Source organism: Neomonachus schauinslandi, chromosome 9, assembly GCF_002201575.2.
Source record: "Neomonachus schauinslandi chromosome 9, ASM220157v2, whole genome shotgun sequence".
Lineage (NCBI taxonomy): Eukaryota > Metazoa > Chordata > Mammalia > Carnivora > Phocidae > Neomonachus > Neomonachus schauinslandi.
In genome coordinates this window covers 60,787,858-60,932,036 of record NC_058411.1, presented here as the reverse complement: position 1 = coordinate 60,932,036, position 144,179 = coordinate 60,787,858, and the positions used below count along the sequence as shown (strand labels likewise).

Below are 144,179 nucleotides of genomic sequence, written 5' to 3'. Positions count from 1 at the left end.
CATGTCAGATTACTGAGGCTTTTTGTAAATTCTGTTCTATCAAATGACAAGAATCCCTTATTTGCAAGACATCTCTACAATAGTTAGGGATAATAAATCATGCTAGAGAAACAACAGGCTGTTGCAGAAAGCAAATGTCTTTTATGACTGGGATTTTAAATTTCTCTTTGGCCTATAAAGCCTTGAGAAACAAAAAGTTTCCTCATCTATAAAGAATGGAGATAGATTCCAGGCTCATAACTCTAAGGCATACATAATCCATAGTATCTAATCCACTCTAGAAAATAGAATGCTACAGAAAGCTTTATTATTCATTTTACAAAGTTAGCATAACCCTGAGAACAAAATCTGAGACACATAGTACACAAAAAAAGAAAACCACGGGCTAATATCACTTAGGAAAACTGATGCAAAAAAAATCTTAAATAAAATATCAGCAGTCGAACCCAGTAGTATATTATTAGAATAACACACCCTAACTGAGAAGGGCTTATTTTGAGAATGTATAGATGGTTCAACATTAAGAGATCAATAAATAAATTTCACTACAGAAATGCATCAAAACAGTAAAAATCCAAGATTGCTTTGAGAGAGAACATTGGGAAAATTCAATGTCTGTGCCTGGTTTGTAAAAAACAAAAGTATAAACAAAACCACAATAAAACATAAACAGCAAATTTCAAACCTAATGTTAAAACTTCAGTTACGCTTTCATCAGAATCAGGAACAATAAAAAAATCCCTGCTATTGTTGCTATTATTTATATCTGTTCAGGAAGCTAGCTCATAAATGAGACAAGACAAAGAACAAGATATAGCTACTTTAAAATAAGAGAAATGTATCATTATGTGTGGATGGTCTAATTGTCTGGAAAAACCAGGAGTCAACGACAAAAACTATTACCACTAATAAGAGAGGTTCAGAAAGATGTTTGGTTAAAAGATAACTTTCCTCTGCAGTGGCCATTTGGAGAATGTAAGAAAGATCCCATTCAAAAGAGCCCAGATTGAGGCCTTTGCCTTGGTACTTCTGCTTGAAATATTTCGCCTCCAACCTCTGTGTGTCTGCCCCTCTCTCATCATTCCTTTCTCTTCTCAATTTCCTGTTCTTTATAAAAGACTTCTCCCCATTCTAGGCCCTAACACTCTTAATCATTTCCAGAGGCAGAGTCGGCTGCTATGTGTGTCTGCCTGTGTTTGCTTTTTCTCCTGGGTACACAGAACACATTTCCCAGCCTTCCTTGTAGTGAGTTGGGTCCATGTGACTGAGTTCTGGCCAATGTCCTATGGGAGAAAGTGCCACTTCTGGAGCTGGGCGGGGGGGGGGGGGGAGACCCAAACCTCTCAACCACTTCTCTGCTCCCTGTTCTCTTTTCCCACTAAGAAAATGAGAATACTCCAAACACCTAGAGATGGTGGAGCCACAAGAAGGAAGTAAGAATTAAGGAGGCTATGTCCACGAGTCACAGTTTAGAAGAGAATTGCTCAAGGAAGTAACCTTATCAGGAACACCCACTTTGGTTTGTTGCATGAGCAGGAAGTAAGTTTCTTTCAAGTAAGAAGACTTTGGGTTTTTTATTACAACATTAGACAACCAGATTAATACATTTATTGTTTGTCAAACATTATGGCACTCTGTAGACATTAAATGTTTAGTTTCCCCCAGCTCCATTTCCATTTCGGTTTGCTTGCCCAAGATCCCATAGCTACTTGAGTGGTTAAGCTACTGGTTTTGGAGCCGAAGCTCTTTACCACTAGGCTATACCGATTCACCAGAGCAAATACATTTTTGAAAAAGAAGAGCCATGAAGATGGCCTTCCTTACTTTACCAGAAGCAAAACGTATTATAAATCTCTAAAAACAAAAAAAGAATAAAAAGGGCAGGTAGACACACAGATTGATGGAATAGAGCTACAAGTAATCCCAACAATGTGCCCAATGGATTTTTGACAAAGGTGCAAAAGCAAGTCAATGGAGGAAGGAGAACTTTTTTAATAGATGGTGCTGGAATGATCGTGGACAGCTATAGGCTATAAAACAAAAACCTTCCCCAACCTAAAACTTACACCTTATATAAAAATTAACTCAAAATGGGTCATGGACTTAAATTTAAAACATAAAAACTATAAAACTTTTAGAAAAAAAAGAAAATTTTCAGATCCTCTGCCATTTTTCAATCAGACTGTGTTTTTGTTATTAAGTTGTATGAGTTCTTTAAATATTTTGGACAGTAACCCCTTGTCAGATATATGATTGGCAAGTATTTTCTCCCATTCAGAAGGTTGCCTTTTCATTTTGTTGATGATTTTCTTTGCTTTACAGAAGCTTTTTAATTTTATGTATATATGTATGTGTGTGTGTGTGTGTATATATATATATATATATATATATATAAAATATATGAAGAACTCTCAAAATTCAACAGTTAAAAAACTGGGCAAAAGACAGGAACAGACATTTCACTAAAGAGGATAGACAGAAGGCAGATTAACACATGAAAAGATGTTCAATATCATTTGCCATCAGGGAAATGAGAATAATTAAAACCATAATGAGATATTGCTACCCATCTATCAGAATGGCTAAAATAATGAAAAATGATAAGACCAAATGCTGGCAAAGAAGTGGAAAAATCGAATCACTCGTAGATTGCTGGTGGGAATGTAAAATGGTACAGTCACTCTGGAAAATACTTTGGCAGTTTCTTATAAAACTAAAAATGCATTCTGGCAATTGCATTCTTGGGCATTTATCCCAGATAAATGAAAACTTAAATTTACACAAAAACCTATAACAGCTTTATTTGTAATAGGCCCAAACTGGAAACAACCCAGATGTCCTTCAACGGGGGAACGGATAAACAAACTGTGCCATATCCATACCACTAAATATTACTCAACAATAAAAAGGAACAAACCATTGGTATAACTACTTGGTTGGATCTCAAGGGAATTATGTTGAGCAAAAAAAAAATCTCACAAGGTTACATACTGTGTGATTCTATTTATGTAACCATCTTGAAATAACAAAATTATAGAGATGGAGACTAGTTTAGTGGTTGCCGGGAGTTAGAAACGGGGGTGACAGAGGTGTGAGCTTTGTGGCGATGGGACACTTCTGTATTTTGATTGTGGCTGTGATTACATTAATCTACATATGACAAAATTGCATAGAACTTTATACATATGCACTCGCACACACACACACACACGAGTGCATATAAAATCTGAATAAGCTTTATGGATTATGCTAATGTCATTTCCTTACAAAGAAAAGGAAAAATCTTGATAGAAAAATGGGCAAAGCACATGAAGCCCCTTATAAAAGAAGAAATACAAATGGCCAACTGTTTGGGAAAAATGTTGTCTCGTTAGACATTAGATATGTGGACACCAATTTTCATTTATGAATTTTCAAGGAATAAATTTCACCCACTTTTTTTTTTTCACTAGAATTGTATGCCCCAGAAATTTTGGGTACTGTAGGCAAAGATTTATATATAAGATTGTCCATCAAAGTTCTATTTATAGTAGTAAAGAAAGAAAAAAGAAACAAAAGAAAAAGAAGATAATTCAAATAGTTAGCAGAAAGGGATTAAATAAATTATGATATATCCAGACAATTAACTAGTGTACTCCTGCCATTAGACGTGACATTGTAGAAGTGTGTTTTATTCCCATGGAAAGATATTTTTAATGTATGGTTCAAATGAATTTTCAATGTATGGCTCAAAATAGTATGTATCATAGGTCTTAAAGATGTATCAAAATTTTAACACTGGCCAGCATTTATTTCTGGATTGATGGGTTAACTGGTGTTTTTAATTTTTATTTCAAATATTTTCTTTGCTGTTTTGACTTTTCTGCAATTGGCATATATTGTTTTTATAATAAGAATAAAAACTAAGGGGTGGTGCCTGGGTGGCTCAGTGGGTTGAGTGTCTGACCTCAGCTCAGGTCATGACCTCAAGGTCCTGGGATAGAGACCCCGCCCTGGCTCTGCCCTCAGAGGAGAGTCTGCTTCTCCCTCTGCCCCTCCTCTCACTCATACGTGTGGGTGCGTGCTCTCTCTCTAATAAATAAGTAAGATCTTAAAAAAAGAGAATAAAAAGTAAGGTTAGCTGGGCTTTGTTTGTCTTGAAGCACTGCAACTCAGTAATTTTTATGACCACCGGAAGACAATACAACACGAAAACTTTATGATGGGTCTGTGAAAAAGTGTTTACAATACACAATGAAATAATTTGTTTTTGACAGTATGATTACATATGAAGAATGCAAAATCCAAGTATGGACGCCTCCCAAGCAACACCATCCCAGTCCCTAAACTTTGCTTGATTGCACCTGCCTCCACACTGCTCTCTTAGGCCATAGAACACAACCCAATATCACTTATCTTTCTCCCTTCCAATTCTCTCTGTTGACGATATTGGCAATTTCATACACAGAACGCAAGGAAAAATGGATTTTGAAAAATTATTGCTCTAGTAAATTAATTTGATCATTAAGTCTACTGGCTAGCAAAGGTCAGATGACCCTACGGATTGATAATTTCTCAGTCTTCTAATTGCTTGTTTATACTGAGATAGTTGTTACCTTTCAGAGAAAGTACTAAGCACACAGGCATTTAGTATTGTTCTCTCTGCTCCTTAGGCAATATTTGTATTTATAACAAGAGTCTTTCTAAACAGCAGGAAAATCAAGATGGTCAATGTTGTCACTCACCCTCCCACCAAAAATGGGATTGATCATGCCTTATCCATGTAAACTGAGGACCACTTTCGATTTTGATGTTCATTTTAACTTGATTTTGCCTTTTTAAAAATGCTGGGTGGGCACCCGGTGATCTGGGCCCATCTCTCTCTCTAAAATGGTCCTGGAGGCCTCGCCTCAAAGTTACAGCCCCACCCACACATTCACCTCTATTTCTATGTTGTTTTTGTTCTTCCCCAGAGCTCATGTAGGACTTCTGACCAAACTCACTGAAAAAACCCCCTCTGATGCCTGTATGGGGCAACACTCAGCTTTTCTAGAAAGGTCCCTGGGTCATAGGGTGGCTCGATCCTACTCACTTTGAAAGGAAGGCTCTTTGGGACTTGCTATCTATGGAGTGTTTAGTCTCTGTCCTTCCCAGGATTAAGCTTCCCAGCAAAAAGTATAGTCTCTCTGTTCTAACAAAGTAGCAAGTTTTGTTTCAGTCTGAATATCGCTTCTCTGGGTTTTGAACGGCTTCAGGCTTACAAGTTGTCTGTTAGTAACACATAACTTTCTAGGCATGTTCTCAAAGATAGCCTAAAACTTAATTATGCTGTAATTTCATTCTTCATAATAATGGGGATACACAACTAGGTCGACCCCTGTACCTTCTGGAGTCCACCTGTCGCATGATTGGACCTTGGGAAGTATATTCAAATGTTAAGATTCCCAAGAGACAATCAACACAGGAAGTTTTCTGCAACTTGCACTTATCTGTTTCTTGTATCATCTGTGTACAGTTTAAAGTTTGAAGCAAAGTAGCAGATCTAATAAAAAGCAAATTCTGAACTGTAGCATTTTGTGTTTTTGTTTGTCTTTTGATTTTGCAAACACATTTCAAGGCTGTTGCAACCAGTCTGTTCAAGAACAAAAGCTCATCAGTGTGTCTCAACAGTCAGAGAAAACAAATTGCAACAAGTAGTGCTAAAATTTCCAAAATAAGCAGGACCCGGGAAAAACTTAAGGGGTCCAAAAGGTCTTATGTAACTTTAATTGGCCAGAATAAAAACTTCTATTTTTGTACAAGTCAGATAGAATTATGTAGACCAAGCCATTGTTTTGCAAGATCAAGTCTAGTAATCTTAAAACATATTAAACTAAGCACATATCTTCTGAAGGAAGCACTTCCTGTATCCCCCCACCCCCACCCAAACACCAAACACTGAACACTTCTTTCTTGGTTCCCTTATTTCCCTACAGAGCTCTTACAACACATTGGACCCATTTGTTTATATGTTAATAATCCTGGTATGGAGGAGGACAGGGACAACCCCTTCCTCCTCTAAAACAATACACGACACACTTTAGTCCTTTATTTAATGTATCCTAAATGAATGAACGAATGAATAGAATGGACGTTAGGAAGAATCTGGATTGTATTTTTTTTTTTAGATTTTATTTATTTATTTCAGAGGAGGAGAGAGACAAAGAGTGCAAGCATGAGCAGAGCGGAGGGGCAGAGGGAGAAGCAGACTCCTTGCTGAGCAGAGAGCCCTGGTGAGCAGAGAACAGGACCCTGGGATCATGACGCTGACTGAGCCATCTGGGTGCTCCTGGATTGTATTTTTTTCAACTCCATTGTATGAACTTAAAGAGATGTGAAATAGAGTTTCTCCTTTTTTGAATCTTGAATAAGGTTGAAATAAAATCATGTTAAAAGTGGAATGGAAAAAAAGAAGTAAGATAGAAAGAACCCCAATAGCAGGAGGTTTAGTTTCTACCATCATTCATTAAACTTCTGGTGGGGGTGAAGGGGACCCAGTTTTCTTAGTGCTGGGGTTGACATATCTATAAAATAAAGAGTTTTAAATCAGATGCTTGCCACAGAACCAGCTTTTTTCGTCCCCCCTTTTTTAAACAGAGAGGGGGAGAGAGAGACAGAGAAGCGGGGAAGTGGGGGCAGAGGGAGAGAGAATCTCCAGCAGGCTCCTTGCCCAGTGCAAAGCCCAGCCCAGGCTTGATTTCATGACCCTTAACCAACCTAGCCACCCAGGCATGCCTAGAACCAGCTGATTTATAGATTTTGTGAGGCCCTTCATTATTCCATAGCATAGAAATGTATCTTTGTCTTTAGAAAAATTGGTAGTATTAACAAAGTTTTGGGAGTGATTGTTACTAATGTAAGATCTTTTGCCTTTTTACATACCATTGTTTTCATGCTTTAGCAGAATAGCACTTTGGTAAACACCTCTGTTATAGCACTTGTCACTTTGTATCATAATTATTTGCCTCCTTTATGGTTTCTCATTAGATAGCTCCTCAAGGCCAGGTGTCAGTGTTGACGTATTTATGTATCATTGGATAAACCACTTCCAGTACATGTTTAATGCACAGTGGACCTCCAAAAATATTTTTTGAAGAATGAATTAAATTTTAATATTTTAGGTCTACCTTGAACTATTTCAAACATAAAATTTCATATATTCTTAAATTTAGGAGTCTTCATGGTTATTTTATTTTTTTATTTTTATCTTCTTTTTTAAAATTTTATTTTATTATGTTAATCACCATACATTACATCATTAGTTTTTGATGTAGTGTTCCATGATTCATTGTTTGCGTATAACACTTCATGGTTATTTTAAGTTCATTTGTATTTCTTTGTGGTTTGTGCCATTATTGTTATTTAAAGTTTTAAATTTAATTTTAAATATGTAAGAGCATAGTAACGAGGAACTGATTCATATATCAAGTGGGCAGATCACAGAATTTAATTACCTACAAACTGTCAGAAGTGTTGTGAATTTTAATGTCTGTAAAGGCTTTTACCATGCTGGGATGAAAGATGTTCAAGAGCAATGCATCATCATCAGTGCGACCACAATCTATGCACACAAATGTGAAAGTACATCTAAAATACCATTTCAAATTCTGTAAGGACATGCAAATGTGCCATATCATGCTACAAACAAAATTATAAATAATTTAGATTTTTATTAGTGCTTATTTTAGTCCATTATTTCTAGCTAAAATGTTTCATCTTTGTTTTCTTTTAAGATTTTATTTATTTATTTGAGACAGAAACAGAGAGAGAGAGCATGAGCCAGGGGGGTAGGGGCAGAGGGAGACGGAGAAGCAGACTCCCCGCTGAGCGGGGATCTCGATGTGGGGCTCAATCCCAGGACCCCAGGATCATGTCCGAGGACCCCAGGATCATGACCTGAGCGGAAGGCAGACGCTTGACCACCTGAGCCACCCAGGTGCCCCTTCATCTTTGTAAATAGAGCTTAATCTTCAACTATATTTTACGAGGGTCTTTGTTTTGTTTTATTGTTGTGGTGGCTGTTAATCTAATTAGCTCTCAAATTACTTTATCCCAAAACATGACCATATTTCATGGTAAAACCACTTAATTCTTTCTTAATTCCCATTATCTAATTCATAAAAATCTCTTTAGAAAATCACTCAAATCAGTTTAATTTTCCTACTACGACCACAATCACTGTACAAATCCATGGTTTGTTGTTGTTGTTTAATAAGATCTAGTCATGCCATTTTCAACTTGAAAACCCTCAATGTCTTCCCATTGTTCTTAAAGTCCAAACTCCCTAACACAGCCTTCAAAACCCTGGACATTCTCTTCTCTCATCTATTCTTCAGGTTCTTATTACAATGCTGTCTTCTGGCCTTCTCCAGCCACACTCCCCTTCTTTCAATCCCTGGTATTCCTCCTGCCTCCTGGAGCTGTTTTCTCTGCCAAGAATATTCTTCCCACCATTTTTGGCTAGTTACTTCAGAGATCATCCCTGCCGTCCTCTGGGAAGCCTAGTGAGACTTCCTTGACTCAGTTAAATACCTATTTGCTCTAATCTCTCACAGCATTATGTGCATCTCTCTCATAGCCCTTACCACAAGCACAGCTTTACATTTATTTGTGTAATTATTTGATTATTTTGCTTCTTCCAGGAGGACACAGACTGTTTTTGCTCACTATTAGATCCCCTGCTCTTAGAACAGTGCCTGGCACCTAGATGCTCAATAAATACATGTTAATTCTGTTCTATTAAGGCTTTGTCCAGATTTACCACAGGCACTAAAATACTAAACGTTTAAAAGAGGGCATTTAAAAAGTAGAATCATAAAAAATGAAATCACTATTCAGAAATTATTTTTATTAGTTATTAAATCTGATAATGGAGAAGTACATGAAATCAGAAGATATATGCCATAAAAATTTTCACATCAATGTCACTTTCTCTTTTGAACTGTCACTGTGAAATAATAATAAAAATAACAGATGGCATTTATTGAGCGCTTACCATGTAGTAGGCACCATGTTAAGTACTATGCATGCATTATCTCACTCAATCCTCACAAACCCTTGAGATAGGCATTATTAAACCTATTTTACTCATGAGAAAATTAAGGCTTAGAGAAGTTAAGCTGATTTGCTTAAAGTCATACAACTACTAAGTGGTAGAGACAATACAGCCAATAGTCAACCCAGATCTGATTCCTGATTCCCCTCTTCATCCTTTCTTAACCACGAATATCTGTATGCTAAGAGATACTAAATCATCATACGCTTTGATGTTAGACCAGCTCTGAGTTTGAGACCCAGCTCTAGCACACATCAGCCATTTGATCTTAGACAAGTTACATAACCACCTCACTTCCACCCTAAACCTCAGCAGAATTCTGTAAGTATAAAATGGAAATAATAGCACCTATCTTGCACGGTTGCTGTAAAAATTAAGTATACTATAGAAAAAGTGCCTGACACACAATACCTATTCAATAAATCACTGTCTATTGTTGTTTTATATGATATGCATTTGTTTCAAGTAACTTGTATTTGGCAACATTGTGTTTTAGATTGTTCAGGCTAGTCCTTTCTCTATAATTTAAAAACACTGTCGCCAAAGAGATGTTTGTCAGAGCATGTGTCCTATTTTTTTAGCTTAGAAAATAGGATCATTATATTCAAGTATCATTTAGCTGAGTACTAAGCCTATTAAAGATACCTAACATATCTATGTTAAATAACTGAATGATTATTATATAGCAAATACATTAAGAATTCACAGGTAATCTAAAACTAATGATGTAATGTATGGGGATATACATAACAATAAAAAAATTAAAAAAAAAAGAATTCACAGGTAAACAGAAATATCTATTTAAAACAGATCAGAAAGAATAAGCAGCTTTCACAAATTATCTGAGTTTTATCTCTTATTAAGTTCTAAAGATATAGGTCCAATTTAATTTTTGCAATTTGATGCAATAATGAGAAAGCAACATCACTGTCTGTACATGTAAGTCTATCGTTACAGATTAGTCAAAAAGTTATGATTCACCATTCATACAAGCAAAATAAATAAGCAAATGAAATGTTTGTTAAAATGATGCATAATATTTAATTGCATTCATGTGAAAATATAAAGAATTTTTTAATTAAAAGAAATACATATGATTCAGATTGTCCACAAAAGTATTGAAAATTAATTGAGCTATTTGGATGATGGTAAACATATACAAGGACCTTTCAACATAATTACTAAAAACAATTCTGCTTTTAAAGCTATGCCAGGGCGCCTGGGTGGCTTAGTCGTTAAGCGTCTGCCTTCGGCTCAGGTCATGAGCCCAGGGTCCTGGGATCGAGTCCCACATCGGGCTCCCTGCTTGGCGGGAAGCCTGCTTCTCCCTCTCCCACTCCCCCTGCTTGTGTTCCCTCTCTCACTGTGTCTCTCTCTGTCAAATAAATAAATAAAATCTTAAAAAAAAAAAAAAGCTATGCCAGTTCTTCTTCCCCAATTCTAAAACCTCAGGGAGAAATCCAAATTAAGTAGTATGGTTTAAAAATAGAATCCATGAGATCTGCAACTGAAATAGTATGTGGTTTATACACTGTATAAATTAAAAATTTTAACTCAGTTTATATTAATCAGCAGTATTGGTTTAGAACCTATAATTAGCACTGATGTAAAGTGCCAGTAGTTTTCTTATTTTTTTTTTTTAAAGATTTTATTTATTTGTTTGAGAGAGAGAGAATGAGAGAGAGCAAGCACATGAGAGGGGGGAGGGTCAGAGGGAGAAGCAGACTCCCTGCCGAGCAGGGAGCCCGATGCGGGACTCGATCCCGGGACTCCAGGATCATGACCTGAGCCGAAGGCAGTCGCTTAACCAACTGAGCCACCCAGGCGCCCAGTAGTTTTCTTATTTTATTCTGACTTGCTCATTAGGGACAAATTTCACACACAAAAATTAAATTCTATATCTTATCCATTTTGAATGTTTAACACTTCCAAAAGCTCTATCCATCTTGATTTAATGTTTATATGAATTAACATTTCACACACTTTTTATTTATTATTTATTTTTTAATTTTTAAAAAAGATTTTATTTATTTATTTGACAGAAAGAGAGAGAGTGCATGAGCAGGGAGAGGGGCAGAGGCAGAGGGAGAAGCAGACTCCTCGCAGAGCAGGGAGCCCGATGCGGGGCTCGATCCCAGGACCCCAGGATCATGACCTGAGCTGAAGGCAGACGCTTAACTGACTGAGCCACCCAGGCGCCCTTCACACACTTTTTAAATTATAAATTTATAATGCTATATTTATGCCTGTATAATTTTATAAATGGTAATATTGTAGAAAACCACAAGATTGTGACTTTATTTTTTTTTATTTTTATTTTTTAAAGATTTTATTTATTTATTTTTTAGAGAGCGAGCCAGAGAGAAACAGCATGAGAGGGGAGAGGGTCAGAGGGAGAAGCAGGCTCCCCGCTGAGCCAGGAGCCCGATGTGGGACTTGATCCCAGGACCCTGGGATCATGACCTGAGCCGAAGGTAGACGCTTAACCATCTGAGCCACCCAGGCGCCCCAAGATTGTGACTTTAAATAAAATAATTATTGGGCGCCTGGGTGGCTCAGTTGGTTGGGCGACTGCCTTCGGCTCAGGTCATGATCCTGGAGTCCCTGGATCGAGTCCCGCATCGGGCTCCCTGCTCGGTGGGGAGTCTGCTTCTCCCTCTCCCGCTCCCCCCTCTTGTGCTCTCTCTCTCTCTCACTCTCTCTCTCAAATAAATAAAATCTTTAAAAAAAATATTATTTACTTTTTTATACTTACAATGTAGTAAATAATCATTGAGTTCTGTGACATTCCTATAGAATATGACATTTCATTCCTATTTATAAATTATTCGTATAGGAATGCATATAAGATATGTGGTAGCAACAAAGCTAGGAAAAAGATGAGTTTCTGATATGTGATTTTGGAATTAGTCTCCTAATTCTTACTTTAACTCTAGATGTTAAAAAAAGTAAAATTCCCACATTCCCAGACACAATTAAGCAGTAGGCCCCTAAGTAAAGAACAATTTTGTGTTTAGTATGTGTGCTGCTGAAGCGAGCATAGAACTATTTTATAAACAATATATTGTTTCCAAATGTACCTCAGGACTTGTCGATTAATTTGTTTAGGAAAAAGACCACACTTGTAGATAAACTAATTAATCTGTTGCCCAGGTGGGATTTGAAAGCCACAGGGAGAGGCCTTTCTCAAACCTCTTCCCCAAATTCCCAAGACTGCTGTCAGCCATTAATATGTTAGTCTGAATGAGTTTATCAGTTACCAACCTGTGCAAGACTTGTAGGAAATAGGAGCTCAGTGCAGAAAGAAAAAGAAAGGACAACTGTCAGGCTAGCATATCTGCGGGGGGGGGCTGTAAGCAGTTTGGGGAGCAGTGGCAGGACGCCAGTCCCTGGAAGAATGGAGAATGCAGAAAGACGCCACAGAAAAGGAGATAAAGGACTCATGGAGGAAAACTTCACATATTTCACAGTTTTTCAAATAATCAAAAGTATGTAATTTATACAGTTGATCCCAAGCAGGATTCAAACAAAATAGTCAGATTTTAAATACTAAATAAAGATAACAAAAGTTCTAAATGACTAAGAAATTCTTAAATAATTACCTTTTTTTTTGGTGTTGAAAAGTTATAGGCTGAATTTCATATTGCTGTGAATGTATTCTATTTATTCTACTGGTTTTCTCCTCCTAGCAGTTAAAAACCAGTAACCTACAGGAAAACGGTAGTATAATCTCAACATTCCATGAAAGTTGACCGTAATCAGGAGCTGGGCCAATACTGAAGTGGTAAGGTCATTTATTGTCATTTATAGTGAAGTAAAGATACATGTGTGTGTTTTTAATCTCTTTTATTGGAAATAGATTACAGAACATTTAAATTATTGAAAAAACCCCATATTTTTATCCTTTCTTATTCTCTGTGCACAATTCTAGTATATGTGCTGCTGAAGCGAGCACTCTCTGTGCACAATTCTAATAGATGGGCTGTGATCAGGTGTTGAGTTCAAAATCTGCGAATGTAATACAAGGTAAAGTATTTGGGGAAGCGTGTGTGTCCATGTTTCTGGCTGTTTCAGGTATGTGCAGGGGTGTCAAAGACAGAAAAGCAAATATTCAAATGGGCCCTCTGGGCACCACTGAGAGCATGAACTTCTCACAGAGTAGGCCAGAGGAACCAGAAAAGGACCATTCCCATTTTTTTTATTGTTTTTGTTTTGTTTTCATATGTCACTGAAGGAAAGCAGAACGTTTTATTAAAAAACAAATGCAGTGGGGCGCCTGGGTGGCTCAGATTTGGTTCAGCATCTGCCTTCAGGCTCAGGTCATGATCCCAGGGTCCTGGGATCGAGTCCCACATTGGGCTCCCTGCTCAGCGGAGAGCCTGCTTCTCCCTCTCCCTCTGTCCCTCCCACCCCCCACCTTGTGTGCTCTCTCTCTCTCTCTCTCAAATAAATAATAAATAAAATCTTAAAAAAAAAAAAGCAACAGCAAACTAAAAAACCACCCATCTCCACAGACACCCAATACGGTTGGCATTAAGAGATGAAATTGCTTAGTCAGTGGCTTCCAAGAACCATCTCAAGTCTGAGGCTTCATTATCCCACTGACAGCCTGAAGGAAGGCGGAGAGGCAAGCTTCACCCAGTAGTGTAGAGAGAACAGCAACAGACAAGAGAGCGCTTTCTATGGTGGCTCCTCAGTTAATACTTGGCGTCAGGTGGGCTTGGGTTTGAATCCTACCACGGGCACTTAAGAGCTGCTACTAAACAATGTATAAGTGTCTATTTCCTGATCCTGTGCCTATTTCCTGATCTGTAAATGGAGTTAATAACAGTACCTACATCAGAGGCTTGTTGTGAAGATCAAATAAAATAGGTGCCTGGCATAAATGAGCTCAATAGTCATCATTATTAACTCTCTTCTCTACCACTGTTCTGAAGTTGGAAAGGACAGATTTTTGAGGCCGATCATAAAATATGTTATGAGTGACTTGTTGCTAAATTATTTGTTGAGACAAATCTGCTTTAACACTCTGACTGTATGGCCAAAATACCAAACATTTTAAATCTTTATCTTGATATAATTAAAGAAAATCTTTCACCTGTAGATTTTCTTTAGAAGTTTGTGGGAGGAAATACTTCAAAACAAAAAATAGGCCCACTGCTTGAGAGAAATGGTATGATTGTAACAGCTGAAAAAAAAGAGAGAGAGAGAGTTGGGTTACTTGATTATTTCATAGATCCCATCTTCTACACAAAAAGAAATATTTTCAAGGTGGAAAGAAAAATCAAAATACTACTTGGAAACTGGTCTCCAGTCCCTCCAAGATAAAACTGTTAACATAATCCACACACCTGGGACAAGCTTTAAAATCTGCAAATCCATAATATCAGTATTCAAAATTCAGAACTTTAAGACCAGCTACTTTCACATACAGAATTTCATCTTCCCCATCCAATCCACTTCATGCACACAAGGGTGTGTTGGTTGAAGACACACATATTACCTTTTCCAAATGGAGAGTAAACCTGCTTATTCAACTTTGTCCAAGTTCAGCACATCATGGTGCTCATTCATGTGTGTTAGATAGTAAAGGTAGATGAAAGTAAAGGTAGATGAGAAGAAGCCTACAATATGTGAAGAAATAATGACTATTCTTTTTTTAAAGATTTTATTCATTTATTTAAGAGAGAGAGAGTGTGAGTGACAGAGCACAAGCAGGGGGAGCAGCAGAGGGAGAGGGAGAAGCAGACTCCCCACTGAGCGGACAGCCCAATATGGGGCTCGATATCAGGACCCAAGATCATGACCCAAGCCGAAGGCAGCCACTCAACCGACTGAGCCACCCACGTGCCCCAATAATGACTATTCTTATATTCTTACTTCTACAGAGTTCAAGACTCCAGGACTCCTGAGAATCATACCCACAGATGCTGAAAGAATTGGCCCACTGATTTCAGAGTCAGTGTTAGTAATCTCTGAGAAATAATGTAAGAAAAGGGGTTGGGGGAGCAGGTTTCTAGAAACTGTAGACTGATAACTTCACAAAATTTCAATAATGTATATTTTAATAATTACACGGTGGAAACCTTGATTCTGGTAGCCTGCAACATTCTGTAGCGGTTTATTAAACATTGGCTTATGAACGTTAATGGAAGTACGTAGTGATCATTACAAGCCAGCACATGTTCTCTCAGAATGTCCTTCAAAAGTAATCCCTTTCCCCCTTTTGCTAAAGTTACTGGGATGGTATATCAGGGGAATTCTATAGCTTGTTTTTGCTAATCACCATGGCTCCACAGTAAGATGAACTGGCCACTGTGATAGCTATTTATGAGTATAGGATTCTAACAGTACACAAAACCTAAAATCTCTTAAGCGAACACTGGAGCTAGCAGGCAGGGATGAAATTAAATCAGGCTCGTGAACTGGAATATTTAAGGTAGGACAGAAACACAGGCTGGAACCTACTTATGGCTTCTTATTAGAGTAAGCAAACAAGTCAGAAACTTTCACTGGGCATCACAACAGAAAGATGAAGAAGAGGTGGTTAAGTTTTCAAGAAGCAAGAGTCATTTATCAAGGAAACCGAAGAAACAGTGGGAGAAAAAATCAAGCCCAGCTGGTGCAACAGCTAAGAAATTCTGGGGATGCAGGTTGCACAGATAATGCTTATGGATCATGGTTGTTTTCTAATGACACCCATCAGACGATAAAGGCATCCTTCGTGGTTTTTGAGTAACCAGGACCCTAACAATGGCAAGCTGTAATTCTAGAGCACTGTTTCTCAACCTTGGCTGCAATTACGGGTTTTTAAAAATACAATGCCCAGGGTCCCAACCCCAGACCAATTAAATCAATCTCTAAGGGTGTAGTCCAGTCCTCAGTATTTTTTAAAAGCTCCCCCGGATGAATTTAATGTGCAGGGAAGGTTGTGGATTACTATCCTAGAGGGAAATCTCTATTGTATTTTGCTCTCAAACTTTTCACATGCATACAAATCACTTGGGGATCTTGTTAAAATGCAGATTTTGAATTAGTAAGTCTGGGTTGGGGCCTCAGATTCAAAATTTATAACAAGCTTCCAAGTAGTATTGGTGGGGTTGGTCCATAGACCATACTTAGAGTAATGAGGCTCTAGGACAATGCTACAGGCATCTATTTCTAACCTTTTCTGTTGAAAATTTTATATTGGATTAAGATCTATAGGCATGATTATTAAATATGATAATTAAAGAGACAGAGCAGTTTACCTCAGAATTAAGATTTTAAAATATTTTTACCAGCTGAAATAAACAAGATGAAATTTATTCCTTAACAGGGACCATTTAAAGTCTGTCATCTAAAAAATAAATAAATAAAAAAAAATAAAGTCTGTAATCTAAGCTAATCTGAAAAAAAGGAGAAGATATTAAAATGCATTAGAAAGCAATACTAATTTCACAGTGTGGAAATAGCTTATGAATAGACTAATTAAATTGAATAGCAAGCAGAGAAACGCATCTTAAAACAGGAGAATTTGGAATATGATAAAAGTGGTATTTAAATTAGGAGAGGATTATTCAATTACATGTAATCAAAATGAAACAAAAGAAAAAAAACAGCCATCCAGAAAAAAATTAAGATCCATATTTCACACCTAACCCTAGGACAAGTTTCACATAAATCAAGGATTTAGATTTTATTTATTTATTTGACAGAGACAGAGACAGCGAGAGCAGGAACACAAGCAGGGGGAGTGGGAGAGGGAGAAGCAGGCTTCCTGCTGAGCTGGGAGCCCGATGTGGGACTTGATCCCCAGGACCCCGGGATCATGACCTGAGCCGAAGGCAGTCGCCTAACCAACTGAGCCACCCAGGCGCCCCAAATCAAGGATTTAAATGTAAAAACAAAACAAAAAAACCCCTTGAAACTATGAGACAAAACCATGGAAGTTTTTTTTTTTTTTTTTTTTTGCTGCTAATGTCTGAGTGGGGAAAGCCTTTCTTAATGTGATATAAAGCTAAACGCCATAAAAAAACTAATAAATTAACCAGAAAAAAAAAATGCATGGTGAAAACCTTCATAGGAAATTCAAAAGACTAAGAACAAGCTGAGGAAAAACATTTGTCACTCATAGTATAGACAAATAATTAATTTTTCTAATATTAAGGAGTTCCTACAAAAGAATAATAATAAAAACCCACAACTCCCAAGAAAGATGAACAAAGTATATGACCAAGCTATTCACAGAAAATGTTACAAATATGTCTCATGATTCCTCTACCAATGTGCTTATTCAACTACGACATACTGATACCCAACTAGTTATCTACAGATATGCTTTGTATTATCTCTAAAGCAGGCAAATTCTCATGATGCCTGCTAACTGAGCAGTCATAGAAAAAGAGCATTTTCAAAAGGAGGGAGTGATCATCAGTAAGAATCAAATGCTGATGAGAGGTCAAGTATGAAAAGTGCCCATTGGACCCATACATCTATGGTCAATTGATTTCAACAAGGGTGCCAAGAAAATTCAATGGGGAAAGAATAGTCTTTTCAAGAAATGGTGCCGCAATAGTTGAATATCCACATGCAAAATAATGAATGCAGACCCCTACATCACACTACATATAAAAATTTACTAAAATGGATCAATGACCTCAATGTAAGAGCTAAGACTATAAAGTCTTAGAATAAACAAGAGGTATAAATCTTCATGATCCTGGATTAGGCAATGGTTTCTAAGATATGGCACCAAAACACAAGCAACCAAAGGACAAATCAATAAATGGGACTTCATCACAATTAAAAGTTTTTGTGTGTTGGGGTCCCTGGGTGGCTCGGTCGGTTAAGTGTCTGACTCTTGATATCAGCTCAGGTCATGATCTCAGGGTTGTGAGATTGAGCCCTGCATCGGACTCCTCGCTGGGCATGGAGCCTGCTTAAGATTCTCTCTCTCTCTCCCTCTGCTCCCCCCACCCCCTGATCACATGTTCCCTCTCTCTTCAAGTAAAAAAAAAAAAAAAAAAAGCTTTTGTGTGTCAAAGGACACTATCAAGGAAGTGAAAAAACAGCCCACAGAAAGAGAGAGAACATTTGCAAATCATGTATCTGATAATGGTCTAGTATCTAAATATATTAAGAACTGTCACAACTCAATAAAAAAAAGATAACCCAATTTAAAAATGAGCAAAAGATTTGAATAGACATTTCTCTAAAGATACACACATGGCCAATAAGCACATAAAAAGATGCTCAATATGTTTAGTCCCTAGGGAAATGCAAATCAAAACTCCAGTGAGATATCACTTCACACCCACTAGGAAGGCTAGAATCAAAAAAATCAAATAATAACAAGAGTCGATGAAATTGGAGCCCTCATCTATTGCTGCTGGGAATGTGAAACGGAGCAGCTGCTTTGGAAAACAGTTTGGCAGTTCCTCAAAAGGTTAAATAGTTTTTGTAGGACCCAGTAATTCCACTCACATATTTACTCAAGAGAACTGACACATATAATCACACCAAAACTTGTACACAAAGGTTCATAGAAACCTTATTCATAATAGCCAAAAGTGGAAACACCACAAATGTCCATTAACTGATGAATTAATAAAGAAAATGATAGATCTATTCTGTGGCATACTACACAGTATTATTCATCAATAAAAAGGAAGGAAGAACTGACCCATGCTCCAGCATGGATGAGCCTGGAAAACATGATCATAAATGAAAGAAGCCAGTCACAAAGGGTCACATATTGTGTGATTCCATTTATAGTAAATGTCCAGAATGGGCAAATCCATAGAGACAGAAAGTAGACAAGTGGTTGCCAGGCCAGCAGGGAAGAGGAAATGGAAAGTGACTACTAATGGCTCTGGGGTTTTTCTTTGCGGATAATAAAAATATTCTGGAATTAGACAGGGGTAATGGTCACACAACCTGGTGAATATACTAAAAATCACTGGGTTGTATACTTTATTTATTTATTTATTTTTAAAGATTTTTTATTTATTTGACAGAGAGAGATACAGCGAGAGAGGGAACACAAGCAGGGGGAGTGGGAGAGGGAGAAGCAGGCTTTCTGCCGAGCAGGGAGCCCAATGCGGGGCTCGATCCCAGGACCCTGGGATCACGACCTGAGCCGAAGGCAGGCGCCTAACGACTGAGCCACCCAGGCGCCCCTGGGTTGTATACTTTAAACGTGTGATTTTTCTGGTATCTTAATTATATCTCTTTTAAAAAGCATTTATTGGATTTTTGAGACTAGGGTATCACTGATGTCCTTTGCAAGAGTAGTTTTACAAAGGTTGATGGCCAAAGACAGATTGCAGTGGACCAAAGAACGAGTGGGAAATGAAGTGTAGTTAGTAAGTATATGCAACTCTTTCAAGGTTAGGTGAGGGATAAGAAGGGCAATAGCTGGGCGCCTGGGTGGCTCAGTTGGTTAAGTGACTGCCTTCGGCTCAGGTCATGATCCTGGAGTCCCTGGATCGAGTCCCTGGATCGAGTCCCTGGATCGAGTCCCGCATCGAGTCCCGCATCGAGTCCCACATCGGGCTCCCTGCTCGGCAGGGAGCCTGCTTCTGCCTCTGACCCTCCCCCCTCTCATGTGCTCTCTCTCTCTCTCATTCTCTCTGTCTCAAATAAATAAATAAAATCTTTAAAAAAAAAAAAGAAGGGCAATAGCTGAGCGAGCAGGGGGAGGGGCTGAGGGGGAGGGAGAAGGATGAGCAGACTCCTTGCTGAGTGTAGAACCATCTCAGGGCTGGATCCCAGGACCAGATCATGACCTGAGCCAAAATCAAGAGTTGGACACACAACCAACTGAGCCACCCAGGCACCCTTCTACTTTTTACGTATTAATCTATCTGCATTCTCATTGTTGTTTTAGTGTTTTATAAAAAGAAAAATTTATAATCTGCAATACTTTTGCAGCTGTCATATACATTTTCCTAAAAACATACAAAATTATTTGTTGACTAATTCTATGTGGATATGCATGCCCTGAATCTAACAAACTTATTTCGAAAGAGCACATAATTTTCTCCTAGTCTTAGAACCATGTAAGATTTAATTTAAACATCTGCATTTGATAAAATGATCAGAGTGGCATGAACAGCAGAGTACACTGATTAAGAGTCAGGACACTCGAGCCACACAGCCTGGGTTTAAATCCCAGGTCTATGTAACCTATATGAACCTTAATTTCCTCAAATGTAAATGTTTACCATTAACCAAGTATAAAGCATTTAAGATAGAAAAAAAGTTTGTATCTGAATCCAGTATTAGTACCAGAAATCTCAGTCATAAGCACACATACTGTTGGCAAACCCAGAAATTCAATCTCTAGTTCCTGATGATTTAGGAGGTTTAGGGGACTTGATCTGGGCAATTGCCTCTCTAATGTATCATTGGGGTTGTTCTTAAATTCCAGAAAAATCCCCAGACAGAGTAATTCTAGTGACCCCAAACAACCCAGTTTGGACTTATGACTGATTATGCTTATGCTAACGGGAATCCCCAGGTAGCACACACTTTCTGAAACTGATCAGAACTCCTTGGAGACTCTCTAGTGCTTCTGACCTTTTGGGCATACAGTACCTCCACTTCCACTCCCTTGAGTTAGGTCCCTCACACCTGTTCTAATCTTACTCTAAACCCCTGGAGCAGCCCAGGAGCCTAAAAAGATAGTTGGTAGTTTCTCATTAGTTTAGTGACACTGTGGGTTAAGCTACAGGTGTCAGCTACTTTCCACTGATGTCTCAGTAGGACTAAGCCACAGGAAACTCTTCTTGTAATTAAAATTCCTTGGTTATTTTATTTTCACACCTCCGTCTTGTGTTAGGCATGTCTGTCTGTCTATCTATCTATCTATCTATCTATCTATCTATCATCTATATCTATCATCTATCTATCTATCTAATCTATATCTATCTATCTATCATCTATCTGTCTTTATCCCCCTCTTCACTGTGGTTTGTTTCTTTTTTTTTTTTTTTTTTTTTTTTTAAAGATTTTATTTATTTATTTGAGACAGAATGAGAGAGACAGAGAGCACATGAGAGGGGGGAGGGTCAGAGGGAGAAGCAGACTCCCCGCTGAGCGGGGAGCCCGATGCGGGACTCGATCCCGGGACTCCAGGATCATGACCTGAGCCGAAGGCAGTCGCCTAACCAACTGAGCCACCCAGGCGCCCTGTGGTTTGTTTCTTTAAAACAATCTTTATAACAAACATCATCACAATTTATAAACGACTAATACTTTCCAACTTCCCAAAAACACTGATCGAAATGATATATTTTAATCACATAAGGGGCACTAGTTTTAATATACGTCTGTACCACTTTATTCAGTGCTTACTAAACAAATTTCCTTTTGCCGAACATGATGAAAGCTTTGTGTAGAATTATTATTCAAGAACAACAGTCTACAATAAACCTCAGTATATGCCAAAACTCACCCAGAACAAATAATCCAGTTTGCTGAGTCTTCAAACATTGAAAGCTAAACCTTGAGGGGGAAATGATGGTTAGACTATCCATAAACAGTGTGGTCGTGGGGCACCTCTGACCCTCGGAGGAATTAAATGGCTGCGAAGCATGGCCAGGAGAGCCTCTGTCATTTCTTCTTCCTTCAACCAATCTCCAGGTTAGAGTGAAGTAAGTTCCCTGCAGCATCACTAACAATTTCTTTTCCATCTCTCCCTGTAAAAACTGAAGCAAAATATACTGAAGAAAGGAAGCAAAGAGGCTGTGACACTTCTGACAGGTCAATTAAAAGAAGAATCATATCTAATGTAGACAAAACACTTTTGTCGACACATACACAGTTTCTTAACTAAATTCACATTTGTTTCTGGTGTTCCCATGGTGTGGTGGCTTATCCATTCACTCTATAGCAAAAACATGGAGGTCCCAAAGGCTTTCAGTAATAAAGCTAAGGACTCATGTTTCCTGTGCTTAAAAATAGACTTTTTTATTGTGATAAGATACACATAATATAAAATTTACCATTTTAACCATTTTTTTAAGATTTTTTTTAAAGATTTTATTTATTTATTTGAGAGAGAGAATGAGAGAGCACAAGAGGGAAGAGGATCATGTCCTGAGCCAAAGGCAGTCGCTTAACCAACTGAGCCACCCAGGCGCCCCTTTTTTTAAGATTTTATTTATTTATTTGAGAGAGAGAATGAGAGACAGAGAGCACGAGAGGGAAGCGGGTCAGAGGGAGAGGCAGACCCCCCGCTGAGCAGGGAGCCCGATGCGGGACTCGATCCCGGGACTCCAGGATCATGACCTGAGCCGAAGGCAGTCGCTCAACCAACTGAGCCACCCAGGCGCCCCCCATTTTAACCATTTTTAAGTGTACAATTCAGTGGTAGTAAGTATACTCATAATGTGCAACTATCACCACTATGCATTCCAGAACCTTTTCATCACTGCCAGATATAAACCCTGTACCCATTAAACAATAACTCCCCATTCCTTCCTCATTCCCCCGCCCCCCCGCAGTTCCTGGTAAACTATTCTACTTTCTGTCTCTATGAATTTGCCTATTCTAGATAGCTCATATCAGTGGGCTCATAAAATATTTGTCCTTTTGTGTCTGGTTTATTGTACTTTGCATGATGCTTTCGTTCAGGGTTCATCCATGTTGTACCATGTATCAGAATTTCATTCCTTTTTGAGACTGAATAATATTTCATTGCATGTATATACCACATTTTGTTTATTCATCTGTTGATGGACACTTGGATTGTTTCTACCTTTTGGCTGTTGTGAATAATTCTACTATGAAAATTGGTATATAAGTATTTGTTTGAGTTCCTGTTTTCAAATTTTTTTTAGGTGTATATCCAGAGGGGGAATTGCTATATCATATAGCAGTTCCCTTCCTCCCTCCCTCCCTTCCTTCCTTCCTTTCTTCCTTCCTTCTTCCTTCCTTCCTCCCTTCCTTCCCTTCCTTTCCTTCTTCCCTTCCTTCCCTTCCCTTCCTTTCCTTCCTTCCTTCTTTTTCTTTCTTTTTCAAGGAACTGCCCTATTGTTTTCCAATATGCACCATTTTATATTCCCCATGGTATGCACATTTTATATTGGAGGGTTCCAATTTCTCCATATCCTCACCAACACTTATTACCTTTTTTATTTTTTATAATAGCCATCCTAATGAGTGTGAATTAGTATCTCAGGGTGGTTTTGGTTTGCATTTCTCTAATGACAAGTGATGTTGAACATCTTTTCACGTGCTATTGGCCATGGTATATCTTCTTTGGAGAAATGTCTAAGTCCTTTGCCCATTTTTAAAATTAGGGGTTTTATTTGTTATTGAGTTGTAGGAGTTCATTATATATTCTGGGTATTAATCTCTTTTCAAATATATGATCTGCAAATATTTTCTTTCTGTCAATGGGTTGTCTTTTCACTCTCTTGATAGTATCCTTTGATGTGCAAAAGGCTTTAATTTTTATAAAGCACAATTTATGTTTTTCCTTTGTTGCTTGTGCTTTTGGTGTCATATTAAGACAACCTCTTCAAATTTAATGTCATAAGATTTCTCTCTATATTTTCTTCTGAGAGTTTTATACTTTTAGTTCTTATATGTAGGGCTTTGATCCATTTTGAGTTGATTTTTGTATATGATATAAGTTAAAAACCCAACTTCATTCTTTTGCGTGTGGATTTTCCTATGCCTTTTGGTTATATTTATTTTTCTCATTTATAAACTTAAGATGGAAGTAAATACATCCTATATTTGTCTTTAAAAATTATTATATATATTATTATATTGTTAATAAAATAATACACTGTGGACAATTTAAAAAGTAGATTTAATTCAATAAAATGCCCCCCCCCCTTTTTTTTGGTGGGTTGTATTTCATAGGCTGAGTATACTCTACACCACAGCATTTTAGGGCCCTATAAAGAAAGACATCAGTGTGGGAAAGAGAACTCGACTGGGGTCTGAATTTCAAAAAAGAGGATGTTACCAAAAGGAGCCAGCTCTAAAGATGAGCGCCCTGCTTCAGCAATGGATTTGGGGGACAACTGGTGTCAAGACCCCTGCCCTGGGTTATACCATTAAGGACTTTTATCATTAGAAACTGAGTCTAGAAGGGTCTTCTAAAGCTCTGTGGAATAAAGGCATTTCACAGCAGATTATTTTTGTTTTCTGCCCAGTGTTAACCTTCGAACCCTGACTACGCACCCAGGGTAGGCGACCACCCTCCCACCGGGCCGGGCTCACCCCTTGAGTCAACGTGGCTCTGGCCTGGGACCACGCACGCATTCTCTCATTCTCGCATTCTCCCTGCTGGCCGCCTGCTCATCTCACTCCCCTCCACTCAGAGCCACCCGGCTCGCCTAGGGCAAGCCCGCGGGGGTTGTGCCCAGAAGGATGGCGGCCGGTCTGAACACACCTTCAGATCGCTTGAGATCACTGCGTGTGTGTCAGGACAGCATTTCTGCGGGAAACATTTTGAATGGCTCTCACCAAAAGCAAAACAGAGGCCTAAGCCCGTCTTTCCCAACAGCAGAGCTTCAGAAGGGGGCAAGTTGCTGGGGGAGGAAGGGGTGGCTGGGTCCCTGCAGGGGCGGAGCGGAGGGGGAAGCAGAAGGGGCCTGAAACGTTTACAAACCCAGCCTCTAGTGAGGTTATGAATGGCGCTCGGGTCAGACGGTCGTGTCGGAGAGAGACAATTACCTACCTGGTCACCTACACACCACGGACTTTGATTGAACGGTACCTTTCCAAAGCAGACGCTCTGGCTACCTCAGTAAATCCGTTCGTCACATGTGGGGTAGATAGAAGTCGTAAACGTAAACGAGAAGTGGGCTGATAGTAATGGAAAATTTAGAAAAGTGGAAAATCACCTCAAGATGATTATGCCTAAAAGTCTGCTTACAGACTGGCTAAAATTATTTAAAATGGATGATCTTCTTGAAGAGCCCTAAGGATGGAGATTCTAAAAGCCCATTTAGCTAGTCCTTCCAGACGTTTAAATGGAGCCCCCGTACCAGTGGGGCAGAGGATGTAATGGGAAAAGTCCAAGACTTGGCATTAGGGTTCTGCCTCTTTTTTCTTTTATTCTCTTCTTTTCTTCCTCCCTTCCTTCCTTTCTTTTTTTTTCTTTCTTTAAGTACGCTCCACACCCAGTGTGGAGCCCAGTTTGGGGCTTGGACTCACGGCCCTGAGACCAAGACCTCAGCGGAGATCAAGAGTCAGACCCCCAGGCTCCTGCCTGCTTCTTTTTAAATGTGTGAACCTAACCTAGGGCGAGTTGCATAACCTTTCCCATCCTTAATTTCCTCATCTTTAAAAATAGGAATAATAGCATCAGTGTTGTAATTGTGTTACAAGAAATAAATGAGGTGAAGTATATTTTAAAAGTATATTTTAAAGTGCTATACGAGGGCGCCTGGGTGGCTCAGTCGGTTAAGCGACTGCCCTCGGCTCAGGTCATGATCCTGGAGTCCCGGGATCGAGTCCCACATGGGGCTCCCTGCTCGGCAGGGAGTCTGCTTCTCCCTCTGACCCTCTTCCCTCTCGTGCTCTCTGTCTCTCATTCTCTCTCTCTCAAATAAATAAATAAATAAATAAATCTTTAAAGTGCTATACGAATGTTAATCTTTCAATAAATTTGTGCTTTGTAAACAACTTGTATAAAAGGTCATCCCTTCTATGGCCAATTATTTCTATTTTTGATCTTTATGGTGAATATTGACATTTTTCCTTTTCTTTACATCATTATATTGGTCACTGGACACCACTTAAAATGCCTATTTGTTGTCATGTTACAGATTTAATTTTGGTAAGGCCAACCTTATGAAAATGTATTATTTTCTGTGAGCCATTATATTTATAATTCAGATGCCACCAAGTGGATGGTGGTGCCTGCTTTATGGCTGCATGGGCTTACTGTTTAGTTTATTCTCTGATTTGGATAAGAGAATATAGATTAGTCTATAACCCAGCTAATTTTTTCTATCATATCTATCTATTAAGAATAATAGTCTTAACACGAACAGATATTTCTCCAAAGAAGACATACAGATGGCCAACAGACACATGAAAAAATGCTCAACATCACTCATCATCAGGGAGATGCAAATCAAAGCTACAATGAGATATCACCTCACACCTCACATCAGAATGGCTAAAATAAAAAATATAAGAAACAACAAGTGTTAGCAAGGATGTGGAGAAAAAGGAGCCCTCATGCACTGTTGGTGGGAATGCAAACTGGTGCAGCTACTGTGGAAGACAGTATGGAGGTTCCTCAAGAAGCTAAAAACAGAGCTACCCTATGATCCAGCAATCACACTACTGGGTATTCACCCCTAAAATACAAAAACACTAATTCAAAGGGATACATGCGCCCCTATGTTTACAGCAGCATTATTTACAATCGCCAAACTATGGAAGCAGTCTAAGTGTCCACCAACAGAAGAATGGATAAAGATGAGGCATATATATACACACATATACACACATACATATACATATATATATATATATATATAATGGAATATTACTCAGCCATAAAAAAGAATGAAATCTTGCCATTTGCAACAACATAGATGGAGCTGGAGAGTATAATGCTAAGCAAAATAAGAGAAAGACAAATACCATATGATTTCACTCATGTGGAATTTAAGAAACAAAACAAATGAGCAAAGGGGAAAAAAAAGAGAGAGGGAGAGAGACAAACCAAGAAACAGACTCTTAACTACAGAGAACAAACTGATTGATGCTTCCAGAGGGGAGGTGGGTAGGGGATGGGGGAAATTGATAAGGGGGATTGAGAGTACAACAGAATTGTTGAGTCACTGTATTGTACACCTGAAACTAATACAACACTGTATGTTAACTATACTGGAATTAAAATTTTAAAACTTAATAAATTAAAAAAGAATAATAGTCTTCAATTACAACCTCTCTACTTACTAATGACATATGTTGAGCATCATGTTCAATAAGATTCAGAGAAGCATAAGCACTCATATACAAAACCCCTCCCTCAGTCAATTTCAACTCTTTAACAACACCTTGCCCAAATCACCAAAGGTTCTTTTGGAGTTAATGTCAGAGCTGGAATGCTGCACCTATTAGGATGGGTGAAAGGTGAAGACAGCAGAGGGCTGCTGGAGCGGTGCATTCCTGAAGAACAGGTGGGTCAAGTTGCCAGTATAGAGCAGGTAGGGTAGGGACCAGAAAGGAGTTGTGGCGTGCTCGGGATTAGTCACTGGGATGACAGGGAGAATATTGACACTAAGTCAAGACCAGAATGATCCAGGAATTAGGAAACCAAAGAAGATGTCTCACCAGGGCAGAAATTAGGGACTAAACTGAGGCAGGCTGCCATGGGGAAAAGCCAGTGTATCCTTGGATTGAAGTTTGTATGCAAACACATCCCTCTTGGAAATCAGAATCTCCCTTTGGGTTGATGGTCAAGAACTTCCCCTAGTTATCTTCTTTTTTAAAAATCTGATATTTATTGAGCATTTGCTATGTGCCATCACTGTTCTAAGCACTTTGCTTGGATTATCTCTTTTAATTTTTATGACAACTTTATGGAGTAGGTAATCTGTTGTATGCATTTTACGGAAGAAGAAACTGAGGCAAAGACGGTTAACCAGCTTGTCCAAGGTTACTCAGCCAATGTTGAGTATAGCTGTGACTCCATTCTAGGTAGCCTAACCCCAGACCTGCACTCCAAACCATTACAGTACATGGCTCTTTGCCATTTGAACTCATGTTTATCATTTTGCCATTTCACTGGGCTCGGCCTGGTCTTGAGAGAGATGGCTGAAGATATGCATATCAGGTCAAGATATTATTTAGTCTAATTTTTCTTGTTAAGAACGTAACATTTAAGAAAAAAACTTAAAGAAGTACAACTTAAGGAAAAACATTTTTATCGCCTCTGAGGTTAAACACCTCTAGTTTGCTACACAAAAGCTCTTGACATTTTGTCATCAGAAGTCTTCATGGCTGATTTTTCTCAATTTTGGATTTGTTCATTTATAGAAGAGAAGTTGGCCTTATTTTTCCTCCTTCAAGGAAAGACCACATTTATCTCTTTGCATCCTGAACTTTCAATCCTTGCATTTTTTCCTCCCTGGGGGCATACTGAATTTAAAGGGATTTCAATATGTCCAAATGAATATGTCAGCTAATACGTGTAATTAGAACTCAAGGGAAATTGGGACTAGAAATACGAATTTGGGTGTTAATAATATAGAGGTTACAGTTGAAGTTATGGGAAATAATTAAGATCTCCAAGGAAAAATATTCAAAAAATGAAAAAAGAGGGCTCAGTTCAGGTAGAAAAGACTTTGCAGATCATTCTAGTCCAATCCTTTACACAAATCTCAACTCCCTAGAATAAAATGATCCCAGTTTATTACCAGACCTGTGATAATGGAAACTCTTTAACCCCCTACATTAGTTTTGTGGTAATTAGCAAATTACCACAAATTTAGTGGCTTAAATAACACAAAAATATAATCTTACAGTCCTGGAGGTCAAACGTCCAAAATGAGTTTCACTAGGCCAAATTCAAGGTGTTGGTAGGACTGAATTCCCTCCAGAGACTAGAAGGTAGACTCTCTTTCCTTGTCTTTCCAGGTTCTAGAGCCTGCCTGCATTCCTTGGCTTATGGCCCCTTCCTCCTTCGTCAAAGCCAGCAATATAACATTTTCATATCTCCCTTTCGCTCTGGCCCTCTGTTTCCATCAACACTTCTCCTCTGATTCTTCTGCTTCCCTCTTCCATCTTTTAAAGACCACTGGCATTACATTGGGCTCATCAGGTAATCTCCCTAAATTAAGATTGTTGAATTAATCACATCTACAAAGTCCCTTTTGCCATGTACAGCACCATGCGCAGGGGTTCCAGGGATTAAGATATAGACATCATTAGTACATCTACCACACCTCCAAAATAGCCCACAACCCTAATGGCTAGAAAGCTCTTACACTGAGCTAAGCTTTGTCTACGTGTAGTTTCTATATATTGATCCTGGTTTTGTTCTCTGAAGTCACAAATACTAAGTTTAATATCTGCCACATAACTCTCCTTCAGGTATCTGAAAATATGCCATTTCTTCAGCAGTTTCATAAAACATAGGTTCAAATTCCTATTATCCTTGTTGGCCTCTTGTGATACTTTTGGTTTATCAATGCTTTTTTGAAACTATGATATTGTTTAATCAAGCAAGAATAGATAGGGCCAATGTCCCTCGGGTTCTACACACTGAATTTGAATTAATGAAGCCCAAGATTGTAGTCTATTAAAATTCTTGTCCTTGAGGACGTGTTTACCTGAACTATACTTGTAGAGTTGATTTTTAACTGAAATGCTGGCATTTACAACAGTTTATCAAATAACTCTTTAGTGTCAGTGTTAGTAATCCTTAACTACATGTGATCTACAAATGTAATTATGTGTGCATTTCTATCAAGCCATTAATAAAAATGTGAAGTGCAGTAGAGTCCATGACAGACCCTTGCAGCATAAACGAAGGACTTGTCCAAGAGAACATTTATCTGCTTTTCTGGGGGCCTAAGTCATTCAAGCGAAATCTAACTGCATTATAGTCTGATCCACAGTTTTTCATCTTGTCCACCAGGAGTTCAATGTTTTACACCCTTCATATAGCATTTCCCTTTACTACCAATCTCCCAATGTTATCTGAAAAGGAAATAAAGTTAGTGTGGCTTACACTGTTTTCAGTAAACTCACGTCGGCTCCAAGTGATCAGTGTCCTGTCCTTTAAGCGCGCTCAAATCATTGAAGAAAATCCATCCTCATCTTTTTCCTTTTTCTTAACTTTTTAAATGTTAAGTTTGCCAGAATACAGTACGCAGAATCTATCTTTCTTCCCTTGTTGAAAAGCATGTTGTTCTGACTTTCCCGTCTTTCGACCCCTCTCTTCTTCCTTACAATCCTTCCACTCTCAATCACTGCGGTGACTTACAGCAGGAGATGGCCTCATCTGGAGATGCTCCTGGTTGCGGCTGGTTTGTGTGGCAGGTTCAACTCCTCAGGGACTGCTAGTAAGGGTTGCGAAGAGCAGGTTCAGCACGTGAAAGGAATGGAGCAGGAGGACTATGTGGAAGCTGTATCAGGTAATGCAAAATACGCTTCACAGTTTTCAAGGTAAGTGTTTATTTATGTAAGAGCTTCCTGACCAGTCTACAAAGAAGCGGAAAGGTGACTAGAGGAGCAATAGGAGACTTTTTGTGCTAAAGCACAGAGCTTTAATTGACTACATATTGGCAACAGACATCAGTATACAAAGTGAAATATGTCCAACCAACCCAACCAACAGTGAATAGGGTTTTTTTAAATTTTTTTTTTAATTAACATATAATGCATTATTTGTTTCAGGGGTACAGGTCTGCGATTCATCAGTCTTACACAATTCACAGCGCTCACCATAGCACATACCCTCCTCAATGTCTATCACCCAGCCACCCCATCCCTCCCACCCCCCTCCACTCCAGCAACCCTCAGTTTGTTTCCTGAGATTAAGAGTCTCGTATGGTTTGTCTCCCTCTCTGGTTTTGTCTTGTTTTATTTTTCCCTCCCTTCCCCTATGACCCTCTGTCTTGTTTCTCAAATTCCACATCTCAGTGAGATCATATGATAATTGTCTTTCTCCGATTGACTTATTTCACTTAGCATAATACCTTCTAGTCCCATTCACGTTTGCAAATGGCAAGATTTCATTTTTTTTGATGGCTGCATAAAGTGAATAGGTTTTTATCACAGTTTATCACTTTACCAGACAAAAAAGACTTATTTTTACATGTTAATAGTTTTTACTTAAGCTATTGATTAAGAAGCTATGTCAACAGAAGCAAAATCTACAAATTTGATGATCTTTAACAAATAACATGGTAAAAGATTTTAGTGTGATAATTACAATTAGGTACACACCTGGTTTTGTACTGTGCCCTTGAACTTTTTGGAGGGTATATATTTAGTCTGTTTCCACAATATAAGAATATACAGGGGGGAAAAGAAATATATAGATATTGAACACAGATTAACTTAAAAAATAACTTTTAATGTCAATAATGAGAATGATTTTTGGGAATGGTTATTCTTCTCTTGGGAAAACTTGCTCATGGTAGACTTTCAATTGATATTGCATGATTAAGAACTTGATAGTTTAATAATTGTAATAATACCTTCCAAATTATTGGTTTAATTTTAATTTGTCTATATTAGCAAACCTTCTTCTAGCACCTGTAATCCTAGTAACAAGACTTAATAACAAACACACAGAGAAAGACACTCAGTGTGATGAGATGCCATAGACATTTCCAGTAATTATCCTATTTATGGAAAATACAAAAATACAGAAAAAAATCCATTCTTCAGGTATCTAGATGTCTCTGCATTTTCAACTTGTTTTTCTTGGTTTTATGACATATTTCATATTTCAAAAGAAAAAATTTAAACACCTCTGGCCCTTATAGCACCATGTTTTACATTAAAATGCAAAGCTATAATATTCAAAACAATATGGTACTCACACAAAAATAGACATATAGATCAATGGAACAGAATAGAGAGGCAGAAATACACCCATGCTTATACAATCAATTAATCTATCACAAAGGAGTCAAGAATAGAAAATGAGGAAAAGTTAATCTCTTCAATAAATGGTGCTGGGAAATTGGACAACTGCATGCAAAAGAATGAAACTAGACCACTTTCTTGTGCCAAACACAAACATAAACTCAAAATGGATTAAAGACCTAAATGTAAGACCTGAAACCATAAAACTCCTAAAAGAAAACATAAGCAGTAATCTCTTGGACCTCAGCCTTAGCAATATTTTTCTGGATGTTTCTCAGGAAAGGGAAACAAAAGCAAAAAAGCAAAAATAAACAAGTGGGACCACATCAAGCTAAGAGGTTTTTGCATAGTGAAGGAAACCATCAACAAAATGATAAGACAGCCTCTGAATGGGAGAATATATTTACAAATTATAAATCCTTTAAGGGGTTAATATCCAAAATATATAAAGAACTCATACAACTCAACACCATAAAACCCCAAATAATCTGATTAAAAATGGGCAGAGGACATGAATGGATATTTCCCTGAAGAAGACATGCAGATGGCCAACAGACACATCAGGGTCCCTGCTCAGTGGAGAGCCTGCTTCTCCCTCTCTCTCTGCCTGCTGCTCTGCCTACTTGTGCTCTCTCTCTCTCTGTCAAATAAATAAATAAAATCTTTTTTAAAAATTTATTTCATAATAATTCAGTGAGTGACAAATAGAGAAGTGGGGTTATGGATGAAATGAGATTCATCATTGTTAATAATTGTAGAAGCTGGGTGATGGGTATACAAGGGGTGGTCATTATGTTATTGCCTCCACTTGTGTATATGTTTAAATTTTCCATGATTAAAATTATAAAAAACAGAAAGACAGAAAAGTAAAAAATTATTTTCAATCAAGAATCAGAGGTATGGGGGTGCCCGGGTGGCTCAGTCAGTTAAGTGTCCAGCTTTTGGTTTTGGCCTAGGTCGTGATCTCAGGGTTGTGGGATCTAGCCCTGTGTTAGTGGAGAGTCTCCTTGAGATTCCCATGCTAGTGGGGAGTCTCCTTGAGATTCTCTCCCTCTCCCTCTGTCCCTCCCCCTGCTCATGCTTGCTCACTCTCTAACTCTCTAAAATAAATAAATAAATCTTAAAAAAAAAAAAGAACATAAACTCTTTAACTCTGGAAAACAGGTTCTTCAAAAAGATTAAAAACAGAACTACCCTACAACCCAGCAACTGCACTACTAGGTATTTACCCAAAGGATACAAAAATACCTACTTGAAGGAATACATGCACCCCGATGTTTATAGCAGCATTATCAACAATAGCCAAATTATGGCAAGAGCCCAAATATCCATTGACTGATGGATGGATAAAGAAGAGGGGGTACATATATACAGTGGATTATTAGTGAACCATCAAAAAGAAGGAAATTTTGCCATTTGCGACGACGTGGATGGAACTAGAGTGTGTAATGCTAAGTGAAATAAGTCAGTCAGAGAAAGACAAATACCATATGATTTCATTTATATGTGGAATTTAGGCAACAAAACAGATGAACAAAGGGGAGAGAAAAAAGAAGAGAGGGAGGCAAACCATAAAACAGACTCTTAACTATAGAGAACAAACTGAGGGTCGATGGAAGGAGGTGGGTGGGGGGATGGGCTAGATGGGTTATAGGCATTAAGGAGGGCACTTGTGATGAGCAGTGGGTGTTGTATGGAAGGGCTGAATCACTATATTGTACACCCAAAACTAATATTATGCTGTATGCTAACTAACTGGAATCTCAATAAAAACTTGGGAAAAAAATGAACATAAACTTCCTAACACACAGAAACCTTGTGCTATTTGTCTTTGTATCCCCAGTGCTTGGGGCAGGAGGAGTTCTGAAAATATTTTTAGAAGAAAAAATTCCCTTTGTAGGTCATCTATATGAAGAGAACCGAGCAAAATAGTATATATAAGGATTTTTACTTACTTCATTTAGTACAACCACTTTTTTACACATGTGTGGTGTCTATTGTCTCTGGAGAACAAAAGTAGTCTGAAGCTCAAGGAAGTTCTTCATGGCCTCAGCGATGAAATGAAGAGAAATGAACTAAATTCCAGTTTCACGCATTTGGTTTCCTCTTAAATTTAGAGTTCTTTATATCCCCTCACAACATAGGCCAAGTCAGTTAAGTGAAGTTACTGAGAAGTTTTGAGGGTATGTGAATGAATGAATGTGAAGAACAGTTCATTTCATTTCATTTTTAAAAGATTTTATTTGAGAGAGAGAGAGGGAGAGAGAGCATGCAAACAGGGGGAGGAGCAGAGGGAGAGGGCCAAACAGGTTCCATGCTGAGCGTGGAGCCCGAAACAGGGCTCCGTCTCATGACCCCAAGATCATGACCTGAGCCGAAATCAAGAGTCGGTTGCCCAACCGACTGAGCCACCCAGGCGCCCCTAGAACTGTTCATTTTAAGAGCTACATTTGTGCACATTTAAGAAAAGAATAGTACTATGTAAACCTTTTATGTATATAAAATTAGTAAATGTCCTTTGGTCTCTGTCCCTCAAACACCATTATTGTACTTACAGTTTGGGGTTTGTACCTGTTAGTTAATCGAGAATTTGGTCCCGTTAGTCCTTTTGCACGTGTGCATGTTAGTGTGTGTTATTGTGTTTTTGCTCTTTTTTTTTTTAAAGATTTTTTTATTTATTTGTGAGAGAGGGAACGAGAGACAGAGAGCATGAGAGGGAGGAGGGTCAGAGGGAGAAGCAGACTCCCCGCCGAACAGGGAGCCCGATGCGGGACTCGATCCCGGGACTCCAGGATCATGACCTGAGCCGAAGGCAGTCGCTTAACCAACTGAGCCACTCAGGCACCCTGTGTTTTTGCTCTTATGTCAGGATTTCCCATTTGTCTCCAGCAGTCACAGATAATATTGCTTCACAGAACCACTTTAGGTGACAGTTGAGAATAATTATTTAGATTTATGATCTTGTAGAGCTAGGGTTTTTTTTGGTAGAACATATATAAGTACTTTTCTCATTAACCTCCGAACAGTAGAGAAGAGTAAATATTATCTCAACCTTCCGCAAAAGATCTGAAAGCCAATGTAACTCTAAGAGTTTCACTTTTTTAAAGTCCCATTCTCAGTTTTTAAAATTCATGCAATATTTTGAGGAAATAGATATGTTCATTATCTTGCTTGTGGTATTGCTACGGGCATCTACATATGTCAAAACTCATCAAATTGTGCACTTTAAAGATGTGCAGTTTATTTTACGTCGTATAACCTCAATAAAATAGAAAAAAGTTCATTAAAGAATGAATGAACTATAGTTATATAAAACAATTATAAGTGAATACCACAAACAGAATGTTGAGCAAAAGAAGTCAGATACAAAAGGGTACATAATATGTGATTCACTCTTAAGGGAGACTAACGACTGAAAAGAGGTATAAGGAGTTCTTCCGAAATGGTGGTGATTTTGTTTCATGAACTGAATTACATGGGTGCATTTACTTTATGAAAATTTACTGAACTGTGCATTTGTGCACAGGATCTTTGTGCTGATGGAACTGTTCTATATCTTGATGATGGTGGTGGTTACACAAATCTATAAAGATGTGATAAAATCGAACAGATTTTCATACAAACAAACATGGCAGGCAGAGGGAGAAGGAGAAGCAGGCTCCCCGCTGAGCAGAGAGCCCGATGCAGGGCTGGATCCCAGGACCCTGGGACTATGAACTGAACCGAAGGCGGATGCTTTACCATCTGAGCCACCCAGGCGCCCCTAGGGTACTTTTTTTTTTTTAATTTAAGAGGTATGACTCTACCATATCTGAAATAAAGATTTCCACTTCTCCATAGTACAATTACACAGGATGTACTAAAGATCATTTAACTACCCATCTCATTTTTAGGTGAGAAAACTGAAGCCAGAAAGATTAAGGGACTTAGCCAAAGTCATACAACCAGTTTTTAGAGGATCCAGAACCACCACCGTGTCACCTCCCTCACTTCAATATTACATAGTATATCCTGGAGGGGAAGCACCAGAATGTTCCACTGAGGGTTTTATTTGCTTGTTTTCAGTGTATTAGCTGTACAACTAATGATTCAGAATATGATTAACAAGGACCTACTTGAAAGATCAAATGAATAAGGGATAGGGAACACGGATATAAATAGAGTTATAATTATAGGCACTACTAAAAAAAATTTAACTTTTATCATTATTAGTCATAGAGATGCCATTTGTCACTTAGAACAGATATACATAGTCTTCTGAGAGTCAAAGGAAACATAATTTCAGGACAGATTATTCAAACATTTTAATTCAAAGAGTGACTGTCTGGAATTGAGGGGAAAAAAATGTAAGACTCTATTAAACAGGATGTCAATACTCACTTTGACGTAAACTTCCTGAGAAGTGGAGGTTTGCTCTGAAACTTCCTGCTTGGTCATAAAGAGGAACAAGGCAACTGGAACACATTAGTCTTTCTCTCTCAATCTGGTCCAATGTGGTTGATTAAAAATGCTGATTTGGGTTTATTCTTAAAAAATACAAGTAGCCAAAGCACAGCATCATGTGGACTGTATTTCGGGAGGCACCTGCAAGGTGAGAAAGAAGTTATTACCCAGTTTTAAGTAAAGAGACGTTTGATAAACACGTGACTTGCTGGAAAGCAAAGCTCAGAACAGACAAATTGTCATTTGCAGCTTTCAGTTTTATGTTCCCTTCATGGAAGTAGCTGCTCTTACCACACTGGATGCTTAAAGTTGTAGCAGTCTACTTTTTGATGAAAGTTGTCTCCCACTGTTGGCTGTACCCCAACTCTCTGTGCTGGGGGGGGCCTGTGGGTGATGACACAGCCCTCCCTTATGTACACATGTAACTCTCACTACTCTTGTTCTCCCCTAAACCTGCAGTGTCTTTTATTTTTTATTTTTATTTTTTTTTTAGTAATTCTTGTGGTAGAGGATCCCTTATGCTGACTTACCAGAAGTAGCAATCCCAACTCTGTCACCACCCCAGGTGCATGTTTTGTTTTGTTTTGTTTTGTTTTTGCTGCCAACCCCTAAATCCAATAATTGGTCAGTCAATGATGCTGCATGCTGTTTCTTTGTGATCTCACTCCTAGCGCCACAGGGGACCAAGCGCCATTCTTAGTCTTTGGGTCTCTTTTGGCTCGGCATGCTGGCGTGGCTTCTGTCTTTCTCAGTAGGTGCAGAATCTGTGACTCTCTAATGACCACCCCCAAGGATGGCGGCTCCAGGCCCTTGGTCTTCATCGCCTGCGGCTGCACTCTCCTGGACAGAAGGCACCCACTCATTCACATGCTTGATACCTCAAAACTTTTGAGCTGGGGGAAAGAAAAAACTTTTCTCACTATATAGTGGCCAAAGAGTAGATAAATAACTAAAAATAATAACTGCTACAGAAAAAGGAAGGAAGGAAGGAGCAAAAAGGAAAGAAAGCCTTCTCAATCCTTAAGATTTTTTCTGGGGGAGGGGTCCCAACACTTTGATATTTAGTTGTCTTCCCAATGTTCCCAATCCTCTCTGGAACATTTTCTATTTCTTCCTGGCCTAGAGCATTGCATATTCCCAATATTGTTTTGCAAAGAAATGTATCATGCCTGTGACTTTGGTATTAATATTTGGCATAAGGTTAATTTATCCCCTCCCCTCGTGGAAGTCCCCATCACTTTGCAGCTCTGTCACAGAGGCTAGGCTAACAGAAGGATAAATGTATGTAATTTAATTTCGCAAATCCTTGTTAAATGGAGAGGTACCTCAAACTAAGTTGGAAGCTCATAATCCTATAACTGTGAAACTCTGATAAACATCAGACATTGACAGTTGATATCACGAAGGTACAGACAATCTATAGACACTCGGAAAGTGATGACAGGAAGAGCGATGCCAAATGAGAATAATGGGATTTTAGAAAAGTAGAACTTTTTTTAAAGTTTATTTATTTATTTCAGAGAGAGAGCGTGAGATTGAACGTAAGTCGGGGTGGGGGAGAAGCAGAGGGAGAGGGAGAAGCAGACTCCCCACTGAGCAGGGAGCCCAACTCAGGGCTCGATCCCAGGTCCCCGAGATCATGACCTGAGCTGAAGGCAGACGCTTAACCGATTGAGCCACCCAGGTGCTCCGAAAAGTAGAACTTTAAAAAAAAGTTATTGTTTTTTTCTTTGATGACAAAAGGAATACTGGCTTTTCATTCTTAAAAGTTTGAAATACATAGAAAAGCATGGGGGACGTGGGGGCTCAGTTGGTTGAGCGTCTGACTCTTGGTTTTGACTGGGATCATGATCTCATGGGTCATGGGATCAAGGCCCCTGTCCATCTCTGCACTCAGTGTGGAGTCTGCTGGGGATTCTCTCCCTCTGCCTCTCCCCCAACGGGTGAGTACTTGCATGCTCTGTCTCTCAAATAAATAAACAAATCTTAAAAAAAAATACACAGAAAAGCAGAAAAAAAGAAAAAAGCCACCCTTGAGATAATCACGGTTTACATCTGGGCGTATACCTAACATTTTAATTTATATGTACATTTACACAGATCTTATTCTATATAACACTCTGTAACCTAATTTTTTTTCTGCATTTCAAATCCACTGCATAATCCTTGTTCAAAATACAGATTAAAAGCATTCAAGAAGCATTCTTGTTCTGATATAATGACCCAGGAGTAATGATCTCAATAATTTTCAGACCTGAGGTAATTATTAAGAAATGTCGATATATTGGGCGCCTGGGTGGCTCAGTCGTTGGGCGTCTGCCTTCAGCTCAGGTCATGATCCCAGGATCCTGGGATCGAGCCCCGCATCGGGCTCCCTGCTCGGCGGGAAGCCTGCTTCTCCCTCCCCCACTCCCCCGGCTTATGTTCCCTCTCTCACTGTGTCTCTCTCTGTCAAATAAATAAAAAAAAAAAAAAAAAAGAAATGTCGATATACAATTACATGCCCTTTTAGGAAAGAGCTAGCTTTTCTCTACTGATATCTGTGAAGGATTCTTCATTTCAACCACATTAACTCATATTCTCTACTTCTATCTGTTGCTATTATGAAGATACATCAGTATTTTAATGGATTGGCAACACTTTTTCTTTAAAGATCAATTGGTAGAGTATTTATTTATAAAATTCAAAATGGTCCTTAGTCATACAAAATGCAGAAGAATGATGCCCTAAACACCGATTTCAAGGTAACAATATCAATGTCATAATTCAACAATGAACAGCATCTCCATTTAGATTTTATTCATATATTGTATATTATGTTGTCATTAATCTTCCATGGAAAACTAGATATGTATGAATCCCACCTAATGAAGAAGGGCATTTCGTATAGTTCATTCAGAAACAATCAACCACATGATTTCACATACCCACAAGGAATAAACGAATTTCATGAAGAGATTTGAGAGTAGAAATACATTAATATTTGCTAGTCACAAATCTCAAGTAGGGTCAATGTAAAAAAAGCATACATTGAAATTAATTAATACTGTCCAAAAATTTATCCCCTTAATCTTTTGAAGCATAATAGCATATACATTATCTAAGAGTTTAACTTTGGATTATTCCTTATAGTAAGTATTCTGATTTAGAGTAATATCTGTAAAGAGTGACTGGCTTACTGCTATGTGAACTCTTTTCATTTATTAACATTTGATTTTCAATTAAATATTTTTCTATATTTTGTAAATGCATTTTTTAACCTAACAATATATTGTGAATATTTACTCACCACCTGAAATATTCTTCTATACTTGATTGTCATTTCAGAATATGGTTGCTCTGTACTTAGTCTCTATTAGACGTTTAGTTTGTTTCCAGTATTTTTTTTTAAGATTTTATATATTTATATGACAGAGAGAGAGCGCGAGAGAGTAGAAGCAGGCTGAACGCAGAGGGAGAGGAAGAAGCAGGTTCCCCGCTGAGCAGGGAGCCTCACGTGGGGCTCGATCCCAGGACCCCGGGATCATGACCTGAGCCGAAGGTAGAGGCTTAACCAACGACAGAGCCACCCAGGCATCCCTGTTTCCAGTGTTTAACCATTATAAACAATACTGTGTTGAACTATCATACATAAATAATCTTGTAAATATCAGATTATTTTCTTAAGTTCCTAGAGATGAAACTGCTTAGTCGAGGTATTTAAACATGTCAAGGTTTTTATGACACTCCTGTCGGCAACATCTGAGGGTCTCATATTCTTTTTTTTTTTTTCTTGGTGAATTTTTAAAAAAATTTTTTTATTCTTATGTTAATCCCCATACATTACATCATTAGTTTCTGATGTAGTGTTCCATGATTCATTGTTTGTGCATAACACCCAGTGCTCCATGCAGAACGTGCCCTCTTTAATACTCATCACCAGGCTAACCCATTCCCCCCACCCCCTCCCCTCTAGAACCCTCGGTTTGTTTTTCAGAGTCCATCGTCTCTCATGGTTCGTCTCCCCCTCTGACTTCCCCCCCTTCATTCTTCCCCTCCCGCTACCTTCTTCTTCTTCTTTTTTTTTTTTCTTAACATATATTGCATTATTTGTTTCAGAGGTACAGATCTGAGATTCAACAGTCTTGCACAATTCACAGCGCTTACCAGAGCACATACCCTCCCCAGTGTCTATCACCCAGTCACCCCATCCCTCCCACCCCACCCCCCACTCCAGCAACCCTCAGTTTGTTTCCTGCAATTAAGAATTCCTCATATCAGTGAGGTCATATGATACATGTCTTTCTCTGTTTGACTTATTTCGCTCAGCATAATATAAGGGTCTCATATTCTGATGGGAAGAACTTTTCTAGGGGTGCCAGTATTTCTTGTTTGAAGCATGATTTGTTTTGAAGCTACAGTAAGTTATATAACAGAGATTTTCATCCCTGGCATGCCTTAGCAGGAAAGAGACACGGTGCTCTCTCTATTCTACCCTGCCAGTTTGGTGTTTGAGTGGGGAAGGGTAAGTTTGTGTTCAAGGTGGTGTCACACCCTTGACACGTGAGGCACAATATGTAGATCAAAGGGGAGAAAGCTCCGGGCATTTCTTATCTCCAGGGGGCTGTTGCTAAGTGCCTTCCCTGTAATATTAAGCTGTCCGCAGCAGGTGGACAGTATAGGGCTTTCTCACCTGAATGTTCTCCCCTTCAAAGGTGTTAACTAATTTTGTTATTTTCATTAAATACTCATGACCTGAAAGATCAGGTCTCCTCAAAGATATTTTCTATGTGTATTTAATGGTAAACTCTGTAATTTTTACTGAAAGAAAAAGAAAACCAAGTGGCATTAACTTTGATTTGAGTATATGCCTGATGAGAGTTACTCCCTCCCTGTTTTAATGAATATGGCATTAAGTGTATGTATCTTGATTTTTTAGTGCAGTGCAACCTATCATTGAGAGGTTTCAAAGCTGTTACTTAAGATGTTGATTATGTAATGTATAGATGTCACAGGTGTGTGGTTTAACCTGTTAAGGCACACTTAGAGAAGGGAACGTGAGTATATTCTTGTCACTTTATTACAAATCGCATTAGGATATATATACACACACACATATATATATAGTAATATATAGGTATATGTACTGTACTATATAGATATACAACTTTACGGTACTATATATGGTATATACAGTAATCCTTGAATAACAACAGGTCATAGATTATTGAAAAATATTATGTCATGCAAAATTTCAGTTGGTAATTTACTTTCCTTGCCTAGCATTCTCCATCTCCACCCCTCCCCCAGTTAAGATATACACCCCATAAAGACTGTGACCTTGTCTATCTTGTCCACTGCTGCATACCTGTCTTAAACAGATATGTAGTAAAAGGTCTATAAATACTTGCTGAATGAATGAAAAATAGAGCCATATTTTATTTTTTATTTATTTATTTTTAAAAAAGATTTTCTTTATTTATTTGACAGAGAGAGACCCAGCGAGAGAGGGAACACAAGCAGGGGGAGTGGGAGAGGGAGAAGCAGGCTTCCCACGGAGCAGGGAGCCTGATGCGGGGCTCGATCCCAGGACCCTGGGATCATGACCAGAGCCGAAGACAGACGCTTAACGACTGAGCCACCCAGGTGCCCCAAAATAGAGCCATATTTTAAAAAGAGTAAAAAAAACAGCATTGAATTTATAAAATACTATAAACAAATGTTGCAGAGGCATCCAGTTCTAAAACAAACCAGATTTGCCAACAGAGTTGCAAGTTTAATCTCATTCCAAACTTTGTTTTTTATTTTTATTATTTTTTAAGATTTTGCTTATTTATTTGAGAGAGAGTGAGAGAGAGCACAAGTGGGAGGGAGGAACAGGCTCCCTGGGACTCCATCCCAGGACCCAGCCTGGATCCCAGGACCCTGGGATCCCAGGGATTGTGACCTGAGCCAAGCCAAAGGCAGATGCTTAACCGATTGAGCCACCCTAATTCCAAACTTTAAAGTGGTAACATGCATTACTCGTTCAATGAATGACGTAATTAGACATTAATAGTAATATTTAAAGCTCAGAGTGAGTAATAGAGGCATAATGGGGTCCATAATGCCAGTGTCAAAGGTAGCGCTTGGGGTTCTGACTGAATATTTGAGAAAGGGAAGAGATCCATCCATGTAGGCAGGTGGTTAAGTCTATGGAGCGAGAAATAGGAGGTTTCTGATTTTGTGGCTTCTCTTTAATTTCTGGGCTCCCCCCCCCACCCTTTATCTTCCAAAACAAAAGGATTAATTAACTTTGGAGGATCTGATCTTTGGTAAACAGGTAACTTAAAAATTTTTAGGAGAATTAAAGTATGTTAAACTTAATGGAAGCTTAGAAAGCACATCTTTTTTCAGATGACTATTGTATGCACCCTTTAAAACCTGACTTTTTACTGAAGTCAAATATCAGAAGGCAGAAACCTTGTTTGATTTTTTAACTTTATTTTTATTATAAAATGTGTCATACATACCAAAGAGCATATAAAACATATAGATTTTAAAGAACTAGAGAAACATTAGTGTACCCACCAGCTTGAGAATAACTTAACTATTTATGAGAATTGTCAGCTTGATTTTTCTCCCATTGACCTTTCACAAAATGGTGGCTGTTTATTTAAATAGATAGGTCTATTCAAATCCACAGCTCTTATAATTTCCACCACAGAATACTTATTTCCGGAATTGACCATAGTTACTACAGAGCTAGGAGTATATTATTTTTCAGAATAGTGGAAAATTAGGTACTTATGGCTTGTGAAAATAGAACCTCATAGTTTTTTGATGGAAAAGTATGACTGGAAACTACAATTCTTTAAGATTAATTTCTAAACTCAGAAGTGAGATTATGACACAATCACTTAGCAAGTATCAAAGCTTTTTCTGGGCAAAATAACTACCTTGACTGGGTAATGAATAAATCTTCTCAGATGCATATCAATTTCTTCTTGAGTGAAATTTGAGTTAGGGGTAGGTTACTATTTATCAAATGGAATCTGTATTAGTTTTCTATTGTTGTACGACAAGTTACCATTTAGTGGATTAAAGCAATAGATGTTGACTATCCTATAATCATGGACATGGACATTGGACATGGCTTAGTTGGGTTTTCCGACTCTGGGTCTCTCACAAGGCTGCAGTCAAGGTGTTGTTGACTGTTGCTGCCGTCTTCTTAATGCTTGACTAGAGGTGGATCCAATTCTATCTCACTCAGGAGGATGTTGGTAGGATTTAGTTTCTCTCAGCATGTTGTACTAAGAGCCTTAGTTCCTCACTGGCTGTTGACTGGAGTCTATCCTCTGCTTTTTGCCACCTAGACCTATCCACTGAGCAGTTCACAACATGGCAGTCTCCTTCATCACAGTAAGCAAGTGAGACAGCAAGAGAGAGAGAGAGAGGAAGATGGATGGGAGTCATAGCCTTTTGTAGTCTAATCTCAGGCATGACTTTCCATCACTTTTGCCATATTCTGTTCGTTGGAAACAAGTCAACGGGTCCAGTCCACACACAATGGGAGGAAACTATAGAAAGAGGTGAAACCTAGCAGGTGGAGATCATTGGGAGCCTCAAAAAGAAGCAGAAGATGTATTTTTAGGTGATTAATGGAGGATAATCACCACATCTGCCCTTCGGCTCCCTTACCTAGTAACATTTCTACAGTGCCTTCCTTTTTATCAGAAGTAGCCTTCTGGGCTCCTTTCATCAATTTGACAGGAATGCTGACAATACAGCTTTTAGGTGATTAGGGTTCCAGAAGCCTGCTGGAGAGATTGCTGAATTACAAGCCCTTTTCAGTTGGGCCACACTTTATGTGTGTTTGAAGCTTGCTATGCCTTTGGTCAGCCCAAAGGTGATTATTTTTTGTTTGGAAAAAGTGAGACAACTCATCTGAGGTAATTTTTTTTCCAATACTCACTGTGGGGGGCGGGCGGGGCGCCTGGGTGGCTCAGTCGCTAAGCGTCTGTCTTCGGCTCAGGTCATGATCCCAGGGTCTTGGGATCGAGCCCCGCCTTGGGCTCCCTGCTCCACGGGAAGCCTGCTTCTCCCTCTCCCACTCCCCCTGCTTGTGTTCCCTCTCTCGCTGTGTCTCTCTCTGTCAAATAAATAAATAAAATCTTAAAAAAAAAAAATTCACTGGGGGGGCGCCTGGGTGGCTCAGATGGTTAAGCGTCTGCCTTCGGCTCAGGTCATGATCCCAGGGTCCTGGGATCGAGTCCCGCATCGGGCTCCCTGCTAGGCGGGGAGCCTGCTTCTCCCTCTGCCTCTGCCTCTCTCTCTCTCTCTCTGACTCTCATGAATAAATAAATAAAACATTAAAAAAATATTCACTGGGGAAAATATTATTTCACTTTGTAAGTTTTCATTTAAAAGTAATTTCTTCTTTCATTCTGTAACTTGTGCTGGAAAATGACCATACTCATTTTTGGCCACTCGAAAATTAAGTTTTATGCTCAATATCTTCCATGACTTAAAGAAAAATTTTTCAAATTTTACTTATAAGCACAATTGCAGTGGAAGGGTAGGTTTTCAAAAAGCCGCCAGTGCTAGAGTCTGTTTAATACTTGAAGCTGTAAAATCGAGATATAATAAATGATTCAGAGAATTTTTGATATGTTTTCTCAAAGGCTTTGGGATATTTAAATATTAGCTAGTACTACAGTGGAGCGCCTGGCTGGCTCAGGTGGTTAAGCGTCCGACTCCTGATATCAGCTCAGGTCTGGATCTCACAGTTGTGAGTTCAAACCCCATGTTGGGCAAAAAATTAGCTAGTGCTACATTTTGGCAAAGTATCATGATTGTTTTTTGGTTTTTCGTTTATGTTTTTGCATTTCTCAACTGTTCATTTCAGGCTTTTTTTTTTTTTTTGCCTTTCCCACTTTTTATTAGCTTCCTCCATCTTGTGAAATTATACAAAACAGTTAAACTTGGATTGTTTATTTGACTAAGAAAATATTAGGAAATAAAAAAAAATGTGGTATGATTTCTGCTACTACCAGAGACCGGAATTAATCTCTCCCCAAAAATAACTTAGAAAGTGGACAAAATGTATGAAGTCATAGTTTTCAGGGATCAAACAGCAGGCAGCGATTTTTTCAGAGAAAGGAACAAACAAGGTAAGTCCTATAATTCTTCTGGCTGCAGGAGATTTTTTCACACTGCAGCCAGAAGCAGAGCTCGGGCACCTCCGAGCAGAGGAAACAGAGTTGGGAGATCTGGGAGGTGAAGGCATCAGAATTTCAGGGTGAAAACCAGAGGAGAGAGCTGCCCAAAAGAAGAGCTTGGTAGAGTTCCTCCTGAGTCTTCAACTGAGTACTGATCAGCACAGGCATGTGAGAAAACTACCAAGGCTGGAGAAAAAGATCACTGGAAAAAAATAAGCTAAACCACACACTTGGAGTCACACGGGGCCAGGAATCATTTGTGTTCCTACCAGATGGAGTGGAAAGATCTCTTAACATGTGGGGCATCCAGTAGAGTCTTTAGAAGGGTATCACCTCAGTAGTTGGGCCAATAAGCCCTAAATTAAAGGCTGTTCTGGACCTACCCAACAAAGCTTAAAAGTGCGGCTTGAAAGGATCAAACTGTTTCCAAGTAACATAACCGCATCCCAGAACAAAGCCCCCAAATGGTTAAAGGAATACAAAGAAAATCCAGCACAGTGGCATGCAATAAAAAATTAGAAGGCATTCAAACAAGCAGGAAAATACAACCTATAATGAGGAAAATTTAATCAATTGAAACAGTCCCAGAAATGGCAGAGATGACATAGTTAGTTAAATTAATCAGGAATATTAAAACAGCTATTATAATACTACTCCATATCTTCAAAAAGGTAAAGTGTGAGCATAAGAAGAGGTACGTAAGATATAAAAAGGACCTAAATCAAACTTCTAGACCTGAAAAAAGAAGCAATGCCTAAGGGCGCCTGGGTGGCTCAGGCGGTTAAGCGACTGCCTTCAGCTCAGGTCATGATCCTGGAGTCCCTGGATTGAGTCCCGCATCGGGCTCCCTGCTCGGCAGGGAGTCTGCTTCTCCCCCTGACCCTCCCCACTCTCATGCTCTCTCTATCTCATTCTCTCTCTCAAATAAATAAATAAAATCTTAAAAAAAAAAAAAAAGGTTAGTAAACTTGGAGTCACAGCAATAGAAATTATTCAAAATAAAGCGCAGAAAGACAGGGTGCCCGGGCGGCTCACGCAGTTAGGCATCTGCCTTTGGCTTGGGTCATGATCCTGGAGTCCTGGGATGGAGCCCCGGGCCTGCTTCTCCCTTTGCCCTCTGTCTTGCTCTCTAGCTCAAATGAATAAATAAAATCTTTAAAAAAAAAAAAGAGAAAGAAACTGAGAAAGATAGAAGACTGAGTTAAAAAAGAACAAAGCATTACTGAACTGCAGGACATCATGCAGCCTAACATATGTGTCCTTAGAGTCTCAAAAGGGGAGGAGAAAGATGGAGGGATGGAATGCATATATGAAGAAATAATAACCCAAAATTTTCTAAATGTGATGAAAAGTATAAACTCACAGATCCAAGAAGCGCAATACATCCCAAGCAAGAGAAAAAATGAAAGAAAACACAGCCATTCATATCAAAATGCAATTGTTGAGGACCAGTAACAAAAAGAAAATATTAAAAGCAGCCAGAGAAACAAGATACAAATACAGAAACAAAGGTAAGGATGACAGAAGCAGTGCCAAAGTGCGCATAGAACATCGTAAAATACGGAAAGACGAAACCATCAACCTAGAACCCTAGACCCCGCAAAAAATCTTTCAAAAATGAAGTCAAAATATAGACATTTTTAGACATATAAAAGCTGAGAGAATTCATCACCAGCAGACCAGTTCTAAAAGTGCAAAAAGGAAGTTCTTCGGGCACAAAGTAAATGGTAACCAATTGGAAATATGGATCTACACAAAGAAATGAGGAGCACTAGAAATGGTACATGTGGGGGTAAATATAAAAGACTTTTCCCTTGCTTTAAAAATATCTTTAAAATAATGATCTGTTGAAAGCAAAAAACAATAGCAATGTATTGTGGGGTCTATAACATATGTGGAAGTAAATATGTATGACAACAATAGCACAAAGGCTGGGTGGGGCCAAAAGGAAGTGTATGGTTGTAAGGTCTTTACACTATGTATGAATTAGTATAATATTATGTAAGGTCGACTGTGATGACTTAAAGATGTATACTGTGAACTCTAGTGCAGTCAGTTAAAAAAACAAGATGTATTGCTAATAAGCAGATAAAGAAGATAAAATCAAATCATCAAAACTGTTCTAATTAATCCAAAAGAAGATAGGACAATGGGAAAAAAAAGCAAACAAAGAACAGATGAGACGGGGGTGACTGGGTGGCTCAGTCGGTTAAGCATCTGCCTTCGGCTCAGGTCATGATCCCAGGGTCCTGGGATCGAGCCCCGCATCAGGCTCCCTGCTCATGGGGGAGCCTCCTTCTCCTTCCCTCTGTCCCTCCCCTGCTCGTGCTCTCTCTCTCTCTCACTTGTTCTCTCTCAACTAAAATAAAAATAAAATCTTAAAAAAAAAGAACAGATGAGACAAATAGAAAACAAAAAGAAAATGGTAAATTTAAACTTAATTATATCAATAATCACAGTAAATGTAATCATCTAAACACCTAATTTAAAGGCAGAAATTGGGGGCATCTGGGTGGCTCAGTCCGTTAAGCATCTGCCTTCAGCTCAGGTCATGATCTGGGGGTCCTGGGATGGGCTCCCTGCTCAGCAGGGAGTCTGCCTCTACCTCTGCCTTTGCCCCCAACCCATGCTCACTCGCTCGCTCTCTCAAATCAATAAAATCTTAAAAAAAAAATAAAGGCAGAAACTGTAAGAGGCAAGCATTAACCTAACACTAAAACCAGACTCATCAAAATCCCTTGTAGACATGGATTTAAAATTCTACCAAATCAAATCCAACAATTGACAAAAATGGTAATATGTCATGACCAAGCAGGGTTTATCCCAGGGATGCAAAGTTGGTTTAACATTTGAAAATCAAACAGTGTAGTTTGCAATTTTTACAGACTTAAAAAGAAAAATCATGTGATCATCTTAGTAAGTGTGGCAAAAAAATTTGACAAAATTAATATCCACGTATACTACAAATGTCAGTCAACCAAGAATAGAATGGAACTTCATAACTAATAAAGGGCATGTGCTGGAAACCTGTAGCTAATACCATACTTACAAGGGAAAGACTAAGTGCTTTCCTCCCAGCAGATTGAAAACAAGATAAGGTTTGTTTTTACCACTTCTGTCAAACATTTTACTGGAAGTCAGAGCTACTGCAATAAGGCAAGTAAAGAAATAAAAGTAAATAAACTGGAAGGGAAGAAGTAAAACTTTTTCTGAAGGAATCACCAAGAAACCCACTAGAACTTATAAGTGAATTTAGCAAGATTATAGAAGACAGGTTAATACATAAAAATCAATTGTATTTCTATATAACTAGCAACAATCCAAAATTAAAAATAAAAAAATCATTAATTAGGGCGCCTGGGTGGCTCAGTTGGTTAAGCGACTGCCTTCGGCTCAGGTCATGATCCTGGAGTCCCGGGATCGAGTCCCTCATCGGGCTCCCTGCTCGGCAGGGAGTCTGCTTCTCCCGCTGACCCTCCCCCCTCTCATGCTCTCTCTATCTCATTCTCTCTCAAATAAATGAGTAAAATCTTTTAAAAAAAATCATTAATTAAAAACATTAAAAATATAAAATGCTTAGGAATAAATTTAACAAAAAATGCACAAGACCTGAACACTAAAAGCTATAAAAAATGGCTGTGAAAAATTAAAGACCTAAGCAAATGGAAAGGTATACTTTGTTCTTGGGTCAGAAAACTCAATATTGTTTTGTTGGGTTTTTTAAAGATTTTATTTTTAAGTAATCTCTACACTCAACGTGGGGCTCGAACCTACAACTCTGAGAACAAGAGTCGTGTGCTGCACCGACTGAGCCCAGAAAACTCAATATTGTTAAGATGTCACTCCTCTCCAAATTGATCTATGGAGTCAATGTAATCCCAATGAAAATCCCGTCAGGATTTTCTGTGGAAATTTACAAGGGGATTCTGAAATTTGTGTGGAAACACGAAGGACCTAGATTAGCCAAAAAATTTTTGAAAGAAAAACAAAGTTGGAAGATCTACAATGCTTTCTATCAAGATTTATAGAAAATGGTGGTAAATCCATACCATTGAACACTCTTCATCAATAAAAAGGAACAAACTGTTGATACATGCAACAACGTGGATGGACATTAAAATCCTTATGCTGAACGAGAAAAGCTTGACAAAGAAAGTGTATACAGCATGGTTCCGTTTATGTAAAGCAAACTAATCTATCACAACAGAAAATAGATCTGTGATTGCCTGGGGTAGGGGTCAAGGGAGGGATAGATGACAAAGAGATGAGAGAAAAGCCTAGAAGGGATGGAAATGGTTATCATCTTGATTGTGATGATGGTCTCAAAGGTGTATACATATGTCACAATATACTGATTACACTTATTGCAGCTTATTGTATGTTGATCATACTTCAATAAAACTGTGTGCTTTGGTACCAATACTAATATTACACGTAGTGCTCAGAAGAACTAGTTAGAATTCTAAATGGGTATAATAAAGCCCTGCAGGGGCGCCTGAGTGGCTCAGTCGTTAAGCGTCTGCCTTCGGCTCAGGTCATGATCCTGGGGTCCTGGGATCGAGCCCCGCATCGGACTCCCTGCTCTGCGGGAAGCCTGCTTCTCCCTCTCCCACTCCCCTTGCTTGTGTTCCCTCTCTCGCTGTTTCTCTGTCAAATAAATAAATAAAATCTTAAAAAAAAAAAAAAAATAAAGCCCTGCAAATTGGCTTCTTCAAATTGTTTTACCTGTAAAAATTGTAGTGCTTTTGCAGTGATCAAAGATCTCTTTTATCCATGCCCTCCTTTCCTACCCAAGAGCCTTCTGACAGTTTTGAGCATGTACGATACGCCTCTATCAACGCCAGTACCTAGTTCAGGAACTCTTAGTAAATACAGAGAAAAAAGGACAGCAGACGCAATTGCTTTTAGGCCTGCTGCCTCTTTGGTTTTGGGGCAGCTTGCTTTTAGATCTTTGTCAGTGGGACATGTCCCAGATCTTGTGTCCTGTGTGTAGTCATAAGTGTAAAAGTTATTTTCAGTGCTAAAAAATGTATGAAGGCGATGAAAATGCTAGACGTCTGTCCAGTGGACTTGCACAAGAGGAGGACAAGAAGACCACGGGTTTACACTCTTGTCGGATAACCTTATGTCCACATATACCTAAAATCGTAGGCGATAGTACTAAAAGGATCTCATTGCTTCTAATAAACCTACTGACATTAGCATAATTTTTAATATAATTGTTTTCTGAAAATCAAGCATGTACTTGTTACTAAGTATATGAGTCTTCTCACTTCATGATTTGCTAGTACAAACACTGCTGTGCTAAATAGTTACCCAACTCTTTCAAGGATAAAGCCTCAGATACTGCTTACAACCTAACGTAATTTTGGTACCTCATTTTATTCTTTTAAACAATTTTATTGAGATGTAATTCACATACAGTAGACAATTTCAACCATTTAAAGTGTGCAGTTCAATGGTTCTTTGGATATTCACAGAGTTGTGCAATTATCACAATCTAATTTTAAACTATTTTTATTACCCCAAAAAGAAACCCCATATCTATTAATAGTCACTTCCTATCCTCCCCCTGCTCCCCTCCCAGCTCGAAGCAACCACTAATGTACTTTCTGTCTCTACAGATTTGCCTATTCTGGGCATTTCATATAAATAGAATCATACAACATGTGATCTTTTGTGACTGGTTTCTTCACTTAGCATGTTTTCAAGATTCATCCATGTCCTAGCATGTATCAGTACTTTATTTTTATTCTGAATAAAATGCTATGGTATGGAATTATTTATCCACTATTACTTATGTATCCATCCATTAGTTGATGGATACTTGTTTCCCCTACCCTGCTTTTTGGATATTATAAATAATGTACTATGAACATTTATGTACAAGTTTTTATGTTGGACGTATGTTTTCCTTTTTCTTGGGTATGTATCTAGGGGTGGAATTGCTAGGTCATATGGTAACTCTCTGGCTAATATTTTGAGGAACTACCAAATTGTTTTCCACAAAGCATCTGTACCATTGTATATTTCTACCAGCATTGTAGGAAGGTTTCAATTTCTCAATGTTAACTTAAGTACTTTTTTTTAAAAGATTTTATTTTTTTATTTGAGAGAGAGAGAGAGAACACAAGGAGGGGGGAGGGTCAGAGGGAGAGAGAGAGAGAGAAGCAGGCTGCCCGCTGAGCAGGGAGCCTGACGTGGGGCTCAATCCCAGGACCCCGGGATGATGATCTGAGCCGAAGGCAGATGCTTAACTGACTGAGCCATCCAGGCGCCCCCCTGATGTACTTTCCAAGCTTCATTTTATCCCATAAATTGTTGGTCCCATGTTATCAGAATGCAGATCTATTTTAAGGAAGCTGCTTTTTCCCCACTTTGCAAAGATGCTTCAAATATAATTTTCTTTCTCTAAGAAAATAGATTTGAACTGGTTTATCCTAAGTTATCTTCTAACTAAAAATCTGTGCTTCTCTGAATTCGTCATCTTCCAACAGAAAGAATGGCTCTTCTTATTTGCACCTTGCAGTTTGACCTAAATAATAACGTCTGTTTGGCAAGGAAAAATAAACAAAGCTGGAGTCCAAAAACTGAGTCATTGTTTTAAGTAAATCATCTATAGTCTAAACTAGTTACAATCCCTGCCTGTAAGCCATAATCTTGGCATGTTTTCTATGTCTTCAGTTGCTTTTGAAAAGTTCAGGTATTATTTTATAATGTATGAATAATTTAAAAAATGGGGAAAAAAGGGAGAGATTGAACCTACTTTCTATATAGGTGACTTTTTAAAAAAAGATTTTATTTTTTGATTTGAGAGATAGAGAGAGAGAGCACGAGCAAGAGGGAGGAGTCGAAGGAGAGGGAGAAGCAGGTTCTCCTCTGAGCAGGGAGCCCAATGCGGAGCTCGATCCCAGGATCCTGGGATCATGACCTGAGCAGAAGGCGGACGCTCAATGACTGAGCCACCCAGGCGCCCTTTAGGTAACTTTCAATGTAAAAATATATTCACATTAATAATTTTCATCTAGGACACTACTACTACTATGTATATAATGTACTATGAACATTTGTGTACAAGTTTTTATGTTGGACATTATGTTTTCCTTTTTCTTGCATATGTATCTAGGATACATACTTGAGTACATACTACTACTAATCATAGTATTAATCAGTATCAATTATAATATTAAAGCCATGTTGTACCTCTCTTTCATTCAGAAGCCACAAATTTTGAACTATGACCTTGTCACTTTTACTCTTGATTTAAGCATCCAACAGATTTTTTTTTTTAAAGATTTTATTTATTTATTTGAGAGAGAGAGAATGAGAGAATGAGAGAAAGCACATGAGAGGGGGGAGGGTCAGAGGGAGAAGCAGACTCCCTGCCGAGCAGGGAGCCCGATGCGGGACTCGATCCCGGGACTCCAGGATCATGACCTGAGCCGAAGGCAGTCGCTTAACCAACTGAGCCACCCAGGCGCCCCATCCAACAGATTTATAAACCAGAGCTGTAACTGGGTGGGGGGATGGGTAAAATAGTTGAGGAGGATTAAGGAGTGCCCTTGTTGTGATGAGCACTGGGTATTGTATGAACATGTGGACTCACTCTATTGTACACCTGAAACTAATGTTACACTGTATGTTAACGAACTGGAATTTAAAACAAAACCGAAAAAAAAATCACAGCTGCAGCTCACACATTAGACAATTACTCAAGCAATTCTCACGTTGATGAGGAATCTAAAGGCAAAATAAAGAGGCTACCCTCCATTATAATCTGTTGATTTTGTGGTTAATATTAGACTACGAAATTTAAAATACAGAGGCAGCATAACAAAAGAGCATAGGCTTTGGAGTTGAGATAGAAAAAAAGAATTGAATCTTCGCTGTGCCATTTACCAGCTGTAGAACTTTTGGAAAGTTTCTTACCTTCACTGAAACTCAGGGGGGCGCCTGGGTGGCTCAGTCGTTAAGCATCTGCCTTCGGCTCAGGTCATGATCCCAGGGACCTGGGATCGAGCCCCGCACTGGGCTCCCTGCTCGGTGGGAAACCTGCTTCTCCCTCTCCCACTCCCCCTGCTTGTGTTCCCTCTCTCTCACTGTGTCTCTCTGTCAAATAAATAAAATCTTAAAAAAAAAAAAAAAGGGGGCGCCTGGGTGGCTCAGTCGTTAAGCGTCTGCGATCGGCTCAGGTCATGATCCCAGAGTCCTGGGATCGAGCCCCACATCCGGCGCCCTGCTTCGCGGGAAGCCTGCTTCTCCCTCTCCCACTCCCCCTGCTTGTGTTCCCTCTCTCGCTGCCTCTCTCTCTGTCAAATAAATAAATAAAATCTTTAAAAAAAAATTAACCCCCCCCCCCCCACGCAGTTTACTCATCTGTTAAATAGGATTAATAGCTCCTACTTCATTGGGTTGTTGTCAGGCTCCGTACCTAACACATCAAGTACAAAATCCGTGTCAATGAATTCGGGGTTGTGTGTGTGTGTGTGTGTGTTTTAATCAGAAAATCTTCCTTGAGCGCTCAGGATTTAAATATATAACCTTCCTGGTCTAGAAGTCTGTCTTTGATTTAGGTCAGCATGGAAGTATTTTAACAGAGCTACTTAAGAACCCATTTCAGGGCGCCTGGGTGGCTCAGTTGGTTAAGCGACTGCCTTCGGCTTCAGGTCATGATCCTGGAGTCCCAGGATCGAGTCCTGCATCCGGCTCCCTGCTCGGCAGGGAGTCTGTTTCTCCCTCTGACCCTCCTCCCTCTCATGCTCTCTGTCTCTCATTCTCTCTCTCTCAAAAAAAAAAAAAAAAAAAAAAGCCACAAAACTTTAAAAAAAAAAAAAAAGAACCCATTTCATAGCCTGTGATCTTTTCCAGCCCTTAGATTCAGATTTTTCATACATTTTTTTCTTCTTAGTCTATAGGATTACATTTTCATTAATCCATATTCAATTTATTCCTAGATTATCTTGGGCATATTTTTCTTTTCCTCATCTCCTTCAAAGAAAGTAGAAGTTTGAGAAAACAAGAAGTTTTGGAGAATTTAAACAATGGATGATCATTATTGTTGGCAAAAACTACCTTGAAATGAGGATCTTTGATACAATTATGCTTAGCATATCTATCAGTTTTCTTGGGACACATCTTTAGAGAGAGAGACTAAATCCAATTTTAAGGGGTGCCTGGGTGGCTCAGTCAGTTAAGCGTCTACTTTTGGCTCAGGTCATGATCCCAGGGTCCTGGGATTGAGCCCCCCGGAGTCCTTTCTCAGTGGGGAGCCTGCTTCTCCCTCTGCCTGCTGCTTCCCCCTGCTTGTGCTCTCTCTCTGTCAAATAAATAAATAGAATCTTTAAAAAAAAATCAATTTCAATTTATATTCTATTTATGTGCTGTTCCCTGTGTATATCTCAAGGTATTTACCATTCAGTTACTGTACATAATACTCCTGTGAAACTCATGGTCCAAAAACATTAATTAACTTAATTTACAAGTGGGTAAACTACAGCCTAAAGTGGTTGGGTTGCTTTAGGCATCTGGACAAGTCTAGGGAAGTTGACAGCTGCCAAACAAGGCCTGTTCAATTAATATTGTGTCCCAGAATTGAGTTCCTCTGGAAAGGAGAAATCTGTTCCTGTGCTAGCATGTCCCCGGTGAAACTCATAAGATTTTGTTTTTGTTTTCTCCCAGCTAGATTCATTTATTTACATGAAGAATGTTTGGAACTTTATGCTCCACCCAAATCCTTCTCTTCAATGCTAATTAATATTCTGTGTGTTAGTGTGAGTGTGTGTGTGTGTGTGTATGCACACATGCATGTTTCACCCTTGGCAGGTCCCTTTTCAAGTTATTGTCTTAGTGTTTGCCTCCTAGCATTCTTTTTTGGCCATATACTTAGTATCTAACCATTTTTTATGCTGGTAGTATAAGACTGCATTCAGTAGATTCCTTGCTATTACCTTTTGACTTAATAATTATTTGCTGTAATGCCACATGGATTTTCTTATGTATCTTCATAAATGTAATTTTTAAACCCTCTTTAATGTTGGATTGATTTACTCCCTAATAAAGTGCTGAGCACTCCTAGATACCTCTTGATTCCTTTCTTTCCCCTACATTCCTAGAGTTGCTGGACCACCATATGGCTTCTATAATTTTATCCTGACCATATCAATATGCTGCTTAAAATCTTGTGATGGTTCACCCTGACTCAGAATAAAATGTGATCTCCTTTGCTTGGGATACCATGCCCTTCCTGATCTGGCATATGTCCACTTCATGATCCTCATGTAATCCTTCCTAAGCTGGGCTCTAGTCATACTAAAATACTATCCTCTGCCTCCGCACATGCTGTTCCCTTTACCAGGAACATCTTTCCTTATCCTGTATCAAAACTAACGTGTCATCCCTCTCCCTCCTTAGAGTGTGAGTTCTTTCATGGTGGAGCCAAGTGTTCTATTTTTGTAACTAGAGGTTGGTAGAGTGCTAGATACACAATGTGAGCTTTAATACATGTTTGTGGGATTAGTTCATGTAATTAATAGTTGCATGGCTGTGGGATTCACCATCAATAGAAAATACCTTATAATGACTACTAATAAAGTTTTCATGAAATTCTGGAGTGTTTAAGCTGTGGTATCCCAAAATAGGACCTGGTTGGGACCTCAAGGGTATCTGCATTTAGTAGAGGGAACTGGAGGTTGGATGAAGGAACGCGGTGATCAAACTTGGAGAAGCTCTATAAAGTTCAGTAATTTTAAAGGAACATCAGCAGAAAAAAGTTCTAAAAAACAATTTTATTTTCTGTTTTCTATCAATTTAACTCTTTCATCCAATTTGTCATGTATTTTATCAGCTAAAGAGCTAAATAATTTGGACATTTACTGTAATCTTAATGTTTTTAGTTGTCTGAGCACAAGTAATGCTATACGGGAAAATATTTTGTTTTGTGTATTTTTCATTTGGCTGATGAAATACAAAAATATCTTAACTCCACTACTTTTCCTCCCCTGAGCCTTGTGAGACACACCGCACAGACACTGGAGGGGAAAGAGGGAGGCTGAGGCTAAGGAGTGACAAACTGTGAGCAGCGTAAACTCCATACATGCAAAATTTTCCCCAAGTAAGAAACTAGCCTTTTTAATGACAATAATTGTCTCTAGGCAAATACATAGACATTAAAAAAGTTAAAGAATTCCACATATAGAATATTAATACTGGTAGAAGAATGTCTCCTCAATATCCTATAGTTCAATATTTGCCTCAGGCATTTATTAAAAACTGTGTTGTGTATAAATATTACACAGAATAATTTCCAATATTTTATATTTTATACCTTTTTTCCACTCCATCAACTAAAGACCCATAGTTTATTTTAACATGTCTAAAATCATAGCATATATTTAAATAGTATTTAAACAATAGTATTTAAATAACTGTCAGGACACTTGGCTGGCTCAGTCGGTAGAACATGCGACTCTTGATCTCGGGGTCATGAGTTCAAGCCCCATGTTGGGTGTAGAGATTACAAAAAAATAAATAAATGTCAATTTTTTCTGTAACTTTATGCACGTATCTATGGAAACCACTGATAATCTGTGGTCTTGAGTATATTCCACTATTGATAGCTGAATATGTACTTATTTTTGTTTTACAAATTAGGGGCTGAATGATATGAAACTAGGTTTATAGACAGACTTGTTCCTTCCTGGTCCAGAGTATTGCTAGTGTTCTCTCACCTTTTGTCCTGTCCAGGACATCCTAGAATGGGAGTTCTGGCATTCACCCAGGGCCATAGCAGCTGATTGTGCTTTAGAGGTTCACGCTCCTGAGGAACAGTCAAGTAAACTAGGGCAATCGGGAACCAGAGTTTATGAAATGTAGTTTCTTAAGAATAGGTGCACCATCAAGTGAAATTCAATAAATATTGTTTGTAAGTATGTGCCATATTATTAATAAACTTATTTTTTCAGATGATTACTATTGGTATCTTATGTATTTGCTACAGTTAGTAGTTTGTTGTGTTTGAAATTTAAGTGCCAAAATGTTATTGCAATAAACCAATACGTTTAATTATGTATAAAACAATCATATGAATAACAGCTGCAAGTATTTTAAGTATGAAATATTTTCAAATACTTTCAATTAATTTTCCTCCATTTCTAGAAATCTCTTCAAAATTTCAGAAAATCTGCACAGCCTCCTGAAAACATCCAACTGTTACTGAGATGCCAGAGTTGACAGTAACTTCCTAACTCTGCTTTAGCTTCTTCTTGGGTGACTAGCACGGTAAAAATGTTTAATGTGTTAGCAGGATTAAGTAATGCCTGTATGAAGAAGAAATTATTGGAATTCCAGCATTTATCCTGATATTCAGTATACCAGATACTAAATATGAAGCATATTAATAACAACAGTAAAAGTTCTAAACTTTTTTTAAACATTTTTAAAAGATTTTATTTATTTATTTGTCAGAAAGAGAGAGCGAGCGAGCGCACAAGCAGGGAGAGAGGCTGGCAGAGAGAGAAGGCTCCCCGCTGAGCAAGGAGCCCAATGCTGGACTGGATCCCAGGACCTTGGGATCATGACCTGAGCTGAAGGCAGACGCTTAACTGACTGAACTACCCAGGCGACCCAAGTTTCAAACTTTTTATTTTTAGCATTTTATTTAGCTATTGACCAATAACCTCTTGAAAACAAAACAAAACAAAATAAAAAACAAATGGGTGCCTGGGTGGCTCAGTTGGTTGTGTCCAACTCTTGACTTCAACTCAAGTCATGATCTTGGGGTTTTGAGATTGAGCCGAGTCAGCTCCACGCTGGGTATAGGGGCTGCTTAAGATTCTCTCTCCCTCTGCCCCTCCCCCCTGCTCTCTAATAAATAAATAAAATCTTAAAAAAAACCCAAAACATAGATTTCCAAAAAGTTCCGCAATTCCAAAATGTTAGTTTCGTTTAAAAAAGTAATTTAAATATAATATCAAATATGAGATTACTAGAACTAGTTAGGTGTTCTTTGATGTTCCATTGTATTCTTTAAAAAAAAGTTTTGCTTTTCCTGATCTCAAAATACATTCATTAGAGAAAAAAAAAGGGAAATACAGAAAAACACGGAAAAGAAAAAAAAAATCAGCAGTAATTCCTCCAGCTACATAAAATCTCTATTTATATTTTGGAGGCTATCTTTCTAGTTTCGCTTTTTCCTAGCAACTGCATTTTTTTTTTTTTAAAGATTTTATTTATTTATTTATTTGACAGAGAGAGACACAGCGAGAGAGGGAACACAAGCAGGGGGAGTGGGAGAGGGAAAAGCAGGCTCCCCGCAGAGCAGGGAGCCCGATGCGGGACTCGATCCCAGGACCCTGGGATCATGACCTGAGCTGAAGGCAGTCGCTTAACCAACTGAGCCACCCAGGTGCCCTGCAATTATTTTTTTATTTTGGTCCTTGTGCTAGCCTCTTCACATAAAGCTGTGTACAAGGAATCTTACAGAACAGAGATCTAATAAATGGGATACAATGTAACCTACCTTCCCCTCTACCCTTCTCTCATGATAGAAACACCTTCTATTCTTTTTTCTCATATCTGGAATTGGTATACAGAGTTAGTGACTAAAGAAAGACATATTTGGGCGCCTGGGTGGCTCAGTTGTTTAAGCGACTGCCTTCGGCTCAGGTCATGATCCTGGAGTCCTGGGATCGAGTCCCGCGTCGGGCTCCCTGCTCGGCGGGGAGTCTGCTTCTCCCTCTGACTCTCCCCCTCTCATGCTCTCTCTCTATCACTATCTCTCTCAATAAATAAATAAAAATCTTAAAAAAAAAAAGATATTTATGTTTTTAACAAGATAAAAGAAACAGGAGAAAACCAAAAATATTCAGGTAAGTATTTTAATTAAATTATCACAGAAATCAAAGGTGTATATGGACACAATTATGTGTCATACACAACTATATATGTGTATATATACCCATATGACTATTTACAAATATGTAAACATACATACAAAGTCTAGAAAGGAATATACAGAAATATGTGTTAGGGTATTGGGGTGATGTTTCTTTTTTATTAATTTGTAATATACTCAACAAACCATTACACTGAGATAGGACTATTTTAATGTTACAGAATCTTATACAAATGAATTTGTTCAAGAGCTTCTCTGTCAATATGCTTTTCTGGATATACATCGTAGGTCAGTGGTACCTCTTCAACCCAGGAAGATAACTGTATATTAATCTGGAAGAAAAAAAGATTATAAACAAACATGAAAATTGCAGAATGATCCTGTTCTCTGGAACTTCAAGAAATCATGATGAACTAAGTAACTGAAGACAACAGATTTTTTTTTTTTTTACAACAAGCAGGACTAAGTTTACATGGTGTCACATGAACAATTCTTTGTTGTACTACATGGTAGATCTGTGGACTCAGGATTTAATTTACTTTGATTTTGGAATTTGAAAGAATAAAGAAAATACAGAATAGAGTAATTGTTTTAACGTAACTAGGTTAATAATTATCATTAGGTTTAAACAATAAAAGACTAAAACAACAATGAGAATACACAGAGAACAGAGACAACTGTTCATACATACATAGTGATGGTGCTAAGGGGTTGCATGAGAGGCACTAATCTCCCTCCATAACCTTCATCAGGCCCTTCCCTTTACACTGTAAACTTTTGAGTCCCTATGACACAGAAATTCTAGAGCCGCCAATGAATAGAATATATCTGGTTATAGAAGTATAATTAGGGACGCCTGGGTGGCTCAGTCAGTTAAGGGTCTGCCTTCGGCTCAGGTCATGATCCCGGGGTGCTGGATCGAGTCCCACAACGGGCTCTCTGCTCAGTGGGGACTCTGCTTCTCCCTCTGCCTGCTGCTCCCCCTGCTTGTGCTCTCTCTCTGACAAATAAATTAATAAAATCTTAAAAAAAATAAAGAAGTTTCATTAAACAAGAAAGCAATAAAGTTATTCAAAAATTCATGCATAAGGACTCTTTCATAAGTAATAATTTCCAGTGGTTATCTATAGACAGATTTATATATTTAGTGTGAAACCATTATTTCGTTAAGTGAAAAATCACCAAATTATTTCAATCTATATAGAAATTATAAATTGGAGACCATATATATATATGGTCACATATACATATATATATATATATTTTTAAGTTTATATATATCTATATATATATTTTTTGGTAGGCTCCACACCTAGTGGGAGCCCAATGCAGGGCTCGAACTCAAGACCACTAAGATCAAGACTTCAGTTGAGATCAAGAGTCGGATCCTTAACTGACTGAGCTACCCAGGCACCCCTTGGAGACCACATATTTTAAAAGGCATATATTTAAAAAAATTTTTATTTTATTTATTTATTAGACAGAGAGAGAGAGCACAAGCAGGGGGAGTGGCAGGCAGAGGGAGAAGCAGGATCCCCACTGAGCAGGGAGCCCGATGTGGGACTCGATCCCAGGACCCTGGGATCATGACCTGAGTCGAAGGCAGACGCTTAACTGACTTAGCAACCCAGGCGTCCCTAAAGACGTACTTTTATAAGCATGGAAAAGTATGTGGGTTACACCACACATGAGATGGGTCTCTCCTGGAAAAGAATTAAGTGGAGGGGATGGGGAGATTAACATCTTTTCTTTATATATCTCAGGATTATTTCCCTTGTTATTATAAACATGAATTTTTATAATTTATTTATTTTTTAAAAGATTTTATTTATTTATTTGACAGAGAGAGACACAGTGAGAGAGGGAACACAAGCAGGGGGAGTGGGAGAGGGAGAAGTAGCTTCCCGCGGAGCAGGGAGCCTGATGTGGGGCTTGATTGTAGGACCCTGAGATCATGAACTGAGCCGAAGGCAGACGCTTAACAACTGAGCCACCCAGGTGCCCCTACTTTTATAATTTAGATGATTGATAAAAATTTCTTAAGGAAGTATTATTGATGATGGCTTAGTTTTTTTTTAAAGGAAGAAATAGATGCTTACATTTGGCAGTGCTTATAGATAAGGAAAGCACTACTAAAGAAAACTATAATACTCCATTTATATTTTATTTCTTTCATCTAGGGGTCTCTAAGAACTTTATAAATACTAATTAACCTTTATATAGGGTCAACTTATTGGGCTGAAACTTAGTAAATAGGGGCCTTACTTTATATGGAGAATCTAAGGAACAAAGAAGTGGTTTGTACAAGATTCCAAACTGTGCACAGTATATGGGCCTCCAGTCTACACATCTGATTCTAGAAGCCTTGAACAACTCTGTTCCTTTTGTTCTTTTTTTTTCTTAAGATCTTATTTATTTGTCAGAGAGAGAGGGGAAGAGAGAGAGCACAAGCAGGGGGAGCATCAGGAAGAGGGAGAAGCAGGCTCCCTGCTGAGCAAGGAGCCTGATGCAGAACTTGATCCCAAGACATCTCTGTTCCTTTTGTTCTGAGGGTAAAGTTATGATGTGGGTGTTCTAAGCCTCTTACAAACATTTAGTAGCATTTGTTAACCTAAAACTGTAACCCCCAAGTTGGAAAAACTGGTTGGAGAAGCAAAGGAATCTATATCAAGATAAGAATTGCAATTTCAGAGCTCTTGAGGCCAATAAACAAACCACAAACCAGTTCTTAGGCCATAAGTTACTGCTATTCTTTCTATCGTCTGTCACTATATTCAGACAGAACATCTCTAGAATATTGTTAATAGCTATCAGAAAAAAACTGGAGAAAAGTTTTGACAATAAAAATGCTGGAAAGGGGCGCCTGGGTGGTTCAGTCGGTTAAGCATCTGCCTTTGGCTCAGGTCATGATCCCAGAGTCCTGGGATCAAGTCCCACATCAGGCTCTCTGCTCAGCGGGGTCTGCTTCTCCCTTTCCCCCTGCCCCTGATCCTGCTCTCTCCTCTCTTTCTCTCATGCATGCGCTCTAATAAATAAATAAAATCTTAAAAAAAAAATGCTGGGAAAGAGGCTTACATACCTGAAGGCCTGAGAGAGAATCTTCAAGACTTGGTACTGTTACTAATAATGATCCTTGTTTTCTTACATTTTGACTGATATATTCCCAGGCTCTGCAACATATTAAAAACTTGTATTTTAGGTTTTACCAGACACTGAACACTTTTTAAAAAATGAAGATGACAAAAGAAAATGCAGCACAGGCAACACCTAGAAATCCAGATGGGCAAAATGTTTGCCTGCAGGAAATAGCATTGCAGCAAAATATTAGAAATTGGTAAATTCTTCAGTTTCTGAAGGGGGTGTTGGCAAAATTATGATGTTACAACATCGAAGAGATTCAACACGATGGGGATTTGTGTTACTACGAGGTACTGTTAAGGCCGAAACTCAGTTTTCAGAACCAATACACAAGTCAAAGCTGGATCAGTAGTTAAAGCCCCTTAAACTCTTTTGATTTTTTTGAGGGGCAAGGGAGAGGGAGGAAGAAGGGGAGAGGGAGAGGAAGGGGCTGGAAAGAGAGAGAGAGAGAGAGGGGAGCAGGGGAAAGAATCCCAAGCAGGCTCCAAGCCCAGTGCAGAGCCCGACACGGAGCTTGCTTGATCCCATGACCCTGAGATCATGACTTGAGCCGAAACCAAGAGTCAGAAGCTTAACTGACTGAGCCACCCAAGCGCTCCTTAAACTCTTGATGAAGTGTGTCAAAACTGGTTCTGAGGAATGGAGAAGGGCTAGGAGGTAGAGGTGGGGAAGAGTAGTGGAGAAAGGCCATAGATGCCAGAAGCCACGCAAAGACTAACAATTAAGCCTGATATGTAGATTACATCTTTTAAAATAACATCAAGAGTGAAATCATACTTTATTTGGTTGTCAAAAATATTTAATGGAAAGACTTTTGGGCAACATGGCGCCTGCAAAGTTGAGTGGGGCCAGCCCGGTTGAAAGCATGGTGAAATGCCATGTGCGTTTATATGCGCCACAAGGCAGTCCCTGCCCAGGTCTGACGAATTCAGTGCAGACATGAACTGGCTTTCTATACTGTGCATGAGCGTTGACCGTACACCCCACTAGCAGGGAGCAATGGCCAAGCAGAGCAGAGATACACATCCCTTGCAACGGGCAGGTGGGCAGCGGTGTCATCTGCATTTCTCTCAGTTACAGCAATGTAACCGTTATTAGGTTTAGTATTCTGGAGTTTATTAGGCAAAATGATACAAATGTTCTTCCTCAGGCTAGATGTAAAATCATGTAGCAGTTTGATAATCGTCACTGTGCTTGGGCTAGAGCTATTGTTTTGATGTGGTTCCTTAAAAATGACGTATTTTATAAGTTTATTTAATAAGAATGAAGAAGAATGAAGAAGCTGACTAAATTGGCACGGTTGGCCATGCCTCTCAGAATAGCACTTGCTGTTTCTGGTAAGCTATCATTCTGGTAGCTGTATCTGTTTCACCTACTCAAAAAATACACTGAGGCACCTTTTAAACTAACAATTACTCTACAAATCTGGGGTGTTACTCTGTAATGAGATCGGACTTATTCTGAAGCCCGAGTCTTTGCTGAGTACACATTTTCTATTATTACGATTTATTTCTGTTTTCACTTATATACTAACTCCTATAGCAGTATCATTCCACTTGTCTCAGATTCTAATTAAGACAAGTCCTTGGAGGCTATGTGTGGCGCCATCTTTCTTTTTCACTCAGTACAATACAGAATTAACATAGGTAAATGATCAGTTTTGTCAGAACGATTCCAATGTCAGAATGCTTTACTGTGTCTTCTAAAAATTCTCCTGTATACTGTCATCCATGGCTATAATCTGTATTTCAAATTCATTGTACTAGACTGATTTAGGGAAAATGACTGAACTAGCACACGTGGTCGATACCTATTCCCTGAACAACGTAGAGCGTGTGAATGAATGTACCAAGAAAGCTTTTAAAACAACCCAAATATTCAGTATTTCCGGTGTCAAGTTCACCAGTGGCTTTCATCATTCTTCAGCAGTCAAAATCTTCGTGTAATGAATCTCCAAAGATTTTAAAGTGTTTTTCTCTTTTAACTTCTTATACAACATAAACCTGGTACTACTTCATTCTCCAACAATTATGTAATGCTTTTGCCACTGGTCATTAACTTAAAAAGGTGAAAAGCTAGGGCGCCTGGGTGGCTCAGATGGTTGAGCGTCTGCCTTCGGCTCAGGTCATGATCCCAGGGTCCTGGGATCGAGTCCCGCATCAGGCTCTCTGCTCCTTGGGAGCCTGCTTCTCCCTCTGCCTCTCTCTCTCTGTCTTTCATGAATAAATAAATAAAATCTTTTTAAAAAAAAAAAAAAAAGGTGAAAAGCTAATCATACTTTGTCCACTGGAAATTAAGCTTAAAGAGGGCTATGATTAAGATAACCTTGCTCATGTTGTGTTTCTGGTCTTCAGCCTGTGACCAAAAATTGTCACCCATTCTGGCTGAGCTTTGATTATATGATTAGCTTTCTTTTGAACTAGTTTCTTTTAAAAATATGTAAGCTGTTAATTTCATGATGACCTTAACCTACTAGTAACGGGTATGGGTGTGTGTGTGTATGTGTGTGTATGTGTGTTTGAGACAGAAAGCTGGGGGCAGGGGAGAACATAGAAGGTAAAAGGGTGGCAGGATAAAGAGGTTTAGCCATTCAGGATTCCACTCTGTATTAACTGTTTATGGTCTATATGTCTTTTTATTTCTCTGTAGTAGAAACCTTATTGATGCACTAATCCAAACATTTGTGTAATTCCATTTTGTACATATGGAAAGGAGTTTTCCTGCATTTAGAGTACACATATGCCATTATGATAAAAAAAAAAGTCATGAATCCTAGCTAGCTAGAAAATCAATGTCTCAGACTATGGACCATAGGAATTCTCTAATTAGAGGGACCTACTGGTCCTGATGGGTCACAAAGCATCAAATTGTGGCAGAGAAGTCAAAAAAGTGATTACAGATATGCTAATTTTCCCACTGCGTGAATAGTGGAATAGTTTTAGGAACCTACTATTACCACCTTAAAAATATTTTAAAAGTTTGATAACTAATCACTATTTTGGTTAATATTCTTATATCTTATATCACTTATAGAAATTAATTCCCATCATGTTTTTTCAAAGAAAATAAAACGGAGACAGAAAAGAATAAGTATAAATGCCCATCAGGAATTGTTATCTTATTGCATTCCTGATTGCTAAGCAAATGCTTGGGTCATGGTATCATTTAATATATGCCCCCCCATTAGATGTAATATTTTACAAACTTAGACAATCAAAGTTTACTTTTTGTTTAATGCATAAGACATTTCCTTATTAATATAATCTTGTCGAGGTTGTTTTAAAAAACAGTTTAATATGAAAATACTTCCACTTTACTAATCACTTTTTTAAAAAAAGATATGTATTTAAGTAATCTCTACACTCAATGTGGGTCTTATATTCTCATATTCATAAGACCCACACAGTGTGGGTCTTATATTCTCCAAGATCAAGAGTCACATGCTCTACTGACTGAGCCAGCCAGGCACCCCACTAATCCCTTTTCATAGTCTGCTGAATATATTTTAACAGATTTCTTGCTTGAGTAAGTAACATACCTGGCCTGTTCTGCCTCATCAAGAAAATATTCGAAGACATTATTCATGATAATGACATCAGCATTTTGCAGAAGTGAACCCTGGGTACAGATGTCTGCATGAAGCACCTTAAGAAGAACGAGTTCATTTAAGAAAACAAAGATAACCACAGAAGAAATATCTATTGGTTCAATGATATGAGGCGATATGAGAAGTCAACCTTAATTAAAATGGGAGAAAGAACAGTATATTTAATAGTATCATCTATGGGAGATATTTAGTATCTAATTAAAAACCATAAACTTGTGAATATTTGTTTTAGATAGATTTGTTTACATAGTCATATAATTACAGTCTTTCAATCCCCAGCAGTTCAGAGCTTTTTCCATGATGACTATATCATTAATTGTAAGAGTCAAAGGCCTTAGGTTCAAACTCTGGTTCCATCATCAACTGAGTTTGTACACTAGGCAGTTGGTGTCTTCATAAATAAAAAGGAATAATATCTGTCCTGATTCACAGAATCAAATGGATCATATAAAAACTGTAAAAATTATTTATGTATTGTAAAATGTTAATACAAAAAAAATAAAATGTTAATACAGTATGTTTATTGGCTTTGTCTGACTTTTCATCTAAAATTTATTTGATTATTTATCCAAAAAAGCAAACAAAACAATGTATTTAAAAACTATATGCCTCACACCCAAAACAGTAAAATACCTAGGAATAAACTTAACCAAAGAGGTGAAAGACCTGTACTCTCAAAAGTATAAAACACTGGGGTGCCTCGGTGGCTCAGTCGGTTAAGCGTCTGCCTTCGGCTCAGGTCATGATCCCAGCATCCTGGGATCGAGTGCCGCATTGGGCTCCCTGCTCAGCGGGGAAGTCTGCTTCTCCCTCTCCCTCTGCCTGCTGCTCTGCCTACTTGTGCTCTCTATCTCTCTGTCCAATAAATAAATAAAATATTAAAAAAAAACCAACAAAAGTAGAAAACATTGATGAAAGAAATTGAAGATGACACAAAGAAATGGAAAGACATTCCATGCTCACGGATGTAAAAATGTCTACACTACTCAAAGCAATGTACAGATTTAATGCAATTCCTATCAAAATACCAACAGCATTTTTCACAAAACTAGAACAAACTATCCTAAAATTTGTATGGAAACTTTTGACAAAAGATCCCAAATAGACAAAGTAATCTTGAAAAAGAAAAACAAAACTGGAGGCATCACAATTCCAGGCTTCAAGTTATATTACAAAGCTGTAGTCATCAAAGCAGTATGGTACTGGCACAAAAATAGACACACAGATGAATAGAAGAGAATAGCAAACTAAGAAATAAACCCACAATTTTATGGTCAGTTAATCTTTGACAAAAGATGCAAGAATATGCAACAGGAAGAAGTCTCTTCAACAAATGGTGTTGGGAAAACTGGACAGCTACATGCAAAAGAATGAAACTGGACCACTTTCTTACATCATACACAGAAATACACTCAAGATGGAGTAAAGACCTACATATAAGACCTGAAACCATTAAAATCCTAGAAGAGAGCACAGATAATAATTTCTCTCACATTGGCCACAATAACATCTTTCTAGATAGGTCCCCTGAAGTAAGGGAAACAAAAGCAAAAGTAAACTATTGGGATTATCTACTAAAGGTAACAATCAACCAAACTAAAAGACAACCTCCTGAATGGGAGAGGATATTTGCAGATGACACATCTCATAAAGGGTTGGTATCCAAAATATATAAAGAACTTGCACAACTCAACACCAAAAAACCAAAAAATCCAATTTAAAAAATGGGTAGAAGACATGAACACACATTTCTCCAAAGAAGACATCCAGATGGCCAACAGACACATGAGAAGATGATCAACATCACGCATCATCAGGGAAATGCAAATCAAGACTACAATGAGATAGCATTTCACACCTGTGAGAATGGCTAAAAACAAAAACACAGGAAACAAGTGTTGGTGAGGATGTAGAGAAAAAGGAACTCTCTTGCACTGTTGGTGGGAATGCAAACTGGTGCAGCCACTGTGGAAAACAATATAGAGGTTCCTCAAAAAGCTAAAAATAGAATGACCCTATGATCCAGCAATTGCACTACTGGGTATTTATCTCCAAAATACAAAAACACTAATTCAAAGGGATACATGCACCCTTGTGTTTATTGAAGCATTATTTACAACAGCCAAATTATGGAAGCAGCCCAAGTGTCCTTCAACAAATGAATGGATAAAGATGTGGTATCTATATCTATCTATATGGGATATTATTCAGCCATATATATACAAACACACGCACACATACAGATGGTATGATTATATACATATATGATTATATATGTGTGTGTGTATATATGTATATATATATATAGGATATTATTATTCAGCCATAAAAAAGAATGAAATCTTGCCATTTGCAATGACGTGGATGGAGCCAGAGAGTATAATGCTAAGTGAAATAAACCAATCAGAGAAAGACAAATATGATACGATTTCACTCATACGTAGAATTTAAGAAACAAAACAAACAAGCAAAGGAGAGAAACAAAAAAAGAGTAGAGAGAGACAAACCAAGAAACAGACTCTTAACTATAGAGAACAAACTGATGGTTACCGGAGGGAGGTGGAAGGGGGGGATGGGTGAAACAGATGATGGGGATTAAAGAGTGCATTTATGATGAGCACTGAGTAATGTACAGAATTACTGAATCACTATATTGTACACATGAAACTAATATAACACTGTATGTCAACTACACAGGAATTACAACAAAAAACTTAATAATAAAAAATAAAAACTATATACCTCAGAAAATTAACTTGACCACAATCAACAAGTCTGAGAGAGCACAGGCAAGATAACAAGAGAAAACATCTATTTTCTCAAGTGCAAAACAAACCACTTTTATTTTAAAAAGAAGAAAAAAAGTTTAACTATTTTGTATTAAAGGATTTCTTTGGGCTTACAAATAAATAGCATTCTATTTATGGGGTCTGATTCTTAACATATTTTATCCCGCTTTTTATTTTTATTTTTTATTTATTTATTTATTTATTAAAGATTTTATTTATTTATTTGACAGAGACAGAGACAGCGAGAGCAGGAACACAAGCAGGGGGAGTGGGAGAGGGAGAAGCAGGCTTCCTGCCGAGCCGGGAGCCCGATGTGGGACTCGATCCCAGGACCCCGGGATCATGACCTGAGCCGAAGGCAGTCGCTTAACCAACTGAGCCACCCAGGCGCCCCTATCCCGCTTTTTAAATAGGAAAAATACTAAGGTAATTTAAATTAGGTGGGCCTCTAGTCTCTGAAACACACCTTTGACATATTCCTGAACACATAGAAAACAATCACTTTAAACTTTCTAAACATGTTGCTGAGATATGAAATAGGCACGCAAATTAACCTACCGATATACCACAGTTTCCTCTTTTTCTTTCCCATCTCTGTTCACTCTCCCACACCCCACCCCACAGATAGGGTAAAAAAAGGATCTGGTGGATCAATTAATTATGGCAACCAACAGAAGTCCCAGGGAAACTCCCCAAAATGGCTCTGGACAAACCGGAATACTAACAATGCAAAGGCCACATGGCAACCCAAAATAATTTAACCAATTTTTAACGGGCACCTCCTATATACGAGATACTGTGCGGGGAGATACATACACCATGACAAATGAGATACAATATCTACACTGAAATATGTTATGTTCTAGTAATGGGATAAAACAGCTACGCTGGTGACGCTAAGTGCCATCAAAGGAATAAGCAAGATATGAATAAAGAAAAATTCCCCTTTTAGTCTAGTGGAGAGGGTAGAAAGAATTTAAATCAATGGGTCTTTCATGTAAAGACAGTGCATAAGACACATGGCATCCTGAAACCCCATTATAATAACAGTATAGTGTTTTTAGTATACCCACGAGGATCGGGGGATTGGGAAAGGAAGTAACAGAGATAAAATTTTGTAAGTTAGGGAAAAAAAGGAACTAACAAGGAATTTAGGAGACCAGAAAAATCTGATTTCTAAGCTGGATAGATAGAAAGCAAAGACCCCCACTTGGTTTATACTACAGAATCTCAAAAAGGCTCACAACTGATGGCACCAGGTATTTCTGGGTGAAGGAGTAGGGAGAAATGCTAAAAATAAGGTAATTGGGTTGAAAGTCAGTTTCAGAAGTACCCAGACCTCTATATGACTTTCTCATACCCCAGCAAAAGAATAGAGGTTTCTTCTATTTACCCTGGAAAGGGTAAAACAAAAGGTGTCTGGGTCAGGGGACATCAGGACTAGTTGAAAGAAAGGCTAATGTACTGAAAACAAGGGAAGTAAGGCAGACAGGATGCTGTGAATCCCTTATGCTTCACTTCTTTTCCTCTACCACTCAGTCCCCAGGATGTTGTTTGCCACTCAGTAAGGAGACTGGAAAAGTTTTCTCTGGGCAAACAGACCAGCCCAAGAGGAAAGATCTTAAGATACTTCATCAGATACTCCCCAACTAATTAACCAGCCAAACAAGATCACTCGACACTGAAGCCCACAGTGCTCAGAATCCCCTACTTAAATGCCGAGAACTTCAATCAGCTTGTTTCTCACTCTTAAGTCTGAATGGACAACCAAGGATTCCTAGACTTCTTAGGAAAGTCCTGTTAAAAAAGACCAAACAAGAACAAAGACAAAACAAAAAGCAGAGCCTGAGACTTAAAGGCTACATAGATTTCAAGATACTATAAAAAATAACCCTAGAATTCCTTTCTGTTGATCTTAGGGCCTCTCAAACACAACAATTGTCTTTACCATTGAGGAAGGAAACTGTTAAGGTTGCCAATAAAATGGTATAAAAACAGCTTTCTGTCATTGGGTTACTAATAGTCACTGAAGCCGTGGGGTGGGCATTCATCCACATATGCTCTGTTAAAAAGCAAGGGGTAAAGACCTTTTCACATGTAAATAAATGCGTTTTACATATCTTTATCATCTTCTTTAAAAAAATAACAAGGTACTTGGATCTCCACTTATTTATTAAAAGATTTATTTAGAGAGAGAGAACATGCGTGAGGGGGGCGGGGGAGAGCGAGAGGGAGAGAGAGAATCCCAAGCAGACTCCCTGCTGAGCACCGAGCCCCACGCAGGGTCATCCCACCACCCTGAGATTGTGACCTGAGCTGAAATTAAGAGTCGGATGCTCAACCGACTAAGCCACCCTGGCACCCATTTATAAACTAGGATTCTTAAAAGGTCAATTTTTAAATCTTAACTTTCAATTAAATCAATATTCCTGTTATGTGATTATTATTATGTAAGAACAATGTGTTTCTGTTCACTAAATATGGGATAGTGAGAAAATTCCATGAATTTATTACTAGACAATAAATTTGCTTTAATCATTTGCTTCTCTTAAGATGAGAGAGAAACAAAGAGAGAGAAAAAAGGAAGTTTGGAAGGAGGAAAAAACATTTCCTTCAATAAAAAAGGGGAGGACTAGATCCTTAATCATACCGAGATATCTTTCAACACTTTAACACCAGAGAGCCTTAGTTGCTCAGTAACTCTCTGCATTGCCATTGAAGTGTAGGACCGTCAGTGAAAGGGTAAGAATTACTGCATTAACCAAAAAACTTCCTTTCCCTTTTCTGGTTATTTTTCCCCTTACATACAGAAAAAGAGAAAAGTTCTGTTATAGCCAAATGCAGGGCATCATTCTCCTGAACTGCCGTTCTGTGGCATCCATAACTCCTGGAAGCTTAGAAAAAGAAGGTAAAGAACTGAGAGCATTACTTAACTTTTTTGCTTACTTTCAACATAAGAGTTTCATTAAGTACACTTTTGACCTGCATCTAGAGATTCAAATTTGAATGCTGCCACCAAAACTATACCACAGAAAAGATGAAGGAAATTAAGAAAAATTCTACTTTCTAATAAAATTGGGGAGGAAGAGAAATAGGAGTGGAAGGTAATTATAATTAAATTCACCTTTATTGTTTAAAAGTACTAAGTCAACTCAATCTGTTTCTACACGACAGCAACCAAGAATAGATTCAAAAAGAGTTTCCAACTCCAATCCAGAAGAAATTGGACTAAATTATGCTATAAAATAGATAACAGAATATATATTTAAAAGGGTACCTTTAGTGCAGCATAGGGAACATAGTCAATAATATTGTAATAATGTTGTATGGTCATAAATGGTAGCTACACTCGTGATGAGCATTGCATAACATACAGACTTACCAAATCACCATGCTGTACACCTGAAACTAACGTAACATTGTGTCTCAACTGTACTTCATTACCTTTATTCTGTCAGTGAACTGGTATTTTTTTATGACCATTTCCTGCAACTGGCAAAAATCTCCATTCAATTCTACTCCATATAGTTGCAGTGCTGAACTGTAAAGATAACCCTGAAAAAAACAAAGACATGTTATGATGCAAATGAATGAACTGTGAGTTCATTTCTACATAAAATTTAAAAAAATCACACTTTAAAAAAATAGAATTCAATGAAGTAAAAATAAAATGAAAGATAAATAACATGTATGTAAAACTTACAACTTCGAGAACTCAAAGACTCTCACTGATCAAGATCTTGACTGTATTTTATTAATTTCATTATTTAAAAATAATTATATTTTGAAAGATTGATTTCTTACTTTTCCTGATAAAATTGTGCATACAATAAAGCTGGAAATGAGAAAAGTGATCGTATACAGACTCTCTGTTTAATACCGTATTTCTGTAATTTCTTGGGAAGTTACAGCGGCGGAAAGCAAGAAAGGACTTAACCCGTGGGAAATATAATGGAAAATCATGCACAGTCTGACACTAGAGGAAGGTGGCTGGAGATGTGTCCTGTTTGGCTTAGGGAAGTCAGTCTGGTGTCTGCAATCTGCCAAAGATAACCGACCAATTAGTTAACAAGGATAATAAAGAACTGACTAGATATTATTATGTATGCACTTTTGATTGTAAAAACAAAAAACTAACATGGAAGGAAAGGTCAAATCATATTCTGAATATCACTTTACATCAAGTAACACCCACACGTGAACCAAATTTGTATTTATAGCTCATGATAGATTTTTAGAATATGTTCAACAGAGCATAAGTAGGTATTCAAAAATTTTTTGTTGACTAAATCAGTAACCATTTTAATATGAAGAAAAATGAGAATATGTTTAAATTTATTAACACTGTCACATACTTGCATAGCCTCATTTCTTTCAGCTATATACTTTTCTAACAAATCAAAAAACGGACAAGAGTGGAGCAAATATTGTAAATAATCATATTTACCCATGTTCTCCCTCAAAAAACCATCTGACAAACTGTATTTTCTATTATGGATATCTTTCCTAATTATAGAATAAAAGCCTTAACACTGACAAATAAACTAAGCACTAAAGAGTTAAGTTTCTGTTTAGAGCAGGCAATGGATGCTGGGAACTGAGAGTTTCTGGCATGAGCCTCTACTGCTGTTGGCCACATGTTTTAACAAGTCTGCTAATGACAACCAGAAACCACATTTAAAGTTTTTTGATAAAACCATTTAGGAACGTTACAAATACTCATGATTTGAATTTTTTTTAAAAAGCCACATTGAAGTGATATTTCAGACACAAATGTCTACATTCAAACTTGAATCACGGAAAATTGGAGCAATATATGTCCTTGGATATCATTTAGTAGCTTATTTACAGGTGAGGAATGTGAAGCCAGGAGTGTTAAGTGACTTTGTTATGGCCATATGCAATTTCCTAGGTAAAGTAAATTTTATAAAGTTTTTATAAAAGTTCTTATCAAAGTTCAGTACACTATTTAATACAGCACAAAGAAAACAGAGTTAGAAGGTCAATAGTGACTGACAAAATAGCAAAGTGTTATGAGGTCACCTGCTTCTGCTTTGTTGATATGCCTTCATTTGTGTTACAGACACAAACCGGTAAAGGAAATCAGAGAGCTAGCTGGCTTTTGAAATTCCAAATTCAATATAATATTTTAACCTTCTTATTCTGTTACTCTAATAAATAAAGCCAAGCTGTCACCTTGGATGGTGGCAGGCAAAACTGTTGCTAGCAGGAGGAGAGAGTATTTTCCAAATGTTGAATATGTCCACAAGCTGGACTTTACCCCATAAAGGACTGTGCCAAGCCTGGAGCCAACATCAACCAAGACCTTTCCCGACAGATCAGGGAGTACATGATGATAAATGAACTTCAATTCCATGAGGGAGAAGGAATGAGAAATAAATCCTGGAGAATTAGAACAGAATAAACATCAAATTGTGCTCGGGTATTAAACATTCTATTCTGTATTTCTAATTCTTTTATCCATATTTATAAAGTATATTTCATGTTTTTCTCTTCTAAATCAATGAAAGCTATTCGGAGACTATTTAGAAAAAATTAATGTGATAATTTTGCACTCATTCACTCTGAGCTATATTAGAGAAGAATAACTATGAAGTCTCTGACAATTATTTTTATTTTTAAAGATTTATTTATTTCAGAGAGAGAGAGAGAGCATAAGCGGGAGGGGCAGAGGGAGAGGGAGAGAAAAATCCCAAGCAGACTCCACGTTGAGCACAGAGCCTGATGCAGGGGTCGATCCCATGACCCTGAGATCATGACCTGGGCTGAAACCTGAAACCAAGAGTTGGGACACCTGACCAACTGTGCCACCCTGGTGCCCCCAAGTCTCTGACATTTAAAAAGGCCTCTAGGGAATAGCTACCCAGCAACCTGTCCCTATCCTTATGCCTCTCACTTCCTTCTTGCTATTGCTTAGATGGTCCTTGGGTTTTCCCTTCTTTTCCCTATGACTGTTATTCCATGGGATGTTTCCTAACTCCCATATCATCTGGCTTTCTCACCTTACCCCAGAGCAGCCACAGAATAGCCCCATACTACTACATTAGACTGCAATACTACTTCAATAGACTACCAAATGAATGACCATCTCTGGAGTTGAGCAATGTGGCAGCCCTGACCAACCTAAAATGTGTTCTGGAGTGCAGGAGAAGGGTGGTATGAAAGGAAGTGACGATATGCCCATTAATTATTCTTCTTTCCCTCAGTTTTTTTAACTGCTACAAGCTTCCTAGCCCATCTTCTCCCTCCATTGTTTCTGTAATCAAATATTTGGGAGAGTCTGAGTATATTTTTTAAAGACTTACTATATTATGTCCTACATAATATAATGGTCAGGAAGGGGAGAAACTTTGGCCATAACTAAGGGATGGTGGCAAAGAAAATGGAAGCAGGCAGGCTAATCCCTTGGAAGAAAATAAAGGGCGTGACTTGGGGTGGGGGTGGGCTTTGACCACCATAGACTTATCTGCCTAGAATCCTCATCCTCACTACTCTGTCACATTAGTGCTTCTGCCTTGGGTTACAGAGTCATCATTAGTGTCTTATAGCTAGACAAGGCCCTTGTCACAGAAGGAAGGAGAGTTCCACAGATGATAGCTTTTTCAGATTCACTGTGGTTATGTGGGCTGGCCTGCATACCCAGTCACTATTTACAACCTGATTTAGATGGGAAAATGCATCCTAATCTTCAAATTTTTACTTGTCAAACATATCTCTTCTTTAAACTTCTGTAAATCAGGGGCACCTGGGTGGCTCAGTTGGTTGAGCGTCCAACTCTTGATTTTTGGCTTGGGTCAGGATCTCAGGGTCGTGGGATTGAGGCCCACGTCAGGCTCCTCACTCAGGGGGGAGTCTGCTGGAGACTGTCTCTCTCCCTCTCCCTCTGCCCCTCCCCACCCCCACTCTCTCTCTCTAAAATAAATAAATCTTAAAAAACTTCTGTAAATCAGATCTGATATGGTATTATAGTTGCAATTCACTTTTTAGTTTTCCTTCTATCGTTCTTGTCTAAGTCACTTTCTGTTCTGTAAATTTCAACCACCTCAAATGGAAACTATAAGTACTATCTAAAAATAGAATCTTAAGTTAATCAGGAGAGTTTAATTCCCAATTATAATATAGATACAATATATTTGTATTAGCAGCATATTACAAATTTGGTAGTAGTTAACTTTTGACAATGATATTATCTAAGATCAGTAACATGAACACAAGATTACTCACCTGGAGAGGTAGGCCACCATAAGCAATAACTCTATATCTAAGTGACCAGGAATCCTGAAATAGCATGTCTAAAGGAATAGCCTAGACGATCATATCCAATTTGAACAAAGAAAAAAATATATATATACACACATATATAATTAAAGACTTTTTTATGTATTTGAGAGAGAGAACATGCACGTGCATGAGTGGTGGGGAAGGCCAGAGGGAGAGGGAGAGAGAATCTCAAGCAGACTCCCTGCTGAGTGTGGAGCCTAATGTGGGGCTCGATCCCATGACCCTGGGACCATGACCTGAGCTGAATTCAAGACCCTGACACTCATGGGGCGCCTGGATGGCTCAGTTGGTTAAGCGACTGCCTTCGGCTCAGGTCATGATCCTGGGGTCCCGGGATCGAGTCCCACATCAGGCTCCCTGCTGAGCGGGGAGTCTGCTTCTCCCTCTGACCCTCCCCCCTCTCATGCTCTCTCTCTCTTTAATAAATAAATAAAAATCTTAAAAAAAAAAAAAGTCTGACACTCAAATGACTGAGCCACCCAGGAGCCCCTTAACAAAGAATACATTAACAGAAGAGTTAACATATTAGCAGCATGGAGTCAGTCTAGCTTCCCATTTGGGACACAGGTGCTGCCTCTGAGGGGTGGAGATGCAGGAGACATCTTGTTACTAGAGTTGTCCTCTGTTATGGACTGGAGATGCTCTATTAGGTCAAATCAAGGCCTGAATAAGCTCTTTCTCAAGATTATCTCTGTCCTCCAAATCCATGCCCATCCAACAATATCTGATTACTATCTGACTTCTCAAGTAGATGCTTTTATTGGGACATTTCAGCCCCCTTGCAGTTATATTTATCATTGTAAGTGAACCAGCATTATGGTATGGTTTATCTATGAATCTCTTTGAAGTATGGAAAGTATAAGCTGGTTTCCCTGTACTCAGTCACTTGTGATTAGTTTCTGGACCTGAAAAGTCACCTCTGATTCAACAGTTTCTGTGAAAAGCGGAGATACTCTCCTTGGAGACATTACGTGACCCAGCTTCCCTGGACAATGTTGCTCTTTGGTCTCCCTAACCTCAATAATTGGTAATAGCTATGCTGAACGGTTGGCCTTTTCCTTTCAAAAAACACTGAATGACTTGGTCAAGAATCTGTGTTCTCAGGACATGGAGAGAAAAGTATACACAAAGTCGTCAGGTTTGCATACTTGAGTGCCTACCTAAAGGTGCCGTCTGGTGTGAGCCACACACCATACAATAATTTCTGCTCATTTTTCCTTCCTCACATAATGAATCAATAAAGTCTTCATCATAAAGGAATGCATCAACGTGAACTGTGGGTTCTGGCTGCTGCTGTATCTGGGGGAAAGGAGAAGAACTTCAAAAGAAACGAAGTACAAAGGAGTCTCTTTTTATTGCTAAATAAGGCAAAACATCAGTGGTTCAAATGCTAAAATTCTGAGAGCAGCAACAAGGCAGAGAAAGACAAGTTTCACTTATCGAAGAGCCATCCTGCTCTTCTTTTGTGGTTTTTTTTTGTTTGTGTGTGAGACACTAGCAACTTTTAATTTGACCTGTAACGATACAAAACGTGGCTAGGAGAAATATAAAAAATTTGCGTTAAAGGAGTACTTTGTGACCGTCTTGTCCATCCTGGGTTGTATATTTTACAAATAAAGAAACTCCTACGCAGAGATTTCTCCAAAGAAATGACCATCTGGAGGGGAAAGAATTAAACTAATACCGGGTCTCCTGAGTCCTGCGCATCAGTGACCGACCCATGAAAACACTTAGCAAGTAATCTCTGCGCAGAGGCAGAGTTTTCAAATAATAAAATCGTTAGTAACATTTCCTGCTTACAATGAGCAGCCCTTTATTAATACTGGTGATAACGTGATATAATAGCAAGCGGCTACCAAGAAAAAAATGTCTGATTCCTTTTACCTTAACTATAATAAAGAATCAACCTATCTACTTAGAGACCTACAAAATTGTACCTACACCTACACATATCTATATTATAAGCGTGTAAAATGTATGGACATACACAAGGACCAGAAGGAAATAACAGAAGGTAAAAATAGTTTGTTAGGAGAAGGGATTAGGGGTCGACTGTTACATGCAATGAATACTTTTTCCTTGTTTCATGTATTTTGGTATATCATGCTATTGATACGACTGCCTTATTAATAACATCCAAACTATGTTACAAATATTGCTCTCAGTTTTTATACTATCCACTATTTTCCACCTTTGGGACTGGAGGTTTACTAAGATTTGCTAAGTGCTCACAATGTGCATAGCACTATTGAAAATGTACAAGATTTGGTTCCTCTGCTTCGGAATCTACACGGTGAAAAACCATATAGAGGGTTGCTGTTTTCAGATTAGTGGGAGAAGAGATTATTATTATTAGCTTTGTTTCAGGAAACAATATTCCTCGCATATGTACCCCAGAAGAGTTGAGATTTGAAGGGGCTTGAATGAGGGGGCTGTCCAGGGAAGAAAAATGAGAACTTATTTTAGGAATGAAGGAATAGAATAAGCAAAAACCGTACAGCACAAAAGCAGGAGAAGAAAACAAAGAGATGAATTTCATCTTTGATGAAAGTGGGGGATATTGAACAGGAAAGAGAAAACCAGGACAATGATGTATACAGGCAGGGCCAGATTACTGTTGGCCTTGTTTTTTGGGGGTAGGGGACATGGAACGGGGAGGAGGGGGAAGGCGCAGGGGTTTGAGTGTTTGGCAAACAGGATGCCCTCAAAAAATACCTGTTGAATGACTGGGGAGCCAGAGGATTACGGACTCAAAAGAACTGGGGGCATCATTGAAGTACCAAATGAAAAACGGTTTAAAGTAGAATTCAGGACTAATTAGATGAGAGAGGCTGTGGGATTAGGGAAGAATAGGAGAATCCCCAAGTAGCACTAAGAGTAAATTAATTTAATGTATTTACTTTTTGGAGGGCTACATGTTCTGAGGAAAGCATGGTTTCTAGAGGTAAGCAGTTCCGAAGGTCCTCTGCTATGTTTTTCAACATAATGTCGTTATTATCTTGAGTGAATTCATCAAAATCTCCTGGAAAAAAAAAAAAAGGAAAGAAATATCTTTTATGGTTTTGGTCATACCTAGGCTCAGTGAACACAATGGCCATATTTTCTGTCAGATAGCATCAATTTATAGCCGTAAATAAACCTTTTAACCAATGAAATATCCAAATTCTAACAAACGTTCTATTTCAAATATTGAGTTTTTCCTTTTCCTAAACTGCTTGAAAATACAAAACTTGATTATTTCAGCCTGTTTGAGAAAAACGAAAGCATTTAAAAAAAATATATAGTATTTTAACTATTTTTACTCAAGAATAATACTGCCATTAGTTTGTAGGGTCTTAAGTAGTTAAATATTCCTTCTTTGACTATGCAGATCTGAGAAGTGTAGGAAGCATCGCAGAGATTACTAAGAAGATAACTTTAATCTGAGTACCCCTACCTCCAATAAAATGTACCTAAGACTTCAGATAATAAGCACAAACAGCTGACACCAACTATATAATAAACTTTACAATAAATACGTTGCTCCGCTGCATTTGAGCAGCAGATAAATGATCATTAAAATAGCATATTTCTGGGGGCGCCTGGCTGGCTTGATCAGTGGAACCTGTGACTCTTGATCTCAGGGTCATGAGTTCCAACCTCACGTTGGTGTAGAGATTACTTAAAAAAAAAAAGCCTATTTCTGATGGCTATGGTGTACTTTTGGATGATCTGGCAAAAAGGATTGGGGGGAATGGCAGGGAGAGTGTGTGTATAGCAATAAAGATGGAGAAAGTGTGGTTAAGGGATTGACAGCTGTTGAATCTAGGCGAAGGTATAAAAGTGGTGTTCATTGTTCTGTTGTTTCTACTTTTCTGTGTTTAATTTTTTTGGTTCTAAAACAGTATTATTTCTAAGCAGCTCATACGTAATTTTAAATAGAATGTGACTTATCTGGAAGTAAAATACTCCTAAAGTTAGCTACTGTCTGGGATGCCAAATGTAGAATAGAAAACGCTACTAATGAAAATATTTTACCTTTCTCTTGAAAGACTTTCTTATACTGAATTTTTACTAGAATAACAGCATCCCAAGGGGATTGTTTCTTACTCTGTTTTAAAATAACTGTAGAAGGAAAACAAGGAGATCCTGAAGGAAATGTCATCTGTCTCCATATCCCCTGCCCCCAAATCTTTGGTTGTTTTTAAGTAAGCTCACGATTTCATTCTTAAACAAAAAATAATTCTTGCGTTGGTGCAGAATGCTATTTTCATGTCACTAATAATGATTAAAAGTTACAAAGCAGGCCAAGAGCAGCACAAGGAAATAAACGGGAGGTCTTCTGCTTCTCCATAAAGGTACTCTTCTTTTTAGCTGTACTACTCTGTGCCCTATATCCAACGGATCTTTCTCTGCATAACTTCTCATTGAGCAATAGTAGTGAATACAAAGATTTGGTTCTCTGAACTCATGTGGGAAGGCCTTTGAGGCCTTTTTTTTTCCCTTGCCTATTTAGCATAACTTCTTTTTTTTTTAAGATTTTATTTATTTATTTGACAGAGAGAGACACAGCGAGAGAGGGAACACAAGCAGGGGGAGCTGGAGAGGGAGAAGCAGGCTTCCCGCGGAGTAGGGAGCCCGATGCGGGGCTCGATCCCAGGATGCTAGGATCACGACCTGAGCCAAAGGCAGATATTTAATGCCTGAGCCACCCAGGTGCCCTGATTTAGCATAATGTTCTAAGCTGTTGCTTCAAATTATTTCTAGAAGGAGGCAGAATATAAATTATAGAGAAACAAAAATACTATTAAAATTCATTCCAAATTGTTTTAGGTGGAACTTAAATAGCATATGTGAATATGTTTTTCAAAAAATTGGCCTTTTTAATTGTATTTGTAAAATCTAATTAAATTTTCTCAAGGTGCTAATTAAACATTTATTAAATAATCTCTACACCCAACATGGGGCTCAAACTCATGATCCCGAGATCAAGAGATGCATGCTCCTCCAACTGAGCCAGCCAGGCGCCCCTCAAAGTGCTAATTAATACCTAACATGTACTTAGCTTCCTTCCCTCCATAGATAGATAGAACACTGTCTGGGAGCCTCTATGACTCACATTTAATTCTAATAATATCACTCCCACCAGTGATCCTTAGCAGGTTCTTTCAATTTGTAAATGGTATAACTAGAGAAGCCAATAAAAATCTCATTATGTTAAACTAAGATATTTCCTATCCCAACTTCTTTGGACGTAATTCTGTAACATAAATAGTCACGTTAATAAAACAGTTTTCATGTAGGTCTGCCTTATAAAATGAGTCTTCCAGTGAGAAGGGAACTTAGATTATGACCGATTACCAAATGGCCGATCCATCTACTCATCTCTGACATACATATATGATAGTTTAGTCTTTGCTTGAACACATTCAGGCCAGTCTTTCTTCCTCATGCAGAGCCAGAATCTGTCCCTCTATAACATTAACTCATTTTTCCAGTTTCAGCCTAAGAGGAATCATCACATTTAATGCTATACAACATTTACTGAATGAACCCTTCAGGCATGGTAGACTTGGTGCAGTGTTTTTCACAGGACATTTAATCCTAAGACTCCTATAGGTGGTACTATGATCATTTCTACTTTATAACAACAGCAACAAAAAAATCTGAGGTCAGAGGTTAAGTTACTTGCCTCAGGTCATATTGGCCAGAAAATGGTAGAGTGGGGTTTGAATGCAGGTCTTAGTCTGAACTCTTTTTTTTTTTTTAAGGTTTTATTTTTAAGTAAGACCCCATGTGGGGCTTGAACTCATAACCTCGAGAGCAAGAGTAGCATGCATGCTCCTCCGACTGAGCCAGCCAGGCGCCCCCTTAGTCTGAACTCTTAATCACCACACCGTACAGCCTCTCCAAAGTGGCAAAGTAGGTAGCTGGCTAGTAACAGTCCTCCTGCCACTGCTGAAGTTTTCTCCCCACCTCTGACCACAATTCTCCTCCATAGGATGCCACAGCTGTATCCCTTGCCATCTGCTTGCTGTCTTCTGGACTTGTTCAACAGAACCCTTTAAATGTGGCTCCGTAAGCAACACTAGCAATCTAGTTCTCTAATCCATGACTACCTTAGTTTTATTCTCTTCTATCACTTTGTAGCATCTAGGGCCCTGAGCACCACTGCTCTGGGTGATTAATAGATTTGGAAGGGGTGAGGGTGGCAGTGGAGGCCTTGAGTGCCTTGAACAGTCATATGTAAAGATTGAGGAAGCTGGAACAATGACAGATAGGAATGGCTGCAAATTCTGAACCATCACAATAGATTTCCAGCTGTCTGAAATAGGTTTATTTGAGAGTCAATTCCCAATTAATGTGAGCATCACCAGTCAAGATGAGAGACACCAAGAAATTGTATGTTAAATTCAGTCATTCAGAAAAGGTAGTATTAAATGAAGACTGCATCTATTTTACCTCAATACCAAGGATATCAGGTGAAAATGAGAATCGGCACCTCTTAACCCTGGACAACAAACTCTAATTCTTTTTTTTTTTAAGATTTTATTTATTCATTTGAGACACAGAGATACAGAGAGAGAGAGCATGAGCAGGGAGAGAGGCAGAGGAAGAAGGAGAAGCAGGCTCCCTGCTGAGCCAGGAGCCCGATGTGGGGCTCGATCCCAGGACCCTGGAATCATGACCTGAGCCGAAGGCAGATGCTTAACCATCTGAGCCACCCAGGCGCCCCAACAAACTCTAATTCAACCACCCACATGCAAGGGTAAAAGGAGATTTCTTCAGTTATAGCAACGATTCTTCACCATGGCTCTAGGCAAAGAGGATCCTCCTCATATGGGATTTATGTGGTCCATAAAGGGCCTAAAGTTGTATGCTTGATTGTATACATAAATGTGTATGCTTTTCTAGGAAGAAAGTTCTTAAGAGATCTTCAATAATTATAGCTAATATTACTGAGCACTATATGTAAGGCACTGTGGAAATTTTTAGTGCAAGAAGACTAAAATTAGCTTTATTATCTGTAGGGGGTGGTTGGCAAATAACTTCTGAAAAGAGCAGCAAAACATTTTTACCCTAATAATGGCTGTACAGGTCAAAAAAGCATGAATATGATATGATATTAATGAAGTATGTAAAACTGGAATTCACTTAACATTATATTTACTCAGTTATTAAAGTTAAATTCCTTAAAACAATATTTCTAAAAGCTGTGCAATATTCTACCATTGTGTATTTAACCATTCGCTCCTCCTAATACACATTTATTTTTTTTAAAGATTTTATTTATTTGACAGAGAGAGACACAGCGAGAGAGGGAACACAAGCAGGGGGAGTGGGAGAGGGAGAAGCAGGCTTCCCGCGGAGTAGGGAGCCCGATGTGGGGCCCGATCCCAGGATCCTGGGATCATGACCTGAGCCGAAGGCAGATGCTTAACGACTGAGCCACCCAGGCGCCCCCTCCTAATACACATTTAGATATACTTATAATTGTGAAAAATTAAGGATACCGCAACTGACATTTTGGCATCCATCGTCTCTTTGCATTTCTGATTATTTCCTTATCATCAATGCTTAAAAGTAGAAGTACTGGGCGCCTGGGTGGCTCAGTTGGTTAAGCAACTGCCTTCGGCTCAGGTCATGATCCTGGAGTCCCTGGATCGAGTCCCACATCGGGCTCCCTCCTTTGCAGGGAGTCTGCTTCTCCCTCTGACCCTCCCCCCTCTCATGTGCTCTCTCTCAAATAAATAAATAAAATCTTTAAAAAAAAAAAAGTAGAAGTACTTAAACATTTTAAAGACTCTTGCTACATATTGTCAAACTTCTTTCCTGAAAGATTATACCCATTTACTTTAAGAGAAAAGAATATGGATCTCATTAAACCCTTGCAGCATTAAATATTGCCATAAAATCAAACTTTGTTGTTTTAATTTGCGTTTCTTTAATTACTGGTAGGCTGACATCTTTTAACATGTGAAATAGCTATTTCAGAATGTGTGGTAACAGTATTAGGCTTGGAAAAAGATTAAAGAAAGGTGTTAATCAGTTGCCTGACAGTAAAGTTCTTCTCAAAATTACACATGTAGGTGGGAAGGGTATGGAGGAAGAAAAGCTTCTCTCAAGGGCAAAATTAATTCTTTCAAAATTTCCTGGTTATTTTTAAAGAAATATATGAGGAAACAGAAATCACCAAACCTGACGGCCTATGAATCAAACCTCACTTTTTTATATCTAGTCAGGTATCAAGTCCTACCCCTTTTGCTTGTAAATCCTGCTTCCTCTTTATTCCCACTTCAACCACCTCATAGCCACAGTCAGGATCTCACACTTGGATACCATGACAAACTCACAACTAGCTCCTTGATATTGGTTTTCCTCCACTATAAAATACCTTGTACATCTATTTCAAACTAATCTCACTTAAACCTCACTTTTTTTTTTTTTTAAGATTTTATTTTCAAGTAATCTCCACACCAACATGGGGCTCGAACTCACAACCCCGAGATCAAGAGTCGCATGCTCCACCAACAGCACCAGCCAGGAGCCCCAAACCTCACTTTCATGTCACTTGTTTCCCTTACAAGTTTTGGATATTTTTCTACTTTTCAACCTAGCAAATCTCACTTTAGATATTTAAGGCCCTCTATATCAGCAGAGCCTACCCATTCTATTTTCTATTCTCATTACCCCCTGACATAATTTCTCCTCAAGATAGGCAAATCTTCCCAGTTGTTTTCCATAGTCCTTCCTGTTCATATTGTTCCTTTCAACTGCATGATCTTGCCTTTTGCTTTAAGGGCCTGTCCAAATGATTTTGTCTCCATGAGGTCTTATGCTCGACCTCTAGCTTTAACTCACCCATATCCTTACCTCTAGTGACTTACAGTGCATAATTAAACACAGGGTTATATATTACCTATTATTCATTCATATCAAGTCCCTATTCAAATTTAAAAAAATTATTGAGGGGACTTCTGGTCCCAGACAAGATGGCAACTTTCCTCACTTTCCCCTGTTCCTCCCCTCTAACTACAACTAAATACCCTGGAAGTAATTCAACAGGCAATTATGAAGACTGAAAGCTAGAAAGAAAAGGTGAACTGTCTAGGAGCCTTAGGACTTAAGAAAGGTCACAGCAGTGAGTTCCCTGAGTTTTCTTTTTATCTTCCATGTAGCTTAGACTGGGCACCAGAAAGACCTGCATCCCAGGCCCACTAACAGGCACAGGGGGAAAAAAAGGAATTAAGAAAAGCTTGCTGTCTCTTGCCAAAGACTGGTAAAGGGGGAAGAACAATGGGAGACCTACTGAGGAACCCTAAGCCCCACTCCACACCTAGGGCGGTAGCAGACTATCCAGTCTCCAGGCCCTCTACCCAAGGGCATAAATAGATCCAGGTCTGGCATCTCCTAGCCATCTGCCCAGTGGTGGAGAACAAAACAGGCCCTAAGTTGCTTGTTCTCCTACCCCTACTAGTGGAAGGCAGCTCAGCGAGACAGGGCAGCCCAGAGTCTTTCCCCATGCAGGTGACACCAGCATAGATTCAACAAGAACTGCAGCAAGGGCAAAGAACAAAGCAGAGTTAACAGCACTGCAAGGACACTGAAAACTAAATTGTTACCAGGCCAAGAACCAATAGGTTAAAACTAAGCATGGCAACTGCCTATTAAGATAGAAAATTTGAATAGTAACAAGAGTCTTAGCATAATACCCAAAATACCTGGGATACAATCAAAATTATCCTAGCATAATATCCAAAAATATCCAGGATACAATGGAAAAATCAATTATCATACAAAGAACAGGAAAATAATCATTTGATTCATAATTTGAATCTGACAATTTCTGGATTATATATCCAATATCCAAATGAATCAGAATTTGGATTATCAGAGAAGGATTTTAAGCAGCCATCACAAAAACGCTTCAATAAGCAATTACGAATTTTCTTTCAACAAGTGAAAAAAACAGAAAATCTCAGCAAAGAAATGGAAGTTATAAATAAAGAATTAAATGCAAATTACAAAACTGAAAAACACAATAATCAAAATAAAAAAAACTTGCTGGATGGGCTTAATAGTAGAGATGACAGAGGACAGAACCACCGAACTTGAGGACAGACATAAAATTTACTCCATCTGAACAACAGAGAGAAAATAGACTGAATAAAAGAATAGAGCCTCGGAGATCTATGGGTCAACAACAAAAGATCTAATATTAGTATGAGAGTTGCAGAAGTAGGAGAAAGAGTGTGGGTCTAAAAAGCATTTAAAGAAATATAGCTAACCCCCGCCCCCAAATTTGGTTTTTAAGAAGCTGAGAAACTCCAAATAGAATAGACCCAAAGAAATCCACACAAGGACATGTCATAATTAAACTTCTGAAAATAAAAGACAAAGAACAAACCTTAAAATCAGAGAAAAGATTAATTCTCTGTAGGCAAATACCCATTTGAACAACAGTGAATTATACATCTGACCCATGGGAGCCGGAAGGAGGTACATTTTTCAAGTTCTGGTAAAAAAAAAAAAGGACTGTAAGCTGTGCATTTTATTTTATTTTTTAAGATTTTATTTATTTATTTGGCAGAGAGAGACAGCGAGAGAGGGAACACAAGCAGGCGGAGTGGGAGAGGGAGAAGCAGGCTTCCCGCTGACAGGGAGCCCGATGCGGGGCTTGATCCCAGGACCCTGGGATCATGACCTGAGCTGAAGGCAGGCGCTTAACGACTGAGCCACCCAGGCGCCCCAGCTGTGGATTTTATATCTTATAAAATTGTCCTTCAGAAATGAAGGGGAAATAAAGATATCCTCAGATGAGGAAAAATTAAGAGAATTTGTTGCCAGCAGATCTTCCCTTAAAGAATGGCTATAGAAGGGGCACCTGGGTGGCTCAGTTGGTTAAGCGACTGCCTTTGGCTCAGGTCATGATCCTGGAGTCCCGGGATCGAGTCCCGCATCAGGCTCCCTGCTCAGCGGGGAGTCTGCCTCTCCCTCTGCCTCTCCCCCTCTCATGCTCTCTCTCTATCACTCTCTCTCTCAATAAATAAATAAAATAAAATAAAGTACTATTTAAAAAAAAAAAAGAATGGCTATAGAAGTTCTCCAATAGAAAAGAAACAGCAGAAGAAGGTTTGGAACTTCAGAAAGGAAAGAACAGGATGGGTAAAAATAGAATAAGTATGAGAGACTATCTTTCTTGTCATTAGTTTCTTAAAACATATTTGATGGTTTAATCAAAATTTATGAAATAATCTGATATAACCATCTGATATAAAACAATTGTATTTAAAAAGTGGGGGAGGGTAAAGGGACCTAAATGGAAGTAAGTCAATACTTCACTCAAGTGATAATAAAACACTTGTACTAGTAGATGGTGATGAGTTACGTATGTATGTAACTACAAAAAAAAGAACAATCAAAAAGAAAACTATATAGAGATATACTCAGAAAAACAAATCTAGAATTCTAAAACTGTCCTAGTAATCTATAGGAAGGCAAGCAGAGATAAACAGGTTAAGAAACAGAAGGAACAAGCAGAAAACGAACAATAAGATGCCAGACTTAAGTTCTAATATAGCAATAATTACTTTAAATGTAAATGCACTAAATATATCAGTTAGAAGACAGAAATTGGCAAAGTAGATTTAAAAACACAACCCAACTATATGTTGTCAATAGAAACTCACTTCAAACACAATGATATAGGAAGAATGAATTTTTGTAAAAGGATAGAAAAAATATATTGTGCCAACATTAGTTAAAAAATGGGAGTGGCTATATTAATATGAGAGAACTAGACTTTAAAGCAAAGAAAATTATTAGGGACAAAGAGGAACATTACTTAATTATTAAAGGATCAATCCACCAAAAAGACACAGTTACCCTAAATGTGCATACATTAAACAAGAGCTTCAAAATACATGAAACAAAAACTGATAGATCTGAAGGGAGAAAGAGGCAAATCCACAATTATAACTGGGGACTTCACTGCCCCACTCTTAGCAACTGATAGACTACTAGGCAGAAAATCAGCAAAGATATACAACTGAAAAATATAATCGACTAACAAGTTCTAACAGGTATTTATAAAACACGCCACTAAACAAAGTAAAATACACAGTTTTTTCCCCAAGTACCCATCGAACATTCACCAGGATAAACCACATCCTGGGTCATAAAACAAATACTAAAAAATTTAAATGAACTGAATTCATACAGAATATCTTTTCTGACCATAATGGAATTAAACTGGAAGTCTCCAAACACTTGGAAGTTAAAGAAAATACTTTTAAACAATAATAATTACAGTAATCAAGACAGTGTGGTATTGGTCAGGGAGAGAGACATAAATCAACAGAATAAAATAGAGGGCTCAGAAATGGATCCACATAAAAATGCCCAACTGATCTTTTTTTTTTTTTTTTAAGATTTATTTATTTTAGAGACAGAGCACAAGAGGGGGGAGTGGGAGAGGGAGAAGCAGACTCCCTGCTGAGCAGGGAGCCCGATGCGGGACTCGATCCTGGGACTCCAGGATCATGACCTGAGCCGAAGGCAGTTGCTTAACCAACTGAGCCACCCAGGCGCCCCTGCCCAACTGATCTTAATAGCCTTTTCAACAAATGGTGCTGGAGTAAATGGACATCTATAGGGGAAAAAATGAACTTCAACCTAAACTTCACACCTTACACAAAAATTAACCTGGATCAAAGAATTAAATGCAAAAGACAAAACCACAGTTCTTTTAGAAAAAAAGACAACAACACAGAACTTGACACTAATATAGTGCTGTATAATTTTTAAAGAGAAAAAATAGGAGAAAAATCTTTGGGATCTAAAGCTAAACAGAGTTCTTAAAGTTGACATCAAAAAAGGAAAAGTGGATACCTTGGACCTCATCAATATTAAAAACTTTTGCTTTTAAAAACTCTTTTAAGAGGATGAACAAATTACAGACTGGGAGAAAATATTTGCAAACCACATATATGACAAAGGGCTTATATCTAAAATAGATAAAGAACACTCAAAATGACAGTATACAAAAAATACAATTAAAAATGGGCAAGAGACATGAACAGACATTTCATCAAAGATAATATTTAAATGACAAATAAACACATGAACAATAATTGTTCAACATCATGAGGGAAATGGATATTAAAACCCAATGATATATCACTACACAATTAACAGAATGGCTAAAATAAAAAAAATACTGATAATACCAAATGCAAGTGAGGATGCAGAGAAATTGGATTACCTCATATATTGTTTGTATAAATGCAAAATGCTACAGCCACTCCGGAAAACAGTTTGGCAATTTCCATAAAACTAAAAATGCACTTACCATATGACCCAGCAATTACACTCCTGAATATTATCACAAAGAAATGAGAACTTAGGTTAACACAAAAATCTGTACATGAATGTTCAAGCAATGTTATTTGTAATAAAGGCTTGACTGGACTAGGCATTTCAGATGGCTACTTCACTCACATGTCTAGTGCCTGGACTAGGATGGCAAGAACAGTTACAGCATGGCTGGGCATCTTGCTCTCCATAGGATAGCTGGGAGTTCCTGACAGTTTGATAATCTCAAGGTAGTCAGACTGCATACATGATGGTTAGCTTCTCCCAGACCAAGCATGCCAAGAGACAGAAAGTAGAAGTTGCCAGTTTCTTAAGTCCTGGATCTGAAACTGACATAGTGTCACTTCTGTCATATTCCATTGGTCAAAGCTGTCAGAGAGCCCACCCAGACTCAAAGGTAGACAATACAGATCAGACCTCTCATGGAATGAGGGTCAAAGAACTTGTGGCCATTTTTCAAAAAACAGCTTTATAGAAATAGAATTCATACACAATAAACTGTACATATTTAAAGTATATAATTATATAAATATGATGTATACAGATATGAAACTGTCACTTACAATCAAGATGGTAGACATATCTGTCGCCCCTAAATGTTTCCTCCTGCCCATTTGTAATCCTTCTCCTCTCTAACCCCTCTACTCACTCAGCCGCCAGAGACCCATTTTCTGTCACTACAGGTTAGTCTGCATTTTCTAGTTTTAGGTAAGTGAAATTATATAGTATACAGTCTTTTTTAATATGGTTTCTTTCACTTAGTATAATTTATACATGCTGTTGTGCAAATACTTCTTTCCATTTATTTGCCAAGTAGTATTCCATTATAAAAATATGTCACAATTTGTTTATCCATTCATCTGTTCCTAATTGAAATGCCTCCCTCCTCCTTTTCTTGCCATATCGTACTGGCCAGAAGCTGTATTATGATGCTGGGTAGTAGCAATGAGTGCCCATCTGTTGTTTCTGACCTTAGGGGAAAGAACCCAGTCTTTCACTGTTAAGTTGAGGTTAGCTATAGATTTTTCACAGATGCCCTTTATCAGGTTGAGAGTGTTCCCTTCTAGTCTGATGAGAGTTATTATCAGGAAGAAATGTTGGATGTTGTCAAAAGCTTTTTCTGGTCTAGTTAGATAATAACAGTTTTTCTTTTTACTTAACATGGTGAGTTACATTGATTTTATAATGCTCAACAATACATTCTTGGGATAAACTCACTTGTTTATGACGTATTATTCTTTTCATAGATCATGCCCATTTTTAATATACAACAATATATTAAAGTACAAAAGTACTTTAAAGAAAAGTATAATTCTTTTTGTTTAACAGAAATATTTTAAGAGATACCAATTAAAAAAAAAAGAGGTACCAATTTGCTCAGTACACCTTTACCTTTTTAGTTTTTGAAGAAACAATCTATTTGTTACCATGTGTAATTGATAACTTTCATAGATTTATATGGTTCAATAAAGACTGGAATATCTTTGTTATATTGATACTTCCTCAGTAGTAATGCAATATGGAACTGGGGCAGTATGCTAACAAACGTAACGAGAAACCGGGCTTGGCTTTTTAGATTTGCAGGAATTTCAAAGAACTTCTAACAGTTCTGCAGCTGCGGCTCACAAACATGTCCAATTCTGGTCAGTGAAGATATACTTAAAATACAGGATACAGTGAAGCTTCTAAAAGCTTCTAGTCACCTACTGTCACCTTCTTTAAGCATTAAATAATTTTTGATGATTTTGTTAATTTTCTTAAAGCAAACCCTAATTTTCTTTCCTTTGCAACTTGATTCTTAATAGAAACTCTTATGGGCTGTGGGTTTGACTTCCTCATTTGTATTTGCATATCCAAGAAAAATTCAGAGGCTTCAGAAAAGCATTTGTTAACAGATAGCTGTTCCAATGTATTTTTTTTTTTTTAATTTTTAAGTAGGCTCCACGCCCAGGGTGGAGCCCAATGCAGGGCATGAACCCATGACCCTGAGATCAAGACCTAAGCTGAGATCAAGAGTCAGTGGCTTAACCAACTGAGCCACCCAGGCATCCCCCAATGTATTTTTTTATATGCTGATTGGGGATCCCACTTGCAGTTCTGGTTCTTAGCTTCCTTCACTTAATAGGTTGCAGTCACTCTCCTACACTTTGAAATCTAGATCAAGAGCCCACTTTACTTACATACAGGAAATAGAACAGATTGCTCTGCCGCAAGATCAGAATCAATCAGCTGAGGTCCTGCTGTATTTTACTCCTTTTATTTATCTATTTTTTTGGGGGGGAGGGGTGGGTATCTTTGTGTGCTTTGCCCCTCAGACTTGGTTCATCCTTCCTATATTAGTGTTGTTTCCTAGATCTTTGGCCTATGCTGTACCAAGGAAAAATGTCGGCTCCTATCTTTACTTCTTCTACATCTTCAGTTTATCAGGCATTGACATGTGCTTGGCTCTGCCCTGGTCCAAGCTTCTGGTTCCACCAGCCTGATCCTAAATGACCCCAGGTCTTAGCGAGATAATCCCACTATTCCTTCAGAGATCAAGAATATTATTCTTCCTTTTGTGGATCTAAAATTATTGTGATTTTACCTGTAATGTTTTTTAGTTTTAATAAACTACGAAACTCAAAATCAAAGTCATACTCAGTGCCTATTATTGTCTCTTGCTATTCCATTAAATGGCAGAAAAATTCAAGGAGAATTTATAATTACTAAAGGTCTAAGAAAACGTCAGACAAGTAAGATATTATGCAAGTGACTTAATGCTAGAGATAAAAGATAATTTTTTTTCCCTAGAAGGACATTAATTAGGAAAGTAATTGGAAGAATCTTTTGTGCTCTATTTAGAGCCACTTCATAAAAAGGTATACTAAGTTTCAGCTTGAGAAGATGAGAAAGTTCTGGAGATAGATGGTGGTGATGGTTGCACAATGCAAATAAATGTATATAAAGCCACTGAACTGTACACTTAAAAACAGCTTAAAATGGTAAATTTTATGTTATGGGTATTTTACCATCTAAAACGGTATACTAATAAGTTGCTTTTTAAGATTTGTTAAAACACTCCATTTTAAGCAAAGTGACACCCTCACTTCTTAAAATACTCATGTTAATAAACATTCTCAGAAACTCAGGTTGTTTTCTAAATAATTTAACAAAATGCATGAGCTTCTCTGACTACAGGGTGTGCTGGAGAAAGGAGCAGAAAGAGCTTTTTAAAAGAGTAAAAAGGTACTCTTCAGCCAGTGATATTGGGTCTTCCTGTTTACAAAATTATCATCCAAAACACGCTTTCAAGTTTTCCTGATTTTTGAAAAATGGAGTTCTCAAATGATGCCTCTAAAACTGGAGATTTAGATTACAAATGGTTCCACAAAACTGAAATCTTGAAGGAAAGGATATTTTAGTAATTGTGCAATTGCTAGAACCAGGCAGTAGGTGGCATTTTTGTAGGCACTCAGGGTTTTGGGAATAAAAGATACTGTGCTGAGGAATGCAGAAACCTGGAAATTAGCACGTTTTATAATCAATTGGGATATGATCGATAAAACTGGCAATACAAGGTTTAAATGAAGAGACAGGAGACTCAGCAATTCCTATCCTGAATCTTGTTATGTGTGTGTAAGTATGAAGTTACCTGTCTGGTTTTCTCTACTTTTCCAGGCTAAACTTCACTATCAGTTGTCCAAGTTAATTTCAGTTTGGCATAATGATCTCCCCAAATGTGTAATAATAGTAATACCCCAACCTACTGATTGACTCTAACATCACAAAGAAAGAGAGAGTTCTAGGAAGAAGTCAAGTTTGGAAATCATTAGCACACAGGAATATTTCAAGTCATGAGTCTGGATGAAAATAAACATAGGATTCAATGTTGAGAGGTATAGAGGCATAACCTAGTTTGGCAAAGCTCCCAAACAAGGAATATCCTATTTTCTTGTGCTTCACCAGGCCTCACTGTGCCAAAACAGATCTAACCATTCTTCACCAAGTCTACCTAATCAACATATTTCCTCGATTCTAACTTGTGCTTTTAATTATTAATTTTATTAACAGTTTAAAATCAGAGTCTTTTCCCTATCCCCACCCCCTTCTCTCCTTTCCCTCACCCCGTAAAAACTGCTATCAAATTGATGGTCCACTTTACCACTGAGAAAATAAATGCACTAGCTACAGGTGATTTTGCTTGCAGGGTAAAAGCTTCCTGCTCCACTGCCTGAAACTCTTTTGCAAAGTGCTTTTTCAGGTAGTTTCTTTACTGGTAGTCACAAGTTTGTGGGAGTAATGAGGGGAGAGAGGAGGGGCAAAATCCCCCTCCCCTTCTTTTCCTTCTGAAAAGGGTTAGGCACAAGGAGCCTCTAGTGGCTTGTCTGAAGTCTGCAGCGCAATCACAAACAACCGAGGGCCAGGTCTTCCCGCACCCAATCCCAAACTGGACTCTTAAGCTGCTAAGGTTTGAGGTGTGCCCCCGCCAATCTGTCCTATACTCGAGCGGGGACCAGCACAGCGACCCCTAAGAGGCTTTCGACCTCACCCTGTCTTAAGTCCCCAAGGTCGGCGGCCATAGCATATCCTTGCCCCAACCACTTGCGTCTGGCTCTGGTCGCTTACGGGTAGTTCGCATCCACTCGAGCAGCGCTGGGAGGTCCGCCGGAGTCACCGTACGCAGCAGCCTTAGGATTGCTCGCCGCGCCGAGCGGAATTCCATGCTGAAAACAGAAAACAGCACAGGGGAAGGTTCGCATTGCGCACGCGCAAGCAGAGACGGGTCTCCACGCCAGATCCGACACGGAGGAACGCACCTCCCCCGGCTGCGAAATCCCTAAGCCCCGCCCCTTTTGGGAGTTCTCACACGCGCCTAGGGAGAAATCCATACTCTCTAATCGCACCTCCATCTCTCACCACTCCCCTCTCTGCTGGCAGTGCATAGCCTAGCCACTTTTTCTTTTTTTTTTTTTTTGCCACTTTTTCTTAAAGTAACTTATCGAGGCCGGAATTCTTTCCTGGGATCGCATCCCTAGAGGGCGTCCTATCTTGCCATTTTGCTGTCGCAGTGATTGAGCGATAGAAAACGGAATGTCAAAAAGCCAGTCGAAGCAAAGAAACATCTCAATAAACCTTTTAAGTCAAAGCGCTGAAAGAATGCGGCAGGTGCCCCGGAAGCGGAAGTGTATCCTTTTCATGAAAGGCTGGACTTCGCTGAGTGGTGACGTTTCCTCATTGGGCGGAAGGTTCGGTGGCAATCGTCGGTCTTACAGCTGGTGGGAGTTGGCGTCGCGGTGCTGGGCGCTGGAGCCCTAGTTTGTATAGTTTGGGAAGTCGGGCTGTGGGGTCGCACCTGTCTGTCTGATCCCTGCTTTCCTTGGTTTCCTCCCACGGCGCAGGGGCCTCGCGAAAGAATCGCCGGCCCCTTTGGGCCACAGCGGTAGCGGTGCTTTTTGCTGTAAGTATCTTGCTTTTTCCCGCCCCCGACCACGGACTGGCAGCTAGGGGCAGCCTCAGCTCTGCTTGGGGGCCAGAGACTCCGAAGGGAGTCGGCTTCCCTGGCCACCGGCTCTCGTCACCGAGACTGAGGTGCACTGGCCCTTTTTCATCTCGTGTGCCCCATCAGAAGTTTTATTAAAAGATGCACTGTGACCCTTTTAAGTTGTTTTCAGATTTACTAGCCAAATTAGGTGTAGGCAATTACAGGCCTGACTCTGCTTTGCTCTCCCGATCAAGAATTTAGATGTGTCTACTTCTCCGAAAACCTTTTGGTGTGTACCAGATTTTATTTTCCCGTGTTCGTTGTGCTTAACACATTGTCCTGCAAATTGTAGGCGTTCAATAAGTGAATAAGGGATATCAGTTCAATGCCAATGATGAATTCAGATATACTGATGGTTTTCTCTGTACATTTGCCACTGTTGACCATTTCTAAAAACTCTTTCCCCTGTTGGCTTCCTTGATGCTATTCTCACCAAGTTCTTTCATATGTTTAATTCAACATATTTACTTATTCCTATCTATAGGGATACAGAAGTGAATGACACAAACCCTGTCATTGAGGAGCTAACAGTACAGTGAGAGAGAGGCACATAAATGCACATTAAAGCAAGATGAGTAATGAGAAACTCTAGGAAGGTATAAAGAGCTATGAGAGCTCTGGGAACCCAGATGAGAGAACTCCTTGGAAGATCTGTAACCCTGAGCAAGTTGCTATTCCAGTCCAGCCTCAGTTTCCTCATCTATCTAATAAGCTTATTATGGGGATGAAAGATTAGATGACCTGTTTCATGCAATGCCTAGAATATAGCAGTGTTGGTGCCAAAGGGGAGAGGAATTATTTCCCTCAAAACTCTTTCTCTTAGTGTTTTCATGTGGTCAGTTAATATTTTCTAATTTGATAAAAGCATCTTCAGGCCCTCTTTCAGTTTATTCCTCTAACTCCACCTAACTGGAAATTCTGGACCCGCCGCTGGAATTTAGTAAGATAAATGGTAGCTTTTTTTTTTTTTTTTTAATTTATTTTCTTCTGTATGCCTTTGGAGAGGGAAAGGAATTAGTAAGGGCTTCTATCCATTTTAATTATTATGTTTTAGTTGACTCCTTTTGTTGGCTCTTTACCATCCCGTGGTCTTTCACAGGCTGTCCTTGAGAATTCTCATCTACATCCTTGGCTTCCATGGCGTTATCTTTGTTCGCTAACCATTTCCAAACTTCTCTAACTTCTCTTTTTTCCCCTGTAACTTCTGTCTCATGAATGATAGAGTTCTTTAGTTTCAATAGGTCCCAAACCAAATTTACTACCTCCACTTCCCTTTTCCACTTTTTTCATTGTTATGTATATCATACATAGGAGCTTTGACTCCTTGTTTCTGCCTGAATTTTGTGATATTTGTATTTTCAATTTTAAAAACAATAATAAAATGAACCCCTATGTATTCAGTATCCAACTTTAGTAGGACATTACAAAATATTATAGCAGATGTACTCAAAATCCCACTTTAGTAGAATATGACAAATACAACATTACAAAACCATAAAGCCTCTTGAACCTTTTCTCTGGTTACTCTTTAGCTTTCAAACCAGCATCTCTTTTTTGTCTTCCCTTTATTGGTTAATGGTATCCCTGGCCATCTGGTTACTATTTGAGACCTTGGAGTCACTTTTGCCTTTTGTTTCTCCTTCATTTCCCACAACTATTTGGTGATTAGGTCCTTTAGCTTCTGCTTGGGCTTGACTTGATCCATTCTGCTTTCTGCTTCCCTGGTGCAAGCCGACATGCCTCCACCAGACTTTTGGAGTATGATTACTGTGATTAGTACTGTAGTCTCCTTGCTCTCAAGTTTTTCTCCCTCCAGTGTATTTGCTACATTGACTCTAATTTTTAAATTATGGAACAGATTTTTCTTTCTCTTGTTTCCTTTGAGGAGTATTGTTTCATATAGTGATTTTTAAGCCTGGTTGCCCTTCAGTATAGCCAGTGAAGTTTTTCAAAATATAGATGCCTTGTTTTACTCTTCTAATCACAAGAAGTTAGATGAGGCCAGCCACTTCCCCGAAAACCTTTTCATGGTACTATCCTTGGAGATTCTGATTGAGTATTTAATTTTCAGTGGATAGGTGTTAGGTACATGTAGCTGAAATAACAAAAATATCATATACCTCTTATTCCTCCTCATCCGTGCTTTTAGCCTATGGTCTTTTCAACTTCAGGACAGACTATTGCCAAGGAATTCTTTTGACTTTGTTTTAATCTTGGTAACAGTTTACATAAAGATCCTTGTTATGATCGACCTGATAGCCAATAAAGGATCTTAAATGATTCTATTCTCACTGTTGCTTGAATAAACTGAAGGAGGGCCTGAAGATGCTTTTATCTCCCTTGTTGCTAATTGAATTGTTGGTATACCTTTTCTACTATCAAACTATGAAATGTTACATTTTTTTTTTTAATATTAAAGGGAGTTTTAAAATTTGGAAACAGATTATTTTAATGAAGAGAGAATTTCCTGATACTTCTTGCATAGTTAAATATAACCTTTGGTGCAGAATTAAAGCAGTTAAGTCAGTGGTGGTATGATGTATAATTGATCTTTTGAAGTCAACAGAGGAGTCTTGTCTGTGTTAAGTTGATGTAATTTATTGATTTGCAGTTAAAACTTTTCTCATGCTGGTATGATTCATGGAATACATAGTAGATATTGAATGAATGAATAACTAAATGAATTCAAGTGGCAATTCCATCTCAATCCCCAGTATAATATCACCGTATTTCTCACAAGGAGCACTTTGAAAAATAAATTTCCCTTTGACTTAAAAAATAATAGTCTTAGTCATTACCAAAAATTTGGAAATTACAAAAAGATGTAAATAAAAAAATAAAGATGACTAGTTGTTCATCATCCGGAAATGACAAATGTTACTATTTTCTAACAGTTTTACTGAAACAAAATTCACACGTCCTACAGTTCACCTAAAGTGTACAATTCAGTAGTTTTTAGTGTATTTACAGAGTTGTGCTAGCATCACCACAATCAATTTTAGAACATTTTTATCACTCCATGAAAAAACTCCATGCTCATTAATAGTCACTCCTCATTTTCCCCCAACTCCTGAGCCCTAAGCAACTATTAATCCACTTTCTGTCTCTATAGATTTACTTTTGGACATTTCATATAAATGGAATCACAGAGTATGTGGCTCTTTTGTCACTGGTTTCTTTCATGTAGCATAATGTTTTCAGTATTCATTCATGTTGTAGCATGTATCAGTGCTTCATTCCTTTTTATTATCAAATATTCCATTTTATGGATATTTGTGGATGTGTGTGTCTTACTTTCTCTTGGATGTACCTCCGAATGGAATTGCTGGGTCATATACAGTAACTCTATGTTTAACATTTTGAGGAATTGCCAAACTATTTCCAAAGTGCTATACCATTTATATTCTTACCAGCAGTGTGTGAGGGTTCTGATTTCTCCACATTCTTAACCACACTAGTTATGTCTTTTTGACTATAGCCATTCTAGTGTGTGAGAAGTAGTATCTGGTTGTGCCTTTGATCTGTATTTCCCTGGAGGCTAATGTTATTTTTTGATATTTGTTTATAGACAAAAATGGATTATACAATATATGCAGCTATGTATTCTGCCTTTGCATTTAAGCATATTTTTAGCATTAGCAAGCGTGTTTACAAAAGAATTTCCCTCATTACTGCTTCCTTTTTCACTCCCCCCAAACCATAATTCTTGTGAAAACTTGCCTAAATTATATGCAAAGAAAACAAAGTCTATAGGAACATATACCAAATTGTTATTGGTGGTTATCCAGGGGACAAGAGGCTGTAAGATTAGGGGAATTATATTTTCTACTTTTAGTACTTCTGTAGCGTTTGAATTTTTACAATGAACGTCTATCTTCCTGTAATCACAAAACATAAGTTATTATGAATTATTTCTTTGGAGGACTAAGATTCAGAATGAAAAAGTATTCATAAATTTAAAAGTCATAATTAACATTATATTGTTATTCAAATAGAATAATTTTAGCAAATAAGATGCGTATAGGCCACTTGGTTAGATAAATTTACTTTTCTGATATCCTAGAATATGAATACATATACTATACAGAATTTAAATATATATAGATATATTTAGTATTATAGTGAGGAAAGCAAGTATTGGTTTGGGCTATTTGAATAGCTTCTGGAAAGGTATATAATGTAGAATTGAATTTTCTAAAGGTATTTACTACTACTAATATATTAATTTAGTTTTTTAGTCTAATATTGATCCAATAAATTAGTCACTGACTAGGGCTTAGAAGAACTTTTTTACAGGAATTTTCATTGTAATAGGATTTGAAATCTCCAGTCGTTAGGATCTGTTTATATAATCTCAGACCAGGTAAGGTTCTGGCAGGAATATTTATAATTGTTTATGTAGAGGAAAGTGGCTGTTTGAACACTCCAGCTGCTGTTGAACAATAGAATTGCAGGTACGTGTAATTGGCACTAAAGATTCCTCGGGTGGTTCCTAGGTAATGGGACAGGAACTTTAGTAGGGTTTAAGAAAAGTTCCTGTTTACTTACACTTCAGATAGCACTATAGGGAGAGCCAGTTGGTATCATTCAAGAAAGCAAGGAAGTTAATATACTAGGCACTTGCAGACAGTTTTATATGTATTGTCTCATTTAACCCTCACAAAATCCCTTCAGGGTCACTACCTTGATAATGGTATTATCTCCATTTTGTAGGTGAGGAAAGTGAGGCTCAGAGAGATTAAGTAACTTACCCAAAGTAACACAGCCAGTATGTAACAGAGCTGGGATTTGAATCCAAGTATGTCAGACTCCAAAGCCCATGCTCTTTCCAGTACTTCACACTGCAGCGGGTATGTATGATACTTGACCTTGTGCTTGCCTTATCAGGGCACCCTAGACTTGGGCCTGTTTCCATCACCTCACTATCCAACTCCTCTTAGATTCCTGTTAGAACATGTGACTCGGACAAAGCTCAGTCCTTATACATCCTGATTGCAGTGGTCCTTATCAGTTCTTTCTGGACATTGCAATGATTCTTCCATGAAGAGGAGTGTGCATTTTTGCTTTCAAAGTATGATTTCCTCTCTTGACTATAGCAACAAAATTGTCCTGGAGTTTACCAGCAGGGATATTCAATCCTGTTTTTTAAAGCATCATTCATACTATCGGACCTAAGACTGTGTAGCCAGGGGACTGTGGAAAGTCATTTTGCTTTTTTTTTTTTTTTGTAGGGAACACCATTCCCTAACCTGCTTATATCATAAAATTGTTGTGAGGGTGGAATGAGATAATAGATGTTAAACTGTATGAAGTACTATACAGTAATTTACTCTTAAACTTTTCCAACAGCCCCATCTAAGTAGAGATTCCTCTTTTATGAAATTCTAGTATATACTGATTTACTTCTATAAACCTTTTTAGTTGAACAAGAGAATTTTGAGTGAGTGTGCTTGAGTTGTAAATTACTCCAATTTGAGATAAAGGGTTAGCTAGTAACATTAAAAAAGATGTTCTGTATTTTAGTATGCATATTAGATCAAGGTGAAGTTAATTTTTAAGAATCTTGTTGGAAGGGGTGCTTGGGTGGCTCAGTCTGTTAAGTGGCTGTCTTCGGCTCAGGTCATGATCCCAGGGTCCTGGGTTCGAGCTCCACTTCAGGCTCCCTGCTCAGCGGAGAGCCTGCTTCTCCCTCTCCCTCTCCCTGCCGCTGTGTCTACTTGTGCTCTCTCTCTGTCTCTGTCAAATAAATAAATAAAATCTTAAAAAAAAAAAAAGAATCTTGTTGGAAATTCCTTTTTTAGGGAAATTCTAAAAAGTTGTAATAAATAATGGCAAATGGATATTAATTGTACAATATCAATTACCTAGGTCATTGACTTTCTTTTGATTTCATTGGTTTATATTAGAGGTCTTTCTTTTTTTTAACTCTTCCAATTTTTTTTATTAACATATAATGTATTATTTGTTTCAGGGGTACAGGTCTGTGATTCATCCGTCTTACACAATACACAGCGCTCACCACAACACATACCCTCCCCAATGTCCATCACCCAGCCACCCAATTCCCCCCCCCCCCCCCCCCCCACAGCAACCCTCAGTTTGTTTCCTATAGTTAAGAGTCTCTTATGGTTTGTCTCCCTCTCTGGTTTTGTCTTGTTACATTTTTTCCTCTTCCGCCATGATCCTCTGCCTTGTTTCTTAAATTCCGCATATCAGTGAGATCATATGATAATTGTATTTCTCTGATTGACTTATTTCCCTTAGCATAGTCCCTCTAGTTCCATTCACGTCATTGCAAATGGCAAGATTTCATTTTTTTGATGGTAAGTAATATTCCATTGAATATATATACCACATCTTTATCCATTCATATGTCGATGGATATCTGGGGTCTTTCCGTAGTTTGGCTATTGTGGACATTGCTGCTATAAACATTGGGGTACAGGTGCCCCTTCAGGTCACTACATTTGTATCTTTGGGGTAAATACCTAGTAGTGCAATTGCTGGGTCATAGGGTAGCTCTATTTTCAACTTTCTGAGGAACCTCCATACTGTTTTCCAGAGTGTCTGTATATTAGTGGTCTTAAAAGAGATCTTTATAAGGCCTTTCATGACTTTGGTTCCCTAGTCTTGCTTTATTCCTAAAGTCTTTAATACATTCATTCATAACGTTCATTTTTAATAAGGGTTCAATATATAACTCTGAGGGTACATAAAGCAGTGAGTTCATAGGAGAGAGCAAAAGAGGCAAAAGTCCCTGCCTGCATGCAGCTTACATTTCAGTTGGGGTATATTATAGACCACAAATAGTATAAGTAAATCATGTTATTTGGTAATGGGACAATGAGAAAAAATAAAGGAAAGGGGAATTGTGATTTTAAACAAGTGATTAGGGAAGGCCTTATTGAGAAACTGCATCTAGACATCAATCTGAAGGAGATGAGGCAGGGAGCTGTCTTCCCCTTGTCAGCCAGGGGGAGATCATGCCAGCCAGTACAAAGGCCCTGAGGTAGAAATATGCAGCATCAACAGTAAGGAGGTCAATGTGATTAAAATGGAGTGTGTGTATTTGAGAGTGCCTTACAGTCCATTTTGTATTTTGAGGACTTTACTTCTGCCTGAAATAGGAAGTCATTGAGGTTTTTTTTTTTTTTAAATATTTTATTTATTCATTTGAGACACAGAGATACAGAGGGAGAGAGAGAGAAGGCATGAGCAGGGAGAGAGGCAGAGGGAAAGGGAGAACCAGGCTCCCCGCCGAGCCAGGAGCCGGATGCGGGGCTTGATCCCAGGACTCTGGGATCGTGATCTGAGCCGAAGGCAGACGCTTAACCATCTGAGCCACCCAGGCGCCCCGTTATTGAGGTTTTGAGGAGAATTCTAATACCAGAGTTTTCAGGAACACATCCTTGGAAATTGCACAGATAATACTGTATAAATAAAAGGTATTATTAGATATCATTATTCCTCTACTGAAATGTAAGTTTTTATAATCAAGTAAATAATTTTAAAATGTGCTGCCAATAAGTACTTATATGAGGAAAAATGTATTAGAAAACTTCACAGAAGTTTTTTTAGTTTAAAAGATCAGTCTACAGGGCGCCTGGGTGGCTCAGATGGTTAAGTGTCTGCCTTCGGCTCAGGTCATGATCCCAGGGTCCTGGGATCGAGCCCCGCATTGGGCTCCCTGCTCAGCGGGGAGCCTGCTTCTCCCTCTCCCTTTGCCTCTTCCCCTGCTCATGCTCTCTCTCTCTGTATCTCTGTCTCAAATGAATAAATAAAATCTTAAAAAAAAAAAAGATCAGTCTACATGGGAAGATAAGTTTATTTTTAAGAGTTAACTAATACAGCTTTTTAAAATGGAGGATGAGGGCCGCCTGGGTGGCTCAGTCGGTTAAGTGGCTGCCTTCGGCTCAGGTCATGATCCCAGGGTACTGGGATCGAGTCCCGCATCGGTCTCCCTGCTCTGCGGGGAGCCTGCTTCTCCCTCTCCTGCTTCTCTGCCTACTTGTGTTCTCTCTCTATCTCTCTGTCAAATAAATAAATAAAATCTTTTAAAAAAGTAAAAAAATAAAATGGAGGATGATGTGTTTATGACATCATCTTTAAAAAAGTAAATTGTGGTGTCATAATTAGGATTATATCACTCTCGGTAACACAGTGGTAAAGGAGATGAACTGAAACATCTGACTCTTATTTTTTACCTCAGGAATATTTACTTAAGCAATAATAATTTAGTATAATGAGTATGGGATAAGAAACAAAAAGTGCTTGATCTTGTCTATGAAGTAGTTGGTCTTTCAGGTAAAGTAACCATGTAACTGTAAACAATTTACGGTAAGCACATTTTTTTCAATTCCATCAAGTGTTGGTAGTAATTTTTTAGGTTCTAAATTACCTAGTTTTACCTGAGTGGAAGGGTAGTGTTTAATTTAGAGCTCAACCTGGAACATCTCTTTGCCAGTGATAGGTTCTTGAGTGCATTTCCTTTCCTGCTTCTTTTGACTCCCCTCATCTCCTTGTTCTCTATGTTGAATGAGTCAGCAATTTTGTCCTTCTGTTTCTCTCTTTTTTTTTTTAAAGATTTTATTTATTTATTTGACAGAGAGAGACACAGCGAGAGAGGGAAAACAAGCAAGGGGAGTGGGAGAGAGAGAAGCAGGCTTCCCGCAGAGCAGGGAGCCCAATGTGGGGCTCGATCCCAGGACCCTGGGATCATGAACTGAGCGGAAGACAGACGCTTAACGACTGAGCCACCCAGGTGCCCCTGTTTCTCTTATTTTTAATCTCCTTATACTCTCTTTATAGGAATCTAGTCTAGATTATCTTGGTTGATAGATTAGATTAACTTGGAAGAGTTAACTAAAATCATTGAACACTGAGCTTTTCTGCCGATTTTGCTTCTACCAGACAATTGATACTTAACTTGGTTTCAGAGCTCTTTACAACCTGTATTTCCTTTTAATTAGATAACCCGTTGTTCTGACTAGAATATTTTATTTACTGTCTCCCAAAGAATACAGACTTAATAATCTCTAAGTCCACACATAATGCATATGTAATGTATAGTATGTCCCAAGCTTTTCTATGTCTCCATTTTTGCTCTTGCCTATCATCTTCCAGTTCCTTTTTGTCTTCTTCTCTGCCTATCCACGTTCTACTTATATTTCAGGATCAAATTCATATTCAAGCTTCTCTGTAAAGCTTGTTCTATCTACTTGAGCCTGTTTTTTCTTCCTTTGAATTTTTAAGGAAATAATTATTGACAGTTGATCATAAAGTTTTATTGCTAGCTTTGAACTAGTTCTTTACTGGTATTAGTCAAGGGTCTCCACAGAAACAGAACAATAGGATGTGTGTGTGTATATACATGTACACATATACAAAAAGAACTTTATTATAAGGAATTGGCTCATGTGATCATGGAGGCTGACGAGTCCCAAGATCCTCTAGCTTGGCAAGTTGGAGACCCAGGAGAGCTGAGCGAGTGGTGTAGTTCCATTTCAAAGGCTGGCAGGCTTGAGACCCAGGAAGAGCTGATGTTTCATTTGAGCCTGAAGGTAGGAAAAAGCCGATGTCCCAGTTTGAAGAAAGTCAGGCAAAAGGAATTCTCCTAATATTTATTTTGCTGCACATTCATGTGTCTTGTCTTGCCAGTTAGTAGATAATCAGCTTGAGGCCAGGGACTACCTGTCCTATTTGCTTGCATACCACCCATGAGTCCTTGCATGGTATAAGGACTTAGGTGTAGTGGGTGCATCTGCATACTTTATAAAACCATAACATTTTAGAGCTGGAAAGGGCCTTTGAGGTTATCTTGTTATAGAGTTGGGGAATCAAGAAGAGCTTTAAAACAGGAAAGTTAGGGGCGCCTGGGTGGCTCAGTCGGTTAAGCGGCTGCCTTCGGCTCAGGTCATGATCCCAGGATCCTGGGATTGAGCCCCGCATCGGACTCCTTGCTCAGCAGAGAGCCTGCTTCTCCCTTTCCCTCTGCCTGCCGCTCTGCCTACTTGTGCTATCTCTCTGTCAAATAAATAAAAAATTTAAAAAAATTAAAAAAATAAAATAAAATAGGAAAGTTAGTAATATACCCCTTTCCTTGGGTGTTAGAAGAATAAGACGAGCTAATGTAATGTGTGTGAAAAGTGAGGTGTCTTATTAATTAAACCTTTTTTTTCCTTTGGCTTAGAGCATGAATCAAGGTAGTTTACAGAGTCCTTTAATGTGGTAAATTGGACAATAGTTCTGGGTGGAGATTTCACATTTTTCCTTCTCTTATTCACATGTATGTCCAAAATGTCCATATTCACATGTATGTCCAGAGTTGAGATTATATCATCATTTCCTCAAAGCATATTATCTGATATGTTAAATTTGCTGATTTGTATGGACTATTCCAATTAGGTATTCAAACATAAGGCATCATAATCAAGGGGGGTAGCTTTAGCTTTTGGGCATACCTATATTGAGGCTGCAGGTTGAGGCTATGGAAATTGAAGTTATAGAATCTAAACATTAAAGTACTTTAATTTGAACTAAATACTCTTCTTTAGAAGTCTTCAGTTATGGGAACTGGTATTATTTTTCACATGTTTTTATTTAATGTTTTTCCTTCTTAGATTTTCTTGTAATCACATCTTAAAGCCTTCAAGATGGTACTAGCAGACCTTGGAAGAAAAATAACATCAGCATTACGCTCATTGAGCAATGCCACCATTATCAATGAAGAGGTATGTATAATGTGTGAAATATATATGATTGCACATCATTACTAACATCAGGGAGATGAATTATTAGTAATCTCTATGTTTATATTTGTTTTGATGTAGATTTAATAACTGTAGATAAAAATTTAAAACTGGATACACTAGATGGTGTTTTTTATTGAGTTGACCATCTTACTATTTAACTTTCTATAAAGAATTATAAAAAGGAAACAAAAAACCCCCAAATCTTAACTAACATGTAAAAATGACATTTTTTTGTTTTGAAAATGGCTTAGATCTGGAGAGATAAGCCCAAAACTTCAGTGTCCTGCTTCTTTCTTCTTGGGTAGGCATATGCGCATCTCACCTTTCTCTCCACTTTTATTTAGCATTCTCATAAAAGGCTAGTATTTTCATATTGTCTACTTTGATTTTCTCTGAAATCCTCACTCAGTTTTTGTTTATTTTAGATTTTGTAAGCTGACTCCTTATATGGTATCTGAAATACTCTTTCTCTTGGCTTTCTTGTTTTTTTTTTTTTTTTAAAGATTTTATTTATTTATTAGAGAGAGAATGAGAGAGAGCAAGCACATGAGAGGGGGGAGGGTCAGAGGGAGAAACAGACTCCCTGCCGAGCAGGGAGCCCGATGCAGGACTCGATCCTGGGACTCCAGGATCATGACCTGAGCCGAAGGCAGTCGCTTAACCAACTGAGCCACCCAGGCGCCCCGGCTTTCTTGTTTTAAGTTTAAAATATTTCTTTCTCAGGCAACCCTCTCAGGTCCCCTCCCTCCTTGGGAGCTTTGTACTATCACTTTGCTATCACTCAATAAACCTTTGCTGCCCACCAAAAAAAAAAAAAAAAAATGTCATTTCCCCCCCCATACCTGGTATCTTAATGATTTATCAATTGAAGAAGATAAGAAACCACAAGTATACTTTATATTTTGTGGTACCAATGGGAGAGTACTGAATTTGGTTTAGAAGACCTTGTTTAGCAACCTACTTAGTAGCTTGTGATAGAAATTTGGGCAAGTCAACTTCAGATTCCTTAATGTATAAAATGAGAAGACAGTATTTCCCTTACAAGATGGTTTTAAGGATCAGAAGAAGAAGAAGGTAGCGGGAGGGGAAGAATGAAGCGGGGGAAATCGGAGGGGTAGACGAACCATGAGAGAGGATGGACTCTGAAAAACAAACTGAGGGTTCTAGAGGGGAGGGGGCTGGGAGGATGGGTTAGCATGGTGGTGGGTATTGAGGAGGGCACATTCTGCATGGTGCACTGGGTGTTATGCACAAACAATGAATCATGGAACACTTCATCTAAAACTAATGATGTAATGTATGGGGATTAACATAAGAATAAAAAATAAATAAAAGATGGTTTTAAGGATCAAATGAAATAATAGATAAAAAGTACTTTCTAGGGGCACCTGGGTGGCTCAGTCAGTTAAGCATTGGACTCTTGATTTCAGCTCATGTCATGATGTTGGGTTTGTGAGATCGAGCCCCAAGTTAGGGTCTATGCTGGGATTGGGGCCTGCTTGGGATTCTCTCTCCCTCTGCCCCTCCCCACTCCTCTCTCTCCCTCTCTCTCTAAGGAAAAAAAAAAAAGTGCTTTCTAACTTGGAGGTTTGAAAAGAAAAATTTTTTTTGAACTTAAAAAAAATTTATCCAGTATAGTTAATATAAGTGTTATATTAGTTTCGGGTTTACAATACAGTGATTCACCAGTTCTGTACATTACTCAGTGCTCACTGAAAAAAAAATCTAATGCAGAATTTGCTACCAATACTTTAATAAGCTAATGGATTTAAATAATTTTGGGACCATCTTTGAGGTTAGCTAGTGCAGCCTCTCAGTTAACAGCAACAGAAAGTCAGTTCCACATGTTTATTTATCCAAAAAGCCAGGATTAGTATCTTTTTTCTGATTCCTCATCCAGGGCTTTTTCTAATAATTATTATTAAATGATAAATCATAACTTAAACTATTGTGTAGTCTTTAGAATTCAGAATAAATAAAACAATAGCCGTTCAAACAGTTTTCCCCTTTGTGTAACCCTTATGCTGTTTATGTTTATAGTAGAGAAAAAAGAAGCCAGGGAGAAGAGCTTGGTGGGAAGTAGGGTAACAGCTGTTGCTTGAATTGGCAACTTCTCTGCTCTTAGTACTGTGCTGCTAGGGAATTAACAAGAAGAAATCCCTCTAATGAAAGATCAGTTCCATTTTTATCAGACTCCTTTAATGAGAGAGAGATCTGATAAGACTCTGTAGGATGTATGAAGTGAGTTGAAGATGGGAATTATTCAAGAAATATTCCAGGGCCTATTTTTTTTTTTTTTAAGATTTTATTTTTGGGGTGCCTGGGTGGCTTGGTCGGTTAAGGGTCTGTCTTTGGCTCAGGTCATGATCCCAGTGTCCTGGGATTGAGCCCCATGTCGTTGGGCTCCCTACTCAGTGGGAAGCTTGCTTCTCCCTCCTCTGCCCCTCCCCCTGCTTGTGCTCTCTCTCTCTCTCTCTCTCTCTCAACTAAATAAATAAAAATCTTAAAAAAAAAAAAAGATTTTATTTTTGAATAATCTCTACGCCCAGTGTGGGGCTCGAACTCATAACCCCGAGATCAGGAGTCATATGCTATAACTGACTGAGCCAGCCAGGTGCCCCAGGGCCTGCATTTTTGCAGACTTTTTGCTGGCACCAGGGATATAGCAGTGACAAAACAGACTAAAATCCCTGCCCTCATGGAGCTTACAGTTTAGTGTGTAAACACTTACTTACCTGAGCAACAAAAGCCTCATCTTTTTTTAAGACTTTATAGTTTATGACCTTTTAACCACAGTACCTTGTAACTCAGCAAATATGTGATGATAGTGAGTTATTAATGGAGGATAGTTTTCTTTTCAACTTTGTTCCTCTGCTGTGAGTGGAAATAGTAAGACTGCTAGGTCAGACCAGGTCATTTTCTTTTGTTGCATTTTCTTCCTGGTAGTCCAATTAAGCAGATATTGTGAATATAAAGTGTGTATCAGCAACAGAAGGTGTTCAATGGCAACATCGATTGTGTAGTAACTTTCTTTGGCTTGCATATTGTCTTTACTATTGTTACTGTAATATAGGAATAAAATTGTGATAATTACTACTTGGTTGAATAAAACTAAATAGAATATCTTTTTTTTTTTAAATTATTACAGCATTTTACTTGCCAGTAATTAACATTAATTACACTTACATAGAATTTTTTTTTCCATGTGCCAAATGATTTACTTTTTATTTTCTTATTGAGGTATAATTGACATATATATAACATTATATTAGTTTCAGGTATACAACATAATGATTTGATATTTGTATATATTGTAAATGATCACAGTAAGTCTAGTTAACATCCATCACCATGCATAGTTACAGAAATTTTTTTCTTCTGATGAGAACTTTTAAGATTTACTCTCAGAAACTTCAAAAATATAAAATAGAGTATTATTAACTATAGTTACCACATATACATTACATCCCCATGACTTATTTTTGTAACTGGAAGCTTGTACCTTTTGACCATCTTTCTTTCTTTTTTTTTTAAATTAACATATAATGTATTATTTGTTTCAGGGGTAAAGGTCTGTGATTCATCAGTCTTACACAACACCCAGTGCTCACCACAACACATACCCTCCCCAATGTCCATCACCCAGCCACCCCATCCCTCCCACCCCCCACCACTCCAGGCAACCCTCAGTTTGTTTCCTGAGATTAAGAGTCTCTTATGGTTTGTCTCCCTCTCTGGTTTCGTCGTGTTTCATTTTTTCCTCTTCCCTCATGATCCTCTGCTTTGTCTCTTAAATTCTGCGTATCAGTGAGATCATATAATTGCCTTTCTCTGATTGACTTCTTTCGCTTAGCATAATACCCTCTAGTTCCATCCACATCGTTGCAAATGGCAAGATTTCAACTAAATGGAATATCTTATTTTGACAAAATGATTACACATCTGCTAAGATTACCTCTCTGAGGCTAATTGAAAACTTTTTTTTTTCTCTAACAGTGTAGTATTGTTTTTATTAAGCTATGATAGTATATGATGACTGATCAGCCATTGTTTTTATACGATTGAAATGACACACTGGGAATGTTCAATTTTTATGTATTATTTATTTGCAGGTACTAAATGCTATGCTAAAAGAAGTATGTACAGCATTATTGGAAGCAGATGTTAATATTAAACTAGTGAAGCAACTAAGAGAAAATGTTAAGTAAGTTAAATTAATCAGGTAAAAACCAGGCAAACTAAATTGAGTTTACTGAGATGAAGAGCTAACTAGAAAAGTCTGCTATATCATGAAACGTTTCTCCTATACAGCATTTGGAAAGAATAGAACTCGTATGTTGCAAGATTGCATTGATAGTGTGTTTCCATAATGATGTTTCAAAGAATAAACTACATGTGGCTTTCATTTAATTATGGATTTCTTTCCATTTTACTACTCCTTTATTTGGATAGATTCAATCATGCACAGTATAGTATTTTAATATAAAAGCCTTTTAACAGTTCTTCATAGAAAAGTGGTGCCATTTTATCCTCTTCAGGCTTAAGATGACATTAATCAGCCTCCTTCATTATTGGAGAATTGTATTCGTTCTTGTTCTCCTTTTGGTTTTTCTGTCCGGATCTGAATGAAGGAGTAATGTGTGTTGTCTCAGTTATTGTGTTCTTTGGGAGAGGCACCGACTGGGGCAGGGCACATAGAATACAGGCCCCTCAATTAACTGTTTGAATCCTAGCCCTTGTCATATTCAGGCCATTTCTCCTTTTCATATTGTTAGACTGGGTAGTAAATGTAGAACTACTGGCATTTAAACATTTAGAACTAGAGAAAGCAATCTTATTTTCTGCTGTATGTAAAAATGTATAAAATATATATGCTGTAAAAATAAATAAAATTAATACTTTGCAGTGATATGAGTTCAAAAGAAAGCCTTGAAAAACTAACCCCAGTCTGGTATCTAATATTTCATGGTAAATTCTTTATGATATAGACTTAGGAATCTATAGTAATTATATACATGCGAATCAGAAGACTATTAATGTGAATGATTGAGTATTTTTACATTTTTTTGGAGCAGAAACTTTTTTTCAGAGTGTCTTAACTGACTTTTCTCTCTCCTACCCACAAAAACCATCATCTTGAAGGTCTGCTATTGATCTTGAAGAGATGGCATCTGGTCTTAACAAAAGAAAAATGATTCAGCACGCTGTATTTAAAGAACTTGTGAAGGTAAAAGTATATCAGGACTGTGCTATGGTTCTCCGTAGAGTCCAGTGGGTAAAAATACATTAGCACTGCAAACAGGAATACTATTTCAGAATACTTTTTAACGTTTTTATAGAATATTCATCTCTATTAAAAATATTAATTGAAGGATTATTAACTTTTCTAAAGGGGCCTATTTTTATTACAGACTTTTCTGAATACAAAGTTCTGAGTATAGATATGAAAGGCTAGTACTGTTCCTGCAAAAATTCCCAAAGCCAGGTTACGAAAAGTAAAACTTCACTACAGATTAATTGATGGAAGGATAAACTCTCTTGAGTTTATCCTCTTTAATATCAGGTTTTGCCTATTGAAGGTCCTACTTTTGTACGGAAAGTCACTCTTGAGAAGTGTTCTTTCCTGAACTGTTCATTGTGTCCAGAATTCCCTTTGAAGAGACCAGATATCCTGACTCTTGCCTAGATTTTATTTTGCAAGTAGTAAATATAGCCTATTGCCTTGTATCACCTTAGAACTGATATTACTGCTGTGGTCATGAAGATTATGGTGAAAATCTTAGAGCTTTAAAAAATATGTATGGGTCCAATGGTAGGGGGGGAAAAGGAAGGAACTAAAAAAAATTTTTGTAGAGGAACAGATGTCTGCTAGTGGTCTTCTAGTATTTTTCCATTTATTGTGTGACTAGTTTCATTTACTCCTTTGGTTTCAGCAGAGCTGGATTGGTACTTTGAAAAAGTCTCGTATCTCAGATGGTTATATCATTCCATGTAGTCTTGTAGACTAATTAATAAAAAAAAGAAATTCAGACCTAAAAGAGGTCAGAGAATTTTCCAGTCATACTTCTCAGTTTGCAGTTGAGAAAAATGAGACAGCTAGTTAGTGGCAGACACAGGTCTGATCTCCAAACTCCTGTAGGACTCCTCACGTTATTTCCAGTTTGCTCTTCATCTGTCCCCTAAGGTCAGTGCAGGGTGAGTGAAAATTTCTGTTTTTAGGGTTTGGCATCTGTATTCAATTCTGGTGCATTAACTGCTTTGTTAAGAAGTATTTATTGAGTACCAACTTTATTCTAGGCAATATGTCAGATGCTGCTGATAGAGATAATTTAGACTGGTCCCTATACTCAGAAGCTTATTGTCTAGAGCAGTGATGTACAAAGCAATAATAATACTAAGACATTATTTGCCTTTTTTTGCCTTTTTTATTGTTTGATATTTACAGCAGTAGTGCAAAAGCAGTGGTGGGTAAAATTCCCTAGCATGAGTCAAGGCAGTAGTACCAAACTATACTAGTAGTCATTGTACTCTTTACTAGTACACACTTGCGGGGGGGCGGGGTGGGAAGCCTGTTTTACTTCAGAATGCCCTTGATGGAGCAGTAGAAGTTATTAGTTGTATTAAATCTTAACCCCTGAGTATACACATCTTTGTACGATTTTGTGGGATGAAATGGGAAGTATACAGAAAGCTCTTTTGCTGCATACTGAAATTTGATGGTTGTCTTGAGGAAGGTACATGTGTGATTATTTGTTTGCAAGCTGAGCTAGCTGCTTTCATAAAACACCATTTTTATGTCAACAAACAACAGACAGATAATCTGTGGTAATTCAGACTTGAGTAAGATTTTCAAGTAAAGTGAGCCTGTCACTTTAAGGCAAATAAGTAACAATATTGTGGCCAGTGATAAAATTGAGCTTTCCAGTGAAAACTAAAAACTTGTATCTCCACCATGAGTTTGACAGGATCCCAATACATTTCTGATGAGATCAGTAATGATATAATAATTTTTTTTGATGTTGTGTAGTGAAATGTGTCAGTGACTAATATATGATGTTATGAAATCATGCACCAGCATAAGATGCATTCAAAGTGCAAGATAGAATAACAGATTTTAATGTAATGGAGTATGAAGTTTATATGGTTTCAGATTCTACATTGCAACTCACCTTAAAAACTACTATAATTATAAAGGAGTCCTGACACTGAAAAGTACTGCTGTTCTAGAGCGCAGGAGGAATAGAAATTAGATATATAAAATAATTAGTCACTAAAACACATATGTTCCAAATTTAGGTTCATAGAGAGCTGAGTGCTTCTGCTGTGAGATATGGAGACCGGAGGTGAATATAGGGTAGTGTGAGTGTCTGAAAAGATCTAGGAGGAGGGAGAGTGGATTTACGTTTAAGATAGATTGTTCCTATTTCAGAAGTTTCCTTAAGGCTAGGCCTGTGCCTGGAAAAGAGATAACAAAATGTGTTCTCTTTTCCTCCCTTTGTTACCACATGGCTTTCCTTGAAATTCAGGTATAATATGGACTATGTGATCTTTATGGTATTGTCTCACATGGGCTTTGCAAACTTTCTCTTAAGGACTAGATAGTTTAGGCCTGTGGGCCATATGATTTCTGTCAGAGCTACCCCGCTCTGCTGTTGTAGCACAAAACAGTAAATGAATGGGTTTGGTGATGTTCCATAAAAACTTTATTCACACATAGTTTGCCGGTCTCCGATCTAGGGCATTAACTGCAATTATGGCTTTATTATCATGTGGAGGTACATGCTTCCAGCTCTAAACAACAGACTTGCAAAGGAATTGTTTTTTAAAATGAACTTTAAAAAGGCCTCATGCTTATCAGTTTGGGGGCTATCCATATGTGAACCTTAATTTCCCACTGACTCGTGAAATTGGTGATTATTTTTTACTAGCCCTCTAAATATAATAACTTCATAGAACAGTAGGTCTTTGGCATTGGAGGATTTGACATCTGACTGACCTGGAAAATCTTTCACATATAATTTGTAATTTTGCTCATACATATGCATTTATTAAACTCAGCATGAAGATAAGTGTCGTCCCAATATGGCAGCTACTAGCCCCATGTAGTTATTGAGCAGTTGTAATTTGGTTAGTCCACATTGAGATGTGCTATAAGTTTGAAAAAGATGCCAAATTTGAAGACCTCATATGAGAAAAGGGAATATAAAATATCTCATTAATTTTTAAATATAGGTTACATGTTGAAATGATAGCATTTTAATATACTGGGTTAAATAAAGTATTAAAGTTAATATCACTTATTTTCACTTTCTTTAATGTCACTACTAGCAATTTAAAAGTTCATATGCGGCCGCACATATATTTTTATATTTCTGCAGTGCTGATGTAGATTGCTCCTTTGGCTCAAACTTGGTCTCGCTGTTCACACTCCTGCTTATTCTAAAAAAGTCTTGAGCGCCTTTCTCTGAATTGGTTTGGGAGTATAGGCTTGCTTATGACTTTGCAATGCATTATTTTATATTCTTAAATTTCACTATGTGTGTACTAAGGGAAATAGTAAATGTGTATTAGAATGGTAGGATTATTGTTGCCTTTTATACTAAAATGTCTTTAAATTATTTTTACAATTTAGAAGTTGTGGAGAGAGGGGTTTTGGGTGTAAGCATATGTACCTGATTTTATTTTTATTTTATTTTTGGTACCTAGCTTGTAGACCCTGGAGTTAAAGCATGGACACCCACTAAAGGAAAACAGAATGTGATCATGTTTGTTGGATTGCAAGGGAGTGGTAAAACAACAACATGTTCAAAGGTAAATTATACATGGGGCACCTGCGTGGCTCAGTTGGTTAAGCGACTGCCTTCGGCTCAGGTCATGATCCTTTAGTCCCAAGAACGAGTCCCGCATAGGGCTCCTTGCTCAGTGGGGAGTCTGTTTCTCCCTCTGACCCTTCCCCCTCTCATGCTCTCTCAAATAAATAAAAAAATAAAAAAGGTAAATTATACTTAGTCTTAAAAAAAAAAGCCCTGGAGAAGATACGTTTGTATAAATCAAGTTTTATGTTAAAGCCAGGCTAGTATTGTTGCTTTACAATTTTGTGTTACTCAATATATCTATTACGTTTTTGTAATAGCTTTTTGTACGATAAGAAAGAATCCCAGAGTCTCCCTTGTGGTTGCTCTTTGTAAGAATGGTAGACTTTTATATAACTATGCTATTTCTTTTACCAAAGAGACTGTCCTATCCTTTAAGGAAGTGAGGATATGATTTTTGGAGAAGAGAACATGGAAAGTTTACCTTATCTCCGAGGATTCAGGCTCCCTTTTAACAGTGTCCCACCCAACATAATCTAGATCTTCATTTTACATATCCTTCTACTAATTTTTAATTCATTGCTTTCTCCAGAATTGGGTGCCTCAAGTTTGTTACCAGATTTTGTATCACAAAGCCTCAATTATGTTATAATCTAGAAAAAAAAGAGAAAAGGATTATTTCTTAGAGGGCTATGTTACTGTTTTTACTTAACATTAATAGTAGTAACATTTTTCACTATGGTCATGTTTTGCTTGATCATTTTATATCCTTTGAATGTTACTGGATGGCAGTTAGAATTTAAACTCTTTAGCAAATTTGCTGTATTCAAAATGTAATAAGAGGGGCACCTGGGTGGCTCAATCGGTTGAGTGCCCGACTCTGGATTTCCGCTCAGGGCATGATCTCAGGGTGATGAGATTGAGCCCCGTGTCAGGCTCTGCCTGTGTGTGACACCATAGACACACAATGGAATATTATTCAGCCATAAAAAGAATGAAATCTTGCCATTTGCTCCGACATGGATGGAATATTATGCTAAGTGAAATAAGTCAGAGGAAGACAAACACCCATATGATTTCACTCATATGTGGAATTTAAGAAACAAAATGAGCAAAGTTGCGGGGGGAGAGAGACACAAACCAAGAAACAGACTCTTAATTATAGAGAACAAACTCTGATGGTTACCAGAGGGGAGGTGGGTGGGGGAGGGGTTAAATAGGTGTTAGGGATTAAGGCGGGCACTTGCTGTGATGAGCACCAGGTGACATATGGAAGTGTTGAATCACTATATTGTACCCCTGGAACTAGCGTAATACTATTTGTTAACTAACTGGAATTCACACAAAAACTTAAAACAATGTAATAATACTACTTTCAGGAGAATATGAGCAGTTTTACTTGAATCTTTAAATAACAAGGGTAAACAGAAAAAAAATTATGTGTATAATAATTTGTAGTTATTGATACTGTATTTTTTAAATGTTCTTTTCCCAGTTAGCATATTATTACCAGAGGAAAGGTTGGAAGACCTGTTTGATATGTGCAGACACATTCAGAGCAGGTAATGTGTTGAAATTTGAAAACCGTTCTCTGTAATTTTTATTTTCAAGTTTGAGGACTCATTAACTCTTTATCTTACAGGAGCTTTTGACCAACTAAAACAGAATGCTACCAAAGCAAGAATTCCATTCTATGGAAGGTAGGTTTCTGGTTTTTATTTTGATAACTCCCTCATGTGTCTCATCTTGTCTGAGTTTTTATTTTATGCTACCTGGTCACGTTTTAATATTTACTTAGAAGTTTAAATCTTCCTGGAACAAAGTGGGGGGTATAATTAATAAATGGTTATCTTTTATTATTATAACATGACTCTTCTGATCCAGCCTGATAGATCAGAGTAGACATTGTTTAGTTTATAATCTGCCTGTACTTATCATCCTGCCTTGTATGCTTTCTCACTTACTTCCCTATTCCTATTGTTTCTTTTAAGACCTATCTGAAGCATTCCTTGATTAAACACACTGGTGAATTCCATACTGTCTGTTTCTTTAATACATAATTTTAAAAAGTTTGTGTTTGATCATCCTAAAATAGTGTATAATTTATAATTATCTCAGATAGAGATTCTCATCATTGTGGTCTTTCATTTGATATAGTAGTTCAATTAGGAGTTTATACATGTTAGAATGATTAATGAAAAGAATCAAGTCTAGATTGAATTTAGGACTTTTTCAGGGGATAGCATTTTTCTTAACATTGTTAATATAATTGGTTTCTTAGAAAGGAAGTTAAAAGAAGCAAAAATTTGAGGTAATTTAATGAATGATATCATTTTGTTAGTCATTGCCTTCTACTTTTTGGCTGGCCAGAAATGCTAATGAACTTTGGCTTACCCTATATTCTTCATTTAAAATTTTTTTCTTTTAGTTTTTTTATGATTTCTAATAGGTAGATTAAAGAATAATGTTAGGGGGGCGCCTGGGTGGCTCAGTTGCTTGGGCGACTGCCTTCGGCTCAGGTCATGATCCTGGAGTCCCGGGATCGAGTCCCACATGGGGCTCCCTGCTCGGCAGGGAGTCTGCTTCTCCCTCTGACCCTCTTCCCTCTCGTGCTCTCTGTCTCTCATTCTCTCTTTCTCAGATAAATAAATAAAATCTTTAAAAAAAAAAAAGAATAATGTTAGGAATTTTATTTTTAGGATAAGAACTGTTTCTAATATAGATTTAAAAATCAAGGGATAAGAAAATATCAAGTGATAATAAACAGTTGTATCCCTAGGGTTCAAAATTTGTAAATAATTTAGCTGATAATTAACTATTGGCCAAAGCCAGAGCATTTTAAAACCGTATTCTCAATACCATTTATTAAATAATTTCTCCTTGCTCATGTAAATTTAAGAAACATATACATGTATGGAGTAAAGTATTAGTGATCATTGTTTCCTCTGGGAGGACTGAAGGGAGTGGGACTGAGGAAGAATTTGAACTGTACCTCTGCTTTAAATTTACATATTAGCATCTATTTTAGGGGGTGGTATATACAGGACCATTTGTTATATTATCATTTGTTCTTTTTTTTTTTTTTAATCTGTATTGCTTAAAATTTTTAAAGAAGTGAAAGCACTAAACGGTTTCACTTCCCAGTTTTTAGCACGTCCACCTGTGCTTTTTTTCAGTGTCAGTACAAACGAAAACACAGATATAGATAGATAATTTTCAATTGAAATGGAGTCTACAGTGCTTTGTACTTTGCTGTGATAATGGTTATATGTAAATTTGTCAGAACTCATCAAAATGAACACTTAAAATAGTGCATCTTACTGTGTATCAGTAGACCACTATAGAGTTGATTACAAATGGGATCTTTTTTTTTTTTTTTTAAAGATTTTATTTATTTATTTGGGAGAGACAATGAGAGAGAGAGAGCATGAGAGGGGGGAGGGTCAGAGGGAGAAGCAGACTCCCTGCTGAGCAGGGAGTCCGATGCGGGACTCGATCCCGAGACTCCAGGATCATGACCTGAGCCGAAGGCAGCCGCTTAACCAACTGAGCCACCCAGGTGCCCTACAAATGGGATCTTATGACAAGATTGTGGTTACTCTTGGGAGGGAGTGTGGTGCTGGTTATGTTGTTTCTTGATCTGGGTGTGTTTGCTTTGTGAAAATCCACTGAGTTTACAATTTGTGCAACTTTTCTATATAAATGTATTGTACTTCAGTAACACATTTATAAAAAAATGGGATCTTAATAATTCTGGAACAGACCATATACTGTTTAAGGTAATTCTTTTTTATGACATCATTGCAATTCCATTGTATACTTGTATATGATCATATTTCTTTGTACATTTATAAATTTTAATTGTTTTTTAGCATATTTAAAAATATCTGGTAATGGTAATCTCTTTTTTACCAACATTCTCTTGCCTATTCTCACTTGCTTATTTTCCTAGATTAAATTTTAAAATTCCTTATTAAGTTCCAAAATCTCCTTAAATTTTGGTTAGAACTACATTGAAACCAATTAACTTAGTGGAGAACTGACACCTTTACTATATTTGTATTGTTCAGTTTGAGAACTTTTATGTCATTTTTGCTTTAAAATTTATGTCCTTAAATATAGTAATTTTCTTCATTTAAATCTCACACATTTTCTTATTAAATGCCTTCCTATCTGATTATTATTGTTTTTTTTTTTTTTAAGATTTTATTTATTTATTTGACAGAGAGAGACAGCGAGAGCAGGAACACAAGCAGGGGGAGTGGGAGAGGGAGAAGCAGGCTTCCTGCCGAGCAGGGAGCCTGATGTGGGACTCGATCCCAGGACCCTGGGATCATGACCTGAGCTGAAGGCAGACGCTCAACGACTGAGCCACCCAGGCGCCCCTGATTATTATTGTTAATTTAGGGGGAAAACTTTTTTTTTAACATATGTCTTTTCATTTGACAGCATTGATCTATATAAAAAGTTGCCACTTCTGGGACACCTAGGTGGCTCAGTCGTTAAGGTGGCTCAGTCGTTAAGCCTGCCTTTGGCTCAGGTCATGATCCCAGGGTGCTGGGATCGAGCCCCGCTTTGGGCTCCTTGCTCTGCAGGAAGCCTGCTTCTCCCTCTCCCACTCCCCCTGCTTGTGTTCCCTCTCTCGCTGTGTCTCTCTCTGTCAAATAAATAAATAAAATCTTAAAAAAAAAAAAAAGTTGCCACTTCTGACAACAGTACAGATTAAAATACGATCTCATTTCTTGATTTTCAAGTTAAAAGATTTTTGAGGATTGTGAAAATGTGGTTAAATTAGGAATGAAATTAAACTTTTATGGAAGACATTTTCCTTTTAGAAACCAAAAGCTTACCCATTAAATGTAATAACACTCATATTGTAGGAGTCCCAGAAGAAGAGAGAGAAAAGGGGGCAGAAAATTTATTTGAGGGCGCCTGGGTGGCTCAGTTGGTTAAGCGACTGCCTTCGGCTCAGGTCATGATCCTGGAGTCCCGGGATCGAGTCCCGCATCGGGCTCCCTGATCGGCGGGGAGTCTGCTTCTCCCTCTGACCCTCCCCCCCTCTCATGTGCTCTCTCTCTCTCTCTTTCTCTCTGTCTCAAATAAATAAATAAAATCTTTAAAAAAAAAAAAAAGAAAGAAAATTTATTTGAGGAAATAATAGCTGAAAACTTTCCTAATCTGGGGAAGGAAACAGACATCCAAATCCTGGAGTCCCAGGGAACTCCCATCAAAATCAACAAAAAAGAAACCAAAAGCCTAAATTATCAGATCATTTGATCCAAATTCAAGCTGTAGGAGTATGTCATAACAACTTCAAAGAAACAACATTATGAACTCTTTATATTGACCATATTTTTAATACTAAGAAATTGGAAATACTTCAAATGATCAACAGTAGGGCATTTCTTTAATAAATGATAGTATAACCATATGATGGAATGTTATACAGCCTAAAAGTCATGTTTTACAAGAATATTTAATGGTTTTATAAAATGCTTGCAAAAGGGTATTAAACAGGAAAGCATGTGTGAAACATTCACTTAGTAAAGAAAATATAAAAAGTATTTGAGGGAAATACAATTCATTCAAGATAAGACATGCAGCAGAATCACATAGAATTTTGTAATTGGAAAACTGGATATTGCTTTATGCTGCTCTGGAAGTGGTTTGCTATCTTTATTTTTAATTTATATCGTTTTGTTTGCTGTTTTTAATATTAGATTTTTTCTTCTAAATTGAAATTGTGATCATTATGACTTTTTCTGAATAAAGGTACACTAACAATTGCAAATTAGTATTTGAAAGTTTTGTTCTGCAGTTGTTATTAAATCATTTGTCCTTGTTAAATAGCTATACAGAAATGGATCCTGTTATCATTGCCTCTGAAGGAGTGGAGAAGTTCAAAAATGAAAATTTTGAAATTATTATTGTTGATACAAGTGGCCGCCATAAACAGGAAGACTCTTTGTTTGAAGAAATGCTTCAAGTTGCTAATGCTATAGTAAGTAACTTTCAATTTAACAACATTGTAAGGATTTTGGTTAATTTAATTACAATGCCTGATTGAGTTTAAGATCCATATAAATTATTTTTTGTCTGTATGGTAGATTCCAAGTAATTTATTTCTATTTTCAGTCTGTATATCTGTATGGTAAGGACTTAATCTTCTCTACACTAGATATGAAATTTTCATGAGTTAAGTATCAAAAAAATTTTCCTTTCTCAATCATCTTATTGTATATATAAGAAAAAAAAAGAAAAATTTAGAATTAACTTTTAATATCTATTGATTTCTTTAAAAAAATGCTTTATTCAGCCTCTATTACTAGGACAGTCTCTTATTTTTTTTTAAGGCTTTATTTATTTATTTATTTGAGAGAGAGAGGAAATGAGAGAGAGAGAGAGAGAAGGAGCAGGGGGAGGGGCAGAAGGAGAGGGAGAAGCAGACTCCCAGCTGAGCAGGGAGCCTGACTCAGGCCCAGTCCCAGGACTCTGGGATAACGACCTGAGCTGAAGGCAGACGCTTAACCGACTGAGCCACCCAGGCGCCCCTCTATTGAATTTTCTTTCTGTAAATTATTTAAATTAAATTGGGACATTTACTTTAGACGAATTTTGAAGGATTTTCAAAATGAAGCATTTAAAAATATTAATGATCATTTGGTCTCTTTAAAATTCTGATGGAAATAATTTAGAGAAAAGAAGCACTTTCTAGATAATCTGTAGAATGTATTTTGCCCATGAGCCCATGTTTTGCCATTGAGGAGTTGGCAGTAATTCTTTAGCTAATGGTTAATGCTAGTAAGTTTCTTTTTCGCCATGACATTATTTTGACCTGGTTGAGCAGAACTAAGGGAAATAACCTGAACTGTTTTACTCATTTTGGTTTTAGTGCACACTCTTCAACTTTTTTCCTCTTACTTTTAGTATTCCCTTTGCCTGGAATGTGATTCCTCCAGACCTTTGGATAACTTTTTTCCTCTTTATTCAGGCCTCATCTCAAAATGTTATCTCTGGAAAGACCTCATGTGGCCGCCCTACCTAAAGAAGTCTCCCACACCTCAAAACTGATATTCTCTATCCCATTTTAATTGTACATCTGAAATGTTTACTTGCCCATTTATTATCTGTCTCTTCTGACTAGAATATAAGTCTCACAGGGACAAGGATTTTCTTGTTTATCTCTTTGTCTCAGGACCTAAAGGATGCCTAATACATAGTACTCCCTCAATAAATATTTATTGATTTTATGAATAATTACTTATAATAAATATTTTTCTATAGCTTCTAATGAGAAAATTTGCTTAGGGGCAGTAAAAATATGTTTCTTTCTTACTTAAATTTTCCAGCAACCCGATAACATTGTTTATGTGATGGATGCCTCCATTGGGCAGGCTTGTGAAGCCCAGGCAAAGGCTTTTAAAGATAAAGTAGATGTAGCCTCCGTCATAGTGACAAAACTTGATGGCCACGCAAAAGGAGGTGGTGCGCTCAGTGCGTAAGTGTCATTGATGCTATTGTCCTATGTCTTGGGCTTATATGGTGTGTGTGTGTGTCTGTGTGTCTGTCTGTGTCTGTGTATTTATGGCTTTCTTATTGATCATTGAAAATATATTCCAATATATACTCCAGTTTAAAAAAATAAAGATAGATTCCAGTATTGGACCTAATATGGTCTATAAAAGAAGTTTAAATAGAAACAGAATTTTGGAGTCTTTCTGATAATAGTTCTGTTCTAACAAATGAAAAGAAACTTGGAACTGTGTACCTTTGTCTAATTACTTTGAAATCTGCTTTGAAATTTGTTTGCCTTTTTGAGATTATTTCGTGTTACCTTTTTCTTTGCAGAGTTGCTGCCACAAAAAGTCCAATTATTTTCATTGGTACAGGGGAACACATAGATGACTTTGAACCTTTCAAAACACAGCCTTTCATCAGCAAGCTTCTTGGTATGTGCAGTGGTGGGGATATAGAAAAATCTCCAAGAAAATAGCATGGATATTTAAAACACATTAGGACTTTAATCTCGCCCTCTCATGGACTAGTTCAGGAAAATCATTACCTTTTATGATTTATCTTCCTCACCTGTAAAAAGTAAGGATGATGGTTTTTCTGCTTCTTGTGGTTAGAGTTGGTGGAATGAGCTATTAGATGGAAAGCTCTTCGGAAAGGTTTTAGAGCACAATACAAAAATATGTAGTTGTGGTAATAGCAGGGGGAATGGCAGTAAAACTTTTTGTACCAGGTAATAGAGTTAGAGAGCATGGAATTGGGAATAAAACCCTGGGCTGGAGTCCCTGCTTTGTCACTTAACATCTCGAGTTTCGGTTTTCTCACCTGAAAAGTATAGTAGGAATATCTTACCTGCGATCCCACAGGAGTATTATCTCTGTGCATGTATTTTGTATAATGTAAAGCAGCATATACTATTGTTAATTTTTCTTTTTTTTGGGGTCTTGTAGGCATGGGCGACATTGAAGGACTGATAGATAAAGTCAATGAGTTGAAGTTGGATGACAATGAAGCACTTATAGAGAAGTTGAAACATGGTATATGAGAAGCAAAAGCATTTGCTTTCAGATGTCTTCCCATGATTTCTTTTTGATAAAGCTACTGTTAATTTGTTTGAAATGATAAATCTATTATTAAAGTTCAATTCGTCAAATGTTTATTTCCTACATGATTTATGCGCAGATCATTTTAAATCTCAGATATGTGAACAATTGTAGAATTGAGTGTTTTTGTTTTCTTCCTTGTAATCAAATTGCCTTAAGGTTAAAATTGAGGTTTTCATTGGGTTTCTTGAAGTAGAACAGGTTAAATGTAAGTTGGAACACTCTAATCTGTTTACTTATAAATTATGTGTGTGTGTATATATTATATACATAGACATTTAGAAGAATGAGATTAAGCACACATTTTTTTATACCACATTAAAAAGACCACTCCTGTAGAGATATATGTTGTGAATAAGAGCTCAGGTTCTTAAATCTATCATATCTGAATTTACATCTGATCTATTTTTAGCTGTGTAACTTTTTCGAATTACTTAGCCTTAATTTCCTTATCTGTAAAAAATAGGTAATACTAAATCTCTTCTTCGTAGAGTTGTGAAGATTAAATCAGTTGATGTGTATAAAATCAGAAGCTTTCAACATATATTATTATTGACCATTTCCGGTTTTCTCCAAATGACCTTACTGTCAGTTTCCATGGTCGCATACTATCCTGCCTCTTTGCTTTTTCTCACTTATCTTGTCAGTTACCAATGCCTTTATCCCTCTCTTAAATGTTGATGTTCTTCAGGGATCACTGCTAGGCCCTCTTTTCTCTGGAGCTTCAGACTGATAGGCTTACTAGACCATTCTTGGGTGGCCCATCAACACTTCAAATTCAGCATATCCGTATCTTCCCATCCTAATGTCTCACCTTATTGTTACCATCAGTGAATGCTAATTCGTCTTATTGCCAGAGGCAGAAACTTGGGTGTCGTCATGGACTCTCTTATTTCTTCCTCGCTCTGCCCTTTCCTTTTCCTATCAGTCAGCTTGTCCTAGCAATTCTCCCTCCTAAATATCTTCATTCCATTCCCTTTTCTTCAGCTCCTGCAATTATGCAAGTTTCTCTCTTGCCTAGATTGTTTATTCTAATTTTAACAATCTTCCTGTTTCTTGGACTCTTCCCCTTGGATCTATTTTTTATACTGTAGCCAAATGATCTTTGAAAAATGCAAGTCTGATCCAATTACTGCCTTAAAATCTTTCAGTGCTTCCCATTGCCCTTACAATGTTTTTAAAAGACTCTACCACTGGGGTGCCTGGCTGGCTCAGTCGGAGGAGCATTCGACTCCTGATCTCAGAGTTGTGAGTTAAGGCCCATGTTGGGTGTAGAGATTAAAGTCTTAAAGAAAAAAAATGACTACCACCTGGCCCATATCTTCCATATCAGTTTTGATGCTGTTCTTAACGTTCCATGTGCCAGTCATGCTGAATTTCACTCAGCTTCTCAAATGTACATTGCTGTCTGTCACCTCTGTGCCTTTACCCGTTAGACAGGTGTCCTCTCTTCTTCCTACTTCCACCCTCCTCTCCCCAGCCATACTGGCTAACTCCTACTCATACTTCAGTCTCTCCTTCTTTAGGGACATTTTACCTGATCCCTGGACTGAGTTCGAACTCTCTGCTTTATGTTTCCATTGCACCCTGTAATTTTTGTATGATTCATCACAGTTATTAGATATCTGTCTTCCCTGCTGAAGGTGTAGGTAAGTTTCATAGCTGTGTTCCTCACCTTTTACGTTTACAGTACCTAGCACAATTTGTGGCACTTAGTAGATCTTTCATAAATATTTGTTGAATGAATGATTCTATCCCTCATTGTGGGTTCTTTTCCCCACCTTCATCTATACTGAACAGCCCTACCACTGCTTCCACCACCACATTAAACTGTATCCCTAGTAGGTCTACTTTTTGACTCTTAGGTCTCTCCTTATGTCTGCATTTTGCTTCTGCTCTTAGCATTCTACTCATTTCTGAGGTCACCAAGGGCAAAAGTAGTAACCTTTCTTCTTTTCTTTGGACATGTTATCTTTCTTTTGTTTTCAAACTCTTCACTTGGGTTCCATGACAGTGGATTTCTTATACTATCATGGCTTCAATGGTCACTTCTGTATAATGGCCAAATATGTATTTCAGCCTTAACTTTTTCTACCACTGTTTAATTTTGCATTTCTAGCTACCTGCTCTAACATTTCCTTTAAAATATTGTACTGCCACTTAAGGGGCACCTGGGTGGCTCAGTCGTTAAGCATCTGCCTTTGGCTCAGGTCGTGATCCCAGAGTCCTGGGATCGAGCCCTGCATCGTGCTCCCTGCTCTGTGGGAAGCCTGCTTCTCCTTCTCCTACTCCCCCTGCTTGTGTTCGCTCTCTTGCTATCTCTCTCTGTCAAAATAAATAAATAAAATCTTTAAAAAATAAAAAAAATAAAATATTGTACTGCCACTAAAATTCAGAATGGCTAAACCCAAATACCTTTTCCAGTTATATCTTTAGGACATAAATAGAAAATACTCTGGGTTATTGTTGTTGTTGTTAACTGTGGTTAATTTACATATAACGAGATGCTTGATAATTCCATCAATTTTGACAAATGCACAATAACCCATATCCATCAGGAAACAACGTTCCCATTAACTAGAAAGTTTGCTCCTTCTCCTTCCCAGTAAGTACATCATATTGTAGAAATCCTAGAGTTATGTCCTCCCCCCTACCTACTTTCTTTGATTCAGCATAAATTTTTGACATTCGTCCATCTAGTTGCATGTACCTGTAGCTTGTTCTTTTATTGCTGAGTAGTATTTCATCCATAGTCTATTGTTTTCATGTCCGTGGACAGCCAAGTTGTTTAGGAAATGCCAAATAATCTTCTAAAGTGTTTTTGCCATTTTTCATTCTCACCAGCAATGTATGAGAGTTCTGCTTGCTCCACGTCTTCTTTAACTTTTGGTGTTGTCAGGCTTTTTAGTCATCCTAGTGGGTAGAGTTTGTCTGCCTTGTTTTCAAGTTTTTTGTATATTTGTTTTTGTCCATCTTCTCTGAGAGAATGTAAGCTTCTCTAGGATAGAATCTGTCTATGTATCTCTCTATTCTCCACTGCATTCATCCTATGATCTTACCCATAGTAACTGCTCAGGAATGTTTATTGATTAGATGTTTTGCGAGTGTGCTTCAAGATGAACCCATGACTAAGAAAAAGATTAATTTTACTGAATGGAAATGTACATTCTCTAATGTATCTGAACCATTTATATTGTATTTCAGGTCAGTTTACATTGCGAGACATGTATGAACAATTTCAAAATATCATGAAAATGGGCCCCTTCAGTCAGATCTTGGTTAGTTATCCTAAAAAGTTTTTTTCTATCTTCTTCTGTTTTTCATTAAAATTTTTAAGAATAGATGCATTTGCTTTCGTTATTTTTGCTATTTGGATAAAAAAACATTTTAAAAACTTTGTTTCGAAATTAAAGCCAGTAGTTAAATGTGAACATTCTGAACAATTTAATCTCAAGCTATTGTTGATTTTATGTTTAAATATATTTGTTTTAGGGGATGATCCCTGGTTTTGGAACAGACTTTATGAGCAAAGGAAATGAACAGGAGTCAATGGCAAGGCTAAAGAAATTAATGACGATAATGGATAGTATGAATGACCAAGGTAAGATGGCAGATTACTTGATCTAGAGGACAATGTTCTGAATATTTACAAGTGGATAGTTTCACTGTGTTCTTGTGCACAAGATGGGCAAAAAATTTAGAATGGAAGATTATAGTTAGGTAGATTTGTAGCTGTTGGAAAGCTCTTACTCAAAGGGTTATGACTACTGGATTGACTTCATCATAGAGAGAAATGTCTAGTACAGTGTTTCTCCAAACATGCTCCAGTATTCTCCAAAGAACACTCGTTCTTCATGATGATGATAGAAATCACTTGAGAGTTCTGTAGTCAAATAAATTTGGGGGAATTCTGGGTTAAAAAACTATTAAGTTTATTTATTATAAGTTTCCTCAGAACTCTCATATGCTAACATGAATTGGAAACCTGTAAGAGAGATAGTTTAAGCAATGTTTACAAACTTATTTTGCACTGAAACTCTCAAGATTTCAGTCTCTTTTTGGTGGGGGGAGAGAGAGCGTGTGCGTGCACAAGTGGGGGAGGGGTAAGCAGAAGAAGAGGGAAAATATACCCTCAATAAAATACTTTCCTGTATCTCCAGTCTCTTCTTACCTACTGACTTTTCTTCCCCATCAGCATATAAACATTCTTAATTTCACATTTTCTGGGCTGTACTTCTCCCTCATGCTTTTTTACTCTTTTTTTCTCTTTTCAGTCAAACTTCTTGAAAGAACAGTTGGTATTTTTCTCAAACTACTGAAATCTGACTTCTGTCCCCACCACTATGTGGAAATAGACCATACAAAGATTTCCAGTAACGTACTGGGCTGTTCCAGTGAATTTTTTTCAGTCTTTTTCTTGACCTTTACAACACTGGCTGTTGTTAATCACCTTTTTTTCTTGGCTTCTGTTATACCATCTCCCCAATTTTACCCTTACCTTTCTTGTTAACTCAGTCACTTTTTCACCCTGCCCCTAAAGTGACTATATACTACAGGTTCTGTCCTCAGCCAATGTTTCTTCTCATTCTGCTCATTTTCTTTGAATAATTCATCCACTTCTGTGCTTTCTCTACTGCTTGACCGATTATTTTTTGTAGTCTCTACCTCTTTCCTGAGCTCTAGGCTTTCATAGTAACCCAAATAAGATTGTGTCTTTCTCATCTCTGTATCTTCAACACCACAAAAAGTTTTGTATGTAGAATTAATAATTGCAGCCATATCTAGAGTATTTACTCTGTCCTGAGTGCTTTACATATATTAACCCATCTAATCATCATAGTAACTCTCAAGGGACAGTTCTGGGGTTAAAAGCCATTATTATCTGGCTTTTGCAGATTAGGAAACTGAGATACAGGAAAGTTGAGTAATTTGCCCAAGGATGCTAGCTACAGAATGGAGAGACTGGGCGTCAACTCAGGCTTTCTGGCTCAAGAGCTGGACCACCTCTTTTCTAGATGCTCACTAAATGGTGGGCAGACATCTCTATTTACAGGTTTGAAAGTTTTCTGAGGCACGGATCCAAAATGTAGTTTTCTCCCTTGGTGAGTGACACTTCCATCTGTCTGATAGAGATCTATCTACTCAGTTACCCAAGCTAGAAACTGGGGTCAACCTAGATTTATATCCTTGCTGATTTTCTGTCTAGTGGTTCTGTTGATTATGGAGATGAAGGTATTGAAGTACCTAACTTTTCTCCTTTTAGTTCTGTAAGTTTCATGTCAGGTAAGCTCTTTTGTTGGGTACAGTACACATTTAGGATTGTTAGGTCTTCTTGGTGAATTGACCTTTTTGTCATTATGTATGTAATGTCCTCCTTTGTCCCTGGTCTGTTTTGTCTAATATTAATATAGCTTTCTTTTAATCAGTTGTTTGCATTGTTTATCTTTTTCTATCTTTTTACTTTTAACCTGCCTATATCATTATATTCAAAGTGAGTTTTATGTCAACAGCATGTAATTGGGTTATTTTTTTTCTGTTAACACATTCTCATATACTCTCTTTTAGCGGATATATTATTGATATATTAGGATTTAGTTCTGCCATTTTATTTTTTGTTCTGTTTGTTCCCTGCGATTTTTGTTCTGATTTTTCTTTTCTACTTTCCTGAGTTACTTGAATATTATTTAGTATTCTATAATTATTATAGAATAATTATTATTTATAGGTTATTTAGTACCTATAATTTTTCTGAGTGTATTTTAAAAAATAATTTTCTTAATGGTTGCTTTAGGTATTACAATATGCATACATATTGAACTGTGTGGTATTACAATATGCATATACATTTAAACTTAACGCAGTTTATTTCTATTAGTTTTTTACCACTTCTAGTGGAATATAGGAACCTTAACATTACCTTAGGTTTAGTGAGTTCCACTTGCTAAATAATTCTCATATCTTCCCTCTTCCCTTTGTCTCTGAGTCCCCTACATTAGTTCACACACTCATTATTTCTTACCTAGATTGTTATACAGTAGCTTCCTAACATTTCCCTTTCAACTTTTTCACTTCTCTTTCTAATTTGTCTTCCTTACTGCCACAAGAATGGTCTTTCTAAACATAAAAAATTTTGGGACCAGGGGTAGCTCACTTGGTTGAGCATCTGACTCTTGGTTTCGGCTCCGGTCATGATCTCGGGGTCATGAGATCGAGCCCCATGTCCGGCTCTGTGCTGGGTGTGGAGCCTGCTTGAGATTCCCTCTCTCCCTCTTTCCCTCTGCCCCTCCTCCTGCTCGGGAGCTTGTGTGCACTCTGTCTCTCTCTCAGATAAATAAATAAATAAAATCTTTAAAAAAAAATTCTGGGATCAGGCTCTTTCAATGGCTCTTTCTTGTTGTCATGATGAATTTCAAACTCCTAAGCCTGGCATACAAATTCTGTTATAATCTTGTCCTTACCTACTTTTGCAACTTCTTAAATCTCAGCTCTTATCAAGCTTGGTTTCTTCTACACAAAACTTTTTATTCTTTTTTTTTTTTTTTTTTTTATTTTTATTTTTTTTTTTTTTTTTTTTAAAGATTTTTATTTATTTATTTGACAGAGAAAGACACAGCGAGAGAGGGAACACAAGCGGGGAGTGGGAGAGGGAGAAGCAGACTCCCTGCCGAGCAGGGAGCCCGATGCGGGACTCGATCCCGGGACTCCAGGATCATGACCTGAGCCGAAGGCAGTCGCTTAACCAACTGAGCCACCCAGGCGCCCTTTTTTTTTTTTTTTAATATTTTATTTATTTGACAGAGAGAGACACAGCGAGAGAGGGAACACAAGCAGGGCGAGTGGGAGAAGGAGAAGCAGGCTTCCCGCCGAGCAGGGAGCTCGATGTGGGATTCGATCCCAGGATCCTGGGACCATGACCTGAGCTGAAGGCAGACGCTTAACAACTGAGCCACCCAGGCGCCCAAAACTGTTTTTATTCTAAACATCCATGTTCTGCTTTGTAGAATGTCCCTTGCTTCTTTCTCTTGTTTACTTAACTCATATTTGTCCTTTAGGACTACTCAGTTAAAGAAGAACCATCAGCATGGAGCCTTTCCTGACTTCCTTTCTTCTTTTTTTTTTTTTTTTAAAGATTTTATTTATTTGACAGAGAGAGACACAGCGAGAGAGGGAACACAAGCAGGGGGAGTGGGAAAGGGAGAAGCAGGCTTCCCGCCGAGCAGGGAGCCCGATGCGGGGCTCGATCCCAGGACCCTGGGATCATGACCTGAGCCGAAGGCAGATGCTTAACGACTGAGCCACCCAGGCACCCCGTGACTTCCTTTCTTCTTTAAATTATGTCCCCTTCTGGCATTTGTTTAATTCTGTCATACTGCTTACCATGATGTGCTGTATTAGCCTGTCTTCTTTCACTTCACTCCACTTTAGGTCTTAGAATACATATTTCCTAAATATTTTATGGTGAAGATGTGGCTTAAAAGCTGCATTTATGAAATGGATTTAGGTTTTAATGACTGTAAGTTTATTATGAGATAATGTGCTCCTTATTTACATTGTATTGGATTTCAGTTCACTTCTGGATGATATGCTTAGAGGGCGTAGACAAATTAGAAAATATTAGGAAATCAGGATAATAAATGGAGTTCTAGAAGCACCTCGGTGGCTTAGTCGGTTAAGCATCTGTCTTTGGCTCAGGTCATGATCCTAGGGTCCTGGGATCGAGCCCCGCGTTGGACTCCCTGCTCGGTGAGGAGTCTGCTTCTCCCTCTCCCTCTGCTGCTCCCCCTTGCTTGTGCTCTCTCTCTCTGTCTCTCTCTGTCAAATAAATAAAAATAAAATCTTTAATAAAAAATAAATGGAGTTCTAAACCATGTTATAAGAGGAACAGTCAAAAGATTTGGATATTTGTAACCTAGAGGAGATTCATCAGAGACTTGGTAGCTCTCAAATATTTGAAAGCCTTATTCTTTGTGCCTGGCAAGGAGACATGTATGCAAATAGGAAGAGGTGCCAGGCAAATTTATTTTATTTTAATATGTAAAAAGATTTTTCATAATTACAGGTATGATAGAATAGCATAGATTACTATATTTTAGATATTAGATAGTGGGCCATCTGGGAATATTAAGACAGGCTAGATGACCATTTATTGGGGGATGTTGTAGAGAGAATGCAGTTGTAATAGAAATTTTGACTAAAGTCCATTGCATTCCTGAGATTGTATACAGCGAAAGCCAGAAGAAATGCACCTCATATTCTAAGAGTTATAAATACACTGGAGGGAATTAACTCACTCTTTTTGTCACAGAAAAGATTAAAATACTAGTAGTAATTATATGGAAAATATTACCATTATTCCGTTGATGATAGATAGAACCTACCTACTTCTGTTGCTTAGATGCCTAAATTTATGATTTATTTTTATTTTCTTAAAGATTTTATTTATTTATTTGAGAGAGAGAGAATGAGAGACAGAGAGCATGAGAGGGAGGAGGGTCAGAGGGAGAAGCAGACTCCCCGCCGATCAGGGAGCCCGATGCGGGACTCGATCCCGGGACTCCAGGATCATGACCTGAGCCGAAGGCAGTCGCTTAACCAACTGAGCCACCCAGGCGCCCCCTAAATTTATGATTTAAATGTTAATAGTTATTTAGAGCTAAAGTGAGCACTTTTCTTTTTTGAAATATACCTTATACTTTTAGTATATGCTCTGAGGAGCAGTTGGATATGAGATATGGAAAAGGTGGACATGGGTTTTAAAGGTTTTCAGAATGTTCTATTTTACTTAGTTCTATTTTACTTAAACTGTGGGGTGAGTACATGTGTATTTTGTTTATTGTTTTTATAGCTTACAAATATTATAGATGTTCTTTTGAATATGTTTAATGTTTAAAAATCAGATGCAAACATGGCAGGTGATAACATTTATTAAATCAGGTGGTGGTTTCACCATTTTATTTTTGTGTGTGTATGGTATTTGTACATAACTGTTTTGATAATGAATGTTAGTTGTATGTAAATGAAAGTAATTAATCCTTGTCTACAGAACTTGACAGTACTGATGGTGCCAAGGTTTTTAGTAAGCAACCTGGAAGAATCCAAAGAGTAGCAAGAGGATCAGGTGTGTCAACAAGAGATGTTCAAGAACTTTTGACACAATATACCAAATTTGCACAGATGGTAAAAAAGATGGGAGGTATCAAAGGACTTTTCAAAGGTAAGAAAAGTAACAGGCTCCTCATTAGTTAACATAGTGAAAGTAAAGAAAGAAGTTGAAAAACTGAAATTAAAGCCAGGGAGTACTGCCAGTATTGGGAAACATATTGCTGAATTTCATGTTCTATTTTAAGTACTTCTTGAATGTGATCTGTGATTTCTCTGTTTTCAGATTCAAGGTAATGAACACTAATTAAAAACAAACTTAATGACTTTATTTTTATGAAGATGTAATGCATATTAAAGAAAATTTAGACAGAATAAGAAAGTATATGGAAAAAACTTAAAACACCCATGACCTTTTCTCCCCAGAGAATCCTATGGGTCCTACTGCAAATAGGACTGTAACTAGTGCTTTGATATAACTAGTGCTTTCTTCTGAAACATCATGACTATTTTTCTATATTGCCAAATATTCTTCAAAATACAGCTTTTAAGCACTGAATACTCTTCCAGTTATGCTTGCATCTTTGTTTTGTGCAATGGATATTTAGGCTGATTCATCTGCTGTATCAGTATCAGTTCTTACATCAGTTCCTGTGCAGTCTTCTGGGAAGCCAGGGATTTTGTCTGCTTTGATCAGATACATAGTCCTCGCTGAATAAATTTTGTAATAATTTAAGATTTCCGGGGCGCCTGGGTGGCTCAGTTGTTAAGCATCTGCCTTCGGCTCAGGTCATGATCCCAGGGTCCTGGGATCGAGCCCCGCTCATAGGGCTCCCTGCTCGGCAGGAAGCCTGCTTGTGTTCCTGCTCTCGCTGTGTCTCTCTCTGTCAAATAAATAAATAAAACCTAAAAAAAATAAAAATAAAAAAATAAAAAAAAAGATTTCCAATTTAATGATCAAATGTTTCTTTTAGTAGGTGTTTTTTAGATTACTACTCAAGTTTAACATCTCTTCATACATTTATTAGTTTGGATTTCCTTTGTGAGTTACCCCTTAGGTTCCTTGTTCATTTGTCTCATTTTCCGCCCCCTGTTGCTTTGTAGTAACACTTTAAAATCCTTGGTTTATGTGTGCAAATATTTTACCCAGTTTTCATTTGCCTTTTATTTTTATTTGTATTTTTTAGTGAATGGAAGCTTTCATTTTTAATGTAGCCACGCCTGATTATCATTTTCTTGATTTCTATTATGCTCAGAAAAGCCTTCCCCTTGCTGATCCCACAGTACCCACCTACATTTTCTACTTGTTCTGGTTTTATTTTTTAGGTTTTTAACTTTTTATCCCATCTGAAATTTATTTTGCTGTGTATTGTGTAAGGTAAAAAGATAAGTTTACTTTTCACAGTTGTCTTAACCCTCTCTTAAAATTTTTTTCTGTATTATAAACACTATTAAAGTGAACTTATTATTTCAAAATATACTGATTAGATAATCTCCAAAGATGAAACAATACTACTGAATAGCTTTCTAAAAAGGATGAGTATTGATATAATTTTTATCCCTTTTGTCTTTGACACTTTTCTTATTTTCTTTGCTTGTTATATGCTATTTTCTTTTTCTTAAGATTTTATTCTTTCTTTCTTTCTTTCTTTGAGAGAACACGGGAGCATGCAAGCATGTGAGTGGGGGGAGGAGCAGAGGGAAAGAGAGAATCTCAAGTGACTGCCTGATGTGGGGCTCGATCTCATGACCCTGAAATCGACCTGAGCTGAAATCAAGAGTCTGTGGCTTAACCAGTTGAGCCACCCAGGCGACCCTATGCTGTTTTCTTTTCTGTGACAGGGAGAAAAGTTAGACAAACATGTTTAAGACTGGTTATAATTCTTCACATCACATGCTATTTCAGATAGTGATTATTAAACACATGTCAGTTTAACATCTTTCCCAAATAACCCTATTTTTTTTTGTAATTTATTGATTTATTTTAGAGAAAGGGAGGGGCTCAGTTGGTTAAGTGTCTGCCTTTGGCTCAGGTCATGGTCCCAGGACCCTGGGATCAAGCCCCACATCCGGCTCCCTGCTCAGCAGGGAGTCTGCTTCTCCCTCTCCATCCACCTCTCCCCCTGCTCATGCTTTCTCTCTCTCTCCTTCTCTCTTGCTCTCTCTCAAATAAATAAAATCTTTAAAAAAAGAGAGAGAAGGAGAGCACAAGTGGGAGGGGCAGAGGGAGAGGAAGAGAGAATCTCAAGCAGACTCCACGCTGAGCTGGGGGGGGGGGGTACCCAACATGGGGCTCAATTTCATGGCCTTGAGATCATGACCTGAGCTGAAACCCTGTTGGATGCATAACCAGTTGTGCCACCCAGGCGCCACTTTTTTTAAGGCCTTTTTTTTAAAGATGTATTTATTTATTTTAGAGAGAGCTGACTATTCTTGAAAGAACTACTGTAGATCCATTTATCGAAGCATTGATTGATTGCTCAATAAAGGCACAATCAAGATGAAATGGGCAGTGGATGTGGCACACAGTCTTGTCACACCAAACTCTTAATATTTTTTAGAAGTTTTAAGTCCTCAGAAACAAATACTTGTGACACTTTACCAACGGACACAATTCACATCTTACACAGATGTATTAATCATGAAAAATTTTTTACAGATTTTATCCTATGTTTTCTAAAAACATATCTTTTATTCATATTTCTTAATGCTTATTTTTATTCAGATTAGCCAGCTTTGAAGTTCATTTTCATAATGCTTTTGAGAAGTACCAGAGTTAATGTTCCTTTGAAATAATTTTGCCTGAAGCAACTCTACTTACTTATTGTTGTTGCATCGATGATCTGTTTTGCTTCCTGTCTCTTGAGACCACAGCAGTTTTTCTCTAAAGGATGCTCTTATCTGGTCTGCCTCAGAATGCATCACTTTTACCGAGTTTCATTTAAGTGGGTGGAAATTCATTGGTAAATGGAATTGCATTATTTGTCTTTCCATTCTCTGAAGCTTTTCATTATTTTTAACAGCTTCTTAGATATATACAAATCTTCGTGTTCTCCCAGTCTTATTCTTTCATATTAATTTACCAGCAACCCAGGCTCTTTCCCTATGAACCCTTATCTATAAAGTCAGGTTTTTGTTCAGCATTCTCCTATATGACTTTTAAACAATTGTTGTTACAGCTTACTATTAATAATCACTGGTTACAGTTTTGTATTAACAAAAATCATAGCCCTTAAAAAATCCCTTAAATGCCCCTTAATATAGAATTTCACTTGTCCTTTCTCAAAAATATGTATGTAATTGAGATAAAGATTAGAAGGGAATATGTACAAATAGAAATAATGTGTTAGGGTGGTAAGGTTATGGGTGATTTTTAAAAATTTTACTCAATTCATTAAACTTTCTATGATACCCTGATTATATTGCATTCTACATTGACTCAAAACCTTTTTTTTTCAGGTGGTGACATGTCTAAGAATGTGAGTCAGTCGCAGATGGCAAAACTGAATCAACAAATGGCCAAAATGATGGATCCAAGAGTTCTTCATCACATGGGTAAATACAAAGTTGTTGCCAGTTTATAAGACACAGTTTAATTTATAAAGGTTGAGGTTTTTTTTTTTTTTTTTTAAAGATTTTATTTATTTTATTTGAGAGAGAGAATGAGAGAGAGAGAGCAGGAGAGGGGGGAGGGTCAGAGGGAGAAGCAGACTCCCTGCCGAGCAGGGAGCCCGATGCGGGACTCGATCCCGGGACTCCAGGATCATGGCCTGAGCCGAAGGCAGTCGCTTAACCAACTGAGCCACCCAGGCGCCCTAAAGGTTGAGTTTTAATAAGACTTCTGTTGTGGGGCACCTGGGTGGCTCAGTCGTTGGGCGTCTGCCTTCGGCTCGGGTCATGGTCCCAGGGTCCTGGGATCGAGCCCCACATCGGGCTCCCTACTCAGTGGAAGGCCTGCTTCTCCCTCTCCCACTCCCCCTGCTTGTGTTCCCTCTCTGGCTGTGTCTCTCTCTGTCAAGTGACTGGATAAAATCTTTAAAAAAAAAAAAAAAAAGCTTTCTGTTGTCATATTATGAACACCTGTTCAAAAGATGTATGATTTGAGGGAAATGGCCATCTGAATTCTGTTGAATGGTTGTAATAGTGCTATATAATTGAGATTTTATTCCCTCTTCTGCTGCCATCTGTGTGATTTTTGAGCAAGATACTGTTTTTGAGCAAGATACTTCATCATCTTCTGTTAATGTTTGTTCCAGTGATCTTTTGCCCTAGTTTGGAATCTGGGTATTTTCAATGATGAGACTTTGAAATTATATAAGGATTTTGAAACCCAGTTATACTTTTGCTATGTGACCTATGAAGAGTTCCTTAAATTTTCTGAAAATCACAGATAATATCTCATCAGGAAATTGTGACAGTTAAGTGAGCTAATGTATATGAAGGCATTTATCAGCTCTGGGCATATAGATGTTTAATGAATGGAGAATTCTTTTCTTCCCGTAAGTCCTGTGAAACAACTCCTCCACTCCCCAGAATTGGTTACTATTTACAACAAGACTCTCTTGGACTTCCCAGAAAAAATTCTTTTGTTTAGATTTATTGACTCTGCTGTGTGACAGGTACTGTTCTAAGATCTTTTCATATATTATTTACTCCTTCTAACTTGATGAGGTAGGTTATTTTTTTTTTCTGTTTTATAGATAAGGATACTGGTGATAATACAGATTTTTAATTGGTATGTTCTTTAAGGCTGATGACCAAATTATAGTCAGATCCCAGTAAATTTTTTAGAAGTTAAAGTACTTATTTGGCAAGAGTAATGTATGTTTCAAGTTCCACTTAATAATTATCTGATTTTACTCTATTTTTACTCTAGGTGGAATGGCAGGACTTCAGTCAATGATGAGGCAGTTTCAACAGGGTGCTGCTGGCAATATGAAAGGCATGATGGGATTCAATAATATGTAAAGAAGATGCCTTAATATAAACTGACTCAGTTGATTACATTATTTGCTGAGACCTCAGAGTTTCCCTCCTTTTTGCAAACAGGAAAAAAAAAGTATTTTTCTTGCCTGTGTTGCCATTTTTCTTCCTCTTCTCATCTTTTTTCCCCTCTCCTTTTCTTCTTTTTTCCTTCCTACTTCCCTCCCTCCCTGTGATACAAGGGAGGAATATATAGTTTTTGTGGAAATCATTTTATTTTTGCTTCGGGTTTTCTTCTGTTAGTTTTCACCATCATAATACTTCTTAAGTTAAACAAATCATGATATGAAATTTAGTACTTAAAAGTTTTTAATTGTCTCAAAGGCCAAGTGTTACATTTGTAAACAGTCCTGGTCAGTAGTTACATGATGTCTCAATAAAAGTGCTGTAAAATAAACTTCAAACTCGTTATAAATTAAGGGGTTGTTAACTTCCTTTATGATTTAAATTTATCAGTGGATCACATTAAAAGGCAGACAGAAAAACCAACGGCTCTATGTCACTTAAAACTAGTCCTATAGGGCGCCTGGATGGCTCAGTTGGTTAAGCATCTGACTGTTGATCTCAGGTCTTGATCTCAGGATCATGAGTTCAAGCCCCGTGTTGGGCTCCACGGTCGGCGTGGAGCCTACTCAAAAACAAAACAAAACTAGCCCTACAAGTATACCTTTAAGCAGAAATGTCGTAGAATAACTTAACCATTAGTATTAGGAATTTTTGTTTAACTTAGAACAATTACGGTAATTTTGCCACAGAAAATCTCAGGCCTGCCATTCAAATTGAAATTGCGAATTTAGTTAGTTTATAATACGATGTTTTGTATATAGCTTCCATTTTTTTACCTCATATATTTGAAGCCTTAATGGCAATATTTGTTTTTTTTTGAAAAGCCAATTTTGTTGTTTATCACACACTAAAAAAATCTGCTTGACAAAACTGATGTACTTTGGTGATAGTTAACATATAGACCTTCCTAATGAGAAAATAATTGCATATAATGTTGATTTGGTTGTTGGTTACTTTGGATTGCTACACAGTTCATTTAGAAAAGTGGCTTTTAAATAAATTATGGAATTAATTTAAAAATACTAGAATAATTATTATACTTACTGATTAATGACATCATGAAGACTATACATATGGTGTAGTAGTGTATTTTGAGCTGTAATGGATTGATCTTTAGCAAAGGATTGATTTGTAGTAGTAGAAGAGTGAAATAAATGGCTAGTTTTTATAGTATTAATTTTTTATAATTTAGGTGTTTTAAAAAGGTCTTATAGGCTGAAGTATCTTTAAAAAGTAATGACATAAGGAATGCAACAGATTTTCTTGTTTACTTGGGCAAAGATTTTATATCCCACTAAATTATTTTTACCAGCTAAAAATTAGCATATCCCTATAGAACATTATATACCCTATATAAATGATGTATCTTGTGTTCTGCAGAAATGTCATCAAAAGGTCCAGCTATAGAAATTTGCTATGAGAAAATATTGTTTTCCAAATTAGTTTCTAATTGAATTGATGCATACCACCTTTACTGGGCAAGCATTTTTGTGATTTCTATCCTCAGAGTACCACTTTTCACTTTGACCAAAGAAGAAAATGAGACACTTAGCCACACTTGATGCTCATTGTTTTATAAGTATTTTTGTGTCTGGTGCAAATTGTATTTTTCAGAAGCAGAAATTACAGTGGCAAAGGACACCAGAACTCCTAGTTCAGCTTCCGTATCTTTTTTTTCTCTTCTGTAAGATGAGGGAATTGGAGATGCTATCTAAAATTCTGACCACATTAATTCCTCAATCTGACATCTTTAGTTATAAAAGCTATCCTTCCATCCTCACAGTTTTTGTCGAAGTACTGATGTTTTAACAGCATAAGTACCATATACCAAAATCAAATAATTTGACCAAATTTCCTTTTATTTTTCACTATTGTTAAAATTGGTTGCTAAGCTTTTTGATACCTGTTAATAGTCCCAGCTTAGACCACTAGCTAGATCTAATATTGTGTAACATTGGATTCTTCCTGAATTTTATTATAATGTTAATTAAGCATGTATCAACATAAAATTAGGTATAATTCCTAAGCTTTCAATGCTTATATAATTATACAACAAAACCTCAGAAATTAATTTCAACAAACTATAGTACCAACAAAGGGCAAATTAATGGGCAATTTAATGTAATGGATATCAGTATTCTTCTGGAACTATCATATTTGCTGGTATATAAGATAAGGTAAGTATACACAATGCATTGCAATTTTATGGAGTAATTTTTTGGAAAAAATTAAATACTTTTTATATGTAGTAAAAATATTTTAAAGTGTGTTGCATAATCATTATTTTGTTCAAATAAATACAGTATATTTTAATGAGAAGAGTTCCTAGGTCTGGTATGCAGTAATGTACTAATCTTGAAGAGAAGTATAGTGCCCCATAGCTAAAAAGAAATGTGATATTGTCAATAAATACTTATATACAAAAGGGAACAAAAGCAGGAAATTTACTAGAACTAAAGTCTCATCATTGCATATTTGGTAAAATTAATATAATATTAATACCTTATTTCAGTGAATGTAGAGGATTTAAAAAGTAAGCCATAATATAAAAATAAAATTGAATTTCTTTTACATATAGCTTTAATACATACAAATATTTGAGTAAAAAATGGAACAAACCATTTAAAATAAATGCAAAGGAATTTTAACTTGATGCTTGTATACGTGAATAAATCAAATATTTTACAGTTTGTATGAGACAAGTAACCAAGGAATTTGGATAAGCTCTAATAAAAACTGTCGGTGAGAATCATGGCTAAATAACAACAAAATGTATGTTTTGTAGAAATAATTATTGTACATAATTATTGATTACATAATTACATACATAATTATATGTATGTAATTATATATAATGTATATATACATATATGTATATTATATATACATATATGTATATATATACATTGTATGTACATATATATGTATGTAATTATAATTACATACATAATTATACATGATTGAGAATCATGGCTAAATAACAAAATGTATGTATCTAGAAATAATTATTAATAAAGCCAAATAAGTTATATCCAAAACTAGAAATCCATCATCACAGCTCAGATCTAGATGATGTTCATTGCTTGCATTCACTGGATTTGAAATGTAGTTGTCATCTTCAAAATTTTGTTCTAAAATCCAATTACCATATTCTCAACATTAAGCTATTGCATTAAAGTCAAACCTAATATCTTCTTTGCTTTTGAGTCACGAATTACAGGAATGATGAATTTATATCTCATATGTGGGGGGGTTTAATTTTAAATTTAGCTTCTAGATGTATAGTCTGTGGGTTGTTGTTAAGTAGTTATTGATGTGATGTGAAATTTTGCTATGATAGTTATTTTCCCACACTTTGCATTTAGGGGTAGGTAAGTATTTGTACTCAGTGTTGAGTAGTTGCTAACCCAAGAATCTAGGCCCTGTCTTTACTGACCTCTTACTGTGATATGGGTATATTGAGTATGAGGTAATTTTCAATACTTTTAAAGTGAAAATACACTTTGTAAGCTGGTAATTATGGCACATTTCCTTTGATCATATTCATTTGGTGCCATACTTTTTTTTTTTTTTTAAATTTTATTTATTTATTTGACAGAGACACAGTGAGAGAAGGAACACAAGCAGGGGGAGTGGGAGAGGGAGAAGCAGGCTTCCCGCTGAGCAGGGAGCCCGACTCGGGGCTCGATCCCAGGACCCTGGGATCATGACCCCAGCCGAAGGCAGACGCTTAACAACCAAGCCACGCAGGCGCCCCTGGTGCCACACTTCTTTTGAGTTTGGAATGTCTGTGCTACTGTTTGCAGTTTTCTCATTACTCTTCTCTATCCATTTGAAATTACCATTTTGAAAGCATTTATTTTTTAGCTTCACTTGGCTTACAGGGTTCTCTCAGCCTAAAACAATGCATTTTTTTTTTTTTAAGATTTTATTTATTTGTCAGAGAGAGAGAGAGACCACAAGCAGGGGAGCGACAGGCAGAGCAGACAGAGGGAGAAGCATGCTCCCTGCTGAGCAAGGAGCCCGATGTGGGACTTGATCCCAGGACCCTGGGATCATGACCTGAGCCAAAGGCAGACGCTTAACCAGCTGAACCACCCAGGCATCCCTAAAACAATGCCTTTCTTGGTAGTGGTAGGATCTAAATGGCAAAATACCCAAGTGATTACACAGCAGTACCTGCCTGTAACAGGGATAATTCCGATGAGCCTGATGCTAAGAAAATCTCCTGCCTGAGGCCTGAGACTCCCCTGACGCTGGGGCACAAAGGCTTTACCTTTTCATGGAAAGCAGAAGGGAGTAATATCCTGTGACTGTGGGATAGTTTTTAGCAACACATGGTCAAGTTTTGTGAGCCTCTTTCCAGAGAATGGTTGCCTGTCTGCATCAAGTAAGGAGAATATGCAATGTCTGCCTATCTGCATAGGTTAGGAACCATGCTTGCCTGCTTTTTATGATTTTAATTATTGAATAAGAGAAATTTCTTCTTCAGTGACCCAAAAGAAGTAAGAGTTGTTACTGAATATATTCATGGGCCCATAATTTTTGACTTGGGAAATCAATTAAGGGGGTCAGAATTTCATTTCTGGCAGAAGTGGTTCAAGAAATATCTGTCAAATTTGACACTCCATTTCATAGGAAATACAGGAAGTGCGAAATCCTTCCATTGATGTGTGTCTCTTGATTTTCTGCAATTTCCTTCTTACTGTGTTAAATAATGGATGATCTTGCCCTGAGATAAATGACATCTTTTTTTCCCCAGTTTTCTTGAAAATAATTGACATACATCACTAAGTTTAAGATTATAGCATGATGGCTTGATTTACATATATTGTGAAACGATTACCATAATAGGTTCAGCTAACACCCATCTTCTCACGTAGATACAATATAAAGAGGAAAAGGAAAAAGGAAAAAAAATTCTCTTTGTGATGAGAACTTAGGATACTCCCTTAAGTTTTCTATATATCGTATATCAGTGTTAGTCATTGTGTACATTACATGAAAAGGCATCCTTAATTGTGGCAATCCTTATAGCTTTATATTTTATTTTTATAAGAATTTTATTTTTATAAAAATAAAATATGCATTTATTTTAAATAATACATTATATATTATAAATTTATAAAAATAAATATAAAATATAAATTATATATATTATAAATATACAAATTATAAATATATATTTATTTTATTATGGTTTTTAAAATTATTGTCAGAAGACTCCTACAGTTCTACAGACTTCAGATTAATATGTTTACCTTTCAACATTGAGATTGCTGTGTTTAGGCATAGTGTACAAAGAAAGTAATATTTTTTGACTAATGCCATATAAAAAATTCTGCTAGTTGAATATCAATAGTCCATTCCCATGACAAGAAAATCTGACCAAATTCCAATTAAAAGAAATGTACTCACATGGCATCAAATAAAACATGTTCACTTGGTATTTTCATTTGTTTCTTAAATATAGGGCTTTAAAGCTTACAAATGGCCATCTCTCATAATAGACTTCCAAAAATATACACACTTTGATTATTTGTATCCAAATCTTTTCAAATATCACATTCACCTTTGGTGTAGGAATTTTCTTTTCTTTTCTTTTTTTTCTTAAAGATTTTATTTATTTATTTGAGAGAGAGAGAATGAGAGAGAGAGAGCACATGAGAGGGGGCAGGGTCAGAGGCAGAAGCAGACTCCCTGCCGAGCAAGGAGCCCGATGCGGGACTTGATCCTGGGACTCCAGGATCATGACCTGAGCCGAAGGCAGTTGCCCAACCAACTGAGCCACCCAGGCGCCCCTGGTGTAGGAATTTTCTGCCCCTAATAGCCCATTGTCGGACATTTTCATTCCCAGAGGAGCAGAGTGTCTGAGAGTATATGCTCTGGAATCAGGCTGCCTGGGTTTGAATCCTTGCTCTGCTGCTTACCAGCTGTGTCCATGAGCAAATTTCTTAATCTCTCTGAGCCTTTGTCTCCTCATCTGTAGAACGTTGGTAACTATAATAGCATCTCTATTATAGAGCTGTCGTGAGGTAGAGTTAATACAAGGAAAGTCCTTAGCACAGTATCTGTGATATTGGGCTCCAAAAGTGGAGCCACTACTGTTATTTAACAATTTATGCTTAAAGTCAACCTAAAGTGCATTTTTAGTTTTACCATCTAATTTTTTTCTTATGTATCATTGACAGTGATCCCTTATTGGAGGGATGCGTAACCTTAAAAACATTTTTTATTGAAATATGTTGCTTAAGAAAAAAAAGAAAGATAAAATAGATATGTAGCTTTGTGAAAACCATAAGAAAATCTTGTTTTTTATTTGATGGACATTCCTGGTTATCGAATTTTAGTCGGCTTTGTTTTCCGAGCCTTTCAGAGAAATAGGTAGATCTAAATTTACTTTTTTAGATCTATAAGTACCATTAAGTGATAAATTTAGACCACAATTATGTTTTCAAGTAGATATATTAATACCTGGATGTATTTTTGTCATAGTGATACAATACAACTTATACTACAAGGTGAATGAAGGACAGATGTGACATACTGCTTTGCCCACTTTTAGTTGAGGTATGACAGTCTGGAGATAATGACAAAAATATAAATGCCCCAAATCATTAGAATTTCTATGCTTTTCTGTCGCTACCAGTCCTTCATTTGTAATAGATTGCTCTTCAGCTATTTGTGTTAAAAGTAACTCTTCTTAGGAAATACTTACAGTTCATGTTGGGATATGACTTGCATTTTGAATTTCAGTTAACTAACAAATATACTTGTAAACTTTGAAAACAAGTTCTGCTTCAGCAGTGAAAATTGTAATTTGATGTTTGTCAATTTGCAAAATAAAATCATGCATTTATAAACACTCCACAAATTTTTAATAATATTGTTGATGTCAATAAGAGGAAAGGGATTTTGAGTACAAGTAATGTAGAACTGTTCTTGTTTATGAAAGCCAAATCATAAGGTCTTGAACAATTGGCTCTT

General features: G+C 37.7%; 2 protein-coding genes across 9 annotated transcripts; one reads left to right on the top strand and one right to left on the bottom strand.

The window, feature by feature from the left end:
* Window positions 1-59,132: 59,132 nt before the first annotated feature.
* On the bottom strand, window positions 59,133-94,120 carry LOC110585264. Of its 2 annotated transcripts, XM_021695475.1 has the most exons (8): window positions 93,950-94,073; window positions 78,892-79,013; window positions 77,152-77,290; window positions 73,971-74,092; window positions 72,134-72,244; window positions 65,832-65,938; window positions 62,235-62,325; window positions 59,133-59,487 (listed from the first exon to the last, which is right to left on the bottom strand). In XM_021695475.1, exons 1-8 carry the CDS (start codon window positions 94,044-94,046, stop codon window positions 59,371-59,373), a joined length of 906 nt encoding a protein of 301 aa, XP_021551150.1. In that variant the 5' UTR covers window positions 94,047-94,073; the 3' UTR covers window positions 59,133-59,370. The 2 variants fall into 2 exon arrangements, with proteins under 2 accessions (XP_021551150.1, XP_021551151.1); XM_021695476.1 differs by lacking the exon at window positions 62,235-62,325 and having other exon boundaries at window positions 59,224-59,487; window positions 93,950-94,120.
* Window positions 94,121-94,544: 424 nt separating this feature from the next.
* On the top strand, window positions 94,545-137,530 carry SRP54 (signal recognition particle 54). 7 transcript variants are annotated; one of them, XM_021695666.1, is made up of 17 exons: window positions 94,545-94,599; window positions 94,723-94,781; window positions 105,485-105,595; window positions 109,729-109,820; window positions 110,759-110,843; window positions 114,323-114,427; window positions 115,925-115,991; window positions 116,072-116,129; window positions 120,280-120,430; window positions 121,779-121,927; window positions 122,278-122,378; window positions 122,892-122,978; window positions 126,249-126,322; window positions 126,537-126,645; window positions 132,088-132,258; window positions 135,603-135,698; window positions 137,020-137,530. In XM_021695666.1, exons 3-17 carry the CDS (start codon window positions 105,518-105,520, stop codon window positions 137,109-137,111), a joined length of 1,515 nt encoding a protein of 504 aa, XP_021551341.1. In that variant the 5' UTR covers window positions 94,545-94,599; window positions 94,723-94,781; window positions 105,485-105,517; the 3' UTR covers window positions 137,112-137,530. The 7 variants fall into 7 exon arrangements, with proteins under 7 accessions (XP_021551341.1, XP_044774287.1, XP_044774285.1 ...); XM_044918350.1 differs by adding an exon at window positions 99,579-99,715 and having other exon boundaries at window positions 94,572-94,781; XM_044918352.1 differs by having other exon boundaries at window positions 94,559-94,781; window positions 132,187-132,258.
* The last annotated feature ends 6,649 nt before the right edge of the window (window positions 137,531-144,179 follow it).

Bases quoted from the DNA above. Each gene is read 5' to 3' on its own strand.
- SRP54 (XM_021695666.1), top strand. From the start codon at position 105,518: ATGGTACTAGCAGACCTTGGAAGAAAAATAACATCAGCATTACGCTCA. The intron at 121,928-122,277 runs GTAAGTGTCATT...TTTTCTTTGCAG, and splicing joins GGAGGTGGTGCGCTCAGTGC to AGTTGCTGCCACAAAAAGTC. The intron at 126,646-132,087 runs GTAAGATGGCAG...CCTTGTCTACAG, and splicing joins GGATAGTATGAATGACCAAG to AACTTGACAGTACTGATGGT.
- LOC110585264 (XM_021695475.1), bottom strand. From the start codon at position 94,046: ATGGAATTCCGCTCGGCGCGGCGAGCAATCCTAAGGCTGCTGCGTACG. The intron at 74,093-77,151 runs GTAGGCACTCAA...CTAATTCTCCAG, and splicing joins ACACCAGACGGCACCTTTAG to GATTTATTTCTCATTCCTTC. The intron at 65,939-72,133 runs GTAATGAAGTAC...GTTCTTCTTAAG, and splicing joins AGTTCACTGACAGAATAAAG to GTGCTTCATGCAGACATCTG.